The sequence below is a fragment of the Gopherus flavomarginatus genome, chromosome 5 (genome assembly GCF_025201925.1).
Source record: "Gopherus flavomarginatus isolate rGopFla2 chromosome 5, rGopFla2.mat.asm, whole genome shotgun sequence".
NCBI lineage: Eukaryota > Metazoa > Chordata > Testudines > Testudinidae > Gopherus > Gopherus flavomarginatus.
In genome coordinates this window covers 115,958,779-116,102,957 of record NC_066621.1, presented here as the reverse complement: position 1 = coordinate 116,102,957, position 144,179 = coordinate 115,958,779, and the positions used below count along the sequence as shown (strand labels likewise).

Sequence of the window (144,179 nt, the reverse complement as noted above, 5' to 3'; positions counted from 1 at the left end):
CAGAAGGCTTTAGAAAACAAAATGTTTCCAGCCACAAAAAGGAAATAAGCATTAATTAATTTTTCGTGGCAGCTCTAGAAGTACAGCTACTATATAAAGATACAATAAAGTCACAATTAGTTACATTTAGTGAGCTAAGAAGAATTAGCAATGTGTTAGAGAAAAAGAGTTACAATTAATTTTAATTAAGTCTGTTAATGCAAAATTTTTATTTATTAGAAAATACCCTAACTGGGCCATATTTTCAAAGTCTCAATTTGGCTACTGAAACTGCACATGCCTACGTCCATGTTATGCCTAGGTTTTTATGCAACCCAAACCTTTAGATTTGTATGTATATATGTAGTTATATATCTTTAACTACCCATTTTGTATGCACTGTTGACTGAGAAATATTGCAGGTGTTAAACTGTGGGCATAATTTCAGAGGATTTAGAATACTTAATCCTTTGTGCCAAATTCATTTCTGGTATAACTTCACTGGCTTCAGTAGATTTCCCATTAGAAAAACTACATTACCAACTACATTCCTATTTTACTTACATTGTGAGAATGATAATGTAAATGATGCAAAGAGTCCTGTGGCACCTTATAGACTAACAGAAGTTTTGGAGCATAAGCTTTCGTTGGTGAATACCCACTTCGTCAGATGCATCCGACAAAATGGGTATTCACCCACAAAAGCTCATGCTCCAAAACATCTGTTAGTCTATAAGGTGCCACAGGACTCTGCTGCTTTTACAGATCCAGACTAACACGGCTACCCCTCTGATAATTTAAATGATTGTGACACTCAGGGCCAGCGCTTCCATTTAGGCGACCTAGGCGGTCGCCTAGGGTGCCAGGATTTGGGAGGGCAGCAATTCGGTGGCGGGGGGTCCTTCTGCGCTCTGGGTCGGCGGCGGCAATTCTGCAGCGGGTCCTTCACTCGCTCCGGGACCCACCGCCGAAGTGCCCCGAAGACCGGGAGTGCAGAAGGACCCCCCCGCCGCAGAATTGCCGCCAACGACCAGGAGCGCAGAAGGACCCCCACCTAGGGTGCCAAAAAACCCTGGCGCCGCTCCTGGTGACACTAGTCACACAAATATGATACATTTTGGTACTTTATGATGCCACCAATGAATACTGGAACCAAAATATGCAGTGGCATCAAGAGTTTGATTACAATGGGATTGATTATAAAAAAGAATCATGGTACGGTAGTCTTAAGTCTGACTTTTGAAATAAATGGACTTACTCACCAGAGTAAAATAACAGGCTATGGTATGAAGTATAACAACAGATAGCCCAGTCTGATGTCCACTGAAGTAAATGGAAAGACTCTCATTAACTTCAATGAGCTTTGGATCAGGCCAGAGAACCTATGGAAGAGGAACTATCTCTGGAATAATTGTGAACTCTTTCTCTCTTAACAATTTTAGGTGGTTTTCTACTGGCTTTACCACTGATTTGTACAAGTACTTTACTCATGTCCATATATTGTATATTACATCAGGGTGTCCATAACCTATAAGTAGTATGGCATAAGGGAGTTATATATTCCTCAAAGTGTTTAATAGCTACACTATAATCACCTATTAACAGCTAGTAGCTAAATTCACTAGTGTTGATTTTAAACCACTAAAAGTGGACAGTGTCACACCTGTTTTACATTTTTATCACACAAAGCAAGTATTGTTCTTGTTTTATCACCTTTAATTAGTAAAGCAGTAGTCCAGTACCTGATTCTGCATTTTGGGCTTCACACTTTGTTCTGATGGCTGATAGAAGATCTTGTAGCTCTGGAAGAAAATTCATTTTCTCCTTTATACATTTCTCATAGCCAACGTCCAGATTATGTTCCTCTTCCACAGAGGCAGTCACTTGTTTCTTCTGCATGAAATTGTCTTCACATGTAAAAGTAGTGATAGCATGCTGAACTTTTTTAAACTGTTGTTTTAGCACCAAGAGTTTGTTTTTTTCACATAGACTCTTTAAAGGTTGCTTCACTTCCTGAGACAATTTTGAATAAAGCTGTTGGTATGCAATGAATGGGTTGGATATATCTGTGTCTCCTTCAATTAATCTTTGGCTTTCTTTCCTTGTTTTCCTTGTAGCTTTTGCCACCTGAACTGTGTCTTTCTCTTGTTCAGATTCATTTTCCTTTAACTCAGCCTCTCTCCTTTGCACGTTATTAAATTCTACCTTTATCTGGTTTATCCTAATATCTTCCCTGTCTTCATTTGGGTCTAGGACAGGAATTGTGTGTTCAGAATTTCTTCTAAAGTCTCCATTATTATTTTTACTAAACAAACTTCCAAGAAACTGTGAAGTTTTTGTAAAAATACTAGTCACCACTTCCTCTGTCATGACACCATTTTTATCATTTATATTTTGGGAGTCTGTTTTTTTCTGATCATCAGTATCTTTTTTGCTTTTTTCCTTACTATCTCTTGCTTTTTCAGATGTAGTTAATTTTTCTATATGATTTATGTTTTCAGTTGGAAGAGCATCTTCCCTGTCAATGTGTCTTATACCATTCAGATCTCTCTGTTTCACAGCATTTAAATGGAGTGTATCCAAGCCCTGCTCACTTTGTGAAGGTACACGTTCTATGTTGTTGTGTGCTGAATCATGATTATGGGGAACATGTGACAAAGGCTTATTAGGATTAGAGCCACCATGATTTTTAAGAGGTGCCTGGGTTTGCAATTCAGTAGACTCAAAAGATTCTAAATGTAATGCAAGGTTTCTTTTTTCAGAGTTTTCAACTACACTAGATTGCTCTTGGAATAAATGTTCATGTTCAGTAATTAGGATATGATTGGATTCTGCAGTTGTTTCTGTTGTAACTAAACTTTCTTCAGACATTTTCTGTGATTCTGCTACATCCTGTAACTTTGGTATTACATTGTCATTTGAATGAGGATATGATGAAATTTTCTGGTATTCACATTCATTTTCTGTATTTATGCTTTCCGTATCTTCATGATGACTTGAACTGCTGGGCTCAGGTACTTCTAAATCTGATGACATGGAAGACTCTTTTCTTTTATTATGTAGCATCTGATTTTTACAGTTCTTGCCAGGATCTGAATTAGTATTATCCCTAGTCCCACATTCTGATGTCAAAGGCTCATGTTGGGAAGATGAATCATCCAGTTCTATATCTATTGGCTCTTTCTTATGGTGTGGTATAGTCATGGAAATTTGTTGAGATTGCAGGTCCTCTTCAGAAAAAGTATCAGCACTAGCATCAGGTGCTATAGTCTGTTCTTGTAGGACTTGTTCCCCAAGAACATTTACCGTTAATGAAACCTCACTAATTCTAGTATTATCAGAATGCTGTTCAGATGGATTTGAAATATGTTCTCTTTTATTGTAGTCTTCATCTATTTGCTCCTGTGGAAATGGCACAGAAGATTGTGGAACTTCATTGCCTTTGTTTTGCAAACCATACAGTAAATAATTTAATGTGTGACTGTCTTGCTCAAGAATTATATTCTCACTTTGTATTATTTCCTCAGACGTATCTACTGAAGATGTTTCTTGGTTAGCCAAATAATTTGCTTTCTTTTCATTTTGGGGTTTATTTGGCTCATAATTTTTTATCATTTGCTCACCATGTTCTAGGTTAGCTTCACCACACTTTGAAATATGTTGTGAAAAATTCTCTAGCTGTTTTATTCTGTCTCGGGAAAAATAACTTATGTCTTTGCCATTCACTACCATTTTGTCTAACACAACATCATCAACATTTGAGTTGGAAAAATTATCTTTTATGGAATCTTGTGAGACATCATGCAAACCTTTGTCAGAAGAATTTTTAGTATATTCCACATCAGTGAGTTCTCTTTCTTCTTCAGAATCCAAAATATTATGTTGTCCCTGTACTTCATTATTTACATAGTGTTTTGATAGTGATTCAGCAAATTCCAGAGAAGAGAACTGGTCTGAAATTTGAACTTTCTTTGTGTCAGCAATGTGATCAATGCCAAATTCATGACCATTATCCCCTGAAAAAATTTCAGCTAAGCAACCCTGCCTTCCTCCCTTTTTATTAATATTTTGTTGACTAAAATAAGAATCTTCACAGAAGTATCCATGTTGTTCTGGTAAATCTTTTATATTTAATTTTGATTCTAAAGATACCTGCTGCTCATCTTCTAAAATAGAACCTTCACTTTTCTCTTTTATATTAGAAAATTCCTCTCTTTCATTACTTTTAGAATTGTGTTCCTTGCATTTTGGATATGTAAATAAAGGGTCTACTCTGTGTTCTAACTGGGATTCTGTAAATGAAAGAAGTGAGCTATCTTTTACTAATTTAGTATCTTTAATTGTGTTTTCAGGATCTTGTTCAATATTTTGCATTGTCAATGGAGAAAATAGAACACTTTCTTTGGAAATGTCTACATTACTCTTCTCTAGTACTTGTTCATTGCTTTTCTGATTTGTTTGGCCTTTCAGTTCAATTTCTTTGCCATTTGTAATCTGGCCATTTTCATCATCAAAGCTCAGAGTCTCTGGTAGCCTTTGCAGAGAATGCTCATCTTTGGTTGCAAAACACTGGAAGCTCAGTATGTTTTTATAATGACTAAAAGAAAAGACAGACTGTGGTTCTTCAAACTGGTTTTGCTTGTCTTTCTCAGAATTATCAGCTATGTCTAAGTCATGAGATAAACTTGAAGATGATAAAAGCTGGGCTACAACTGATTCCTGTGTGTCTTGAGAAACTATAGATTCCTGCTCCTTTTGATCATCTGATCTGTCCATATTAAAATCTATGTTGCCAGAGATATTTTCATACCAACCTGTCTGTTGATTTTTGCTATCTGATTTCTCCGTTATCTCTTTTACTTCAGTATTTTCTATTACTTGACATTCTGCTGCTGAATTTTGTTCTGTACTGTAAAGCTCAGTTAGTTTGTTTTTGTCTGATAAGCCTTGAGTAAGAGGTGACTCAGCTTCATTTGGGATTTTCTTGAAGTTTGGAAGACTATCTAAATTTGCTGGCAACTCCCCAGAACTTGGTGTGTCATATTCTGAATCTACCGATTCTTGTTTATTTGTTTTCAGATTATTTTGTTCTTCATCTTGCATCATTGCAGCTATTTCTCTTTTTGATTTCCTCTCTGTGTAAGTTTCAGTTTCCTGTAGGTTTAAACTACTCATTTCTTCATTCTTATCTGTTCTGTCCTCTTTATGTTGAATTGGTTCCTCTTTTGATAACACACGCTGTTCACTAGAATAAAAATCTTCACTTATATATTCATGTTGTACTGGTGAATCTATAGTATTTTCTAACTTTAAATCTAAAGATACGTGCTGCTGGTCTTTGGAAACAGGGACATCACTGTTATCTTTTATATTAGAAAATTCCTGTCTTTCACTACCATCAGAAATGGGTTCCTCAGGGTTTGAATACCTAGATATTTGTGAATGTTGACCTGGGGAGATTTTAGGTTCTAACTGGGATTCTACAGATAAAAGGGGTGAAATATTGTTATCTTTTACTAACCTGGCATCTTGTTTATTTTTTTCACTCCTTTGTTCATTACTTTGCACTGCTAATGGGGACAACAGAACACTTTCCTGGGACATTGCCACATCTCCCTTCCCTTGCACATTCTCACTAACTCTCTGATTTGCTTGTAATTTCACTGCAGTTTCTTTACTTCCTTGTAATATTTCATCATTATTTTCAAATTGGGAGAGTTCTTCACTAAAGTTCAAATCCTCCTGTGCACTTTGCACAGGTTCCTTTACTTTGGTTGTTAAACTGTGAAAGCCCAGTATGTTTGTAAAATGACTAAGTGAGAGGAGAGATTGAGATTCTTCAAACGTGTCATGCTTGTCTTCTTCTGAATTTTTAGCAACAGTGGAGTCTAAGCTCTGAGGTGAGCTGGGAAAAGAAAGAAGATGGGATGTAACTGATTCCTGTGTGCTATGAGCAACCAAAGATTCCTGCCCCTGTTGATTATCTGATGTGTCCCTATTAAAAGTAATGAAGTTACTATATATATTTTCATACCAACCTGACTGGCCATTTATGCTTTCTGACTCCTGAGTTATCTCTTTAACTTCAGTGTTTTCCATAACTTGAGTTTCTGATACTAGGTCTTGTTCTGAACTGTAAGGTTCAATTAGTTTGTCTTTGTCAGCAACATCTGTAGTAAAAGATGACTCTTCTGCATTTTTGGTGCTCTTTAAATTGAGAGGATTATCTTCATTTACTGGCAGTTCCCCAGAAGTTGGTGTTTTATTGTCGGAATCTAGTATTTCTTGTACATTATTTTTCTTGTTATTTTGGTCTTCACTTATCATTACTTTGGCTGTTTCCTTTTTCAGTTCTCTGTCCATCTGAGATTCAGTCTCTTGTAGGCTCAAAGTCTGAATTTCTTCATTCTTATCTGTTGCAACCTTCATTTCTCTGCTTTGCTCCTCTTTTGTTATAGTGTTCTCTTTCTTAGCATGCCCAAATGTTAAAACATCACTTAAACCCAAATTAAACCAGCTTGGTTTGGATACCTCATTGTCTCTCTTTTGCTTTTCTTCTGTTGATATTTCTGCAGCTGAATTTCTTTGTTCAAACTCAGAATGTTCAGCATTACTAGAACTATCATAGATTTGTGGATTATGTTCTTTGAACAGTAAACCAAGGCCTGAATTCTCTCTACCAAAACGTAGTAAATCTGTCAGTCTACTCTGAAACCAGCCAGAAGGCTCTGGTTTATCCTCATCATTTAGTGCTTTCATGTCACTTTCATCAGTTATTGCTATTTTTCTGCTTCTGAATGTATTTTCTTCTAGAGACTCGGTAACTGTTTCAAAAACTTCCTCATCTTGTTTACTTCCTAGCCCAAGCCATCCTACAACACCAGAAACAGTCCATGTAGATTGTATTGGAACTGGTTGACTGCTTTCAGCTTCTTGCGGGACAGCATCATCTTTTCCATTTTTGTTCTCTCTGAACAATTTATTGCTCTCCGTCTCCTTTTGAGTGTGAGGGTCTTTGAATTTTCTGTCTAATTCATCACTTTCAGGAACTGACTCAATTCCATGTTCCCGCTGGAAGGAAATACTTGTCTGTTTTGGGAGCTCATCTTTGGGCATCTTTGATTCTGGTTCTGCGTAAGGTAATGGATATTCACTTTCTTCATTATGCTCATGCAATACACTATCTTTATTTTCCAAAGGGTATTCACCTCCATCAAGACAAAGGAAATCAGTTTCCTAAAAGAATAATATTCACCTTTTTATTATGTGCATGAATGTTTTAAAGTATTTTGTAATAAAATAATATACCCATTTTATCTACTTTTTTGCTTATGTACAATAGTATGTGTGTATAGCCTTGTATGAGGAAATGTAGGTAATCTGGATATTCTTCATGACTCTATTTGGCTTAGTTGCTATAATATTTAAATCTAAACTTATTAATAGAGATCTGTGTCTGAGCACTATACACAGACAAATGGTAAAATAACAAGAAAAACACATACTGAATGACCCCAAAGAAGACTGGCAATGACACCTGAGTTTCTATCCATGTATCACCTGCAGAACAGAATTTCAGCTGTTCATCAGTATACAGGGAAGATCGGTGATATTAGTTTACCTTAGCTGGCACTTCTACTTCTTGTGTAATAAAAACATCTTCAATTTGAACAGCATGCTTTGGGAAATATCCAAAATCCTTCCCTTTCTATAAAAATAAAAACGGAAGGAGAGTATTTAGTGTTTTGTTATATATACAGATGATGTATGTATTTTTGCATGTTAAGAACTTATGATCAAACAAATACATAGATTAGAAGAGCCCTCTAAAGTTGATATTCAGACCCATTTTAGTCAATGGAGCCCCTTCTCCTTCACAAATACATTTTTTCTCCATCACTTATTGAAGCGTATGACACTATATACCCCATGCTATGTTTTACAGTATACACTTGCACATTACTATTGTGAACATGTGTTGGTTCAGTATCAGAACAGTAACCTGGACACAGCTTCAATTCATGTGTTGTTATATGCACTAATGATTTGATCTCACTCCCACTGAAATCAGTGGCAAAGCTCCCAGTGACTTAAGTCAGAACAAATTCATTCCCTCATAGCAAATGAGAACCATACTCCTCCATATATCTTATGTTCACAAATGTAATGTATATATCGGGTATCTACTACCAGCCCTAAATTATTTCTCTGTGTAGGATGTGCTAGGGAACTAGATGAGAAATTGTTATGATCCACGTCAACAGGAGGTACCGGGTTATCTAGTAATCTGAGCTACCAAACTCCTAACTGAAAGAAATGCATTACATTTGTATATTATCAATGATCATCTGTGCTGCTTTTGAAATTATTCCGCTCTACTGGGTAAATCTATATTTTATGACATTCAAATTTTCAAAATGCATAAAATTTCACTGATAGACTGCGTTGGTTAACTTTTATTTTTTGTAGAGCTATCCAGTTCTTCTATTGTAACCATCACCTGGTATTTGAGCACCTACGGGGTTTGAACTATATGCAAACACATGTCCACTGTATCTTAAGTTCACCACTGTCTTAACCATTTGAGCATTTTGTTGAAGGTGCTCAAGAAAAATTCCCAATTACTTCTTTGGGAGTTTTGTTTTAACAAAGATTGCAGGATCAGACACCAAAATTGGATTTTTGATTAGATAGTTTTAACAATTCCTTACCTACATTCTAATCAGTCTGGGGATGTTGACCCAATAGACCTGAACTGTTCTAAGTAAGCCATGTAGTTAAAAGACAGATGATATGGTAGTGACTATAGCGTAATTACTGTGAGACTGAAGACCAGGATTGCAGTCTCAGCTCTATCACTCCCAATGAGACCTTGGCCAAATCTGTGGTTAACTTTCCCTATCTGGGGAAAATGGAAATCATAACTACCTACCTCACAAAGATGCTGTGAGCCTTAATTGGCTAATGTTCATCAAGTGTTGTAAAATACCCAGATTACAGGTACTATAGATGTGCAAATGTATTATTACAGGGGTGGCCAAACCATGGCTTGTGAGCCACATGTGCCTCTTTTACAGTTAATGTGTGGCTCACGAAGCCTCCTATACCCCCCCATTTTCTGCCTACCAGACTATGTGAGGAGTTCAGGGCTTCTGACCTGCAACGGGGTGGTGGGGCTAGAGGCTTCTGCCAAAGACGACTGGTGCCTCCTGAGAGTGAGGAGCACAACTTAAAGGTTCATCCCCTCCAACAGCTTGAGTCACGCCCCACCCCCCAGCATACCTCCCCTCTTACCCTCACCAGCCCCTCCCTGCAGCTCCCATGTGTTAGCTTTGTGTAGAGAGCGGCAGCAGCAAAAGCAGTGCTCTCTCTACAGCTCCCAGCTGTTTGAAGCTGCCGTGCCCCACAGCTGCAGCTCCCAACTTGTTGGCTCCAGCAGCTGCTGTGCAGCGAGGGGGGTCCAGTGACACCATGTGACCAAGCGGGGGCCAGCAAACTCTGGCAAAAAGCTTTGGGGGGCACATGACATCGCGTCCCCCCCCCATGTGTTGTCTCTGGTTTCTTCTCCAGCAGGGAGGAGGGTCTCAGAGCTTCAGACCTCCAAGGCGTGCCTGTCCAGGCATGGCTCTCAAATTTCTGAAGATTGTTGTATGCTTGACCACTCCTGTATTATTGTTTTACTTGGTTTGCTCATAGTGAAATTATTGCAGACTGAAATACTTACACTTCCTGCCCACAAATCTTCCCTTTTTCTTGAAAGTTTGGAGTATACGATTATCTCTTCCCCCACTTTGAATTTCAGATATCGGCAGTCAGGGCCTACATAGTCTTTAGTGCCTTGGACTCTGATCATTGCAGCTGAATATATGTAAAAAGAGAGCAAAAAGCAACTATAATAACTACTTTTCTTAAATCATTCATCACTCTGAAAAAGTAGATGTGATGTATATAAAGAGACACTAAAAATTGTTTATATATGAATAAAATATGTTTTATGATAATATCACTGTTTAAATTCTAAAGTAGAAAGCTACTAAAAACTGGAATATACATTGGAGACCCTATCCTGCTCCCATTTAAGTCAATAGCAAAAATCCTATTGACATCAGTAAGAACAAATTCCAGCCCTAGATGTGCAGACCATTTTCAGTATTGGCACACACAAAACTTCCAGTGCCTTCAACAGGAGTTATATATGTGGAGCAGCTGATCCAAACACAACAAGTATTTTGATTGTTTGATTTCTAAATATTGCACATTTTCATTGACTTATTTTTCAGCTATTTTAGTCATGTCTTTTGAACCTAATATTAAAGACAAAAAAGCTAAGTTTAAACAATATAAGCATGAAAGAATAGACATGTTGCCAAAAACAGGAAATTTAAAGTCTAGGTGGCTTGCTTTCATTTCAATTTACTTTTCAATAACTTTATAAATACTATACTCAATTTGAGTCCCAATCCCTCCCATAAGCTGCTCCACAGAAGCAGACACCTGAGTCTGCATGGAGCCCTCTGAAGTCAATAGGGCTCCAAATGTGTGCAAGGATGCATCTGCACAGAGCAACTTGCAGGATTGGGAATTCTGTGTGCAAATGTCAGCTTGCAAGGTGGATAGACTCTCAATTTTGAAAGTGCAAAAATTTGTAAGTGCAAAATCAAAGGAGGCAGCTGAAAAATTGTCTCCAAGTGACAAGCAGGTTTCACAGTGGTAATCTGAGAGTTGGCTTTTCTACAAAGTATCCATCTTGTATCACTGCCATTTCTGATTCTGCAGCAAGCCTGGACAGCTATTTATGCAGACAATTCACCCAAATTATATAGGGCTTTTCTGTCCTATTGCTTAACTAGTTTCTGCCCTTAATTCACACCATAGCAGGAAAAATAAATACAGGGAAAATGAGCAGTATCTTTCACAAGAAGAACTTATAATGGAAAAAAATAACATTTTGCTAAACCAGAATGTGTTCTGTAAACATTTTTATATTCATTTTACATTTACAGATATATCAGTTTAGAATTTTTTAAAAGTATTTCAGTATACAGAGAAGAATCATTAAAAAAATTAATTAGATGCTTCTTAACATAGACTATTTTGAGGAAACTCATGGAAAACTATAAGGTGTTAGCTCCAAGTTTCTAATGTACTGGTAACAAGAAGCATTTCTACTGAACTTTGCCCTTTTGCATATTTCCACAACACAATCCCACAGGAGGGTTTTCCAGTCATATTTTTCCTTTGTTGTAAATATATAGGGGTATCTTTCATAAGCCTAATGCTTTGACAACACTACATTAAAACATTTACACTTTCCAAATTTTCTTTCACATTTTTATTCTGGGCTTCTACATTGTGATTTGAAATGACTGCATATGGATTTACCAGACTCATTAAAAACAAAAAAAGTTTAACTTACTTTCACATTCCTGATCGCCACACTTTTTCCACTCTGACAGTAGCTTTGTACTCTGCAGACTTGTTAAAAATGAAATTACTAACAGCAAAATTCTGTGGTCCAAAAACTTCGCCATACTAGAAAAGCAAAACGTAAATCTAGAATTCGGCAAAACTGCGCAAGTAGGCTTGGTATTCAGTCAGCAGAAATATCCAATATTATTGTACTTAATCTAACCAAATGTTGAAAGTAAGATCCCATTTTCCTTCCAGCTGAAGAACTGCTTAAGCAGAAGAGCATTAGATTTCCACAATTTGCAGAGTCAGGTATCCTGATTAAACACATAGGCTTAATAATTAACTAAGTTTTGATAGTTGGACTAGTATTTTGAATACTAAGCAATGAACTCTATCCAGGCTGAAGATTTTAGACGTCCTAGAAATTAATAAGCAAGTGGGTTATACTGTACTATATGTGGCTTATGGGAAATTGTGGGGCAAAAATTCAACATTTGTAGAAAGCTTTAGTGAAAATTATGGTTTACTTTCCTGATTGTTGAAGGAATTTTTTAAAATACATCTCTTCAACACATTGTGAGCTCAGTCTCTCATGTATTGGCTCAATTTCTTGCGTAAATTGATTTGCGCAATTGCCTTTATAGCTGCCAACTTTTCTTTTTCTTTTTTTTTTTTTTTTCAGAAAAAAATCCTCAAAGGTTGAGAGGCTTATTGTCCCCAGCCACCAGAATGTTCTGTGTGTTCTGGTGTACTTTAGGTTATTTTTATATTAATATATTGATTATCAGGGCCTCAAAGTGAATGCATTTTTTTCATTGTGCTCTTCTCAAGTGCTGCACCTAATCCTGCAAGGTGCTGAGTGCCTCCCAAGGGAGGCTAAGCCTTTCAACTTCCATTGACTTTAATGGGAGTGGTGGTGCTCAACACCTCACAGGATCAAGGCCTCGAGGATGTGTTTACACTGCTGTCACCACAGGATTGGTGCTATATCTCCAGCTTTGGAACAGTCTCTAGGAGGAACCCTTTCAGAGTGCCTGACCCCCTAGGGATCTCACTCTGCCTCCAGAGTAAGCCATGTGGCTTCACCACCTCCTTGGACTGGACCTCTGGGCCTTTAGGACTTTTCTTTTACATCTCACCTGAGTCCAACTGAGATAAGCTTTTGGCAGAGACTTGTACACTCTTCAGGGATTAATGCACCTCGGCAAGCATCTGCAATGATACTCAAACCACATTGTCAAAATAGTAGGGTTTATTAGTCAACTGGGACACAGCATAGGAAGTCCTTAGGTTATCAGGGAGAACTGAAGGTTAAAGAATAGATCATTCTTTTAAGCCCAGAGGCCAGTCAAGCTGCACTGAACCCCATTGTTCAAGCTCTGTCTCTCAGTCTGAGCTCCAGTCCTTGGTCAGACTCCAGTTGAGAGCCCGGACTCCTTTCCCCAACCAACTCTTATCCCAGATCTCACACCACTCTAGTCCTTTGTTCTTGGGCTGGGGATTGTTGCTCCACTTCCCAGGACCTTGAGGAGGAGCAGGGAAATCCATATCCTTCTGGGTCATTGGTTACTAGGTGTCAATGTCTTGGTGATTGTATTTGCTATTGTTTTCTCAGCTACTCTGTTGTTATGTGAAACTAAGGCTGAGACAATGCAGCATGTACGGGAAACTGAGGCACTCATAGGCTTTATAAAAATATTACAGAAAATTCCCACATTGTCACAAATGCACACTAAGCCGACGCTCTGACTCAGGTTTGAATCCAAGCCTGCCCTCCATTCACACATAAATCAGTCTGACTCAGGTCAGCAAGCACTCAGGACCCAGGTCCTAGCCTGAATCCCACGGAGATTCAGGTCCAAACCCTGCCATTTTGCAGTGTGGAAGCAGCTCAAGACACAGACCTGAGTCAGAGGATCTGTGTTGTACAGTATAAAAGTTTAGCATGTCTGCAAGACTCAGGTCCAGCAATTGTGAGCCCAGGTTTACAATGCAATTTGGATGCTCAAACACAGTCTTAGAAACACTAATTCCAAATGTCTAAGTCCTACAGAGCTGGGTTTACAATATAGTGTAGACATATCCTGAGAGGGTAAAACATAAACCCATATGACTAAAAACCTACATTCTCTGGCTCACATGTTACATACTGATATATCAATATTAAAGTGACCTTCTGTCCTGTTTTAAGGGGGATCCCTTGTTTGGTGCCTAACAACCCAAATCCAGCAAACCAGAGCATGCTTTCAAGAAATAATGGTACAAAGGTTCATACTCCGGGTTACAAATGGATGATTTTGTACCATCAATATCTCATGAAAAATAAACTATGTCTCACATTTTTTATATAGCTCTCCTGTATTTCCTTGGCCATTAGTACATATTCCATCACAATGACACCACATGGCAAAAGTATCTAACAGTATGCAAAACGCAATCATCAACACTGGAAAAATAGATATAAAACTAGTGACAGGAAAACTCCAAGGATTCAGGACTTAGGACAGGTTCTGATAAGCCTTCTGTGGATGCCACTCAGCAACTATTGAGGCCCCCAACAGATTTCAGACCGTTCCTCATGCATCCCCTAAACAAATCCTATATCCCCACAATTTGTTTGTTATCTTTTTAGGACGCTGCTATCCCAATGTGTTGTGGGTCTGGGAGACAGGGCAGTTAGCAGGTGTGCTTCCCCTCTACTGTGTCCTGGAGCATCTTTGTAAGGCCTCTCTTCTAACATTTTTCAACCTCCCTGATGTCAAGGTCTGCCCCAGTCTCCCTTCTGTGGTGTCACCCTCCCTTTCCACCTGCACCTCGTTTGGTAACCCCAGTCTCCCTCCCCTCTCCATACTGTTCCCAGCCCACAGTGTTCCTCTCTAGCCTGACAGTGTCCACACGCTGGTTGTGTTTGCCATTTAGATGGAGGGGCTGTGGTTTTGGGGTGGATGTGCAGCACACCCCTCCCCTCCCCTCCCAGTGTGGTTGTTCTCCAGGATGATCCCTTTTAGCCAAGCACGAACAGTCCAGCATGCCTGAGGTCTAATGTGTCAGGGATCACCAAACAGAGAGGATTACTGTTCCCTTCCAAACCTCCCCTATTTCAACCAGGTCACCATGAATGATATCACTCTTCTGAAGCAGAAAGATAAAGACTGAATGTTGCATGAATGCTATCAAAACCCAGGATCATTCGCTGCCATGGTTTGTGCTGCAATGATTCCAGACCACTTGCTACTGGTTTGGCGTGGTAAAGTGTCCTACCCATGGAGGACAAAATAAGGTAGCCCTCCTCAGAAACCTTCTGCAAAGGCTTTCTGAGTACCTCCAGGAGAGCTTCATGGAAATGTCCCTGGAGGATTCTCGCTCCATCCCCAGATACGTTACACTGGTCTACAATTTTTGAGAATTCGTCTGCTTCAGAGATAAAATGTGATATTTATTATGTATTTTGATGTGCTGAATTCAAATATGACAATTAAAACAACTGATTGGCTACTGTTTCTAAGATATTTAAGTTTTTACATTTTATGTCTATGTATATTGTGTAGATAGTAGAGTTTTAATCATAAATTGTAAACCTAGGTCTTTTCATGTGTTTATGGTTGATTTACATGATAATATTTCACCTGTCCTGTTTATGTAACACTTTAAAAATCAGCAAAAGGGTTATATAAATAAAATTTATTATGAAACAAAAGGCAAAAAACTATTATGTACATAGTTTAGTCCTATTCAGTGTCTACTCGGCGCTTCTTGGCTTGTCTCTTGTATTCATTAAATGGAGCACCTCTTATCACTGTCCAGCAATAGTCTGCAAGCATTGACGGGCTCCATTTGCCCTGATAGCCTGCCAGGAGATTCCACTGCTGTAGTCTGGAGCCAACAGCTCTGCCTTACTCTTGGGTAGTTCCAAATCCCTGACAAGGTCATTCAGTTCACCTTGTGTTATGAGGTGTGGTTCAGAGGAGGAGGATGGGAGAAAATGTGGGTCCTGTGACATTGATGGTTCAGGACCAGAAGTTTCATCCTCTTCCTCTTCCTCGTCTGACTCAAGTGAGAAGGAGTCTGGTGCATCAGGAACCGGCAGTCCTTCTCCGTGGGGTACTGGGCGTGTAGCTGATGGAATGTTTGGATAATGCACAGTCCACTTTTTCTTCTTTGACACACCTTTCCCAACTGGAGGCACCATGCAGAAGTAACAATTGCTGGTATGACCTGTTGGCTCTCTCCAAATCATTGGCACTGCAAAAGGCAGTGATTTCCTTTTCCTGTTCAACCACTGGCCAAGATTTGTTGCACAAGTGTAGCAGCATATGTGTGGGGCCCACCTCTTGTCCTGATCTCCAATTTTGCAGCCAAAATAAAGGTGATAGGCTTTCTTAACCATAGTGGTTAGACTGCGCTTTTGTGATGCAAATGTCACATCACCACAAACATAGCAGAAGTTATCTGCACTGTTCACACAAGTACGAGGCATCTCTGCTCACTTTGGCTAAACAGAAATGTGTCCCTTTGCAAAATCAAACACTGACAAATAAGAGAGCACAACACTGTATGATTTCTAGAGCTGATATAGGGCAATTTGTTCAGCAGAGTGATGTAAGCTTCGTTATGATTGCATCATCCATGACTTCTAGGAATAACATGATGCAATTCATATCATGTATGATGCAATACCAGCTTCAGATTGCATCATTCATTGTTTTGCCTCAAAAGCAAGTACTGTCCAAACCCAGTCAGATTTATTCATAGATCCAGCCAAAGATGTATTTTAGTCATTTCTGGTTTAAATTGAGATCCCTTCCCTTTATAACTCATTTATCTTCCGCCATTCCCAAGTCAAGGGTCATATATACTGACCCAATAGCATATCTTGAAAACTAGAGCCCATCAACAATTTTAAGCATCATTTTCGTTCTCAGTGACCCAGAATTAGTAAAGTTGGACTACATTTATTTCAGAAGCATTTTGGCTGTAGAGCAGTGTTAACAAACTTTTCCATTAGCTGTACTGGCCGTGAATGCATCCCAATTCTTCAGGGCAAATCAAACATTAAACACAATTGCTTTTAACCCCTATAGTATCATTACAAATATGCACTCACCAGAGGTGCCTACTCCGCCTTCAGGGTCCAGGAACAATAGGTCCTGGGAGGGTATTGGCTCCAGGGTAAGGAGAAGGTCCTGGCTGCCGGGGAGAATGGATTCTCCGCTTGCCTACTGTGCATTCTCCTCCTCTTCCTCCTCTTCCTTATCCACAAAATCCTCATCTGTGTTGCGTGAGGCTGCCACCTTGCAGGTGTCCACGGAAAGTGTTGGGGTATTGGTAGGGTCCCCCCCTAGAATGCCATGCAGCTGATCATAGAAGCGGCATGTCTGGGGCTCTGACCTAGAGTGACCATTTGCCTCCTTTGTCTTTTGATAGGTTTGCCTGAGCGCCTTGACTTCCATGCAGCACTGCTGTGCATCCCTGGTGTAGCCTCTCTCCACCATGCCCTGTGTGATTTTGGCATATATATCAGCATTTCTTCTGCTGGATCGGAGTTCTGCCTGCACAGATTCTTCTCCCCATACAGCAATCAGATCCAGTGTTTCCCGTTCACTCCATGCTGGAGCTCATTTGCGATTTGGGGACAGCATGGTCACCTGTTCTGACGAGGTCGCCACGCTGACCAAACAGGAAATGAAATTCAAAAGTTCTCAGTGCTTTTCTTGTGTAGCTGGCTAGTGTATCAGAGTTGAAAGTGCTGTTCGGAGCGGTCACATTGGAGCACTCTGCGATAGCTTCCAGAGGCTAATACCACCAAATTGCACAGTGCTGCATCTATACTATCCCAAATTCGACCCAGGAAGGTCAATTTTAGCACTACTCCCCTCATTGGGGAGGAGTACAGCAGTTGATTTTAAGAGCCCTTTAGGTCGGCAGAACGGGGTTGATTGTGTAGACGCATTAATTATAAAATTGACCTAATGCAGCTAAATTCAACCTAACCTCGTAGTGTAGACCAGGCCTAGATCTACGACAGGCAGATGAAGACTATAGTGACAGGAGGAGAAAACTGCAGCCAGTTTTTGTTCTCACTCCTCAAAGGCAACACAACAGGTCCAAGGAAGAGACCTCAGAACATATCAGTTTACAACAGGAAACTCAAAATCTGAGGCTTTATTCTCAGCTGATCCCCTCCCCTTCACTAAATTCTCTCCGCTCCCTACTGTAACAGTTTCTCTCTGCCATTTAGGAGATGGGGGACGGCATATAAAGCATCTCAATTTAAAAAAATCAAGAAGAAATATTCCTGACTTTAATTATTATTATTTGTCTTGTGGATCAAAATGCCTAGGTCCAAGTGCAAAAGACAGAATATCTGTCTCAAAGAAATCTAAATCTGGATAACAGTGGGACTCTCGAACTATCCACTTTCCCTTCCTCTATTCTGTGGTATGTCTAAGTCCTAGCATGGACCAGAGGGTAGAAACTAATGACTGGCCTGTGAAAACTGGAGTTTTATTTCCAAGTACAACATACAATTGCTATGCTTAAAAATGGTAAAACCAAGCACCTTAGCCTAAAGTTAGCTCAAGAAGCCAAATAGTGAGATCTAAGCTTAGATCTCTAGACCATGTTACTTCAAAAATTTGTTAAACTTTATCTGAAAATGGTTGATTTATGCTTCATACCAATAGGAAGCTATTGTGTCCAGAGTGAGCATGTGAATCTTCTAATAGATGGGTTAAAAGGGTTTAACTAAACATGGCTATTCAAATTATGCTGTCTACAGTTTTCCAAAGTTTTCTGTTTGGCGTTTACTGTGGAATTTGATAGACTGCAAAAATATCTAGTGGGTCTCCAGAGATAAGACATGGGCTTTTTTTGTGAGACTAGGTGATATATATGGGATCTTACAGTAACTATTGTTTAAAAAAAAGACCAGGTGCATAATTTTCAAGCCTTCTGTGTGGAACAAGAATGTCCCGACCACAGACATCCATGGCAAGACTATTCTTCTTGTACAGTTTATAATCCTATTATCCACTTTTTAGATTTGAAGCTGTTAAAGGTTGTTTGGAAGCACCCTGATACTCCTTCTGTATGGATTATTTTTTGCTGTGTGATTTCAATAATGTATCAAATGCAGATTAATTATTCTCATTTCCTGTTTATAACTTTAAGTCCCTGACCTGTAGTCTTTATGAAGACATAATTCTTAGTTATCTTTGAACTGAGCTCAAAGGTAATAGTTAATGGAGTTTATCATAACAGGCTTCCAAAGGACTAAGTTGAAAACTTTTAGCAGATATAAAATGTGCTGTATATTTTACTTCCACTTTGCAAGTTAAAGACCAGATACATTCTTGCAGTAATTAAGCATGAACTGTGTTAGTGTACATGCAAAGATACAGGAATATTAAACATAGACAATGTAGATTGATTGACCTATTTATAAGAATGTTCAATATGCAAACTTAAGACACATGCTCACAAATCTCAAGATTTATTTATAAGATTTGTGCATCTTTCTTACATGTGACATACAGAAATATATATACTTAGGGCTTATTTTTAACAAGATGCTAGACAATAAAGATTTCTTGTACATAGGTTGACATTTTGAGTGTTATTAGCTGCACATAATATTAAATACATTATATAGAAAACAAAAAAGTTACTGAATTTTGTTATTTTTTGTAACTGCTCATTATGTGGTGGACAATGTTGTTGTATCTATATCGGTCCCAGAATATTAGCGAGGCAGGGTGGGTGAGGTAATATCTCTTATTGGAACAACTTCTGTTGGTGAGAGAGACAAGCTTTCAAGCCACACAGAGCTCTTCCTCAAACCCCTGGGTTATGCTAGTGGCATTAAGCATTTATGTTGAAGAATTTAAAGATTATCAGGTATTAAACAACTAATATTTAAATATAAGATCAGAAATAAAATTAGAGAAAAAGAATTTTAATTAAGCATAATTATTTGCCAAACTACCAGCACAACCTGACAATGGACAAGAAATTGCTGGTTATTAACTTTCACTCATTTTACTTCAATTATTTTTGCATTACAAAGTACATGGAGTCATCAATCACAGTTATAGAAGGTGATAATCCCAGTACAATGCATAAAGCAAACAGATAGTACAATGATTCATCATTCAGTTTAAAGTGCACCTTCTCAGGCAGGGTGCCAACTGTAGACTACTGATTCCCCATTAATAGGCATAATGGAAATAAAATAGTCAACAGCATGTTTCCTGACATTCTAGAATTAGCTATAGTAAATTCTAGGATTTCTGAATTAAAAATGATCTTGAAATCCTGAGATTACACGATTTAGCTGTAAATGCATATCACAAGCCTCTGAAGCCTGACATAAAATTGTGACATTGCTTGAAGAAAGCCTGTGGGAAAATAAGGTTTTCATGTAAAATTAGGGGGAAAAAACCTCTCAAGTCTCTGTAAATTATGAGCAAAATTGTGCTTTCAGATTCACACAGTAGACCTGTGGTCCAGTATTGTATTTAGGCAGTTATACAGCCTATTACTATAATCTTTGAACACCTCGTAACACTAATGAATTTATCCTTAAAACAATTCTGTGAGGTAGAGAAGTTTTATCCTAATTTTATAGATGGGGAATAGAAATTAGTGGTACGTCTACACTGCAGTGTAAGCCCAGGGTTAGTGACACTTGAATCAGCTGCCTCTGGGTTAGAGAACCTAGGGCTTGAGCATCTACACTGATTGTTAACCCTAGGTTAAGGCTTTTCTTACCCAGGCTTGAACCTAGGGCTCTGGTAACCATACTGCAGACCCAAGTCAAAAGAACCATATCCCAGACTCCCAAGAAACCTCCCAAAACATGTCCATTCTAACCCTTTGACTATAGTGCCCTGTGGGGAAAACTGGACTGTCCATCCCACATGTCACAGAAAGTTTGAACAGCCCACCAACACATCCTGACGAGCAGTCATTTTGGTCTATGCACCTGCAGCTACCAGAGCCAGCAATATGGAAGAGGCACCTTTTGAAGAATTTCTCTTGCTTGTGTTTTCACTCCTGTGTTGAGAGAGGCAGAGCTTCTGTGAGATGCTGGTGGATATTTCGGCAGCATTTTCTCACCCACCAAAGGCACCTGACAGAGCTTATGATGGAGCAGGAGGACAAGGACACAGACAGGGCAGACTCGAACTGGCTGATGCTCTTCATGACACTTGGTATGCCCTCTGATGCTCTCTTGTGGACTAGTGCTTTTGGAGCAGGGCCCAAGCACAGACAGGTGGGATCACATCATCATGCAGACCTGAGATGACCAGCAGTGAGTTCAGAACTTTTGCATGAGGAAAGCTGCATTGCTGGAGCTTTGTGAGCACTTGTCCCAACCCTCCATCATAAAGACATTTGCATGAAGACAGCCTCACCAGTACAGAAGTGGGTTGCTATACCCCAGACTGCTACAGATCCGTTGCAAACCAGTCTGGTGCTGTAAAGTTGACTATGGATAAAGTGGTGGTGAAGTTTCTGAGCCAATCAGGCATGTGGTTTATCCCAAGGTGGTGAGCATAAACAATATTGCTGAAGTAATTGCTGGCTTTGAGAGAATGGGGTTTCCAAACTGCACCATGGACACTGATCTGACCCATGGCCCCTATGGTTTGCCCTTGTCAAGGAGCATGAGTTCATAAACCACAAAGGCTACTACTCCATTGTTATGCAGGCTCGCAGACATAGAGGTCGATTTATGAATGTCAGTGTGGGAAAAGTGTGCACAGGAAAAGTTCATGATGTCTGGATTTTTTGCCAATTGGAAATCTACATTCATGGACAGGCTGGGTCACTATTCCCACCAAATGATATTGTCATACATGGAATTTCTGTCCCCACAATTATTCTGGGAAACACTCTGTACCCTCTTTGTCTTGCCTTATGAATCTATACCCTCATTTTAGAGTCTCTGGCAAAAGATGGTTTAATTAAATTCTCAGCAGGTGCAGAATGGTTGTTGAATGTCAGTGGACATGCTACAAAAAGCTTTTTCTATCATTGCAGGCCTTCCATATTTCAGAGGACATAACACTTCTTTTGGTCTCTGATTGGGAAAGGGAGGTGTTATTCCAAGCTGCCGGTGGGTAACCTGCGGTTTATGCAACCAAAGTATTCTAATATACAGTGACTGACAAACACATCTAGGAGTGCAGTGGACTGGTCAGCTACCCAGGTAGCCCTGGAAATTACGACCTTCCCCGACATGTGACTACCTATCTGGAGTTCCTGCTTCAGGAAAAGTTTGCAGCTAGCAGCACATGGGATTGGATCAAAATTCATGAGGGAATTAACAAGATGCTGCATGAGTTTCCACATGGATTAGCCTATTATGACTGCATGCAAACACATCACAGCCATTCTCCTAACCTCCCCCACTCCATAGCACTCACCTGGACAAAATTTCAAACCCTAGTCAAATTTGGGAAAAATTATTTTGTCACATATGGACTACATTTAAATGAAATGTACTAGATTTGCAAATGGAACACATTTTCCCCTCCCCGCCACAGTTCACTGTTTCCAGGAGGTTCATTACACTATTGAGCGGTTACATAGCAGTGTACTTACAGGCATGGCAATGCAAGGTTATTATTTGTAAGAAACAAGAATGCACGAGCAAAAATCTGCGCCTTTCTAGTAAAAATTCACTTTCTATGAGTTTTTACTGTTTACATTTCTAGGTTGCCATTTTGAACTCCATGTATGGGGGAGGAAAGAGGGAGGGAGCCAAGCTGCTGGCATACAACTCACCATTAGTGGCTACACACAACTAGATGGGGCTTTTAATAACTTTTGCATTGGTTCATAGAATGGAAATCCCTTCCACGCCTATGTTAATAAACGTTAAAATGGAGCCAGAAACTTACCAGGCTCTGGGGCACTTTCTGTCCTTTCTGGGTCTCTTGCAGGCTCTGTAGTGGGCTGTTCCTCAAGGGGGGGCATCAAAAGGCTCCTCCAAGAAAGGCCCCAGGATGTGCTGCTGCAGCTCCTACAGTGAAGCCTCCTCTGGGACCGGTTTCAGAAATAGAGCTCCTGCACTGTCTTCACTTGGCACCTTCTGCTGGCTCCGATCAGTTCCCATACCAGACTCTGGGGACAGCTGGTCACCATCTTGATTGACCAGGGATCATCATGCACCACAGCTAGCTCTGTGTTCGGCACAGTATTCAGCACCCAGTCAAACTCTTCATAAAACAGGCATGATGTCAACAAGTTGCCCAAAATGTGGTTCTGGTCCCTGGTTTTCTGGTACTCATTCTTGAGAAATGTAATTTGGTCCCTGCACTGGTCATTAGTCCGGTAAATTTCCAACACTGCCAGTTTCTTCATTATTTGTTGGCATGCATGATCATTCCTGGTACTCTTACTAAAGCCCACTGTTTTGCTGGCTTGCACCAGAGAGTTTACCAAAATCTGGCTGTGCTCCCGTGACCATGAAGCAGTATGCTCTGCGAAGGACTTCTGCTCAGTCTCCATTGGAAACACAGAAAGCTTTGTAATAGCGTGCTTGCAGCTTGGTGGTCAGAAGACAATGGAAAGGTTAAACACTGACTCACCGAGTTGCTGCACTACAACAAGATTGGTTCTGTGTCCCTTGAGTCAACTTGTGATTCTTGGGATAGAGAGCACAAAGGAAGCTGGCCCACGGGATTGTGGAATACTTTCGGTGGACTCCCAGGATCCAAGTCTGGGGGACTGCATCTACACTGCAAAACAATAGGGCTCTAACTCTGGGTCCTGGCTAGATTCAAGTTTGAACCCTCCACTCCTGCAGGGTAGTAGGAGCCTAGGTCTGAGCCTGAGAAATATGTGTAGACAGAAGAGAGGTTTGGATTCAAGCCTGAGTATGAGCCCAGGCTTACGCTGCAGTGTAAACATGCCCCAAGTAATCTGCCCACAGTCACACATTACAGTTGTGGTAGAACCAAGCACTGAGCCCAGATCTCTGAATTCTAACCCCAACACCATCCTTTTTCCTCTTTACATGTGTAGAAATCACTTGATGGCCAGTTGAAAATCTGTTAGTCTGAGAATGGAATTTTGCTCTGCTGGTTTTCTACAGTTCAATGGTTTTTATTTTGTAAACATTTACTTCCAATCTCCTTTAAAGATGAGCAGTTTTAAGAGTTAATGGCAAGGACGAGCCTATGTAAATAACAGGGATTTTTCTGAGTGATGTGACATTAGTGCACATTTGCTACATTTCATCTATGCAGCTCTATACATCATTCATGAACAATCATCCTGCAGACTTTTGGTTTTAGCACCAGGACTCAGCTACTGTGAAATATCAGATTAGAAGACAAAGGGCATTAGACCCGATTTAAAAAAAAAGTTTAGTTAAGTTTATATTTCCTGTTATTTGATTAATGGGTGCTGATCAATATGAAGGGCCAGTGGAAAATTGTATACTGAGGTGGTTGTGGGGCTTTACTTTGTTAAAATACAGAAAAAACAACCCTTCTTGTCACCTAGTCTATTAATCTTAGGCCATGTCTACACTAGCAATTGTTGGCAAAACAGTTATCACTCAGGGATGTGAAAAAACACCCCTTTGGGTGATGTAAGTTTTGCCAGCATAAGTGGTAGTCTGCACAGCACTATGGCCAGTAGCTCTCCTACCAACATAGCTACCACGGGTCATTGGGAGTAGTTCAATTACGTTGACAGGAGAGCTTTCTCCTGTTGGCATAGAGTGGCTACATGAGATCTTACAGTGGCAGAGCTGCACTGGCACAGCTGTGCCGCGGTAAGCTCCCTAGTGTAGACGCAGCCTATTAGTCACAGCATTATTGCCCTGGTGAAATATCCAACATGATGACACTACGTATGGAGTAAACTGCATGGCAAGCATTGTTTACTTTTTAGAGAACAGGAATGTAAGCAAGTAGCAGCTAGATCTACTTTGATGGAAATAGAAAATGTACTGGTATGTACATTCTCTAGGTAATAAATGACATCCTGAGTCTGTTTATCTGACATGGCAATGAAGAAAGACTCAACTTCATTCCTCTAATTGCTGAATTAAAACTTGGCAAAGTTTAGAGAGAAGTCAGGTCCGAGAGACTTGTTTTCAGCTTTCCTGTCTGCCAAGCCTTGCTTTGATTTGCCAGACCCAATAAGGCACAACTTTTGAACAGAGTAATTCTCCAGTGGCACAGTTTACACAGGGTCGTAGTAGATTCTTCACAGAAATTACTTCAGGGAAGTCTTATGGCCTACGTTATGCAGATCAGACTAGCTGATCACAATGGTCTCTTCTAACTTTAAAATCCATGAATGCCCACACCATGTAAATACCACTTTTTGTTTAAATAAAACCTTTATTTCTGTCAGATTGTTTGTATATCTTGGCAGCAGTCTTTCACAGACTGATCATGAATGTCATGTACCTCAGATTTCCCTAAAAGAGGATTTTTCTAGTCATAATTTTAAGGCCAGAATGGACCATCATAATAATCTAGTCTGATCACCTGGAATACACAAACAATATACTTAGTATGGTGATCAGTACTCAATGTTAGCCTTTACAGATTAATATGCACAGAAACAAACAGTCTTAAGCATTCATTCAGTAGTCTAATTAGCCACATTTATTTGCACATGTACAGAACAGGCCAACAGGTATGTCATTGTTTCATACAAATTTATAAAAACAAAGTCACCTTGATACACCATCCTGCTTTATTTGGAATTTATACACTTCCCTATCAAATACATTCAAAAAGTATCCTTCAATACAACAACATTGGTATTAGTCCCAGATAACTCCAACGTAATAGTCACAGTGGCACATAGGATCAAAGTTTAATCAGTGGCAAACAAATACAAGATCCTAGTTAAAAATGAACAGAAGTCTTGGCCTTTTCCACCAATAGCCAGCAGAGAGCATCACTAAACATTTGTTTTCAGAACACAGTTGTAAACATAACCTGAGCACCTGCAGGGGACAGAGTAGCATTCCAGATTCTCTGACTCTGTCTTGATCTATGTTAGCATTTTTATTTAACTACTGCTCATATGTGGGTTGGAGAGAGATTTGTAAAACGAGAAAATAAATCAAGCTAGATTGGTTAGGGGGGGGGAAGAAAGTAAAGAAATGAAAACAATTGTTCACTTCCCCTCTCTCTCCTGCTTTGGGAAGTTGAGGCTGTGTTTAGTGGGACTCTAAATTCCAATTCTTACCAGGGATGGAAGAGAGAAGATTGTTACCTAACATAATTACCATTCTATGTTATAAAAGCTCCTAAAATATGTAGATTGAAAGGGGAAAGTTAAGTGTCAACAGGACATCTCAAACCATTTATTTAAAATGCACATTTATTTCTACAAAAAAAATGTATGATACAGAAGTAGAAGGGATCACACCAATTTAAAGATCTACCTATTAAAATGTACAGAGATTCTTAATGAGTACAGGATATTTAAAAAAGATGCAAAGGGGGGTTAATTCTTTTATTTGTACAGTTTTCTGGAACTTGACATAATTTTGATAAGTAACCTTTTACAAAATTATGTAAAAACTACAAGATGCCTGGTAAACAGTCTGCATTTTTCCAAAAGACTTTTTACAGCATGCATTTGTTAAGGCAGCCTTCTCCTCCTCCTCATAAGGAATCCTTTTACTCATCAAGTAATCTTCTGCTGCAAAGATTAGGCTAAGGAAGTTTAGTCTCTTCTGTTAACGCCTTTTGTCTTTCCTGTCTGATTTACGGTCTCTTTCACTCCGTGAAGTTCTTTTGCCTGACCGACTATTTTCTGACACAGACCTCTTTCTGTCAGACCGTGAACTTTTATCCTTTGATCCTTTTGTATCTCTGCTACTACCTTTTGAAGACTTGTGACTTCTGTCTAGTCCTGAAGCATCCCTTCGCTTCCTATCCAAGCTCCTCCTGCGCTTTCTATCCCTATTATGACCCCGTCCTCTGCTTCGACTTCTGCTCTCGCTGCTGCTAGAGCTACTGCTGCTACTGTCTCTGCTACTACTTCCACTAGTGCTACTGCTGCTGCTGGAACTACTCCGACTACTGCTGCTGCCACTGCTGGAACTGCTGCCACTACTACTGCTGGTTGAGCTAGTACTACTAGTACTAGTGCTGCTGCTACGACTCCGACTCTTGCTAGTCTTGTTCCTTGTCCTACCCCTGCTTCTACTCCTAGTTTTACTCTTAATTTCTACACTTGTTGCCTGGATCTGATCCGACTGCAACTCACCCAGCTTTACAGACACCACAGCGACTTCCTCCTGGTCTGCCTGAGGCTCTTGATCTTGAATGGACCGAGACAATGGCGGAGGCTGTGGCAATGGCACAGACTCTGGCTGGGGCTGTATCTCTGCCTCAGGCTCTGGCTGGGCTTCAGGCTCCTTTTCCTGTTTCTCTTCAGGTTCAGCTTCAATTTCTGGTTTGTTAGCTTTCTCCTTTTCAGGAGAATCAGTGTTAAGCTCTTTTGCTGGCTGAGCATCACACTCAGCTTCTGGTTCCACTTCCTTGCTATTTTCACTTTCTAATGGTTCTACACTATCAGCCTCATTCATCTCCACTATATCCTGCTCGTTATCCACTGGCTGAGAACTCTCACCTTCCTCTCTTACAACCAAGACCTCTTCATGCTGACTATCCTGCTGCCTGTCATTCTCCTTCACCTCAGCCCTCTCTTCTACCTTATCCTCCATTTCATGTTTCTGCTCCTCCTCCTCCTGTTCTTTCTCTGCATCACTATGACCTGCCCCTATTTTCACCTTTTCCTCCCCTACCTCCTCCATTTCTACATCATTGTTCTGGTTACCTGTCTCCATCTCTTCCACCTGCTGAGCCACCTTACCCTCTTCCTGCTCCTTGTTCTGTTCTTCTTTCTTTTCTTCATTGTGCACCTCCTGCTGTTCTTTTTCCTTTACAGACTGTCTTCTGGGCCTGGCCTCCATTTTGTTAATTTGTTCTGCAAACTCATTGCGTCTATTTTCGAATATTGCTGGAGAACAAGAGGCAAACATGAAAGTATACATTTCAGAATAACTTGTCAACGTTAAGACCGAAATATTACTTATTCCCAAATATGTGTTTATGAATTGTAAAATACTATGTTCCTGTTATCTTTCCGAAGTATTGTGCTATTCAAGTGTAATCCAAAAGATGGCAACAGTTTACCGAGAAAGTAAAAGGGGACAGAGGTAGGTGAATTTAAGCCCAAATTTTACGTTTTATGAAAAGCTATCCAAAAAAATTGGTCAACAGATGTTCAACATTTCTAGAATTCCAATGAAGAATGTTAGTTTTTAAAGCTATTAATGTTTAAATCAAATGTCAGAATATAGGATTCCTTGGGCCTAATTTTAAAGTCTGATCCAAACCAAATTAGACCATTGCCAATCCAAAGCCAACCTGAGCATGTTGAGTTGTTTTCATACCTGATGCAATCTGACTAGAATAAAAGTGTTTGTAAGGGTCTAGCAATGACCTGGACTCCATTTTCTTTACTTTGTTTCCTCCATGGAGCCACCAAGGCTAATTACCACCAAACCCTCAGGCCACCTCAACCCAGTGCCCTGCAAATGAAGGGTGTCCACTTCTCCCTGGGTCGCTGTTCTGAACCTGTGCTCAGTGCTGACATCCATCTTTGGGGCCAGCTCCGGCCGGCCTCCTCACTGCACTGTGTGCGCTATGGAGAGGCACTGCAACTCATCAACATACTCATTCTGCAGTGCACACAGTGCAGCGAGGTGAAGGGGCAGCCGGAAGGAAAGGGGTATGCAACTGCTACCATGCCGCTCCAATGAGCAAGAGGAGGTAATCCTTAAGCCCAGGAATGTCAGGCTGTTTTCAGCTCAACCCTAATACTTGTAGTTGGGTCTTGTCAAGTTTGGACTGGTTTACAAGACTAACACCAGAGCATTTTCACTTTGGTACTCATACTATTGGCACTTACTAGGTTCCATTGTCTAAGCTCGATGAAATGAAAGTAGTAAGAGCCTAAATGGCATAAAGTAAATTAGATTTTTAAAAAGATCAATTTTATTAATAAGGTATTTGTACACATGAACTAGTTTTAAACTAGAATTTAACTTGACTACATTCCTTTCAGCTAGGAAGGTCAGTCAGAATGATATAAATCCCAATATAGAAAAAAGGCTTTGAGGGAGGGAGATCTCATGTTTAGGAAGATTCCAGGAAAAATACTACAATTGATAAATTCTCAACTGAAGTATACCCTTTAAAAAAAACCCATAATATGCTCAGTAGCACACATACTGATCTACTTTAAATTGTTCCCTGAAAGAAACTTAGATAGTTATTCTGAGGAAAAGGGTGCGCATATTATATATATTTTAAGATCAATAATTTTTAAAAAACTGTTTAAGTTATCATAAATGAGCTAATTTGTTCAGTTTCTCAGAACACACAAGTTGCTGACTCCTTGGTAACACTTACATTTTCACACATGCTCGCTCCATGGAAAGTGCCTCCTTACCTTCTTGCCTCATTAGCATTTACAGGTGAGACATGGCTATGGGCAATAACATGAAGCAAAGAATACAACTCACACACCTTAAAAAGACTATATGCATATACTACTTCTCAACTGATTTTGCACTAGATAATGACTTCTTTAAAAAAAGGCATTAAGTGACAGAATCTCACCCCACTTCTCCACCAAACACTGTTTAGAAATGTAAAATTTGCTCTAGTAATGGAATTAAGATATTGAAATTCATAAAATTAAAGAAAATACATATCTTGCTTGAGGGAGGGGAGTATGCTCATACTCCTTTTCCATACATACCACCTACCATTCATTTTTTTTTGCGAATCATCTATTAGCTTTTGCGTAGCGGGACACATCCTGCCTGGTATGTAGAAGAGATGGGGCCGTGTCCTGGTTCTTATATATTTAATTATTTTGGCATTATGTTCATTCCATTCTTCTTGCTGAGAAACAAAGGAAAAAGTATAAGATACACAAGAGTACATTTACATAAGAGAAGTATCGAGAGTAAAAGACAGAATACTCACCAGTTGAGCAAGTTCAACCTTTTGTTCCAATAGACGCAGTTCTGTCTGTTTAGCGCGCCTTTCTTCAAACAATTCTCGCCTCTCATTTTCAACCTGCTTTCTCTCCTCCTCTGCCTGCACTTCAAGCTTTTGTTCAATTTCTTGACGTCTCTTTTGCTGAAGGTAAATAAAGTATCGACTCAGCATTTCCTTCTAGTGTTGAAGAGGTCCGTACTCTTTATCAGTTTTGTAAGTATAAGAGTTATGCAAACATAAATGTTACATGCAGTTACATTATGGAGTAAAATACATACATTCTTCCTTTAAGCACAAGTCAAGATAGAATTCAGACGCTAGCTAGCAACCTGTAGAAAAATTCTGATATCAGTTTAAGACCAAACAGTTGTCTCAATAGGAAAGAACTCAGAGCTGCAACTTATCAATAATTGTTAAATAGTTAATTTTATCTAAGCAATTATTCTTTTTTTTTTCTTTAAATCTTGTCATCCATTTGGGATCAGGCTGACCAACCACCAAAAATGCTTTTCTAGTTTAAATGGTTATCTAGTGATAAGTTACAGCTATACTAACAATAGCTTTATCAATACCACAGGAGACTCACACATCTATTTACTGAAAATGGGAAGGCTTACAATACATGTTATGGAAAAAATCACTGACTTGTGCACATAAGTGGCATAGCACAATTACGTTCTTATGCACTTTTGGCACAGTTGCCTATGGTTTACAAAACCAGAACACAGAAATAGAATCACTACATCTTAAGTTAGTGATTATCTTTAACAACTGTTTTGTTTTGTATTGTTCACTGTAATAAACCACTTGTTTGACTCGTTAGATATCACAGCCAACCTTTTAGTTGGCTACAAGTGCCATTCACTTTGAAATTACATCACGTACTCAGTACCAAGAGAAAAATGTTATGCTTTTCCTGCTCTGCAAGTGTTTTAGAACATGATGCTTTCTTAAAATTTCCTATGAGCATATACAATTTATCACTTGTGTCATGACAACTGGGGACAAAGCTCAGTTTTGCAGCACTTTTAAATCCTAAAAGAAAGTGCCCCTACCTCGTTTTTATAGCTTTTCAGTTCAAAGCAACTTTAAAAGCTTCTTAAACTCTTGGGCCCCTGGGGTCGGGACGTCTCACTATAAGCAGTGCATGTATCATAGGAATTTTTCACTCCGTGCATTGAAGCAGTAACTGCTTAATTTTGCCTCACTTGCTTTAGTGTGTCAGGTTACAGCATATAATATTAAGAGAAACAAGTACCCTTTCAGTAGCAACTGTGGACTCTTGTTTAAATTTCTGAAGAGTGCCCATCAACAAGCCAAATATACGTCGATTCCTGAATAAAAGACAAAACAGTTTTTGAGATTCAGTTTAAAACATAAGGGTTTTGCTTGCATAAACACTGAGGGAAATTATTGTAGATTTGTGACACCTATTTCTAAATGGTCACTAACATTCTAAGGTCACAAGAAGAGGTATGGGCTGTGCCAACAGTATAGATTATAATTAATAATGTATACTTTGATATACGTGTACACTTTGCTTTACCAAATAGATTAAGACATGATCTAAGCCCAGAAGATCTCACGCTAACAGACAACAGTTCAGACAACAGTGTGGAAAAATAACTACTGAAGAATTCATTGTAAAATACATACATGGAAAAAGTGGATTTTAAGGAAGGATTTAGAAAAGGGCACATAAAGAATTAAAAGCAAAAGACTGTTCCAAGTGCAGGGAATAGCAAAAAGACCAAAGCTGAACGAACTGTTTGGGCTAGTAGGGGGATACATGTACTGGAAGAGTCTGGGTTCTGTCACTGGACTATTGTGTGAACTTAAGGTCATTTCACTTCTCTGTGCCTCCATTTCCCCAGCCATCCTTTATCTATGAGTTGGGGAAGGGACCACCTATCACTATGTGTTTGCACAAAACCTTATATGAGTGTCACAAAGTCAGTGGTAGGGGCTGACTCTCTCACTTGACTGTAGAGGCTGGGAATAAAAGTTCACTGGCATCAGGCTAGCTGTGATCTTGTCCAACTGCATAATGTGCTTGACAATTATAAAAGACTTATTTAAAGAAAATACATTTCCTTCCTTCCCCTATCCATAAACTCACTCCTCCATGCCTCCCATTACTGCCTTTTTCTGAATATTCTTCTTCCCCACCCAATACCTCTTTTCCCGGCCTTTAGGATTTTCTCCCTTGTCCCTTCCTTAAAGGGGAGGGGCATAGTTCCTAAAAGTGATACTGCCTCCCCCCCCTCCGGAAATTCCTCCCCCTCAATCATTTTGGGCATCTACCTGAGAAGGTAGGGTACCAGAAGCAACTACTCCTCTTAGCATGGGGCCACAGGGCTCACCCTGCACAGCAAAAGCCAGGCAGAAAGGAGAAAGAGAACAGAAGCAGAGTCCTGAAGTCTTTGAAGGAGGGGGGTGGGGGGGAAGCATGTGAGATCTGAGGACGAAGCATTCTCTATCATGCAATCCATTCTAAGAAGTGTATTTAGGCTACGTTTACTCTCAAGGTAGCCCTTCAAAGTCATCATGTATAAATATTGCCTTCAGTAACCATATGAAATTTAAAAAAAATATATACCACGTTCCATGTTAGGAGACAGAACATGTGAAGGTGCCACATAAGCATAAGGAAAATAGATGTATAAGTACCTTTGTTTTCCCTTCTCATCCATAGTTTGATCCTGAATTAGGTCTCGACGTGTTCGCTCTTTGGAGGTAGCAACAACAGAAGATTGCAACGCCGGCTACAAGAACAACAAAACAATCAGTTGGTGTTCCATCTATGCACTTCTGTGCCAAATGCCCACTCTCTTAATTGTTACCTTTTTAACATCTTCATCCTCGGCGTCGCTTTCATGGCGTGATTCTCTCCTTGTCCGACGTTCCCCACCCAGCCTGAGGAGAAAATACAAAAGTCAAACATCATTATCTGAGACTGAAACAAGTATAATGGAAAGTTTACATCCCAACAGAGAGAGCACTTTTCAAGACTGCTGCAGCCAAGTGCATCAAGATTTACAATAAACTCTCATTGTCCAGAAGTTTAGAAGATGGCCAATAAATAGTGCTCAGGCTACAGTTCTGCATATGGGACTCCAGTGTCAGAGAACACAAGTATTACAGTTTACAAACGGTACACCTTAAATTGCTTTAAACCAGGGGTGGCCAACCTGTGGCTCCGGAGCCACATGCGGCTCTTCAAAAGTTAATATGCAGCTCTTTGTATAGGCACCGACTCCAGGGCTGGAGCTACAGGTGCCAACTTTCCAATGTGCCTGGGGGGTGCTCACTGCTCAACCCCTGGCTCTACCACAGACCCTCCCACCACTCCACCCCCTCCCCTGAGCTTGCTATGCCCTTGCTCCTCTCCCTCCCCCCAAGCTTTCTGCATGCCATGGGAAGTGCGAGGAGGGAGGGGGAGGCGTTGATTGGCGGAGCTACTCGTGGGTGGGAGGTGCTGATGGGGGGCTGCTGACGTATTACTGTGGGTCTTTGGCAATGTACATTGGTAAATTCTGGCTCCTTCTCAGGCTCAGGTTGGTCACCCCTGCTTTAAACACTATCTAGTAAAATAAGAGACAGGACTGCCTGTTCAGCTATTTATCGTACACCCAATACATTACTATCCTCGGTTTTATTCCCAGTTTATATCCTTTCTGCACTTAAGTTTAGTAAGCATTTGTAAAACAGGTATAAGTATTTACATACAGCACTTCAGGGTGGAGTTCAAAGGGCTTCAGAATTTGTAAACGGTTTTGAAATTTCAGGAGAAAAATGTTACTGAAGTTATCTAAAATGGATGATATCCTCACAATAAATTAATCCCTGAAATACGGAAAATTTCCAGATAATGGATCAATATTTCAGTGTAAGCATTTTTGCAGAATTAAGTATTAACTTTATAACAGATTTTAACCCAGAACAATTATTCTCCAAAGTTAAAACCCTAAAAGGTGGTCTTAGAAGAGGCAGATTAGTATCATACTGCAATATGATTCATGATTAAGCAGCAAGATGTTTAAAACGGAGTAAATTCCAACTACTTTTGAGAGCAATATGGCACCAATTCAGAAAAGCACTTAAGTACATGTTTAAGTGCTTTGCTGAATCCAGGTCTTAATAAAGAACAAGCCTACAAATTAACAGAGCTATTCCCAATTTTTATCTCCTGGTATTTCTGTATCACAAGGCCAACCTAAAGTAGAGAAACTCCTCACTTAAAGTCCTCCCGGTTAACACTGTTTTGATGTTAAGTTGCTGATCAATTAGGGAACATGCTCATTTAAAGTTGCGAAATGCTCCCTTCTAAAAAACTAAAATTTATTTGAGCATAAGCTTTCGTGGGCTACAGCCCACTTCATTGGCCCATGAAAGTTTATGCTCAAATAAATTTGTTAGTCTCTAAGGTGCCACATGTACTCCTGTACTTTTTGCGGATACAGACTAATACGGCTGCTACTCTGAAAGCTCCATTCTAAGTCGTTTGGCAGCTAGCTGTTTTGTCTGCTGCTTGCAGGAAGAGCAGCCTGTTGCAGCTAGCTGGTGGGTGGTTGGAACCAGGGTGAACCAGCAGCCCCCCATCAGCTCCCCACCCCCCTAAATTCCCTGTGCAGCAGCTCTTCCTCCCCCCACTGCCATGTGCTGCTCCTGCCCTCTGCCTTGGAGCTGCTCCCAGAAACTCTTGCTTGCTGTATGGAGGGAGGGGGGAAAAAGGGGGCTAATGTGAGGGTGTCTCCCCCTCCCCCCTGCTTACCTCATCTTCCATAGAGCAGGGGGGACACACTGTGGAGGGAGGGATCTTCTAGGCCAGTGCTTCTCAAGCTATCTGATGTGGGGGACCGGCAATTTCCTCCGCCCCCATGTGCCTGGGACAGGTGCCATATTATTATCCTATTCTTATGAGGAAACTTGCCATGGACTGGCAGCCAATGGCTCACGGCCTGGCACCCACCGGTCCACCACTTTGAGAAGCACTGTTCTAGGCAATAGCTGCCCTCTCAGGTCTCAGCAAGCTGATTTAATTAACAAGACAGTGTACTTAAGCCTGGGGTCAGCTACTTAAAGGGGAAATGCACATTTTTTCTCACACACAGTGTGTGTCTCTCTCTGCCCTCCCTCCTTTTCTGCTGCCTTGTAGAGTGTTGTGAGAGTTAACCCTTGAGGGCTCAGTCAATTGCTAGTTCATGTAGCAGTAAGGCATTCCCTGGGAAATATCCCACCCTCCCACTCCTCCACCTCAACCAAGCTTCACAATTATAATCACCACGGTGTACCAGTATTAAATTGTTTGTTTAATGTGTGTGAGTGTTTGTGTGTATTAGTCTTGTCCGGTCAAAAAAGTTTCCCTGGAACATAACCCCCTCATTTACATTAATTCTTATGGGGAAATTGGATTTGCTTAACATGGTTTCGCTTAAAGTTGCATTTCTCAGGAACATAACTACAACGTTAAGTGAGGAGTTCCTGTATAAACGCTTTATATTTCAAGACAGACTGCATATATATGCGCAATGTTTTAAGATACTTTTGAAACAAATGCAAATTTTGTTTTTCTAAAAGAGTACAATGAACACAACTACGGAACTCCTTTAAAACTCCACAAACAAAACCAACTGAGATCTTATTGCTGAACTGCAGCAAAATAGAAAGTGTTTCTGATTAAAGGGAATCAGTTATATAAAAATAAACTTGGGCAAAGCTAAACAAAATTTTATGAGATTCCATTCCTGTGTGTTGCTTGTGTTTATTTAAGATGTCTCCTTCACAACCCAGTTTCTTCGAGGGTATGGCTACTCTTACAGTTGTACAGCGCTAGGAGTTACAGCTGTCTTCGTACAGCTGTGTAGGGAAAGTGCTGCAGTGTGGCCACATTTGCAGCATTTGCAGTGCTGCTGGGAGTGGTGCATTGTGGGCAGCTATACCAGCGTTCACGAGGCTGCAACATGCTTTTCAAAAGAGGGGGGTGAGGGGGAACGTAGGGGGGAGAGAGAGAGTGTGTGGATTTTTGGATCTGTCAGCTCCCTGCCTTGCAAGTTCTAAGGACTGAAACACACACATCACCAACCTGCAATCAATTTAAAAGTTTTGAGCCCTTCCCCTACCCCTCTCTTATTCACTAAATGCAAATTATGCACTCCTAAATAGCCTTCAGACCACATAAGCAGCTGCTCAACACGGACTCCCCCCTCTCCCTCTGCCATGTGACTTCTCTCTTCAAGGAAACAGCTGTGAATCTTCCAAAGCAATTCCCTTGTCTGCCTCCGCTCGCTCGCTCCAGCAAACAGGAGCTGTGTTTGTTTTTTAGATAAGCAGCTCGGGGGAGCTCGGAGTTCAGCCATTCTTCCAGTTTGTTGTGAGCAGGCATTCTGGGATACCTCCTAATACCCTGGAGGCCAATAACAGCGCTTTTGATGGCCACACTTGATGAGCAGCGCTGCATCACCAGCGCTGCAATCGTTACACCCCAAGCAGACCAGGTGTACAGCCAGCGCTGCAGTCAGGGAGTTGCAGCACTGGATGTGCCTTGCAGGTGTGGACAGTTACTAAGTTGCAGCGCTGTAAACCCACCATCAGCACTGCAACTCTCCAGTGTAGGCAAGTCCTGAGCCTTCTATAAAGTCAAACCTAGGTAAAAGTGTTGCTTCAGAATGTTGCAGTGTGACAAGTTTTACACCATCTTTGCACTGTATGATCACACAGAAAAGATTTCAAGAGGGGAAGGCCCTATCAAGAGCCATAAACTCAGTAGCAAGCTCCTCAAACATACTCACACACACTGAATTTGGCAGTGATACGTACTAAATTCTGGGGCAAGAAGGTCTATTGAACTGACTAAGAAATAAAATCACTGCTGTATTCCATACGTTATTAAAAGATAACCCACAAAGAAAAAAATATAGGATATGCTCACCTATAACTGGAGTTCTTTGAAACGGACTCTACACATTCACACTCTTGGGTTGCACTATTGATGCAGTTCAATGATCGAATGGCTCATTTCAGTGTCACCCAAGTGTCCTAATATCCCCTCCTTCTCCTTCACTGTTCCTGAATGCTCTGACGGTAAATCTATAAAAGTGGGTGTGGTGTTCTGGGCAGCTCAGTTCCTTCCACCACCTTCTCAGGTTTGTGACTGTAATAAAGACTTCATAGACAATGGGTAGGGAGTGTGAAAGCGTAGAGTCCATGTTGAAGAACTCAAGTGACAGACAAATAACTTCTATGTCTTCTTTGAGTGGTAGCTACACACGCCCACTCTTGGGACAGTCTGATGAGTGGTACAGTACTGTGAAATGAGGAAAATGGGACAGAGTCCTATTTAATCACTGACGGAAGCACAGCTCTACTGAACAGTGCCGCACACCTGGATGCTGAATCAAGGGAGTAACGTTTACAGAACATGTGTACAGAGCTCCAAGTTCCAGCTCTGCAGTTTTCAACAAGCACACATTTAAGACATCCCAAAGAGGCTGCCTTAGCCTAGTGAAATGTGCAGGAAGAGGGATAGAAGGTAGTATGTAGTTCTCTAATACAGAGCCTAACCCATTTAGACAAGCATTGAAAATAACCTGGACCTTTACTATTCTCTTTCAAGGCTATGGAGAGATTAGGGGATTTAAATAAAATGTCAGTGCTCTTTTATCAACCAACCTCCCGAGAGTGCATGAGGTGTGGAAAAGAACACTAGCAGGATAAGTGACTGGTCAAAATTTAAGTCAATAAGGGAAGAAGCAGCAGGCAGCATGAGAGCACTCCAACCTAACTACTATGAAGTTCCACTGTCAGAGCTGCAATCCAACAATGGTACATGTAAAAGCCACTCAAAGACATAGTAACAGGTTTGTGACCTTATGCTTTGTCTATACATGGGTTTGCCTTGGTTTAACTTAATCAGTTTAAATTCAATTTGGTTATACCATTGCAATTTTAATGTGTAGAAGAGCTTTAGTTCTCTGCCCCAGCAACAAGATACTCTCACTGCCTGCACTGTCAAACTTCTACCACTATATTAAATGATAAAAATACTAGCAAAAACATTCACTTAGTATGTTCAGCAGTTAATGTTGACAATTAAGCATTTTAGATTTCAGTTTTAACACCCCATTGAGCTGGGGGAAGGGGGGGGCGCGCACAGTTTACATTCATATATTACTTCAGAACCGTTAAAGGGTCTGTACATACCACTCATATTCTACATTTGATCGCACTCCTTCACAATTACAGAAGATATCAGTAGTGGAAACAGTGGCTTAAAATGGAAAGCAAATACTACCTTACAGGTTCATTGTATTGCATTTTATAGTGAGGAGAAGAGAAGATTTCATCAGAGGTGAGACGGACATGTTAACATAGACAGAGAATCATTACCTTACTAGTGCAACACTGATCTTCCAAAAACATTAGTGACAAGAGTGTCTTAAGTTTGGAATGAGTCATCTTTAAGTAATTATACAGCCATCAGACTAACAATTACCAGTTCTGATAATTTAAATTTGCTAAATCATAATGACCTTTTACCCCAGTAAAGTTTTTATGTCCACCTTTGTACATACCTACTGGTTGCCCCTTCAAGATCCCTCTGTTTGGCTGGGGGTCCTCCACTATCCGAGAATCCACGCCTAAAAAAAACCAAGACTTAAGACAGGAAGTACAACAAATAAGTAGTAGTCTCAGCAGAGCCTGGAAGCTAGAGTTCCCAGTGCAGGTCTGTCACTGACTCAACTGTGACACTGGGTAAGTCAAACCTCCTGTCTATGGATACGTCTACACTACGGGATTATTCCGATTTTACATAAACCGGTTTTATAAAACAAACAGATTGTATAAAGTGGAGTGCACGCGGCCACACTAAGCACATTAATTCGGCGGTGTGCGTCCATGGTCCGAGGCTAGCGTCGATTTCCGGAGCGTTACACTGTGAGTAGCTATTCCGTAGCTATCCCATAGTTCCTGCTGACTCCCCCACCCCTTAGAATTCTGGGTTGAGAGCCCAGTGGCTGATGGCGCAAAAATCATTGTCGCGGGGTGGTTCTGGGTAAATGTTGTCAGTCATTCCTTCCTCCAGGAAAGCAACGGCAGACAATCATTTTGCGCCCTTTTTCCCTGGATTGCCCTGGCAGACGCCATGGCACAGCAACCATGGAGCCCATTAAGCTTTTTTTTTTTTTTTTTTTTTTTTTTTTAAAACAGTCACCGTATGTGTACTGGATGCCACAGACAGAGGCGATACTCCAGCACTACACAGCAGCATTCATTTGCTTTTTGCATGATAGGAGAGACGGTTACCAGTCGTTCTGTACCGTCTGCTGCCGGTGTAAATTGGCAATGAGATGACGGTTATCTGTCCTTTTGTACTGTCTGCTGCTATCATGGTTGCCCCTGGCTGAGATCGGCCAGGGGCGCAAAGGCAAAACTGGGAATGACTCCCCGAGTCAATCCCTCCTTTATGGTTTCTAAAAATAGAGTCAGTCCTGCCTAGAATATGGGGCAAGTGTACTAGAGAACCAGTGTATCAGAGAGCACAGCTGCTCCGTGTCAGATCCCGCAGAAATGATGAGCTACATGCCATTCATGGGGGGTGCCTCTGCAACAACCCCACCCATTGCTTCCCTCCTCCCCCAACCTTCCTGGGCTACTGTGGCAGTGTCCCCCCATTTATGTCATGAAGTTATAAAGAATGCAGGAATAAGAAACAGTGACTTGTTAGTGAGATAAAATGAGGGGGAGGCAGCCTCCCGATGCTATGACAGTCCAGGTAGGACATTAAGTGGTGCGGGGGAGAGAAGCCCAGCATGCTGCTGCTATGACAGTCCAGGCAGGACAGAATCTTTTCTTTACACAGGAAAGGGAGGGGGCTGACGGAGCTCAGCCCCCAGTTGCTATGATGAGGACGGTTACCAGCCGTTCTGTCCCATCTACTGGGAATGACCAAGAATCATTCCTATTTTCACCCAGGCGCCCCTGGTTAGCTTCACCTGAAGCCAGCCAGGAGCACTCACGGGTTGATAACAAGGACGGCTACCAGTCCTACTGCACCGTCTGCCACCGGGTAGGGGAGAGGAGTGGATACTGCTCTTCACTGCTGCAGCATCGCGTCTACCAGCAGCATTCAGTAGACATAGGGTGACATTTAAAGAAGTCAAGAAATGATTTACTTCCCTTTTCTTTCATGGGGTGGGGGGGAAGTAAATTGACAAGCTATTTCCTGAACCACGCCGGACAATGTGTTTGAACCTACAGGCACTGGGAGCTCAGCCAAGAATGCAAATACTTTTCGGAGACTGCTGGGGACTGTGGGATAGCTAGAGTCCTCAGTACCCCCTCCCTCCCTGCATGAGCATCCATTTGAGTCTCTGGCTTCCCGTTACGCTTGTCACGCAGCACTGTGTAGCCTGGAGATTTTTTTTTTCAAATGCTTTGGCATTTCGTCTTCTGTAACGGAGCTTTGATAGAACAGATTTGTTTCCCCATACAGCGATCAGATCCAGTATCTCCCGTACGGTCCATGCTGGAGCTCTTTATGGATTTGGGACTGCATTTCCACCCGTGCTGATCAGAGCTCCATGCTGGGCAAACAGGAAATGAAAATTAAAATTTCACGGGGCTTTTCCTGTTTACCTGGCCACTACATCCGAGTTCAGACTGCTGTCCAGAGCGATCACAGTGGTGCACTGTGGGATACCGCCCAGAGGTCAGTACCATCGATTTGCAGCCACACTAACCCTAATCCGATATGGTAATACCGATTTTAGCACTACTCCTCTCGTTGGGGAGGAGTACAGAAACCGATTTAAAGAGCCCTTTATATAGATATAATGGGCCTCGTAGTGTGGATGGGTACAGCGTTAAATCGGTTTAACGCTGCTAAAATCAGTTTAAACGCGTAGTGTAGACCAAGTCTATGTGGGTAATGCTTGCCTACATTGCAAGAAATAACCACCAAAATAATTAATTAAATTTTGGTAACAGCCAAATTATATAGCTTTTTCAAAACTTTAAGTAAATGGCCTATATTAGTAGCATGAAGTACACAATAACCCTGTAATTCTGACCTGCCAACGCCTGATATTCTACTATGGGAAAGTATCACTTGGCCGCGGCAGACAGTCGGCCACAAAATAAATAAGTGTCTCATGTAGCGTGACGAAGCGGTTCTGGTGGGACCCAACTGAGAGTGCCAGTTCAGGACAAATTGCTTAAACAGGGCAGTTACAGCCCAAGGCTGGGTTTTTCCACCTCTAAGGCAAACCAAACCACCCAGACCAAGAGGACTTTGGTTTCACCCCACTGGCTAACCACAAGTCACACAAGCAACTTCCTTAGACACTCCAGTTTCCCAGTATCACCACCAGTGCCACTCATCCTGGGGATGAATGGTTCTGAAAACCAACACCCCAATAAAAGAAAACGGTTCTCTTGATCCCAAAGAATCTAGCCCCAGACCCAGGCCAACATACAAATCAGATCTTACCCACAAATCACACTGTTGCCAATTCTTTAGAATCTAAAGGCTTATTCATAAAAGGAAAAAGATAGAGATGAGAGCTAGAATTGGTTAAATGGAATCAATTACATGCAGTAATGGCAAAGTTCTTAGTTCAAGCTTGTAGCAGAGATGGAGTAAACGGCAGGTTCAAATCAAGTCTCTGGAGTACATCCCCTGCTGGAATGGGTCAGTCAGTCCTTTGTTCAGAGCTTCGGTTTGCAGCAAAGTTCCTCCAGAGGTAAGAAGCAGGATTGAAGACAAGACGGAGATGAGGCATCAGCCTTTTATAGGCTTTTCCAGGTGTAAGAACACTTCTTTGTTCTTACTGTGGAAAATTACAGCAAAATGGAGTCTGGAGTCACATGGGCAAGTCCCTGCATACTTTGCTGAGTTACAAGGCATATCTGCCTTCTCTCAGTGGGTCAATTGTGTAGCTGATGGTCCTTAATGGGCCATCAAGCAGGCTAGGCAGAGCTAACACCAACTTGTCTGGGATGTCTCCCAGAAGCATAGCATAAGTTTGAAGTACAGACAGTACAGAGCTAATACTCATAACTTCAACTACAAAATGACACATGCATACAGATAGCATAATCATTACCAGCAACCCATAACCTGGTCTTAGACACCTTATATGACCCCCTTTACATAAGATTTGGTGCCACTACAGGACCTTGGTTGCAACCATGTTCTATATGGTCCCAACCATGTTCCATATGGTCCCAGATTATATCAATAACATCACAGTAGTCACAGTTAAAGCCAACATGTGCATAAACATACAGTAACTTTATTATATCATCTAATTCTGCAGTTTCTTACCTTAGCAATATGCTACCACGCCCTCTACCTCCACCCGGGCCTGTGATGGTCAATAATCTACCTTGAGCGGGCCTAGAAAAAATGTACTAGGTGTTAGAACTTGAGCAGGATAAACAAATACATGCTTTCTCTAGACACCTGCATGGCCTCACACACCAGACACGGAATGTGACAGAGCCTCAAGTGCCCGGAGACAGAGCCATGCTTGGAAAAACCATGCCAGGAAGCAGCAGCACAAACCTCGGGGAGGTGCACAGGGAAGCGATTGCTACTTAGGGTCACCAACATTATATTTTTTTTAAATAAGGGGCTGCTTTCCCACCCTACCCTTCCTCTCAATATCATTAATATTAATAAGTAATAATAAAATGAAGAAGAAGAAGAAGAAGAAAAAGAAGAAGCAGCAGCAGCAGCAGCAGCAGAGCTCACCTACATTATTGAAAAAATAAGGGACTTTTGGAAACCCTATGACCCAACCTCAACCCCGCTGGGCCTCCCAGCTAAATCGCGCCTGACGGACGACTGAGAAAGGGAGGATCTTTGTGTCCCCCTTAGACACGTTACCGACTGTGCAGGCAAATCACACGCACCGTGTCCCTACAATTACGGGGTAGTGAGAGTCGATCCAGCGCCCAGCCCAGCAACCCCACTCGAGCAACAAGGAAGGCGGCAGGGAGCCCCCGCCTGCACGCTAGAGGGAGGCCGCAGCGCCAGCCAGGGCGCTCCTGGGGGTCTCCCGCACTCACGGGTCGGGACCAAGTGCCCGAAGCGAGAAGGTGCGTCGGGCTCTGGCCTGGGGAGGCCCAAAACCCGCGAACAGGCGGCAGGGTTTGCGGCCAGGGTCGGACATGCGCGGCCCCATCACTCCCTGAGAAAAGGCGCCCGCAAGGCTCGCCCTGACCGCCAGGGCCCAGCCCGGCCCGACCCAGCCATCCCTCCGCAGCCTCAGGCGCGCGCCCACCCAGCCCCGGCCTCACCTCACATCGTTGGGGTCCCGGCCCGTGAGTTTGCGGATATTCTCATCCACGTGCTTGAGGCTCTCCTTGGCCTTTTCCAGCTGCTCCTGCAGCGCGCGCACCGCCACCGCCATGCCGCCAGCAGCGCGGCCTAGTCAGGGGCCTAGCGCAAAGCACCGCTGGGTAACGGAGAGAGACGCCCCGCCTACAGGCTACTCGTCCCGCCCTACAACTCGCCAATCACAGACCTCAGAGCCAGAGTGCCACCAATAGACAACCACCGACCATCCGCGTCCGCCAATCACCAAACCCCGAAGAAGAATGGCACCTCACACAACCAAGCATCGCCCGACGCATTTGCCAATAAAAGAGCCCATGTCGAAGTGACACCCTCCCACATCCCGTCAATAATCGCCTTTGCCTGCCACATCGGCGAATCACCAAACGGACAGACAAAATGACACCACTCAAAGCCAACCAGCACAGTTTCCTTCCTTCCGGTCAACCAATCAGAAGCGGAGTAATGCTGTCCATCTCCACCCACTCTGAACTTTCCCTCCGCGACGCCTAAGAGGCAGACGGCTAAGAGGCAGAACTAACAGGACTGGGGAGTAGCCAATGAGCTCCCGCTTTGTTATAAATGAACCAATAACAAAGCATTTTATTTATTCCGCAAGGTCTGGCGTTTAGCCGCTCAACTCGCGCCCTGCTCGTTTCTTCCTCCTGCAGCCAACCCCTCCCCTGAGCACCTGCCCTATTACCCGCTGCCTCGCTCCTGGGGAGAATTTGCTGCAGAGGAGCTGAGAGCCACCCTGGCTGCTAGTCTCGCGGGGCAAGGCGAGCCGCCTGCTTGGCGCTGTTGTCCCGTCCTTCCTAGCGCAGCGCGAGTATCTCCCCTGCTGCTACTTCACAGCCTGCCCTGCTCCGGTGTGCGACCGCCACCCTGTATCGCTATGGCCCCTCACCCCCTCGGTTGCAGCATGATTGGCAGGGGTCAGATTGTCCCGGCAAAGTTCTGTGGCACCTCTGATTTAGTTAGCGCTGGGCCTGCTTTGAGCATGGGATTGGAGTAGATCGGGGTTCTCAAACGGGGGGTTGTGAGGTTATTTAATTTATAAGGGGAGGTGTCACATTCAGAGGTATGATATGTCAAAGCGGTCACCACTAAAAAAGTTTGAGAACCACTAGACTAGATGACCTGAGTTCTCTTGCAACCCTGAAGTTCTAGGATTCCTCTAGTCCTGCAAGCTGGGCAGAGTGCTCCATACTTGGGCCTCCTGTTCTTTGCCCGGGGTTTTGTAGCGCGCAATGAGCTGGGTAGCTAAGTGTCTTTGTTCTGGCTGTAAAATTCCTTTGGGATGGGTGTTACACTGTTCCTCTTATTTGCTAATCGAGGTTTCTTGCAATTTAGGTTTTTGTACTGCATCCAGCTCTGTGGCATGATGAGCAACTCACAGAATTAGCATGAAATGAAAATACAGTTCTCTCTTGCTCCATACTGGGGAGGAACTTAATGTTGATTTGGCTTTGTGGTGGTGCACAAAGTTTAGGTAAATGAAATGGGCCAATTAGCCATCTGAAATCAAGAAGCAAGGAAACATGAATAAAAGATGGATTCATTGTGCTGGTGCAGGATGGTCCCTTCTGGCCTTAAATTCTAAAAAGGTGAGGGTGAGGTGTTAGGATAAATGTGAAGAAAGGCAGTAGAAACTTACTTTTAGGTCTAATATCATCCTTAGTTTAATCCCAGATGTATCTGCAGAGGTAGAGGGTGCCATTATAAACTCACACCTAGCTCCCCAACCCTCCCCACACCCTAGAGCTGCCAAGATTTTCTCTTGTAGACTGTGATTTGTCCCCTTTATAATGAATGTCAGCCACAAAGATAACTGTTACTGGCATTAGTTTAAAGAAAGGTAGAATGCCATTGACCAGATGATATTGGCAGAATGTCTGCAACAGCTTTCAGAGCCGGTAGAGCTAGTGTCTGTGCCAGTTTAAAACATGAGTGAGACCACGGACAGAGATTATACCTAGGCTGTACGGAGAAAAGGGACTTTACTGAATCTTTGGCAGAGTCAATATTTTAAATATCTGACATTAAAATAGTCCCCAAGTTTCACACCCAGCCACCTGGAACTGCATCCCCAGCCTTGCCCCACATCCCCACTCTAACTTTGCAACCCCTGGCCCCACCTCCCCATCCTTTGCCCGCATTGCGAAGCGCGCAGCGCGGTCCCCCCGCCCCCGTACGCTTTTTCCCGGGGGGCGGGGCCCTTGGACTCTGACAGCGGGAAGCCCCGCCCCTGCCCGGAAGCCGCCCGTTGCCTTGGCAGTGAGGCCGCGCTGCTTCCCGAAGCGGCCGGGGCCCGGTCTGGGAAGGAAAGAGCCGGGGAGGGAGGCGCAGAAGGGAGGCAGCGCGAGGCCGGGCCCTGTCCTCCAGCCCCCGGCATGACCAGGCCGGAGATGGCGGACGAGACGCTGTTCCTGCTGCTGCACAACGAGATGGTGTCTGGGCTGTACCGGGCCGCGGAGCACGGCGAGGGGGTGAGACGGGGACTAGCGGGAGGGATCCACCGAGGAACTGCGGAGACCCCCTGTTGCCGAGCACACGCACGCGATCTCCCGGGGCTTCCGTATCCAGCACGTCCCTGCGCTCCTGCTTGGCACGATGCCTGTGCCCGGAGCGGACTCCGCTGCCGCCAGGGTCTCTGGGTGCCAGGAGCACCGTGGGGCAAAGCCCAGCCTGGCGCTGTCCTGGCCGAAGCTAGAGAAAGAAAGACACGAACACGTTTATTTCCTGAACTCAAAATATCTGATTCTTCTATAAAATCCTATCGGGAGAGCCGGCTGGCCGGATCTTACTGTTCGCATGTGTTTGCAGGGGAGGAGCACGAGCTGAAATAGCATATCATAGTCTATAGCTTGAGGCCATTAGGGATGGATGTGTTCTTATTTTCTCTATACACCCTGCTACAAGACTGGCGTTAACAGAATATGAAAATATAACTTTTGTATCTTCTAGGAAAACGGACGATGCATCACTAAACTGGAAAATATGGGGTTTAGAGTAGGACAAGGATTAATCGAAAGGTAAGAATAGTGAGATTTAAAAAAATGTCATCCTATAGCCTTGCTCTCACCCACTGCATCTCACTTTGCTGACCCCCCCCCACTCTTTCCCCAGGAATACCGTGTGGACTGGAGCCCTCCATGAATTTTTGGTATTGAAGTACAGTTTACAGGACTGTCCTTTATAGCATCACTTCTAGTGCTTTTTAAAGAGAGATACAATATCAACTTACCTTCAGACCTTTGGTAGAGTAGCTGACTTTAATGGGTGATTGAATACTTTTGTTAGCAGTCCATCCACTTCATTTTAAAATCATCCATAATTCTTGGATGAATGCAATCTAGTACAGGTGACTTATAGTTCTTTAATTGTCACTTGTTCTAGCACCTTCTCTTTTGACACTGTGGTCCTAGTGCCAGGGAGAACAGGATTCTGCATAAATGTTTTGATTCAGTGATTCCCTCCTAATTCTCCCACAGCCTCCTCTCCCCACAGACCAAGGAGATCCACTCCTTTTTCCCTGTAGTCCAGGCAGGAGTGTGTTTGCTGCCAGGAACCCATATGTGCCTGCACCGGTGGGTGCTTTGACCCTCCTCTCCCCCCAGTGCTGCCCTGACTCCACCCCTGCTCTGCCCCCTTTTGCCTCCATTCCAACCCCTATCCCAAAGTACCTGCCCCAAATCTGCCATTTCCCTGCCCCTAGTCTGACTCCTTTCCCAAATCCTCCTCCTCCCTCCCTCCTGAAGCTTGCTACAGCTGTTTGGCGTTGGCAAGCTGTGACAGTGCTGCCCGTGGGAGCCAGCTGAAATCACTCAATTTGGGTGAACTGCAAACAAAATGGGGCAGACAAATCCCAGAAGCTGGTGGTTATTCTAATACTTAGATTTACCAAGCCAGCACAGAACAGCTTCTGTAGTACCTTCTGGTTACTCAGAAGTTCAAACAATGCAGTTCCCTTAAAGTGCCCAGCCTCAAGCCTCCGTCCAGACACACATGTCAGATATGAAGATGATTACTGAAAATCTTATCATATAAAAGAAAAGGTTCTTCCAATCCCAAAGGATCAGCCACATACCCAGGTCCAATTATAACTTAGATCTTACCCAAAATACATGCTTATGACCAATTCTTATTAACTAAGCTAAAATTTATTAAAAAAGAAAGAGAGAGAGAGTTGGTTAAAAGATCAATATACATACAGACTTGAATTCAATTCTTGAGGCTCAGATACATAGCAGTGGTGAGCTTGTAGTTGCCAAAAGTCCTTTTAGAAATAGTCCATAGGTTATAGTCCAATATCCATATTCAGGGTGACTCCACTCAGTGGCTGGGGATCTCAATCCTTATGGCTTAAGGCTTTCCCTTCTTGAAACCCAAAGCAGATCTGAGATGAAGTAGGATCGTGTCCCAGGGTTCTTATACATTTCCAGCAGCCTTTTGACTTGAGAAAATAATAGGCTTAACTTTTCTTCTCCTAAACATCCTGGCAATTAACACAGGGTAATTTATCCATTAAACAGTTCAGATACAGGTTACCACAACGTTGAGACACATAGACAATAATACTATTTCACTCAAGTATCTTCCTAAATGTTAATATTCTTTTTTTGATCTTTGAATTAAAGCCATAGCAGTAGACAAGACTAATTTATTTGCTTACATCACAAGACCTGAGCAAACATCTCCCCTTCTACCTCTAACAATGCAGACTTGCATTTCAAAGCTCTATTTATTTACATATTTTCCTAACAGGTCTCTAAAGTTCAGCCATGAGTCAAGTTAGTCTGTCAGTTAATTAACTCTTTCTGGCCCTGTCACCTTTCAGTGAGCTATTATATTACTCATACCCTCACACAAGAGCTGGGAGATGGGCGGAGGAGAGGGGATGCAGTGCTTTGAATCCTTCCTGCATCCCTGTCAGCCATTCATGCCCCAGGATTAAAGTTAGTAAATTCAAAGATATTGGTCCCACCATAATTTTGCCACTTCATGCGTAGGTATTAAGATAAGATAAAAGCAACACACAATACTATGTATACATGAGTGACAGGAGTCAAGGGAGTCTATATTTGAATGTTCTGACTGTGTTATATACTTAAATCTCAACCAATGTTGCATATAGCTTTTTTTTTGTTGTCATTTACTAGACATATGGTCAATTGAGAAAGTCACTGTACACCTGCATTTACTTGAACAAAATCAACTTAAACATTTCTGCTCTGCTCTTAGGTTTACCAAAGACACTGCCAGATTCAAGGATGAGTTAGATATTATGAAGTTCATCTGCAAAGATTTTTGGACTACCGTATTCAAAAAGCAAATTGATAATCTAAGGACCAATCATCAGGTATTAATACTGTAGCATAAGAGTTAATTTGTGGAGCTTGTTATAAACATTTTATTATTTGGAAGGAATTATAATATTGCTTTAGTTAGTCTTGGTCTGAAATTAATCATACACATTTTCCATCAGGGATAATCTTTTTCTTTATATGGTCTTATTTTAAAAAGTAGCTGTCCTTAGTTAAAAAAAATAGTTTTAGATACTACTTTCAATGCAGACTTGACTGTAATAAATATTGGAGTGGTGGTGTAATGCAGACTTGGCTGTAATAAAGGTTTAGAGTGATGTTATAGTCTTTTGCCATTTTAAAAGACTAATGCCTAGATCATCAAAGGAATTTAGGCTTCTAACTTCCATTAAAATCAATAGCTGCTTAAATACCTTTGAGGATCTGAGCCTAAATGCCTGCAGTCCCCCAAAACATTTTTGTAGTACTGCTGCAACAACAGACCCAATGCAAGTACACAGTCCAGAAATGGAGATGGCAATTGTGATTGAGTTTTGTTGTTTTACAACACATTTTTACATACCTGATGAATCATTTAATAGAAAGCAATTTCACTTTGTCATACGTTATCTCAAACTGCCTGCATAATATTTCTCTAGAATGAGTTCCTTGAACCATTTTACTTTGAAGTCATTATTGTATGCTTTTGAATGTTACCATTTGAAATACTTCCACCCTGCTAAACGCATTGTGTATGAAACAATTGACAAACTTTCACTGCAAATTGGCATCCCACTGATATGACACTGTATTCATATCCCTTCCTCTGTAGAGCTAGCCAGTTTTCAAAGCTATAGCAGAATCATATAAACAGCTGCTTTCATTGTTAGAGCCTTAAATCTCTGTTTTTTCTTTCCAAAAATCCATGATATGGCACAATTCTCATGATAAAATTAGGAATGGGAGACTTGTATGGGAGAGAAATGGCTGCAAAAGGTAAACTCTGTAAAGTATTTAACTTCCAATGGGTATTTTATCACCAATACAATTTAACAAGGAATGCTTGCAGATTAGAAACTGCATACTCAAATTTAATAATTTGTTTGTTGTTCTAATAGTTATTATATTCCAAAAATATTTGAGATCTGTAATAGCAGAGCCCTAAATAAAGTCAGTTTTATATAAACCTTTACATTTGTTTCAAGTAATGTTAGGTTATAAATTGAAAGAATCATCCTTACCTCTTACAGCCAGAAATTAAGCTTGGAGACATTTTCATTGCATGCTTAGATGAGCCTATTCTATTTTTATACTTTGTTACATAAAGTTATGTGGGCACTTTTTTAATATGTGTAGAGATGGATTATTAGAATCTGTTTTTATGCTGTTCATATAAGGGAGTACTCGTGTCCATATCATCTCCAATGATTTTTCATAATTAAATTATTTTTGGGGAAAGTAGTGGAGAAAAAATTACCATTTCTTAAGTATTAAAATGAACAAATATTAACAACAAACAAAATTTAATACATCAGGGCTGCTGTTAAAATTATTCTTCAGCACTGGAAAAACTTCTCCCAACTACATGTAAGTCATCAGGCACATCCCAGCTTCACAAGTTTAAAACTTATTTTATAAAATTTAAAGAAACAATTCAGATTAAACTTTCCACTCTTTATTCTTTACATATAGTGTAATCCTGTTTTCTGTTTCAATCTGAAAACATTTCACTGTATTTGTAAATGTCTCTTACAAAAAGATGAACTGATTCTCTCTAAAAATGTTGATTACAATATGTTGCTAAATATCCTACTAAAGGAAAAATTTCTTTTCCTATAGGGTATCTATGTACTTCAGGACAACAAATTTCGTCTCTTGACTCAGATGTCTACAGGAAAACAGTATTTAGAATATGCACCTAAGGTATTCTTCAGCTGTAGCCTGGAAAATTAGCAGTTTTAGATCTGTATTATCTTGATTCAATTGTAAAATTCTTATGACTGGAGTTGTGTGGATAGAAAAGGTACAAAAATGCATTTGGAGCATTTTCTGTATAAGTGTTAAGTGTTAGACTAGGTATCAGTAATGTTTTCTATTGTATTTAGGTACAGTGAATGTGACTGGTGGGTCAGGAAATAATCATGGTCAATTTGAAGCCTAGCAGTGCCAACTTGGAGTGGCTTGTCTGACAGAGCAAGGGCTGTATGGGGTCTCTTCTGCTCTGCCTATGAATGGAACATCAAACAACACACGTTGCTCTATGGGGAATACTGCAATGGGAGTGACCGTTAGCCTCACAAAACTTTTTTATTTCCCTTCAGTAGAAAGCACGTATTATCAGGAACCTTCCTGTCTTTCTCTTCCATTCCTTTTCTCCTAATTCCCAAGAGATGGTGAGATTATACGAAAGTGATGGTCAAAACAAACTTTCAATGATATTACATTTTTATAAGAAATATCTTCCAGCAGATTTTCATAAATAGCTCTTAGTTTTATTAATTTAAAACTGTAGCTAACATAATAGATTATATAAGTTACATCAGTGCCTCAGCAGAGAAACTGCTGCTCTGAAGTGGTTTTGGTCAGAGTGGATGTCAGAAATGGAGTGCTCAATTAAATTATAATATCCTATAAATATCTCTTGGATGATAGCTTTTGATCTCTTAACAGAAGACATGACTATGGATCTTTAATACTGGATAGAGTCTTGGGAGATTTGCCTCTTTCTATCTAGTCTGCTTGAGATACTGTTTTCTATATTTTTCTGTAAAAATATTTGGAGATATCTTTAAGTTCATAACATTTACCCATTTTCTAAGGATAAGCTGAGCTCTGATTTACCAGCAGGTATCTCAAGTTTAAAATCACTCCCTGAGTATTCTGTATTAAGTTTATATACCTTCTGGCCAAATGTCTTGCAAAATATTGGCATGTCCTCAAATGTTGAAACAAAACCAGAACTACCACATAAGCTGTTTTTATGATTTGTAGTTAGATTGTGATACAATGCTAGTATACTTTTATTGTAAACTTCATTTTTGATGATGCTGGCATAAAATAAAATATAATTTTATGTTTAGTATCTGGCATTCACCTGTGGACTAATCAGAGGTGGCTTATCAAATCTGGGAATCAAGAGTATTGTGACAGCTGAAGTTTCAGCAATGCCTGCATGTGAGTACATCTCAGATTAGACACCTGCTGTAAGATCACTGAATAGGTTTCCTTATCTACTTCATTGCTGTTCAGGTGTTCAATGTGGGACTAGAATTTAAGGCTGTACTAAGTGTGGATGTAAGGAAATGGCTTATTTTGAGTATTATTGAAAGTTGTACTATTGAAAGAGCAGAGAAGGTTAGCACAGAGGAAAAACAATTATAAAATGAAAAGCAAAACCAAGAAGAATACATAGAAAAGAAAGACAGGGGAAAATGAGAAGCAACAATCATTCCAGGGTGTAGCAGTAGGGGAAAGAAGGGGAAGATTCCAACCAAATGAGGTTGAGAATTGCTGTTTGAGTATCTTCTACTTCTAGAAAATGACTACTACTTTTGTAGAATTCCAGGTGCCATGAGATTTAACTTTTTAGTGGTTCTCAAACTTTTTTACTGATGACCCCTTTCACATAGCAAGCCTCTGAGTGTGACCCCTCCTTAGAAATTAAAAACACTTTTATATATTTAACACCATTATAAATGCTAGATGCAAAGTGGGATTTGGGTGGAGGCTGACAGCTCATGACCCCCCGAGAGGTCCCAATCCCCATTTGAGAACCCATTTTAGTACAGCTTGGATTATAGCCTGCAAAATGAACGTTATATGTAGTTACTGACAAACTATCCAATCTCCTCTCCTCTTCACCCCTTCTAGTGGTTTCATGTAAATATTGGTGACATAATAGGCTTCACTGCCAACAACCTAATCTAAGTGTGTTCCCACAGGGCTTTGCACAGTTTAAATTGTTTTTAACAAATTTAAAATTAAATTGATGCAATCTTGAACATAGACAAACTTGTAAAAACACTTTTAACTGGGTTTAAAAAAATGTAATAGAATAGAATAGCTAGATTTTTTTTTTAAGGCGAAGAAGAGAACTGCACTGTCTCCTGCTAGCTCTTTTGAACAAAGCAAGTATGAGAAGTTGCTGCCATTGGAAGGATTTACAGATAATACTGATATTTTGTAACTTGATTCTGCTTTTCTTTGCAGGTAAATTTCAGGTGATGATACAGAAGATGTAGAACATGTTCAGATCTGTGTATCTGTCCTTTTTAAAAAACCCTGTGTACACTAAAGATGTCTTGATTAATTTAGCTTCACCTGTATACCTTATAAATTATAGTAGCATGCAGCACAATTCCTGCATTATGTAAAGTAAATATTAACTTAATAAAAATAGCTTAACACTATATTGGTATCTTGGTATGAAATTAATAAGTCCTGTACTAAGACATTAAATATCCATCACAATACACATTCAATTGATTACATAACTTTCACACACACATGCATTTCAGTTGCTAGATTGCTGAATGAAGAAGATTGCAGGCAGATGTATTTTAAAATTTTTTAATGTTGGAATTGAAAACCTGAAGTATGGTAGCATGGGCAACTTTTCCCCTCTCTTTTTGTTCTTTAATAGGGTTAGCTAGGTCCTGTGGGTGAGAGTAAAAGGATTTAAAAGGAGGTGAAGAGCTTGTTCATTTCAGCAACTGGAGGGTTGACAGAATAATGGTATATTTGTTTATGGGATGTATGGGGGCATTGCTGAAAGAGGGCAGAGTTAAGGTTGCTTGGGCAACCTTAACTGTGAATGTCCTGGTTTTTAGAAGTTTTGAGTTTTGCTCAATTCAGTATTCTGAATGGTGACATACCACCAAGCAACCTTAACTCTGCATTAACACAGGGATTTTTTGCCATTCAATTTCCTAGTTTTTTGAATGGGAAAAGTTGTTGTTGGTAGAAGTTAGTAGCCATTTAGGCTATTGTAATATGTCTCACAATTTGCATACTGAGACATCCAAAACTCCCACCAATCAGCTGGCCTTCACCAGCCATGAACCTGACCCCTTCTCTGCTGGCAGGCCTTCCACCACTGCAACTGAGAACAGATGTCCCTGAAACCTTCACTACTTGGTATACAAACTCTTCTGTTGCTGTTACTTTGCCCCAATCATACAATCCAACTTGAGTAAAGGACAATTATGTTAGTGGAATGGTGTTTCTGGTCATGTTTTGGAATGCTTGGAGAGAGGAGTTTGTGGCAGAGTCACTGAGAGAAAGCAGACAGTGTCTGTTCTACTACTACCAGTTTTATGTTTGGGCTAGAGAGGGAATGATTCTATGGCCTGGTGGTTATGGCAGCCATGTAGGAAGCCTCAGGTCCAGTCTCCCCTTTCTCATTATTTTTTCATTATTTATCCACAACAGAACAGCTTCAGCAGAAGGTGAGGAAATCTCTCATCAGAATATTAGATCAGTGGTTGAAGCACTGAGTTGGGAGACCCCTGTTCCAATCCTTTCTCCCCCTCAGGCACAGGAGGGAATTGAATTTGGATCTCCCACATTCCAAGCAAATGCTCTAACCACTCAGCTAAAAGTTATAAGGTGGGTACTACCATTGCTGGTACCACCCATTTTGTGTGGCTGAAGCAGGCACCTAACTCATTCCCTCAAGGAATAGCTTAGGCACCTAGGCCACTGCCAGGTTACCTTTCATGGACTGCAAAACAGAGATAGGCATGGCCTGGATTTAGGCACCTATTTCAGAGAGAGGCAGAGTTTAGCACACAACCCTGTCATCAGCATTTCCCATTGCCTAGCTTAGGTGACTCCCCATCTATGATACTGGCTTCTGTGAATCACACTATTAGCTGCTTAATATCTCTCCCCATTCAGTGTACAAGGAACCTAAGCACCTAACTCAGGCTGTTAGCATTGTCCCTGTGGTTGTCTAGGTACCTAAAAGTTAAGTGCTGTGACACTCAGCATTGAAACATCTAAAGTCCCTTTGTTCATCAAAATGGGAATGTTTAACAGCAGTTAGTGGCTGTACTACATAACCTATGTTCAAGTCTGCTATGATGTAGAGAGAACTGGACAGAAATTTTGTTCTTACATTTAAATACTGTGAAAATGACATTAATCCTATATATTACATAATGTGCCATTTATTTGAAATTTAAGTATTTTTAACAGATTGGATAGCTTCAGTTCCTTGTATATACCCAGACTTGACTACCAGTGCCAATATTGATAGTTTCTCTCTTGCTTTATAACTGCTAACAGAGCACAGAGAAACTTTCATCTTGAAGTGGTTAAATCTACAAAAAGCATACTTGATCAGTGTATGAGACTGACTATTCTTATAAATCCAGTAAAGTTAACAGGAGTAAGGTTACAGTCTAGATTACATTAAAGCCAGGTCAAAGAGTTGTACAAGCTTGTTCATGCTAATAAATACTCATTATGCTCTGAGTAAATGTGTAATTATTTTACTGCTAAAATTAGTATAAACTAGTTTTATTGCACTAGCATCTAACATTTTCAGATCCTTTCTTGTTTTATCTCCAGTGTATACTGAGCTAATTATTATATTGGAGTCTCTAATAAGGAATATAGTTTTATAGTACTGTTTAAATTCAGTACCTAAACTGACCCAGGTATATCTAACATGACCAACAATTCTGAAAAACTGCAGATTATAAATTGCTTCTTGGCATCTATTTTTGCTAATTTTTAGAAGCATTCTAGCAAGACAAACAAACACTGAGCATTTTTGAAAATTTTATTGTAAAGTTTTACAAAACCATTTAATATCTGATTCTTTAGATGGGTTCATGAAAGAGGTTTCTCACTGCCTCGAGCTTTCATTTGTAAAAAGCTTGGGTCCCAGTCTTGCAAATCTTTATTCACATGAGTAATTCAATTTCAACAAAAGGGCTTACTCTCCAGAAGTAATTTTGCAGGATTAACTACCCTTGGGTACTTACAACAGCTCAATTTGCTTACTGCTTTAAAGACCACTTGTTTTTGCAGAGAAACAGGCTTATAGAGAGAGTGGTTAGGCACTTCGCTGCTGACCTTTTTCAGGTCATGGATTATTCAGTGAGACCAGCAGTCTTTTGCTCAACACCATTCAAGCTCACTACTAAGAAGGTACATTTTGAGCTGCATTGCACCTGGCTGTTTAACAATAATGCTGGTGTTGGTTTTATAGTGATGTGAGACATTCAATGTCCCAGTTCTGGGATCAGGAGGGCTCATCAGCCAGGTCACGTTGATCAAAATACCTATCAGAGAAACACAATTTGAATATATTGAGGACAAAGTTAGTCTGAGAAAGAGTTAAGACGTTGTCAATTACTTAATTGGGGGGGTGAGGGGGAACAGTGTATTTGCTGTATATTTTACCGCTAGTTTTTATTCCCAAAATGTTTTGGCTTCACATAAGTAATTTTAGATTTGTTCAAAAGGTTCATCATTGATCACATGCTTCAGATGAGGGTTTTTTTTTTAAATTTTACTTCACATCTCCTTGAGGAAATTAGTATATGCTTTGTTTTCTCCTGGTTTTAAAAGTAAGTCATTTTAAACTAAGCAAATGTGTACAACAGTATATAAAAAGTCTTTCCAAAAACAGTCGTAGCCTATATTCCTTAAAATCTGATCATATAGCCAAGCTATCTGTGCTTTGTGTACATAAATTACTCTAAATTCTACTTAATAAAAATGAAACTTGCAATACCTGCTAACTAAACAGATTAGCAAATTCAGAGCAGACACTTTCTCTTCATTCTTGTTCTCCTGCAACAAAGGAATATGAAGTCTTAGGTCATATGTCTAATACTACTTGGCTGTAGAAAAGGACTGCCACTCTTATGCAATTTGTTGGGTTCCCATAAAAATCCAGTAGTTCATTCTCAATACGTTGCTTTTTCATTCACTTGAGTCTACTATCTATATACTATTAAATCAAACAACTTGGACAAATGCAAACTAAGAATTTTATTTCTCAACAATACTGAAAAGTTATTCCCCACGCTATTCTGAATTGTAAGAATTTTCCCCTATTAAATTGTTACTTACCTCTAATACTCTGACTTCAGAGCATCGTCTTGCCAACTGCCGAATTAGGGAGTGGGCTTCAGGCAACAAAGGCTTTTCAAGACACGCCAACAAAGCATAAAGCCATCTGCCCTAAGTGGATTTAAACAGAAATACAGCTTGGTATTTTCCAAATCATTTTACCATAATTAACTGGTAACACACCGAGGTCCCATACATTGCTATCCATTGCCATTGTACTGAATGCTAGTGAAGACCAATATCTGGCCCAAAAACACACATGCATTAATAAATAATATATAGTAAGAAGAGGAAATGATAAATATTGTCATGATAGAGAGAGGAGCAAGGGAAAAAAGTTTCAAAGTTTGTGCTCCCTAGGGCATACCTACAGGCAAGGGAGACAAGTTACCAATGTTATGAAAATAAATTTGAGTTTCCTGATATTTATTTGAAATATACAACTCTTCACTGAGTTAGTTTATAGGTAGATAGGATAAATTAAAATTACCAGTTCTGGAGTAAACTCTCTCTCTCCAAACCAGTTTATCAGATATTCCAGGACGCTAGTTACTGTTGCCTTTTAAGAGGAAAAAAGAAAAAAAAACACACCTGAAAAGGAACAATGACTATGTATAACAGTCATTGCACCAATTTTTGATGATTATAAAAAACTATATCAAAAGCAAACAGAAGCATGACTTCACTTTTCATTGGATATAAACAAGTGTCATTTCACTCTTTATGGTGTATCTAGACAGGCATTTATTTCAGTCTGAAATTTGATACAAAGGAGAAAGGAAGTTTCAGGACAGATGTTGCTGATATCGCAAAGGACTGAATATACAGTAAGAAGAGAAAACGATTCCCAAAGTGGACCACAATACTTAAAACTAAAATCAGACCTATAGAAAGACTTTCATGTCAGACACTGAAAAAATTCAGACTGTTTAGAGATGACTAACGGGACATAATAGTATGAGGGGTAGTATTAGTATGAGGGGCTTCTATGACTGTTCAGAATGCCACAAGACATTCCAGATGCTCTTCTCCAGGTGGTCTGTAACATCTGGGATAAAATTCCATCAACGGAGGTGTGGAGGTGTGGCCTACAGGCAGACACCCCATTACATGGATTCGTGAAATCTGTTCCGATGTCAGACTTTTTGCCTATCAAGCCCTTGCAGCCACACAGGAATGGACCAAATGGTGAATAATTGCTACAGCCGACCCTCTGGTTAAGCACTGAAGTAGTAGTAGTAGCAGCAGCAGCAGCAGCAGCAGTTCAGTAAGCAATGTGACTAAACATCACATCTGTTGTGTTTGTTCTCCCATCCTCTCTTCAGGAAGAGAAGCATGTGCAGTGGAGTGTATTGGTTTGGGTTTTTTTTGTTTTTTTTTTAAATTATTTAAGCCACAAGCATGAGAATGTGTCTTCCGTACCAGCAACAATAATAAAAACGAACAAAAAAATATTTATATTTAAACACTAAGTATCAGTGAGGAAAGGGTAGAGGTTTGATGTTAGTTTTACCAAGTAAGACTCTAGTGGCAGGTTGTGGTAATGCCTCAAATAAGTTTTATGGTATAAATTATTTTTTCCTTTAATATAGTGACCCTCAATAGATGGGATATCCATGGAATTAATAGGAAAACTATAGAAAAAGTAAACATTTTTGGTGAGAAATATTTTATTCTTATAAGTAGAAACACAGACTTACCTGATTCATTCTGCTAACAATACTTAAAAAAGGGGGAAAACCGATCTGAAAAGAAAAATCATGGTGGAACTGTAATATATAAAGAAAACTTCCCAACAAATACCCTTGTACTTTAAAATTTAAATTAGAACCAAGTTTGAACATGAGGACATACATCCATTTCATATTTTTCATTATAATGGGTTTTCAAAGCATACTGAGTACTAATTTTGAAAACACTAGTTACAATTAATAATGGGAAGAGCAATAAATACTCCTGGGGGAATTCTGCACCAAAAAAAATTCTGTGCACATTATAAAATTCTGCATATTTTGTCAAAACAACACTACATAATCACACCAGTTTCCATTATATTCAAATTATTTCAAAATATGTTAGTAACTATGTCTGTAACAAAACAGATTTTTTTTTCCCCCAGGAGCAAAGAGTTAAAGAAACCCCTATGACAACCCAGTTCCTGTTTCTCTGCCTCCTACTCCCCAGAGCCGAGCTGGGGGCCAGATACCCATAACCCCTTCCCCTCCCAGAGCTCAACTGCAGGACATCCCCATACCTCAGAGCCCAGCCGCGGGGCACCCAACAACCAAGTCATTTGCATGCACCCCCTACTCTCCCAGAGCCCAGGGATCCAGAGGGAGAAACAGCACGATGCTGGGTCCTGGGCTTGTGTGGAGTTTCCTGCATGCCATCTTCCTTCAGGATGTGCTGGGAAATGCAGCTCCAGCTCCAGCTCCTCCTCACGTCCCTCCAGCAGAGTCTTCAATTTGTGAGTTGGGGTCTGCCATGTCCAGTGCCCTGTAGTGGCAGCCAGCAGCTCTGTAGCCCATTTCGGGGGGGGCAGGGGGGGAGGGAGTGAATTCTGCGCAGAACATTAACTTCTGTGCAAATTTTGCATTGTGCAGATTGTGCAGTGGCACAGAATTCCCCAGGAGTAAACAAAGCAAACATAAGCAGTAAAAAATAGCTATTCATCTAAAACGTGACCAAATACTGGGAGAGGCAACAGATTTTAAAAGGACAACTTGAATTTCTTTAAATTGCAATTAAAAAAAAAAGTTATTGTCTGAATCATAGACTCTTTAAATAGGTCCTGAATTTTTATAAGTGTTTTCTGGCTCTCTGATGTTTAGTAATGGCCTTTTGGGCATGTCCAAGAGCAACAACAAACATGCCTGAGCACACCTGTTCACCTATCTCTCTGTATACAGACATGCTCACCCGAACTCCTTCCTCTGTGTACACACCCATGCCTGATACCTCCATGGCTTCAGCTTTGCTGCTACCACTACTAGTAAGCACACTCTTAAAAGGCTTAGGGAATAACATATATGAGAGTTCCCCGGAGATTGGTCTGCACAGGAGACAAACTGCAATTGACCATCAGCAAACAATGGAGACTATGCAGAAAATGCTGTTAAACACACAGAATAAAACATTGGCTCTAACATGTTTCAGTTAATAGTAATTCTAAGAGTAACTTATAGTAGTAGATACATAATTTTCAGATGGAAATATAAAATCAGATTCTCTGCTTCAACAGGTTTCCATTTAACATAGCAGGGAGGTGTGCAGCATGTTCATCACAGAGCCTCTTTTGGATTCAGATTGGATCTGCACTGAGCCCAACACATAAGGACAGTTTCTGGAAGCTGCTAATGAGACATAACAGCCAAGAACTAAGAAGGAGCTTGAGTACTCTTATTGAAAGTGATATCTACCTTAATGTAATCAATTCCTAGGTTTTCATTACCAGATACTGCAATAGCTGCTTCTGAATATAACTTTTCACCCAGACAAAAGAGTTTCCAGCCTTCTTCATCCTCAGATTTTGGCTGAAAAATGTAAATAAAAGAGTGGGCTACTTTTCATGATATTATCATTCAGGATTTTCATTACATAAAGTTATATATTTTTAAACAATTTAGTAATCCTGATTTTCAGTTAAAAACAATTACTAAAGCACCACCATTATCAGCATAAAACAATTTAACAGTAAAAGAAAAATGTTCACAAAATGTTATAAAATTCACTCACCATTGTAACATTGCTGTCCAAATGTTGTGCCTTCCAATGATTTCTGTGTTTATTCAAACTCTGTAGGATTAAAATAATTAAGCCTGATTATGGTTTATAATATAACGATTTTATTCTAGCCAAAGTAGCTTTTCATCTCTAAATTGCTTTAATTGGGCCTCCATAACCATAAAAAAACCAATTCAATACCATTATAATGGTTATTTTTCTTTTAGAAAAAGTAGTTTGCATGTTGCTGTAAAAATATGGTAAATAATTGATCAAATTATTCATGTATTTCTTTTAATATAACAATGTATTGCACGTTGTAAGCTCAAATTTACTATTTTATAATCTGTAGAGAGAGATGAAATATGAATAAAATATGTTAGTCTACTCAAAATTTTACTTTAAAATACTCCTTCATTTATATAGCTTTGACAGTCTCTAGAACCATAATTTTAGCACTATTAATCCTTTAAAAAGGTTTACGTAAGGTAAACAATCTTAAGAAAAAGAGTTTTCAGTTCTTGAAAGACTGCCCTTGCTTCTGTTTTGAGATTTTAAATGGGGAGCTTTCACCTTCATAAGCCAGCTTTCTCCTTCTTCTGGATCTGGCAGAGTTATCAAGTGTTTGATAATCTTGCGCTAAAAATAAGCCTCAACAAGTACTGCAGTATCCTAAATGAGGGGAACACTGGCTGAAAAGAACCAAAACCTTGTTTCAACACAAACATTAGGTATAGCAAGAAAACAACCGTGAGTAAGAGATTAGATGTATTTAGATTCTCAGTCCAGTATGGGTCAAGGATCTTCATAGTATCAAAATACCTCTTTGACAGTAGATGTGTAACGTTTGTCCAAAACTAAAATGGCCTGCTTCGACAGTATTATGGAGACTGAAGTTTAAACCTTTGGAATTCAAGGTATGTTTTCCAACCAGCGATCGTTATTGCAGCAAAGTTTTTGTTTTGTTTTGTTTTTTTAAGCAGCACCATGAGACCAGAACTCTGCCAAAAATCAGAAGACCTGACAGATTTTATACAAACATAATGCTAGCATAGAGGTCTAGCCTTCTGATTCTTTTTCACTACTACTTTTGCATGTTTACATGGATACCAACACCAATTCTTTTCCTTCCCCTCCATGCTAATTCTGTTAGAGGTAAAAGAGGTCAGCATTTAACTTGTTGCAATAGGAATGCTATATGTTTTAAGTCACTTAAGATCTTAGAGTATTGAAACTTTGTGATAAAAGTCTAGTTTACTATTTGTTTACCTTTTGCATTTTACTCAGCTTGGATTGTGGGGTGTGCGTGTATGTGAAAGGCTATTCAGTTTCCCTTTTTAGTTCTCAAACAATGGGGCAACTTGCAAGGACTGTATGGAAAATTTAAGATACAACCATCAGATTTGTGTAGATGGACCTTTCTACCTAGATGGAATCCTACTGAACTCAGTGGGTTCCTGTGTGGGTGTAAGATACTGTCCATGAGCCCAATTACTGGACTGGGACCCAAATGTTTTTATTTTGATCTTAGTAGTTCATTAAAACATTCCTGTTAATACTACACTTTGTAATATTTTTTGTTAGCTACAAAAAACCCCTAAGATTTGCCCAAAGACCCTTTAAATACACTGATGTCATCACTTACAAAACTTTGTTCTCAGTCAGCTAAATGTATGATTGCCTGTTTTCTCCAAGAACCTCTTTGGTGCTGTAGTGTCATGATAAATTAGGTTTACCAAAAAACCCCAAAAAACAAAAAACAAGTTTTCCAAAGACTTTATTTACTATTTTCTACCACAAAATGTTACGTTCTATCTTTCCCCAGAATACAGAAAAGTCCATCCTTCCACCCCAAAAAACACCACCATATTAGATGCCATCACATCCACACTGCACTAGTTTGTGAACACTCTGTTCTTTACCTGACGAACTGCTGAAAAATGAGACACTTGCTGCTGCTGCCATTTGAGAGTTGGAGAATATCCCTCAGGGGCAGGATGGCATCCTGTAAGCTAAGAGAGCATAGGTAGGATCTTTTTTACAAGTAGTAATCAACAAACAGACCCCTAAACTAATCAAGTCTAAAACTAAGAATTTCCACTTAAAGTACATGTGAAACTAGAAACTCTCTCTTACTATTAATGGGGAAGTATTGTTTACTCATGATAGATGAAATTCTCTAAAATAGAATGGTCATTATTTTTCTTTTTCTTAGTGTAGCTTTAAATAGCTTATTTTGAACAAATGCAAATTTTACAGAAATCTCAAACAGATATACTGACTGTCTTACTTTGTATCACGAGCAAGTAGATAGCTTGATTTGCACGGAATAAAAGACTGATCTACAAAAATACATTGTTTTAGGGTCCTAAACAGATCTACCACTTCAATTAAGAACGAGCATCTGCAAGCCATATAAGGCATCATTGCAGAAACAGAAGAATTACCGTTCCAGATCTCCACATAAAACCCCATGAATTTGTAATAAAAATCTAAGAGGCAGAGATGAAAATTTTTAAATGCATGTAGTTAAGTGCTTTTTAGAGGGAGGGATAATAAAAAACCTCTGTAATGACTTCTTGCAGGTGGGATGCTGAAAATTTAGCAATAATATAGGATGTATCTCTAGATTAAAAGTGAACCCCAAAACACTCACTAATCCACTACTTTTACAGTTCAGTACTGAGCCAACTCCCTATTTTATTAAACAAGCTCTGAATGATTCACTGAAAGAGACACACGAGCATGATGGTACGTCCACATCTTGAATACTGTGTACAGATGTGGTCTCCTCATCTCAAAAAAGATATACTGGCACTAGAAAAGGTTCAGAGAAGGACGACTAAAATGATTAGGGGTTTGGAACGGGTCCCATATGAGGAGATTAAAGAGGCTAGGACTTTTCAGCTTGGAAAAGAGGAGACTAAGGGGGGATATGATAGAGGTATTCAAAATCAAGAGTGATGTGGAGAAAGTAGATAAGGAAAAGTTATTTATTTATTCCTATAATACAAGAACTAGGGGTCACAACATGAAATTAATAGGCAATAGGTTTAAACAAACAAAAGGAAGTAGTTCTTCACACAGTGCACAGTCAACTTGTGGAACTCCTTACCTGAGGAGGTTGTGAAGGCTAGGACTCTAACAGCGTTTAAAAGAGAACAGGATAAATTCATGGAGGTTAAGTCCATTAATGGCTATTAGCCAGGATAAGGAATGGTGTCCCGAGACTCTGTTTGTCAGAGAGTGGAAATGGATGGCAGGAGAGAGATCACTTGATCATTACCTGTTAGGTTCATTCCCTCTGGGGCACCTGGCACTGGCCACTGTCGGTAGACAGGATATTGGGCTAGATGGACCTTTGGTCTGACCCAGTACAGCCGTTCTTATGTTAAGCAGGAAATTCCACTATTATTTCCACTAGATACGAGTTAAAGAAAAGTTAATCTGAACTGTAATGTATGTTAAAAAAATTGAATTAAAATAGTTTCAAGTACCACATTTTGCCTGACTACATCCCAATTTAATTTTACAAACACTTCTGCTTGGTCTACACTACAAAGTTAGGTCCACACAAAGCAGCTTATGTTGACCAAGTTTGTGCATATGTGTATGCTTAAACTGGTCTCACACCGATGTAAGCAATCAGGAATTATGCTGACACAGTAATACCATCTCCCTAAGCAGTGCACAGCCACAGTCCATGTACTTAGGTCAACACAGTGCGAATTTAGACACTGCATTACTTATAGCAATCCTAACTGTCCTCCAGCAGCTGTCCTATATTGCCCCACACTGACAACTCTGGTCACCATTGTGAACTTCACTGCCCAGGGGTCACAAACCGGAAACCCCTCCTCCCATTTAAAGCCTTGCAAATTTTTGAAATTCCGTTTCTGGATTGCCTGGCATGGTGTGCACACGTAGCAGCTTTCCATTGTTGAGTGCAACTGCCCAGCTGACCATGCTGGAGTAGACAGGGGATACTGGATCTCTTGGGTCTGTGTAGAGAAGAGGATGTGCAGGCGCAGTTTCAGACCAGCCATAGAAACATCAATATCTATCTACCAGCACATTGCTCCGGGGATGCAAGAGAAGGGACCAGCAGCAGTGTCGCACGAAAGCCAAGAAGCTGTGGGAGGCATACCAGAATGCCAAGGAGACCAACAATCAATCTGGTGCCAAGCCACAGACCTGTCCCTTTTACAACCTCTGAGAACCCAGAGTCACAATCCTACTCAGCAATAACTTCAGCAGGCACCACTGCAATACACAGACTAGCATCATAAAGGCCCAGGCTGCTTCAAGATACCAGCAGCAGCTGTCCTCTCTCTGCCTTTGTTACCTTTAGGAGTGAGATATCAGCTAAAATCACCCCAATCCCTAGTGGGCCATCCTCACCATGGCTGGTGCTGTGACTAACACTGTCCACAAGCAGAAGTGAGAACGTAGTGCTTAAAACTTTAGGAGAGCGAGTTCAGCATCTTAAAGTCTGCTTTCTGTAGTGAATATGCTGACAATGTTACCCCTGTGTGTTTGGTCTTAAAACAGCTGCCATTACAGCCTTCAGGATCTCCCCCTGCACACCTGCAGAATGCCTGAACCAGATAAGGAGGAGAAAGAGGATTCGGGATGACATGTTCAATGGGATCCTGCAAGCCAGTGCTGCACTGTTTCGTGAGCACAAGGCATGAACAATGAACACTATGGACAGCCTGGAGAATGAAAGAGTGGAGAGGGGAAAGGCCCAGGAGTCCCAGCAGGAAAAAGGAGTGAGAGAGAGATGCATTAGGACATAATAGGGATTTTCATGCAGTGCAAACAGTTGTTCCAGGCTCTGGTGGACCTGCAGGTTCAACAATCCCAGGCTTGCCTCCCTCAACAATCCATTGAGAGCTCAGTATCAGGAACACCTATATCCCCCACATAACATTCCATGTGGCATCATTCCCCTTCCACTCCACCCCAAGGGACATTAAAGACAATCATAGCTTCTCATCTGCTGACTTGTAAAAGCCATGGTTGGCGTATATATAGCTGAAATGGATATCAACATTTTTTCCCCTCCATAATAAATTAAGAAAACAGAACTTAAGTATGTATTTGTTTTAAAATTGCACAAAGGTTTTTTTTAAAACTAATTTTGTTACAGAATAAAATTATATTATTTGGAAAATAATTCATCTTTATTAGTTCACAACATATGCTGCCAAGTGCTCAGCAGTTCTGAAAGCAACTAATCACCTGTTACTGCACAACGACACACAAATTATAGGCTCATTCACAAACAAAATTAACAGGTGAAACAACAATGTTATATTCCTACACGTAATTGCCACAAAATTGCTACCAGGCTACAAAAGAGCAGGACCTGGACAACACCACACACTAGTCTGGCTCACCGTTAAACTGGTCTTTCAAAGTCTCCGTGAGCTGTATACCTCCATGGTGAGCTTTTCTAATACCCCTTGTATCTGGGTGTTCAAATTCAGCAGACAGCTGCTCCACCTCCACCATTGTGGAAACTTTCCTGCTTTGCTTCACGTATATTATGCAGGACACAGCAAGCAGTTATAACCATTGGGATATTTTTCTCACTGAGGTTCAATCTTGTGAGTAAACAATGCCAGCGACCCTTCAAATGACAAAACGCACATTCAACCATCATTTGGCACCTGCTGAGCTAGTAGCTGAATCATTCCTTGCTGCTGTCCACGTGGCCGGCGTACGGCTTCATGAGTTGGGGAAGTAAAAGGAAGATTGGGTCACCAAGGATCACTATAGGCATTTCAACATTCCTAATGGTAATCAACCAGTCGGGAAAGAAAGTCCGTTTGCAGCTTCCTGAACAGTCCTGTGCTCTTAAAAATGCGAGCATTATGCACCTTTCCTGACCAGGCCACGCTGATGTTGCTTGCATAACCATAGAAGAGTAACCCTTTCTGTAGATATTCTCAGTGGCAAAGAGGTCTGGTGCCAAAATAGGGATATGCATGCCATCTAGCACTTCATCACAGGTAGAAATCCCATTGCTGCAAATCCATTCGCTATGTCCTGCACGTTGCCAGTAGTCACAGTCCTCTTAGCAGAAGGTGATGAATGGCTCTGCATGCTTGCACGATAACAGTCCCAGCGATGGATTTCCCAAATCAAATTGGTTCCAAACTGACCGGTAGCAATCTGGCATTGCAAGTTTCCACAGTACGATCACCACTGTCAGTGCTGCTCTCATTTTCATGTCCCTGCGCTGAAGGGCTGGGGTGAGCTCAGTGCACAAATCCAGGAATGTGGCCTTGTGGATCTGAAAGTTATGTAGCCACTGCCTGTCACCCCAAACTTGTAATATGATGCAACCCCACCAGATCAGTGCTTGTTTCTTGGGCCCAGAAGTGGCAATCCACCATCTAGAGCTGCTTTGTGAATGCCACCAACAACCTTGAATTGGCTTTTGCTATGTTCCACAGCAATCTGTCCTCCAAGGAATCATCATGGTCTCCACTCATTCGGTTCTTCCTGAGGCTCTGCAAATATTCCAGGATTGTGTGCCCTGTGTTTGCAAGGTTCATAACAATAGTGCAGAGCTGCACAGGCTCCATGGTTCTGTCAGAGATGGCAGACAGCGAAGAGGGCCATGTGGGTTTGTGGGATATTGAAAAAGAGGTGCAAAAGTTATGGACACATATAACATTATGGGATGGAGACAGCAGCAAACTGGGAAGTTGACCCCATGCTCTCAGCTACCCCCTGCATGACTCCTTTCAGCCTCATCATGCACTGCCAAAGCCTCCCAAAAGACAGTGAACACAAGAGTGGCAAGTTGCACAGTGGGATACGTACGCATGCAGCAGAGCACTCTGCATTGATTCAGGCACGCCCGCTGAGTATGTACACTGCCGAACCAAGGAGCCATGTACGCAGGCACACAAATGACATACTAATTTTGGCGGCTGTACGCCAACGTAACTTGAGTCAATGTTAGTTTGAAGCGTAGACATGCCCTTACACAAAAACATTTATCTCCCCTGTTGTGTGATCAACAGAAACAAAAGGGAAACCTGTCAAAACTAAAACTAAGACGACACACTTTCTCCTCTACCATCTTTTAAAGATCGCAGTCTGATCTGCCTCAGTTCCCCATCTACAAAATGGGGACATCATCTTATGGAGTGTTATGAAGATAAAATCTATTAATGATTGTGACGTGCTCAAATAATAAGGTGAGTAAGGCTATATAAGCATCTAAATAGTTTAATATTAGATTTTAAAAATCATTTATGTTAGAATATTAAATAGATGGTGTCCCCTCTAGAAAGCAAAACAAAATACTATTCTAAAGGGCCTGATTCTAATGCCTATCATAGTTAACTGAAAGATTAGTAACTCCATTGAGAGGTAACCAGTCTTAAGGCTTATCATAAGAAGAGAAAACAGTATCTTTCTATATGTATTTGAAAAGGACTTTATCAAGAAAGGAGAGAAAATTTGAGGGAGGGGAAGAGGAAAGTGTCCCACGTTGTTCAACGTGGAATCATGAAGTAAAATTGAGCAAATGAAAATTTTATGACGTGAAATATCAGAACAGAGTTTACAGAAGAGAAATTGTAGAAGCTCCATTATTTGAACCATTTTGAAGGAGACAGGGCAAAGCCCTAGGACACATCCAGTAGGGTATAATCCTGTTTGGCTGACCACAACGGATGGACTAGGGTGATTAAAAAAAAAAATCTTAGAAACTAGCAACAGAAAAAGACTAACAACATACTCTGCATTGATGATATCCTCGTATCTTTCAACTGCAGAAAAGTTTTATGACAACAGTGTTTTATAAACCTTTAAATAAAAAAATATTTTAGTTGCATTTGTAGTGAGAAAATACGATCAATTATTTTTGCTGAAGATATAACATTCACACAAAATATTGTAAGTTAGATCAGTTGAGTTTTAACGAGATTTCAGTTATCCAGTAATTCACAATCTGGAACTGCAAGACTAGATTCCATTTACTTCTGCAGATTACTTTAAAATTTGGTTACTCTACAACATGTTTGATGCTTACACCATGTATCCAAATATTTGAATAGACAAACATTTTAATATGAAACCAAACCCTTTTCTTCTCATTTAACTGTCTACTCTGTTTTTCTAAAATTTTTTTTAAAAATATATACATAAATAGATATACACAATACTTACTGAAATATTTACTGTCTGCTTCTTTCTCAACTTTCTAGGGTCTATCTGTGCCACAACAACATCTGGGCATCGTGCGGCTTCAATCCTTCAAACAGAAATAAAAGACTATATTTGAAATCCCTCAGCTGTGTCCCTTAGAACCAGAAACTGTCACAGATTTGGGTTTGCATGAGGAGGTACCTGATCAAACACAAAACACTTGCATAATTCTGAAGTTATGAATTAGTATCCTGGAAGCAGCTGACACTATGTCCCTGTGGCCCCACAGGGGTGGGGGGAGGGAGGAGAGGAGGCAGAGGGCTCTCTGCTGTAGGCACCAGCAGGACTGGAACCTGCTCCGTGAACCTCCCCTGCACCCCAACCCCCTACCCTGAGCCCCCTGCTGCACCCCAACCTCCTGCATCTTGCACCTCTCCTGTACCCCAACCCCTGCCCTGAGCTCCTTCCTGCACACCACATTCCCTCCTGCACGCCAACCCCCTGCCCCAGCCCTACATTCATGGCCCTGCATACAATTTCCGCACCCAAATGTGGCCCTCGGGCCAAAAAGTTTGCCCACCCCGGTTTAGATAATATAGTCCTGACACAAGTGCAGGAGACTGGACTTCACTAGATGATCTCTCGAGGTCCCTTCCAGTCCTATGATTCTACGCTACCCTGTAGACCTGGGCTCAGACTCAGGGGTGAGCTTAGTGAGCTCACAGGACCAGGTTCTAAGACCCACTGGTCTGAGCCTGAGTACTGCTGTGATTCAGGTCCAAGCCCTTCATTTTGCAGCATGGACACAGCTCAAGCCTGGATCCCCAGAGGTCGGATCTGAGGCTACACCCAGGTCCAGCAAATGCAAACTCGGGTTCAGGATAGAGTGCGGAACCACAGGCGGGAGTCTGCAGGCGGGGAGACCCAGGCTGACAATGCAATGTAGGGGGTGGGGGTGGGGGTGGGGCGGCGCCCGCCCCCCCCCCGCCCAGGCTGCGCGCTGGGACCAAGGTGGGCGGGTGCCAGCCCCGCAGCTCGCTCGGCGCGCGAGAGCCACACGGATCAGGACACAACTCCCTGCGCCCCCGGCCCCTTCACAGAGGGGAGGCGCCCAACGGACTCCCAGGCCGGGCGTGCTCAGGCGAGGCGACCCAGCAGCCCCTGCACCTGACCAAAGGGAAGCGAGGCCCGGCCCAGCCCCAGCTCGGCTCCCCCACGGGGCCAGAAGGCAGCGGGGCAGCCCCCCAGCCAACCCCTCCCCACGTACTGGACCCGCTTTAAATACTCCGAGGGCGTCCGCGGGGGCATGGTGGGGTCGAAATCCTCCGCGAAGTCACAGTCCCCCACAGGCAGGAGCCGGGGCATCAACTCCTCCACCGCGGACTCCATCTCCGCGCGACGGCCGTTCTCCAACGGGGAATCGCAGCGCGCAAGCGCGTTAAGGGACGCCGCTTACTCCTGGGCCGCCTAGACTGCTGGTCGAGACAACGCATGCGCACTGCGTGCCCTTCTGTGCCGCGGCGACCGCCCCTTCCGACGCCTGCGGGAGGTCGGGGCAAGCGGAGTAGCGCGCTGCCTTTCCCAGGGCTCAGTGGAGGTTGGGACGCCGTCTAGTGGTGCGGCGAAGCTCCTGTTCACATCTTATCTGGCCCTGTCCCGATGCTTATGGGATCGTCGCTCTCGGAGCTTCTACCCCACCGGCCTGGATTGAAGCGTGACTGGACCCAGTGCCTTTTGAGCCTGCAGACACCATCCCATTACACCATGTGGTCCTTGTTCCAGGCAGTATACGACACACTGTCTCCTATTGTAAGAATAATTGTGCCCAGGACGGACCATCTGTTGCCAACACAGTGTATAATTTAGTACCATGAACAAAACTACAGGATGTATTCCCTTTGAAATAGCAATATGCCTTATTTTCCATACAGTTCCATACTCTCGTGACAAAAGGAGGGCATTGTTATGCAACAGGTGCCCAACGAACCACTGCCACGTTGGTATGGACCTGCCAAAATAACATTGCTATGTGAACATTGTTATGCGCACAAACTCAGAAACACTGAAACGTTAGCAAAAGCTTGGTATGTAGCTCTCAGCTAGGAAACAGAATGTGAGTAAAATGTGCACAGACAGGTCTACAGAGAACTACCATGTACTAAGTTTATAATTCAGGGGCACACTTGCCCACTTTACTGACCACAGGTCATCTTTTGATATAATTTCTGGACCCAGTAACACACTAAGGCAACTTTGCCACTGCACTTCAACCCAGAACCAGGTGTACCACAGCTTTCCCTCATTTTAACAGCCCTGATCAGACACCTTTTCATACTTTAGTACACTTGGCGTATAGATCTACAGAGTGGGTTTACTGTCACTATGGACACTAATGAATGGCAGAATGAAATGTAACAGTTGGCCAAGAGATTTATGTCTCATCATTGCCTTTTAAGGGCTGATGTATCACAGTGGAATGATGGATTGGGATTGAAGATAGGAGGAAGTTTCTACATCGTACCTATGAGAAAACCTCTTGAAGGGCTAACCTTTGGCTTAACACACAGAAATACCAAGCAATACTATATACCAAGCACACTTGTGCCCAAACAGTTCTCTGATGTTAATACACAAATGACAAAGCAATTAAATCTCAAAAACGCCATTGAATATATTTAGCTCTTTAATAACCATTTTAAAGGACCAAAGTCAGTGTTCTAACCTAAATTTCAGCATTAGCAAGTGTTTCTTTCAGCGCCAGTGTTTAAGATTCAATCTTTCTCCATTTAAGTCCATGGAAGTTTTGCCATTAGTAAATTATTTCTTGATTTCTAAACTTGCCTCATCTGGCAGCTCCTCTTGCTTTCTGTAAAAGCAGAAGGAAAGGTAAGTGTAACTGAGAGGTTGACAGGAACTGGACTTTTATATATAGGGATCCATTACCAGTCTTTTGTGCCATGTCTCAGAGAAATAAACTAACTTTCTTCAGTAAATCTTAAGACTAGCTGTTTATTTCAGGCTGACACCTCCATCAAGTGAGTACACATTTCAGCCAAAAGATGACACATACACACAAGCCATCTTAAATGAAAGCAAAGAGACGTTTAAAAAACAAACATCAATGTATGTTATAGAGACCACAAAACTTTCTCAATCCTCCATGTCAAATGAGAATAATGATACTTCCCTCCTCTGCAAAACTCTTTGAGATCTATGGATAAAAACACTATAAGGTATAATATTAAGTATTAATAATAATTAAATATAGTGCTTGCTCTAGGCAATGATACAAATATTTAATATACTTATTCCTAAAGGGTCAGTGCAAGGATTTTTAAATTTTACTACACACTGCATTTATCGCATTTAACAAAAAACTATTTGAAAGGCACTTTTGGTTGTTTCTTCTATATTTGAGCAGTTCTGAACAAGCAATGACCTTCAGCTTTCCTCGCCATTCATTTTTATTTGCTTTTAAGGTGTGTTTCATAACCATTTATGTGTAAGAGGCAGCTTTACTCTGAAACCAGGATGCAACTTCCTGTTAGTGCATGTGACAAGTGTGAACATCACTTGAAATAAGACCTGCTTAATCAAAACTACATTGGCATTTCAGGAGAGTATGACATAGTGGTAAAGGTAAAACCTTAACTTTGTCAATACATAAATGGATTTCTTGAAAACATTCAGATTTTAGGATCTATGATTTTATCTGGTGTGAAGACAAGAATTATAAAAAGAGAGAATTAGGGATTTTGATGCAGCAAGTGTAAATGTACATGACTTTTTAATGATCTAGATGATTTTTTTCCCTGAACATTTCTAATGCTGCTTTTTGAAGCTGAATAACATACTTTGAACTAATTACTTAGTTTTAAACAGACTGTTACAGGAAACACTGGTGGTTTTCCTGGGACTATCAAGAATATCAAAAAACAAGACTTAACAATGGAATTCATGCAATATTTGGTAGAGCAAAATATGATTCAGTGGATGAAGAAGACAAAACAGTCAGAGTTAAATATTCTTTCTCCTTACCAACTGCCTAGGAGTTACAAAGGAGTAATTTCTTGAAGAAGAGGTGAGTTGCCACCTGTTGATGTGAACTGATGATTCAAAATCTAACACACGAATCTGTAATATATTGCAATAAGGTAAGAAATATAAAGTAGAATTACTATATATTGTAACACCAGGGGATAGCATAAAAGAGAAATTCTGATTATGGGTGCTTGCTGGTTTTGGACCTGTTTACCCATTCCGTCTATGTATCTATGTGTCCATCCAGGAACTTTTTGCTTCCTTCTGAGGTCCCCCCAACCATAATATCTGTGCACCTTCCTGAAGGGCTCTTCAGGGCACAAGAAATGTGGGACTGGGACCATATACAATTAAATATTTATTTTTACAATGATTGGTAACAAAAATATTTTATACCTCTTATCCTCACTGGGCTTTCACTATATTGTACCCTCCTGATTTTCCTCCTCCATCTCTGACCATTTTTTTCAATGACTCTGTTGTCAAATCCTCTCTGCTGCTGTCTACAGGGGTACTCCAGAGCTCTGTCCTTGACACTAATTTCTTTTCCCTTTATACCCTTTCTTTCGGCACTCACCATAATATCTGAGCACTCTCAGAAACCATAATATTGAAGGAATTTTTAAACTGCTTTTACAACACTCGCCAAGGAACTATTTGGGCTTCAGCCTTTTTTTGTAGGATAGGGAGTCTGCATACCCTCAATTCACAGCTCACTATTTTCTCCAACTGACATTGTGATCAGAGTGTGTGTAAGGGAACTCAGACTCTCTCCATTCAGGCAGCGTGGGACTATTTTTGTCTGCAAGCCCCTTAAATCATGAAGCCAGCCTGGTCATTCAGACCATAAGATGACTGGTGAATGGTAGTGAAGATAGTAATTGTGTAGAATTTCACCACAACCACAGTTAAAATATAAATATGGATGTAATGAGGTTATGGTCACTCATAATTGATTCACTGATACTAGATAGTTATTACCATGTGACATATATTTTCAGATTCTGTGAGAAAAAGTGCAAGAGAGATGATGAGTGTTTTGCTCCCCACTATCAATAAGATTCCTCAGAAAAGACTACAGTTACTGCTTTGTCCAGGACATTTTAATCCTCTTTCTCAGAGTTGTTGGTTAAAATCATTCTGGCATGGTAACATTGCTTTGCAAACCAAATTACCATAAGAATTTTGTCTTGGAAGAAAACAAAAACTGATACAATAGCTTGTAGCCTAAACAAAAACTCTCATACATTGAGGGCTAAATACTATTGTTACTTGCTAAAGTATTTTGGAAAATTTGCATTTAAACAAATTCATTTGGGAACATAATCAGGGATAGGTCATATGAAGAGATGAAAAGTGTAATAATATCTGGTTTTATTAGGTATCTCCTTGAATATAAATGTTACTCCTTGGATACTTAGGAGATTATTTCTTGATGTCCCCTCCATAGGCGCTGACTCTGTGGGTGTTCCGGGGCCCCACCAATCTGCAGCTCCTCCCCACCACCTCCCGCCTGCCAAGGATCAGATATTCAGTGGAGGGCAGGAGGTGCTGGGGGCAGGACGGGGAAGATTGGGAGCAGAAAGAAGCAGAGCAAGGGTGCAGTGCACTCAGGGGAGGGGGCAGAATGAGGCCAGAAGAGGCAGGGTGGGGGCGGAGTGGGGGTGGGAAGAGGCGGGGCAGGGATAGGAGCTTAGGGGAAGGTGTGAGTGGGAGCGGGGCCTGGGGTGGAGTGGTGGGTTGAGCATCCCCCAGGAAATCAGAAAGTCAGCATCTCTGGTCCTCTCTACCATTTAATTATTATTATATATGATTATTAACATACACTTCCATTACTATATACAAATATTTTAAATGGTTAAACACTGTATGTTTCAAATAAACTATAATATTTCATAGGGTAAAATTAACAAATGCATAACACAAAAGTTTCATTAAAATATACATACAAGCTATCTGGTATCATTACTCTGAAACAAATGAGAGGTTTGAAGTGTTTGCGTGTCTCTTTCACCAACAGAAGTTGGTCCAATAAAAAATATTACCTCACCCACCTTGTTTCATAACTAAGAAGTGACAGTTAGATTTATGAAATAAAATAATATATTGAAATGTAGCACATACAAGCTTATGCAAAGCTTAGTTACTAAAACTAAAATAATATAGTCTTGCCAATTTAAAATAACAAATAGGTATTCTGTTTTAAATTTATTTAGGTAAACTGTAACAAGAAAAAATAATTGTGCCTGGAAGAAATAAAGCAGATTATTTGTTGAAACTAAGCACTGATATTTAGAACATGGACTAATTATTGATCTAAATGGGGAAACTCTGTAGTCTTTCTTTACATAAAGTACTATACTTTTAGAAATAACAAAAGGAATATTGCTTCTACACAACAGACAAGCAGCCTAAACAAACCATAAAGAGGGTAATTTTGAAATCAGTGACAAAATGAAATTCTGAGAAAACATTCATACCACCTTACAGAATAAAAAACACCCAGAACATCTATTAAGTACAAATCCTAAAAGATAGGCAACATGCAAAGTGAATGTGTGGAACCTGGGAATGTTCTAGCTGTCTTCTCTGTACAGAGAGTTTACCTGAAAGGGACCATAGAGTAGAAAGAGGAATGAGAAGAAAAATGTGTACAAATACATATATATACACACACACACACGTATATGTATATAAAATAAATAAATGGTAATATAATGGTTTCACAATACCATCTAACCATAGAAATATAATAAAATCTGTGGTAGAAATATTACAGTAGAACAACATAGTTATCTAAGTTGAAAAAGTAAAGAAAGGTAAAAGCTCCCTCTGGTGGTTGTTGATCAAAAAATAATTGTCAAATATTTTGAGAGTGATACCAACATTGTACACAAAGATTTAGAATTAGAAATTCTAAAACAATAAGAAAACTCCCAAAAAATACAACAAAGAAAGATAGAAAAATAATTAGAAATGACTAATTATGAAGATCTTCCAGATATTACAAGCGATAAAAGTCTGCAAAAGGTGGATTCCAGCCAAGCAATTGACAACTTTCCTCCTCCCTGGGGAAAAAAAGATTTCTAACATTAATAGTGTATTCAGCACAATAAAGAGAATTAATTTCTTAAATATATATATTTTTCTCACAGGACCTCTGCCTCATGCAGTGCGCAACAAAGCCCTTCCTGAACCAGCGAAGGCCTTAAGCATATATTTGAGTATGTGAGAGTACTGCCGTGCTCAGGTAGGCCTGTGCTAAAGTGTTTTCATGGACTGGGGCCTGAATGAGTCAGCAGTATGTACTGAATGGGACAAGGGTCCTGAGAATCTGTCTTTAATATCTGGCCAGATTCTATTTGCAGTTACCAGTTTAAATCTGCAGTAAACCCAAATTTACACAAGTGCAAATGACAGCACATTTGGGCCCATCATAGACACAATGGATATTGTGTAATGAATAATAGGGGTTCAGAGGATTTGTGACTCTCTTAGGGCCTGATCCAAAGCTCATTTAAATCAATGGCAGTGCCACATCAGAACCTTTGAAATGGGCCATCCTGATTACATATCACTACAAAAGTTTTTTTTTTCTCCTGCTGATAATAACCTACCTTAATTGATGAGTCTCATCATAGTTGGTATGGCAACCCCCATTTTTTCATGGTCTCTCTCTCTCTCTCTTTCCTACTGTATTTTCCACGCATGCATCTGATGAAGTGGGTTTTAGCCCACAAAAGCTTATGCCCAAATAAATTTGTTAGTCTCTAAGGTGCCACAGGTATTCCTCGTTCTATTATCAGAACCCCGGTGTGTAGCAGAAGGATGGCAGATGCCACGTACCTGGGAGAAACAGTAGCAAACCTTTGTTTTATAGCTGAAGGATGTAATGGAGTCCCTGTACCTTGTCTAGTATCAGAGGGTAGCCGTGTTAGTCTGGATCTGTAAAAGCAGCAAAGAATCCTGTGGCACCTTATAGACTAACAGACGTTTTGGGGCATGAGCTTTCGTGGGTGAATACCCACTTCCTCAGATGCATCTGAGGAAGTGGGTATTCACCCACGAAAGCTCATGCCCCAAAACGTCTGTTAGTCTATAAGGTGCCACAGGATTCTTTGCTGCTTGTACCTTGTCTGTGGGTTGGAGTGTGATGCAAAGGGGGTCCCCCACACCTAGTTGTCTGTGAGGTGTGGGTGCACGGAGTCCAAGTGCACAGTTGTCGGGGGGTTAGGGGTGTGGGTGCAGGGAGTTCCACATCCCAGTAGTCTGTGGGTTGGGGTGTGGACACAGAGAATCCCCCATGCCCAGTTGTTTTTGGGCTGGGATGCGGATGCAGCCAGGGAGTCCCTCATGCCCGGTTGTGGCATAACCCCGGAGCAGAAGGATGTCAGAAGCCCTGTGCTAGGCGACAGCACCGGTTCCCTGAGGTTCGGCCAGACACGCGCACAACACGGGAGTCAACTCTGCCCTAGCGGCCCCGGGACGCTCTGCCTGCAGCGCGGGGAGAATCGGCAGGGGGAGCCATAGGCGGGGGTGCCTGCTCTCCTCCCCGCGGAGACCCCATGGCGGGGCGGGCGCAGCCCCGGCCCCCGGCCGCGCCGCGCTCTCTGCCCCTTGACGTGGCACGGACTCTCCCATCAGCCATGTTGTCGCGTCGGCAGCGCGGGGTTGCTGGTTGAGTGAGTGAGTCAGGCGGCGGCTGGGGCTGGGGCTGGGACGCCGGCAGGTGAGTGGGGCTGAGGCCAGGCAGCTGAATAACAACTCTGCGCGGAGGGGAGCTGGGCAGCAAGGGGGTGCGGGAGCCCAGCACCCCGGGACCGCGGTTTGGGGGTGCAGGGCGCTAGAATCCCTCAGCGCTCCTGCCCTCGGGCTGTGTGTGTTGCAGGGAGCCCTCCCCAGCTGCCTGTGGATGGGTGTGTGTGTGTGTGTCTGCAGGGAGACCCCCGGTGCTCGCGGCTTGTGTGTGGTGCAGGGAGACCCCAATCCCAGTTGTCTGTGGGCTGGGGACTGTGTGTGTGTGGAGTGGTGGTGGTGCAGGGAGACCCCACCCCAGTTATCTGTGAGTTGGAGGGTGTGTGTGAGTGGATGGAGGGTGCCCCCACCTCAGTTGTCTGTGGCTTGGAGGGTGTGTGTGTGAGTGAGTGGGTGCAGGGTGCCCCCACCCTAGTTGTCTGTGAGTTGGAGGGTGTGTGTGTGTGTGGATGCAGAGTGCCCCTACCTCAGTTGTCTGTGGGTTGGAGGATGTGTGTGTGTGAGTGGGGGGTGCAGGGTGCCCCCACTAGGGTGACCAGATGTCCTGACTTTATAGGGACAGTCCTGATATTTGGGGCCTTTTCTTATATAGGCTCCTATTACCTCCCACCGCCTGTCCTGATTTTTCACGCTTGCTATCTGGTCACCCTAGCCCCCACCCCAGTTGTCTGTGGGTTGGAGGGTGTGTGTGTGTGTGTGAGTGGGTGCAGCGTGCCCCCAACCCAGTTGTCTGTGGGTTGGAGGGTGGGTGGGTGCAGGGAGCCCCTACCCCAGTTGTCTCTGCTGTTCTTGAATGGCCAGTATCTCAAATTCCAGCCTCACGGCCACAGGAGGGTGGGTTCAGTTGTCTCTGGGTTGTGGGGAGTGGTGCAAGGAGCTTTCCCTGACTTGTTAGTAGATGGGGTGGGGGAAGGGGGTATGTGGGGAGTCCACCCCCAGTGCATAAGGTTTGGGAGGTGTAGGGAGTTAAAGTCCTGTCACCCCTATGCTATGGGCTGGGGTATGCGTGTAGAGAGCCCATTGCATGACTCCCTCCAAGTGCCTGTGCTTCAGGCTCAGCAGTGTCAGAGCCCCCTCCTGTGTCTGTGAGGCTGGAATTTGGGATGCTGGCCATTCAAGAACAGCAGTCTCCAAGTCTGCTAATATGTTATACTCTGGCCTGCTCTGCAGGACTGGGATCAGCAGTATAAGAGGAGATGGTCAGTTATGTTGAGGAGGGGAGTTGTCTTACTGACACAGCAAAGAATAGTTTAAGTGGTACAAGCCCCTGGTGTAGATGAGGTTATACTAACTAGTATAAAGGTGCTTATGTTGTTGTAGCGCCATGGTTTTCAACCTATGTGGGCTGCATCCAATACTACCTGTATGGCCTTGAGGATATCACATGGGCCGCAAGCAGCTTATGGGCTGCAGGTTGAGAACACTGGTATAGCTTATATCTGTAATTTTTCAGAAATCAGATATAAACACCTTTTACTGGTATTACTGTGCCCACACTAAGGGATTGGAGGGACCATAGCAGTTCCTAAATAGCTACAGGCATAGCAGTACAAAAACTGCTTGTAGGTAAGCCAATATGCAGCAAAAGTCTTCCCCACCTTACATGGGCTATAACTTACTCTGCTTTTAAAACCAGTCCTTAATGGACGGGACTTGGGAAGCAGGTCTGGAGTACTGCTGTGTTCAGGAAGAAAATCACAGAAAAGAGAGAAATTAATGAAGCTGCTGCTGACTATTTATTACTATCTGGTTAAATTCTGTCATTTTGACAATTTATAGTTAATTCTGATCTGTGCCAACTATTTCGCCTAATTTAAACATTTTGGAATTGGAACAAATTTGTCTGTTTTTTTCTTTTGGTGTAAAAATTAGAAAGAAAATAACCAAATGAGAAATAAAGTTAGTAATGACCTAATAGGCTGATTAAAGCGTGATTGCTACAATTTCAAGCTTACTAGTTTAATTTTATTTTAAAATAGGTATGTACTATATTATAATATTTTTATGGTATTGAAGTATGATTGCTGCCCCACTGGGACCCTTACAAAAACAAGACGTTTCTCTTTAGGGTACTGGTGGGGTTCAGGTCTTCTACTGCAGTTGAGTAGATTTTATTTTGAAATAAATTGAGTTTCTGAAAGCGGTTTAGAAATATTTAAAGGTATTTGCAAGTGCTGTAATAAAGGAGGGGATATTAAAAGAATGAACCTGTGTTGAAAAAAACACATACTGCCTGTTTGCATCAATCAGCAAACCAACAGCTGTTTCCAGAATGATTACTTAACGGCATATGTTTTAAAACTGTACAGTTATGGGATATCTTTGTGAAATATAACAAACATATTTGGTTCATACTAAGGCCAAGATCCTAGAAAGTGCTAGTGTTTAGATGATTTGGATATTTTAGTTAGGAAGATAGTGAAGGAGATTATACATTTACCGCAATGTACTACTGACGGATTATTTTATTCTAGAGGAAGAGGTGGAGGGTTAGGTCTTAATGAATTTAGTATACAGATTCCTAATATGTTAATTCGCAAATGGAGGTGTCATATTGTTTCTAGAGACAATTGGGTAGATTTATCCTATTTGTATGTGGGAGAAAATCTTATCGATAAAATATTGATATTTAGCGCAGTAACTCCTCACCCTAGAAAATGGAGAGAAGAGGAGTTTTTAAGATGGTCTGAGATGAGATGTCAAGGAATAGGGATTAAATATTTTAAGAATGATAGAATTAGTAATTCGATTTTTAAAAATTCAGATAAAATTAAGTCTGCGGTATATATAGCGGCACTGCAACTTAGAGCGAATATCTATCCTACGAGGGAAATGTTAGCGAGAGGTAGGAGTGGAGAAAACACTCTTTATAGGTGGTGTGGCAAGGTTTGAGAGACTATTCCACACATTTCTGGCCAATGTTATAAAACAAAGGAGGTAAGAATAAAACCACATAATAGAGTGGTTTCGGCAGTAATAGATAAGGTAACTAAATTAGGTTGGAAAGCAATGGCTGAACCCCATTTGAGAAATAGCAAAGGCGAATTGAGAAAACCAGATATATTCATAAAGGGAGATATGGTAGTGGTGGTCGATGTCACAGTGCGATGGGAGAACAATGCAGGGAGTTTGGAGCAAGCTCACAAAGAAAAGGTGACCTACTACCTCGAATTAGAGGATGAGATCAGAGAGTTGACGGGAGTTAAAAATATCCACTTTTTTGGTTTTGTAGTTGGGGCGCGTGGCAAGTGGAGTGAGGGAAATGACGATTTGTTAGCGATTTTAGATATTCATAGAGAGAAAAATTTTAAAGAAAATATATGTAGACTCGTTTTATATTCTACAGTTTACATGATGGTTATATTCAGTGACCGATGAGACTACTTACATGGTCAAGGGTAATTTACATAAGTAAGGGTTTACCGAATTAAGCCCTCCAAGTCTAGCATCATGTCTTTGTTTTAGTGAGAAAGTTGTACGTATAATTACAATAACTCAACTGCAAAATCCATGTCTTAAAAAGCTATATCCTATTTTGATAACTTAAACTGTGATACATAAACCAAGTCAGGTCTTGGAAGGGAAGGAAAGGATGGAAAGAATAGGAGGAAAATTTAGCATGAACATGTTTCCTGAATCTAAACAAGAAGCATGTGCTATCTTAGAAATGCAACTGCATTTAACTTGTTGCGCATTATGAGGCTTTGTATACATTGCATGCTCTTAATTTTTATGAGTCACCATACAGAGTTTGCATACCTTGCCCTCTCTAGAGCACGTAACCAAGTAATAAGGGGATAAAAATAAGACTATATAGAGCTACTTCAAAGTAGGGGCGAAATGAAGGGGAAATAAGACTTCAAAAGATACCATACAGAAAAAGGGAGTTAGCTTGGAAATAATTGGTCTTAATTTCAGATTTTTACTTATGTCTTGAGTAGAGCTGGAGTTGGTGGGCTATTTTTACATTAGAACACAAGAATGGCCATACTGGTCAGACCAGTGGTCCTTCTAGCCCAGTATCCTGTCTTCTGACAGTGGCCAATGCCAGATGTTTCAGAGGGAATGAACAGTCCCAGCATCTGGCAGTCAGAAACTCGGGGCATCTAGAACATGGGGTTGTGTCCATCACCGTCTTGGCTAATAGCCATTGATGAACATATCCTTCATTAACTTATCTAATTCTTTTCTGAACTCCAGTTATAGTTTTGGCCTTCACAACATACCCTAGCAATGAGTGCCACAGGTTGTGCATTGTCTGAAGAAGTACTTCCTTTTGTTTGTTTTGAAGCTACTGCCTATTAACTTCATCAGGTGGCCCCTGGGTCTTATGTTACATGAAAGGGTAAATACCACTTCCCTATTCACTTTCTCCACACCACTCATGATTAAGGCTACATTTTAGTCACACGTATTTTTAGTAAAAGTCATGGACGTGTCATGTGCAATAAACAAAAAGTCAGGGCCCAGAGACCTATCCGTGATTTGTACTATTTTAGTAAGACTAAATCTTACATGCTGGGAGGGGGGTGCTCCTGAAGACTACTGCTGGGGTATGGGCAGCACAGGGTGACGCTTCTGCTGAGGGGGGCAGCCCGAGGCCCCCTGCTGTGGGGGAGGTGGGGAGCAGCCTGGGGCCCACCTGCCTCTGGAGAGGGTGGTGGCGGCCCAGGGCCCCCTGCCACTGCTGTGGGGGTGGTAGCCTGTGGCCGTGCTGGCACTCCGGATGGGGGGCAGCCTGTGGCCCCCTCACTGCTGCCGCTGGTCTGGGTGTCCCTTGGCCCCGCTGCCGCTGCTGCTTCGGGTGGGGGTTGGCCTGTGGCCCTGCTGCTGCTCCAGGCAGAGGGCAGCCCGGGGCCCTGCCGCTGGTCCCAGACTGCTGCTCCAGGGCATCGCTGGAGACCAGCAACCTGGAGGTGCCAGAGCAGTGGCCAGTGCGGCTGGCCCCTGGGCTGCCCTGCGCCTGGAGCAGCAGCAGGGCCAGAGGTTCTGCAAAATTCACGGAGGTCGTGGAAAGTCACAGAAGCTGTGATCTCCGTGAATGATTTGCAGCCTTATTCATGATTTTACAGACCTCTATCATATCCCTCCCTCAGTCATCTTTTCCAAACTGAACAATCCCAGTCTTTTTAATCTGTACTCAGATGGAAGCTGTTCCATCCCCCAAATAATTTTTGTTGCTCTTTTCTGTACCTTTTCCAATTTTAATATATCTGTTTTGAGATGGGGCAACCATAGTGCACACGCTATTCAAGGTATGGGTGTAGCATGGATTTATATAGTGTATTATGATATTTACTGTTTTATTATCTATCCCTTTCCTAATGGTTCTTAACATTTTGTTATCTTTTTGACTGTAGCTACAGAATGAACGGATGTTTTCAGAGAATTATCCACAATGACTCAAAAGTCTCTTTCTTGAGTGGTAACAGCTACTTTAGACCCCATCATTTTACATGTATAGTTGGGATTATAATCTCCATTGTGTATTATTTTGCATTTCTCAGCATTGAATTTCGTCTGCCATTTTGTTGCCCAGTCGCCCAGTTTTGTGAGATCCCTTTGTAACTCTTCACAGTCTGCTTTGGACTTAACTATCTTGAGTAATTTTGTATCATCTGCAAACTTTGCCATCTCGCTATTTACCCCTTTTTTTGTTTAAAACTTCATGTATAGTGTCTGAAATAGTGCTCCTCTCGTAATGAGCTGCCATTTCCTATCTCTGTTCGGTAAACCATTTTAACAAAAGAAACGGTTCCCTACAAATTTGATTCCATGGTTATGCCAGAAATTATTGTTTCTTCATTCACATTGCCTATTTATTTATTTTTCATTCGGGTGACATTCTCTCTTTTACTCTCACCCATGCCCACCTATCTATTTCCCAACATTACAGTGATGGATCCTGAAATATTAGGGGAGAAGGCTTTTTTTTAGTTCTTTTTAAGTACCAGCCTATCCCTCACTCCTTAACTGACTTATTTTTCTCCTCTCTCTGTTCTTTCCCCCACATACATCCTAGTTTTTGTGTGCTCCCCCAATCTGCACTTTCCCTCTCTACCTCATAGCTATGTCTACACTAGGCTACTTTTCTTAAAATTTCCCACCCTGACTACTGCTGATGTACCTCTACTATCAGTAGCAATGAATGGAGTGCTAGTGTGGACAGAGTTCCTGACAGTTCCCTGCATTTTAATTATCATGTCCTGTAGACCTGCTCATAGTAGATTATATGACATGGTTGTTAAAACACTGGCAGCTAGTCTGTCCTGGTGCTCCCACCATTGAACTGGAGCAGTGTTGGGGGTAGCAACTGTGGAAGAGTTTAAGGAAAAGGATCCAGTCTGTAGACATTGACAAATAGACTATCTCAATTTTATTGTGATGTGCACAGTCAGTTTTGGGAATGGTTACTGTGGGCCATTTTCAAATTGTCAGTTTTCATTGGCAGTTGTTTCTTAAGTTCCTCAATAATGGAATAATAGCACTTTACAATGAAACAAAAAACTAGATACTACATTTACCTTCTGGATAATTTTCACCACTGATATTTTAGAACTAAAAAACTTGACATCCATTTAAGTATTATCTGAACTCTTACAACAACACTGTAAACTAGTGGTATATGCCATATATGAAACATTAAAACTTTTCTAAATGAGAGCCAGATCCCTGGCAATGGGAAGTTTGCCAGGAGACATGCTCAGAGTTGCTCACTGCTTCAGGCACCCACTAAAGCATAGGTATGGAGCCAGCCTAGCCATGAAAAGTGCTGATTTAAGCTGCAGTTCAGCAAGGTACCTAAGTAAGTGAATAGTTTTAATCATGTGGGTAGTTCCACTGAAATCTATGCGACTACTTGTGTTCTTAAAGCTGCAGATGGACTCAAGCACCTTGTTGAATTAGATCCTTATAGACTCTTCTGAGGCAACCTCCGCTTAGATGGTTTGTATTGATCATATTTTAAAGTTTCCCTCCTCTTTGAGAACCCCTACCCCTTCTGTGTTCCATTGCCTGCTCTCCATCAAGGCAAATCTTCTTTCCTGTTCATCTATGCTCATGGGGATGATTCTGACCCTTAGTATTTTTATAACTTAGAAAGTAAATAATTTACTTATCACTCGAGTGACTAAGCAAGTATATGAAACTGTGGGCCTAGCCACACTATGGCTCCAGTCCTGCAATTGGATCCACATGGATTGATCCTGGACTTTTTGTTTGTTTTCTTTTTGCATATATTCAGTTCTGTAATTGTATAGACTTGTCTATGCTGAAAATTTGAGAGAATTCTTCTGCTGTTGAGTCTAACATTGTGCAGCCTCACTGCTATCAGTGGTGACAGTGCTAGAGTAGACTGGTCCACTCGCATTTTAACCGCTATAGGGAATGTAATCTAGTGGTTACTGACCTTTTGCCTGTGTCCCCTCAACTGCTCCCTGGCCCCTCCCCTGTTGCTATCCCTGGACCTCTGCCCGTCCCATCCCTACTGCCTAAATTCTGCTCTGTTGTCCAGTGTCCCCACCCCCCAGTTCCTTCCAATGGTTTTCTGTCCCTGTTTCTGTCCTCATCCATTTTATGGCGACTCTCCATCTTCCCTCCTCCATCTGCTATCCCTTGTCTCCCTGAGCTCCTTTTCCTGTCCTCCCAACCCCCTGTTGTATCCTCTCCCCCTCCTCCTATTCCTTACCCTTCTGCATTAGAGTCAGGTTGTGTCCTTCTCATTGCCTAGGTGCAACCAAGGGGAGCATTGAGAACACAGAAGAGAGTGTCCTTGCTTTCAGTTCCGGTGTGTGGTGCCACAGTGGTGCCCACCCAGCAGTAGCAATTGCAGGGAAAATCCTTAGTGGGTCAGCATGCAGGTGCTCTGTTGGGATGGAGCATACTTTGTGCAGAAGAGCTCTCAGCTTTTTGCTGCTGTACTCTAACAAATCTTTACTGAGGATATGTGAACTGAGATTTTGTGGAGGCTTATAACTTGGCCAAATTTGGACAGATAATCACAGGAATAGCAAACTATACATCCTTAGTACTAGGGTGCCCATCCTGTGCCAAATTTCAAGCTCTTGCTGCTAAGCTTCGAGGTACCAGAGTTTCTAGTGAACGAAACAGTTGTAAGAATATTTTAACATGAATAAAAGAACATATTTTCCGCTGGCCTTGTTGTTTGAAATAAACTATTTTAGCTGAAATGTAAAAAATTCAACCTGAAGCAGACACCTGCCAGGAGAAACTGTTTGGGTTGAATTTAAGTTTGGCAAAATTATAAGCAACCGAAAACCAGGTCTGGTAATAGAAAGATTTGGGCAGCCTTAAGTATAAGGTGGTACTACATGCACCACCTATAACACTATTCCCTAACAAGCTTATGCGACCTTATTGTCCCAGAACATGCACTTCCCTAACCATAGTAGAACACTCCATGATTGCACATTTATATTTGTGGATGGGCTCAGTAGTGTGCATTATTTAAAAAAAAAATGTTGGTGTGTTATGTCTCTTAATATTGTTTGTGCTCTTAGCACCTTCCTATAAATTTTTGATCAAAACAGAAAATGTAAAACCATGAGTTTAAAATGATCTCTCAGTACAGTACATTTATTTTAACTTTGCAAACTCTGCAAACATTTGGCACTTTTCATGATGTTGCTGCATCCCGAGAGTTTTATTTTCTTCATTTCCTCTTGGAATTCTGTACAACTCATTTAGAATTATAGAAGTTTTAGGGAATTTATGAAAGCTTTTAAACTGAATACAAAACATTTCAGCATGTGTGGCATTTTATCATGTGTTTAACCAGTAAATATTGCTTGTAATTAAAGCTTTTGTTTCTGATTGTGATTCTTTTCTTTTAAAATATAATCCACATATATCCTGTTAATTTATACTTTTTTATTTCAGAAATAAGAAAAGAGGTTAACAATGGCAACCTTCCTGGAATTCATCCAGCAGAATGAAGACAGAGATGGAGTTAGATTCAGCTGGAATGTTTGGCCTTCAAGTCGCCTTGAAGCCACAAGAATGGTAGTCCCAGTGGCTTCCCTCTTTACACCACTGAAAGAGCGTCCTGATTTGCCTCCCATTCAGTATGAGCCAGTTCTGTGCAGTAGGACCACCTGTCGTGCAGTTCTGAATCCCTTATGGTAATCATAATAAATAACTTAGATAATACTTTAATATTTAATATATATAAAATACTCACATTTTTTATTCAAAACTTTCCTTCATAATGGTGGTTTGAAAATACTGCATCTCGTGCATAAATTATGTTATTTATAAAATGTTGCATACTCTAGGCACAAGTGTAGGGCCCAGACCGACCACTAAGGATTTCAGGATCCAGCTCATAGTTGTTTTGAAGGAAGACATTGACAAAAAATTATCCAGTTAATTAAATTGATTTACGTTAACTTTAGTTTGAATCAGGTTATAAGAGTCTGAAGTTTTCTGTAACTGCAAGTCACATGAGACTTTGCGGACGATACCAAACTGGGAGGGATTGCAACTGCTTTGGAGGACAGGGTCAAAATTCAAAATGATCTGGACAAATTGGAGAAATGGTCTGAGGTAAACAGGATGAAGTTTAATAAAGATAAATGCAAAGTGCTCCACTTAGGAAGGAACAATCAGTTTCACACATACAGAATGGGAAGGGACTGTCCAGGAAGGAGTATGGCAGAAAGAGATCTAGGGGTCATAGTGGACCACAAGCTTAATATGAGTCAACAGTGTGATACTGTTGCAAAACAAGCAAACGTGATTCTGGGATGCATTAACAGGTGTGTTGTAAACAAGACACGAGAAGTCATTCTTCCGCTTTACTCTGCGCTGGTTAGGCCTCAACTGGAGTATTGTGTCCAGTTCTGGGCACCGCATTTCAGAAAGATGTGGAGAAATTGGAGAGGGTCCAGAGAAGAGCAACAAGAATGATTAAAGGTCTTGAGAACATGACCTATGAAGGAAGGCTGAAGGAATTGGGTTTGTTTAGTTTGGAAAAGAGAAGACTGAGAGGGGACATGATAGCAGTTTTCAGGTATCTAAAAGGGTGTCATCAGGAGGAGGGAGAAAACTTGTTCACCTTAGCCTCCAATGAAAGAACAAGAAGCAATGGACTTTAACTGCAGCAAGGGAGATTTAGGTTGGACATTAGGAAAAAGTTCCTAACTGTCAGGGTAGTTAAACATTGGAATAAATTGTCTAGGGAAGTTGTGGAATCTCCATCTCTGGAGATATTTAAGAGTAGGTTAGATAAATGTCTATCAGGGATGGTCTAGACAGTATTTGGTCCTGCCATGAGGGCAGGGGACTGGACTCGATGACCTCTCGAGGTCCCTTCCAGTCCTAGAGTCTATGAGTCTATGAGATAGTAGATACAGTTTTAAATTTTTTTATCTCTAGAAAATAAATATGAAGAGGTGAGTTAGTGTAACAACTTTTCATCTTTTGTTTAGTTGGATCCTATGTGACTTATATTCCTTATAAAATAAATTCATTATTGTCAGCTAGTCCTTACTGTACTAGATCTTTGCGCACATCATAAAATCAGTTAGCTCAATTTTATGTGACTCAGCGTCCCCATCTTGGGAGACAAAGGGTGGACTTTAACAGCTGTAAAGTGGTGTGTCAGGATAGAGGTCTCCGTGATATGTTTTGAAGCTGCTTACAGTACTTGCTTATAGCTGAAGTCAGGTCTAGTGGAAGCTTATCCTTATCAGAAGCATTACATTCCACTCAAGATTATTTATATGTAAAATTTTTTATATGTAAATTAAAAGTATGACTAAACAAAATTTGTAAACAAAGGGTCAGATCCTCAGCTAGTATGAATTCTCCCTCTCTTGATGTCTTCACATAAAGACTGGATGCCTTTTTGGAAGAGATGCTTAGTCAAATATATACGATTGGGCTCAGTACAGGGCTAATGTGGTAACATTCTGTGTCCTGTGTTACACAAGAGGTCGGACGAGATGATCTGCTCGTCCCTTCTGGTGTTAAAATGTATGAATTGGCACAGTTTCATTAACTTCAGTAGAGCTATGCCTATTTACAGCAGCTGAGGATCTGATCCAAAAATTTTAGTGTCATTTTTCATTAACTGTTCTGCCCTATTACTGCTGCTGTCAGGAGAAGATAGGAATAAGGTTAAAAAAAGTACTAGGAAACACATACTACTTATTTGTCTAAAGACAGTGGGTGGGATTTTCAAAAGCACCTATGTGTCTTGGGAGCACTAGTTCCATTTACTTTTATTATTATTGTTATGGGGTAGTAATAATAACTGACTTCTGTAATTTTATATCCTCAGATGAAAGGTGCTATATACTAAAAAAATCAAATGGTGAACTGTATTTAAAATTTTTGAATTTTGGACGTACTGAATATATGATGTAGCTGTCTTAGGGTGTGTCCCTCTATTAAAGAAATTTGTTGTGTTTAAACTCAGTTAATTATTTTTTTATCATGTCTAAGTGGAAGCTGTTGCATTAATATCCTGTTTGCAAAAAGAAGGCTGAGAAAATAATGCCTCTGAAGATCAGCTGATTTGGGATATGGTAGACAGAGTTGGCATATACCCTTTCTGTTTGCATAGTCTAACATGGTTTACGTTACTGCAGATAGTAGAGCTGGTGTAATTTGAAATGCGCGTATCTGTTTAAATTTTTAGGAAGACTTAAGAAATTATAGGTATTTGGTTTACCTTCAATTAGGGACTTTTGCTCTTGGGCATACTTGGAAAATAAGAACATTTATTCGAAAAAATCTATTAACCCTCTCCACCACCCGTTAGTACCGAAGGAATCTTTTTTGAATAGGAGTTTTCCTTTTATCATGCAAACTTCTCCTTTTGTCTGGACCAGGAGTGAAGCCATTATTATTATTATTTGTATTACAGTAACATCGACAGTCCTGAACCCATTGTTCTGGACACTGTATATACATATAGTACGACGCGGTCTCTGAACCCAAGAGCCTAACTAAACAGGATAGATGGAGGGTAAGAGAAAGGGAGTATTACTTTTCCCATTTTACAGGTTGAGAACTGAGACAGATAGAGTGACTTGCCTAAAACCATACAGGAAGTCTGTGTTAGAGCTGGGACAGAACCTGGCCTCCTACATCTGAGTGCAATGCCTTAACTATCATCCTTCCTCTCTAATAGCCATGATACTGTGTTAATTACATCAGTCTTCTGCTACTGACATAATTACAAAGTTATACATTCTTTATTGTGAATTTACAGCAGGCTCATTAAGGAGAAGATGCATCGTGAGGGGGAAAAATCTTGTTTGAAGCACACACCTCTTTGACAATTAGGAAAAAGGGCATGATAAACAGATAAAGGGTGAATCCATGTCGTACATACAACATATGTATTTAGTGTCAAAGCCCCTTGGTAATATAAAACAAACTATTCATAATACATTAACTTTTCTAATTTTCTTTTTATAGCCAAGTGGATTATCGAGCAAAACTCTGGGCTTGCAATTTTTGTTATCAAAGAAATCAGGTAAGAAAATGAAGTATTCAGACTATAGAATGACCTTCTTTTATAGGAGGGAAATGAAATTCACCATTCTTAAAATTATACATGTGAATTGGAATTGCCAACAGGCTGCTCAACATATGGATGTCTGCCCATTCTGAGATACTAGACTTGAGAGCTTTTACAGTAGTGATAGCTATCGTTTTTTATAGAAACAAATAATATATGCAGATGTTTATTTTTCAGTGTTTTTTCTGTAACTTGTAATTTTGAAATGTGTACTTAATATGTGTTGTTGTTGTTTTTTTTTTGCTTTTGCAGTTTCCTCCTACTTATGCTGGTATATCAGAGATGAACCAGCCTGCAGAACTTTTACCTCAGTTTTCTAGTATTGAATATGTAGTACAGGTAAAAAAAACACCAAATAAAATCTTTGACATTAAATTAGATTGACGCTAGCTATGTAGAATATGGCTTCTTTTACTTTTGTTTTGTTTTAGTAGTGATTAAAATGCAGTGAATAATCTACATGTTTTCAATTGTAGACCTTCAACCAGTATCATCCACTGGAAATGGAGAGTACTATTTTTGATTATAGTGACTATAATAAAATTATAGGAACATTATCTAATTATTAAGGGCAATACAAGAGAGGGAAGTTCTATATGTTCTAGAGATTTAAGCTTCTGTTGGGATGTGTTTCTTCATGAGAAATTGAGTTCACTTGTGCTTGTTTTGGGAAAATCGTTTTATTGCTGCTTGCCAACATAATTTAGATTAAGTTTTAGTGAATGGTCTTTGAAGTGAAGATTATATCTGAATAATCATAGATTGATATTGGAACCAATTTATTTCTAGGAGGTGGTGAGCAGTAAACTGGGTATGTTTCCAGATAACCATTTTTTGGCCTATCAGTTAATATAATTTAGATGTTCTTATTTAATTGTAACTCTGAAAGACCCTGGTTGTTGGTGAGTGGGATTGAATTTGGGACCTCTGAAGCTTAGTGTGTGAGCCTTTATTGCATGAGATAAAAGCTATGTGGCCCTTAGCCAACGGTGTAGCAGACTCATCAGTCTCAAGCTGGGCTGGGTGCTATTAGTGACAGAGTGCCAACCAAGCAGGCATAGCTAACATAATTTAGCTGTCTCCATTTTATCATGGTAGGGCATGGGAGTGTCTTAATAGAGATTAGTGGAGGAAAAAAGCCATGTAACAAGAAACTGTGAAAACTAAGGTTAATTAGACCGGAAAAGGAAGGAGTTTGAGGGGACTGCAGTGAGGCATTGAAATTAAGAAAGGTAAAGTTAAAATTTGTCAGCTCGTCTTTTTGGCTAGATTTGTAATACTAGATAAAAGGGAACACTTGCTGAAATTACAGGGGAAGCAATTTAGAAGGAATGAGGGGAACTGCTAATTTATAGAGACAAAGTATGGAATGAAATGTAACAGAGGATCAGAAGATCTAATACTGTTTCTGTTTTTTTTCCTAAGTTTGGATAAATTTAATGATCACTAGCAGCACTTTGAGTAATACTTTGTTTTTTATCTTGTAAGGTTAATAATTTTGAATCATGAAATGTTATCTGGTGAGGTCTGGAAGGAATTTTTTCTTTTATATTCAGCATTGCACTTTTGGATAGAGTTAATTATGGTATCGAGTTCACTCTCCTGTGCAGCATTAGGTATTGGCCACTGCCCGAGGTGGGGTTGCCAAATTGGATATAGCATTGGTCTGAGCTAGTGTGGCAAATTCTATATTTACTAAAATTAATATAACTGGAACAAAGTTTATTTTTGTAATTTAATTATTTTCTGTACAATTATATATTGCACAATGTGCTTGTTCACTCAGTTATTATTTCTTAAAGCGTGGTCCTCAGATGCCTTTGATATTTCTTTACGTTGTGGACACATGCATGGAAGATGAAGATTTGCAAGCCTTGAAGGAATCCATGCAAATGTCATTAAGTCTCTTACCACCAACTGCTTTGGTAGGGCTTATTACATTTGGGAGAATGGTGCAGGTCCATGAGCTTGGTTGTGAAGGAATTTCAAAAAGCTATGTCTTCAGAGGCACAAAGGACCTATCTGCAAAACAACTTCAGGTAATAGACAAAAAAACAATTAAAAAACCCTCAAACCCTGAAAATGATTGGAAGGGGGGAGGGATAGCTCAGTGATCTTAGCATTGGCCTGCTAAACCCAGGGTTGTGAGTTCAATCCTTGAGGGGGCCATTCAGGGATCTGGGGCAAAAAGCTGTCTGGGAATTGGTCCTCCTTTGAGTAAGAGGTTGGACTAGATGACCTCTGAGGTCCCTTCCTACCCTGATATTCTATGATAAAATAATCTGTAATCAAATTCTCTCTCTCTCTCTCTCTCCATATTTTTTGGACAGGAAATGTTGGGGCTTACTAAAGTATCTGTTTCACAAGTAGGCCGGGGTCCTCAGGTACAGCAGCCACCACCTTCTAACAGGTATTATTTAAAAAAACCAAACTCATTGCTAAATTGCTTTACCAGAAAACTTTACCTCATTATTTTTTTCTTGTGTGATTGAGGGTCATGCACTTTGTTGCTCTAGTACAGGAGTGGGCAAACTTTTTGGCCCAAGGGCCACATCTGGGTATGGGAATTGTATGAAGGGCCATGAATGCTCATAAAATTGGGGGTTGGGGTGCTGGAGGGGGTGAGGACTCCAGCTGGGGATGTGAGCTTTGGAGTGGGGCAAGAAATGAGGAGTTCAGGGTGTAGGAAGATACTCTGGGCTGGGGCCGGAGGTCGGGGTGTGGGATGAGGGCTCCAGCTGGGGGTGCAGGAGGGTGCTCCGGGCTGGGACCGAGGGGTTTGGAGTGTGGAAGGGGGATCAGGGCTGGGGATTGGGGTGTGGGAGGGGGGTCAAGGGTGCAGACTGTAGGTGGCGCTTACCTTAAGCAGCTCCTGGAAGCAGTGGCGTGTCCCCCCTCCGGCACCTATGTGGAGGCGTGGCCAGGTGGTTCTGCGTGCTGCCCGGTCCACAGGTGCCGCCCCTGCAGCTCCCATTGGCTGTGGTTCTGGGCCAATGGGAACTGCAGGGGCAGTGCTTGAGGTGGGGGCAATGTGCGGTGCCCCCTGGCTTCTCCTGTGCGTAGGAGCCAGAGAGGGGGACATGTCACTGCTTTTGGGAGTCATGCAGAGCCATAGAACATGTGGAGCAGGGCAAGCCCCGCTCCCCGGCTGGAGCTAAAGGGCTGAATTAAAACATCTGAAGGGCCAGATGTGGCCCCAGGCTGTAGGTTGCCCACCCCTCTCTAGTAGGGTGAGTGCTGTGTATTATCCTACTCTTTTAATGCAAATGGCTTTTCAGGTTTAAGGACCATCTGAGAAGGTTTCTGGGAAGCAGAATTTTAGCTTGGCTGTTCTTAGAGACCGCAAATGTAGCTTTGGAAGCTGAGACTGGAAGAGTTGTGACAATAATACATTTCCCATTGGAAAAGAATGGGGAAAGTCTGTTCCAGATAAGACTCCCCCTCTTACCATACATATTGGTCATTCTGTGGGGGTCTCTAATAGTCTAATTGCTTTAACCATTTCAAGGGATAACTAGAACACCTAACATTGTAGTGTAGATGGGCTCTTAGGCTGTAAAGTTGGTATAGGAGAATTAGAGTAAAAGGAGAAGGGATTCCACATCTAAGAATGCATTTGATTCACCCTTCAAAAAGATTTTACTAAAAGATCCCTGTCTACAAGGGTAGTTTGCTTACAGACATCAATATTTGTTGCCCTTCTACCATTTCCATTGCTTTTGACATGTTTATCATGACTTCTTCCAAAGATGTATTTTAACAAACTTACTGTGCTTCAGCACATTTGAGAATATATAGAAGTGCCATTTCTGTCTTCCTATGTATACAAATATATCCAACATTTTAAAATATATCAACAGAAGTGTTTATCCATATATAATTTGATCTTTCATTCTCTTAGATATGATGATAGACAAAAAAGGCTATTTGCCAAATAATTTATTGGGATTTAGATTCCTGGACAATTCTGAAAATTTTACCCCTTCACATTTTCATTTTGTCTTCCCTCCAAGATTATCCTCTTCTCTTTAGTGTCTGTCTCAGATTCCCATGGTGACCTGATTTGTTTTTGTCTCATGGCATTGTTTCTACCTGCAGTGCTCCATGTGGAGCTTCCTGTCTCCTCAGGCTGAGCATACCGTGTATGTAGTGCTTCCAGACCTTGCCAGCCTATTGAGCAAGAGACTGTGGTCTGAACCCAGATTTGGATTTTTGTCATTGCAATCTAACACATTGCCAATGAATTAGTAGTCCTGATTATCTTTTAAAAGGTTGTATAGCCAAAAGAATCCTAAAACTAACATAATGCCATTTATCTGTATTTAGATTCCTACAGCCAGTGCAGAAAATTGATATGAATCTTACTGATCTTTTGGGTGAATTACAACGGGATCCTTGGCCTGTTCCACAAGGGAAAAGACCTTTGCGTTCCTCTGGAGTGGCTCTTTCTATAGCTGTAGGACTCCTTGAGGTAATAGTTTTACCCAAAATTGTTTTTAAATGTCACTAGATCATTGTCCTACATAAAACCTTCTATGGTGGATGCTGCAATCAAAACATAACAATAACAGTCTCTGTAATTCATGTTTATTAGTCTTGTGTTCAGACTGAGACAAACATGACATATCCTGAATTTTCCTCTCTTTAATCTGAGTGCATGCTTTTCATTCTTTTTTTATATTCAACACAATTACATTACTACTGTACTTTATGGTTGTTTAGTTGATAACTTTTTGCCTTCTTGTCTAGATTAAAGGAAAGTCCACCAATCTTTTATTACTATATTAACTTAATATTTATATTGTTCCCAAAAGTGTGTGGGACACTCTACAAAGCAAGAATACCATCCCGATCAAAGAGCTGCGAATCTGTATTGAAAGTGTATTAAGCAAAGAGGGAGAAGGAAAAGGGATGCAGCCCAAGATTTTTAAAAATGCATTTTTTTCTTAGTTCTTGACTAATTTACGCAGTTATTTTTATTACCCTTTGTCTTTTAGTTGTTTAAATCATGCCTGTTTGCTCTGACTCTGCTACTTGTTACAAATCTTTTTTCTCTTTAATACCTATTTTTGTTCAATTCTTCAGTGTTTTGTAATTTCTTAGCCTTTTCCTTAATTTCTATTTTAGTTGTTTTTATTCCCTTCCTATTTTAACTCTTTCCCATTTTGATTTTTGTGACTTCTGTTTGGTTATAACTCTTTACTATTTAACACTATTTTCTGCAATTTTTTACCTTTAGCCAGTAGTCTATTCTTCCCATTCCCTTCTCTTTAAGAATTGTCCCTTTGCTTTGGATACTGAAAGCCAATGGTACTGTGGCAGCATACTTGTCTTAGCTCCTTCTTTCGAGTCTCTAAACAGCGCAGCCTTCTTTACCTGTAATGTTACTTTTCAGTCTTTGTAGTCATATGTTCAGATGATGATATCAGTTAAAAGTAGTGAAGGCAGCTTGTCAAGATGCTGATGGTTCACTGCTGGGCATGTGAAATCTTGCCTATGTTCTCCCCTATCCTTGTGCTCTTTCTTTGTTAATGGGATTTAATTTACATAATTTTACTTCCCTTTAAAGGTTGTATTTCCTTGCAGGAGTAACCTAGAAGGTTTCTTTATGATGTGTTTTTTTTTTTCTCCCCAACTAATCTGTACAGCATGGGAAGGGTCTCATTTTGGTTACGTTTAACTGAGATGTTTCATGTGCATGCACATATTTGATGGCTTTTTAAAAAAGAACATAGCAGAAAGTTGAGTGAGCATGTTTTATATCCCAGCTTAGCTTTAAAAGATTTGGGGAACTGTTGCTTTTTTTCTATGATGAAAATCCATTTTTGAGATTATTCTATTTTGGCATCTCCCAGGCCCAGGGTCCTTTTAACTTTTATTGTTCCTTGTTATGTCATTAAAGATGTATTGACACCAACTGGAACAAACTTTAATTTAAGGAAGTGAATTCAGTGCTAGTGAAAATTGCCAGGTTGGTTGCTCTGGTGATGACAGTCCTCTGTTTAGCTATAGAAGAGGTGGAGTTTGGGCAACAAACTGCAAGCTTCCCCTTGCTTTTATGCAGCTTCCAGGAGAGTCCACCTCTCAGGAGGAGAAACTAGTTCAGTCTCCATACTCATTCAGTTCTCTGCTGAGAGTGCCAGCATGACTGCCAGTTGTGTGGTGAACACCTCTCGAGTAGAAACTAGCTACTTGTTTTCTAACCACTAGTTTCACAGAGGCACAAAAGTCAACTGAAAAAAACATTTTATTTAGAACAATTCTGCCAATATCTAATATTTCCCCTCTCTTATATTTTTATCTCCCAAGACACTTGCATGGAAACAGGATGTTTTGTATAAAGATTCCATTTGTTTCTGCAGTTTATTTTCCATATTACATCATTATTTTGGGAGGACAACCATTTCAGTAACAAGTTGACGTAATGGCAGTAAGAGGAGGTTGTGATTTCAGAATAAGGAAGCAGATAAAATCTTGAAAGTTAAGATAGTCTCCTCCCCCCCACCCCCCATTCAGCTATTCCTAGTAATAACTAGTAGGGAAGGGGAAATGCCCAAAACACCATGAACCAGATCCTCAATTTGTGTAAATTATCTTAGCTCAGTTGAAGTCAGTAGAGTGGTGACCCTCAGAGGATCAGACCTCTGATATATGTAGAACTGTCTTAAAAGTTAAAAACACTAGTTTTAGTGAGGCAAGAATGGTATTTTAAGTTAAACTACTACTCAGAATTTTGAAAAAGAAATTCTAATTGTTTACTTTAGTCCAAGCAATACAACAGACACAAATTCGTAGTTGTTTCCTCTATTAATATTATGTAGTAACTGTTTATAGCAGAAAGAGTTGCTCTCTGAGATTTTCTTTCTGTCCTACAGTGTACTTTCCCTAACACTGGTGCACATATATTGATGTTCATTGGAGGACCAGGCACTCAAGGACCTGGGATGGTTGTAGGGGATGAACTGAAGTTACCTATAAGATCATGGCACGACATTGAAAAAGACAATGCCAATTATGTTAAAAAGGCTACTAAGGTAAGACTTAACAATATATGGGGAAGAGCGATGTAAATTTTTTTTATTTGACAGATAATTAGAATAATACATTTGATATTCCTATATGAATAAAGTGATATAGAACCTACGAACATTTTTGTTGTTGTTGTTGAATGTTCCTTGAATAACTACATATCTTTCAAAATTTCATAAGGATTTTCAGTACATTGAGTGAGAACCTGATTCAACTCCAACTGAAGTTACTGGGAGTGTTTCCACTGACTTCAGTAGGAGTTGGATCAGGGCCTTAATGCACAGTGATCTAGAATGTTAGCATTGATTTTTAAGTAGACTGCCTCCTTGAACAGCCTACCACAAATTACCTTTTAAACTGGCTGGGAAAAGCAGGGAATAGTCATAAAAAATTCTAGACCTTTCTCACCTAGTTTTTACTTCTCAAAAAAAATCTTTTAGCCAATGTTAGAGTATAATATGGATACAATTTAATTTAGCTGTTGTACAAGAATTCTTAGAGCTTCTGTTTTAAGTATGACGAGTTCAGTTTGCATATTGTTATAAATACATTTTAATCTTGTATTTAGCATTTTGAAGCTCTGGCTAATCGTGCTGCTACAACTGGTCATGTTATTGACATATATGCATGTGCACTAGATCAGACTGGTCTTCTGGAGATGAAGTGCTGTCCCAACTATACTGGGTATGTGTCTAATTTGTTTAAAGTAGTGTATGAAAGTGCACTTTCTTTTTAAAGTATTTCAAATATTGTGCTCATTACATTACAAAGAATACTAATGGCTTTGTTTTAGTTCCAAACGATAGAAGAAAAAATCACGACTCCATGTCTGTATACTGTGATTGTGGGTAGTTTGCATATAGACCCAAATTATTGTGAGCCTGAGAAGAATTTACCATCATAATTTTGGGTTTAATTATGAGGGTGTTTATTCTCATTATTTTTAACATTAAATATTTGGGGCTTAAATAGTGTGAATGTCTTTTTAAAATATTTAGCCTATGTACTGTTGCCAAATAATCTATTTTTATTTTCCATATATGTATCTTGAGCTTCAGTAATGCTCAGGCACACAACTTTTTCACAGTGATCTTTTATTTCTTTTACATTTTTGTTCTTCCTTTTGTCCTTTGATTGAGGGGGAAACCTTACTTCTTTAGATGTCATTTTTTTGAGTGTCTTGAATCTCTTCAAGATTTATAACTTGGTGCATGATGTACTGTGTATAGTGTGTTTTTGACCTCCCTGAAAACATTCTCTTTACTATTGATGTTGTGTTGGGTAATAAAGTAAGATTTTTCAGAACAGTGTGTTATATTTTGTATTGATTCTAGTCCAACTTCCTCTCATTTCACTCTGATGAAACTACTTTCATCAAGGATTCAAACAGCCCTCATTTGGCCACATCTTCAGTTCTTTAGTCCTTCCTTATCATCCTTGACCTCTCTACTGCCTTGCACTGTGGGTCATACCCTACTTGAGTGTCTTGCCTTCCTTCACCTTTCATATTACTGCCCTCTCTTGATTCTTCTCCTTCTCTAGCTGTTCTGAGTGGTTTGTGGAGGGAGGGTGGAGAAGGAGTGGGCTGTTGTCTTCCTTCTTTTCCCACTGCCCATGGGGATATCACTGAGATCTGTCCTTGGCGCCTTCATCTTCTTGCTTACCCTTTCTCTGGACATTCTGATTCACTCATGCAGATTTCAGCTACAGTCTCTGTGTTGATGACTCTCAAATTCTTCACTCCTGACTTGTCTCCATTTAGTCATATCTCTGACATCTCCTGGATGGCATCACCAGTAAATCTTACCATGGTCAAAACAAATACTGATCTTTCTGGTGAAACTCTCTGCTCTCCCCCATTCTGTCTCACTATGGACACCACCTTCACCCTTTCTGTCACTCAAGGCCATAGCATGGGGTTAATCTATCTGCACTGCCTCTCACATGTCCAAATCCTGCCACTTCTTGCTGCACAACTTTTCTAAGATCCATCTTTTCAGTCCTGACAGCTAAAATTCCCTCAGGCTTTCATAATTTCCCATATTGATTACTGTAACCTCTTGCTTTGTGGTCTCCTGGACTCTCATGTTACCTACCCCTCTACAATTAGTACAAAATTCTGTTGCTAAGATTATTTTCCATGCCTTAATGTGATCATGTCAACCCCTCTTTGAATCCCACTTCTAGCTCTTGTTCCTCTGTTACATCAAGTTCAAGCTTCTTGTACTTGGAGTCAAGGTGCTATGTAATTCTGCCCCATCCTCTGTCTCTTTCTGCAATGCCCCATCCCACGTTGGCCTCTCCAACAATACCAGCCTTGACATCCTGTTTTGTCTACTTGTTTCACTGTCTGCTGCTGTGTTGCCTGCTAGGCATAGGGTTGTTCTTTCTGAGCTGATCCCCATAGTTGTTTTCTCCATATTTAAATAACTCCTGAAGACCCACTTCTACTGTGATGACTGCCAGAAACTAGTTAATTTATAAAGGGAAAGTTGGAGGCCAGAACTTAACACACAACTTTTTATCAAATGTATTATAAAACATGGATGTCTTATATTTGTACACTGTGAGCACTACTGGGGATCAACATTAATTGTGTTTTTACGCTCATTTCTTAAATGCTAATCAGATAGATTTAAAAGTCCTTCACTGTTTAGTATGAGTAGTTGCACTGCAATCTGTAATCACAGTAATTTCATCGTCACTGAGCACTGCTGAGCTAACACACAAAATGTGTTTTATGAGAATAAATTCAGGTTTGAAATAATTACTTATCTGACAGAGGCAAAATTATATGGGAAAGTATCAGAATATTAGGATAAGTTAATCAACGGATGCATTTCCATAAGGCAGGGTTAAAAACTAGCTGTAATGATAAACTCCAGTGCAATGTTTTCTCCAGTTGAAGCTTTTGTTTTGTATTAAGGGCCTGATGACCTTGACGTGCTGATCTTGTAAGAAACTTGTTTACAAAGTTCCCCATTGTGCTTTATAATGAGATAATTGAAAGTAGTCCCTGTTAAGGTGATTTTGAAGAAAATGTTTGAGTGTTTCAGAATGAACTGTTTTTACTTTGAACTCTGAAGATATATCTACACTGCAGTTAGAAACCCGCAGCAGGCCCGTGGGCTCAGGCTTTGGGGCTGTTTAATTGTAGTATAGACTTCCCAGCTTGGGCTGGAGCCCAGGCTCTAGCACCCTCAGGGAAGTCTACAGTACGATTAAACAGCTCCGCAACCCAAACCCCCGAGCCCAAGTCAGCTGGCACAGGCCAGCCATAGGTGTCTAATTTCAGTGAAGATATAGTCTTTGGTAGTTCTTTGAGAGGTAAGTTAAGTATATCCTGTTTGCTAAATGAATGCATAATAAGTAGTCCAGATGCTTTTAAGTTGTGTTTCTGTGTGTTTTATCTTGGTATTTTTTTGGTCTTTCATCCAGAGGCTACATGGTAATGGGAGACTCTTTCAATACATCCTTATTCAAACAAACATTTCAGAGAGTATTTACCAAAGATATGCAAGGGCAATTTAAAATGGGATTTGGTGGCACTTTAGAAATAAAGGTAAGAGTCAAAATTTAATATGAATATTATTAGGGTCTGGTGTTGTATTCTCTCCTTCCACTTCCCCTTAGGTACCACTGCAGATGTGGTCAGACTCTAACTCATGCATAAGTTAGAAATTCAGAAGTTCTAACATATTAATTCTAGTGTTGTCTTTGCATTGCTTGTAGTAGCAGTTCAGTAACTTTTCATTTTAAACCTTTATTTTTAGGGATTTATTACTTTACCATAAAAATAAGGTCTTGAGGCAAGAGTGTTTGGAATCCTGTTTCTCTTATTTCGGCAAAACTATCCTTAATCCCACATACCTGCTAATCATCTGAGGCTACGCGTATCCAGCACAACATGCCTCCTTGGGGGCTACAATGTGTGGGCAGGCATGGTAGTTAGCCCTCCTAGCACATTTTGAGCATTAAGGAGAGATCCTTTTCTGTTGCTAGCACTGGGATAAAATACTTTCTATATTCTTTCTTCCCAGCCTTCCTCCCGCTATTGCACCTGTACAGTAGAGGCTAGGATCCAATGAAAAGTAGAATCTGTATCCTAAATTCAGATATATACATGGATAATTGTCCTGAGAGATTTTGTTATATATCAGAAGAAACAAAATAATATACTAGGCACGCTAATGTGAGGAAGCGTGAAGCAAATTTTAACTAATGTGAAAACTAATGTGGTCTGCTGTAGTGGGAATTCAAAAGGTCAGATGATTGTTTGGTACCTTTCAGTGCTTGTTTGTCCCCTCCTTTATGTATGGCTCAGAAACCTGGGAGCAACTGTGACTAGGGAGAGTTCCTGGTAGCATGCCTTCAACAGAGGTGTCCTGCCAGGGCCCAGAGTTGGTGTGGAGGTACAAGGGCCATCATTGTACATGCACGCTGGCCTCCCACAGATCCTCGAGAGTCAATTGTGGGGTCCGAGGGCTTTTTCTTGTGGCGGGGGGGACCTGCCCCATCAGGAAAATGATGAGGTTCTCATGGGCAGGTCCAGTCGGGGGGGGGGGGGGGGACCAGGAGGGCCATTTGGCCTGGACCTCAAGCTCAAAGGGGGCATCAGATTTAGACTTGTGTTAATTTTTTGGCATTTGATAAGTTTCGCAACTTATTTTTATGTGCATTGCTATCAGACCAAAATGTGATGCACGCTCTCAGCTTAGATCTTCAAATTTAAGCAAATAAGAGATTTGATTTGGTAAAAGACATAACTTTTTTGTTAACTGATACAGATTTTATCATTAAAGAATTAAAAATGTTCATAAATATTAATAAAAGTATAATATAATATAGGTATAATATATTATTGATAAATATTAATACAAATGTAATATATTATCAATATAATAATATATTGGTTCTGATGGCACAAGATTAGACCGTGATGAACGTGTCCCCTCAGATCAGCTGATTATATAAACAAACCATGACTAGTGGCTGGTGCTGGATCAAGTGCGTGTTGAAAGATAGACAATTGTTACAATTTAGTGTTTATAGTTTATGTCTAGTTGACTAAGGCATTATTTATGTGTGAGAATTCCTCATTATTATCTTCATATGGTAGCTAATAGATGTGACGGTTGGTTGGTTGAGCCCTAGCTTGGTAGCTTGGCCATCGTCATTGACTTTCATAGTCTGTAGGCCTAGATTCAAGAAGGAGATGTGCCAACAGTAACAGATGCAGAAGAAGAGCCCGTGTTCGATCAATAAATTCAACAGCAACAGGAAGATGTAGATCTTACGCAGCAAGAGCAATTCATGAGTACTACAGGCTTGACTGTGACTGACATTGGAATTATTGACAAGAGCAATGCTGCCCAAATGCAATCTTTTCTTCAAATTAATTGTTTTGAAATTTCAAGTAACTTTCCACGAGATGCTGATAATCATGCTTTCCCTACTCGTCTGCTGACAAAAACTCTTCCAAGTGGTGAGATGTGCACAAGAGACTGGTTATGCTGGAATATGGAAAAACAATCTCAGTACTAGCAGCAAAGAGTCCTGTGGCACCTTATAGACTAACTGACGTTTTGGAGCATGAGCTTTTGTGGGTGAATACCCACTTCGTCGGATGCAGGACTGTGCACCCCGCTTCATTTTGGACAAAAGTGCTGCAAATGCATTAATTCTCTCTGATCAATCAGGATGGAGCATCAACAGAGGTTGGAGGAAGTTGAAAGACCGAATATCATCACATGAGAGTTTAACATCACAGAAAGAAAACTACGTTACATAGAAATCAGCCAGTCAGGCAGCACCAACTGAAAGTTCAGTTGAGAATTTACTCTTGACTGAACTCTGTACAGAAACTAATAACTGGAAGGAACTTCTTGAGCGCATCCTGAATGTCATCCTCTTTCTTTCTGAGCGATGATTGGCTTTCTTTGGTTCCAGTATTGGTGATCGTGCAAATGGAAACTTTCTAGGCATAGTTGAGCTCCTCAGCAGATACGACCCACTTTTATCAGAGGACGTAAATAGTGTTCGAGAATCGCAAGAGAGTCAAAAGCGCATGCAAGTCCATTATCTCTCCACATGCATACAGAACGAGTTTATAGAGCTATGTGGGTCAGCCGTACGAACAACAATTCTTGATGAGATTCAAAATGCCAAATATTTTTAAATCACTGCTGATTGTTCTCACAGGCAACAGATTACTATGGTTATTCAGTATGTTAAGATTGTAGATAGCTCAAAATTTTCAATTGAAGAAAGGTTTATTTTGTTTGATGATTTCACAAGAAAAACTGGAAAAGAAATTGCTGCTTGAGTGCTAGCAATTCTAGAAGGTTTTAAGTTAGATTTTCAAGTCTGCATTGGTCAAGCCTATGACAATGGATCTAATATGGCTGGGAAGTACAAAGGTGTACACGCAGTTCTGCTTGAGCATAATTCAAACTGTATTTTCTCCAGTTGTGGAAACCGCGCATTAAACCTTGTAGGTGTTAACTGTGCTGACTCATGCAAGGAGGCAATTACTTACTTTGGAACTGTTCAGCAAATGTACAATCTCATCAGTAGCAGTCCGCAAAGGTGGGAGATTCTGAAGCAATATCTTCCTGTTTCACTGCATGGGATATCCAAAACTAGATGGTCTGCATGGATTGATGGTTGTCAACCAGTTGCACAGCATTTGAATTCAGTGAGAAAGACTTTAAATGAGCTTGAATCTCTCAGTCTCATTGCTCAAGCTCTAACTGAACTTCAGTCCATTCAGAAGCACATGTCCACATTTGAATGCATTCTGATGTCATCTTTGTGAATGAAGCTATTTATAATGATCCACCAAACTAATCTGGTAATTGAAGAACGCAATGCTACACTTAATGTTGAGAGGGATAACATTGAAAGTCTTATCAATGACATTCAGCTGATTCGTGAACAATGGGATGTGATCCTGACTGAATCCAAATTAGTAGCAGAGAATATTGGCATTTCATCTGAGTTCTCCACCGATCGCAATTTACCTACTGAATCTGATGTCGAGCAGCATTACAGAGTCAATGTCTTCCTTGTAACCATCGACTCTATTCAATCAGGTCTTACACGTTGATTTGAGTCACAGTGACTAATTTGTACCCTTTTTGGGTTTCATTGGCAGTTCAGCAGACTGAGTAATGAAGATCTACTTTTTGCAGCTGAACGATTTCAGCAACAGCACAACAAAGAAATCTCAAAAGATCTCAGTGACGAGGTCATTGTAGTCAAACAAATATATTCCATGAACTTTAAATTGGATTGCAAGTCAAAGGAATTGCTTCAAGAAATACTCGAACTTGGACTCTGTGGGATGTTTCCTAATATCACAATTGCATTGCGTATTTTTGTCAGTTTGCCTGTATCAGTGGCTTCAAGTGAACACACCTTCAATGTGTTGAAGCAGGTAAAGAACTATCACCGTTCAGCTATGGGACAAGAGCGTTTGAATGGGCTGTATGCTTAATATCAACTGTGACATTGCACAAAAGCTAGATTTTCCCTCAATAATTAGTACATTTGCACAGAAAAAGGCTAGAAAAGCATTTGTTAAATAAAAAAATATTCAAATTATATCTCACTCTTTTTTTTTGGTGCCTTATTTTGTTTTCATGTATCGTCATTTTCTATTTTTATTATGGCTAGGGGCCTCAAAAGCTGGAATTGGCGTGGGTTTCTCTGGACCTCTGAGAGGGCCTGCTCCTGGGTATTTCCTTTCCCAAAGCCCCCCTCAGGAGGATTTTATTACTGGAAGTAATGATCTGGCCTTCTTTTGTACGAACTTAGCTATGAATTTGGCTGAAGAAATTGGCAAGGATAAATAGAGAAACCCAACTCTTTCAGGACACCGTTGTACAGTACAATTGTATCAGAATCATTTAAATTATTAGATGTTGCTTTTACCAAAGCATGTTTAGGAGATACAGAATAGTAATATGATATTTGTACAATCATATGGCCCATCCCACAGCCCCTCATCTGAGCCTCATATCATGAATATTTTAACGATTGTATCTACAGTAGAAAATGCCTTTAGTTGTGTGATGTAGACATCACCCATAATGTGCTTTCTGGGGCTCTCAGAGGTCTAAGTAGTAGCCGGTGTTCTTTATATGCTATAATTCATAAACAATACAATTTCAGACTTAGAAAACTACACATGTAGCAGAGTTCACTCTTTAGACTTAGGCATGTTTGCAGCAGCAGTTGGCTTTGCTTGCTGAAAGAATTATAAAAGTACTGAACATCCTACGTATTTATAACCTCTTTTAAAGGTGTGGATGAAACACTGAATGCCTAGTTAAAAAAAAAATGTTATTTTATCGGTGTTGAATGTATGAGTAAGCATAGCTCAATATGTGACCTGTTTTTCTTTTAAATATAAAGACCTCAAGAGAAATCAAGATTTCAGGAGCTATTGGACCCTGTGTCTCTCTCAATTCCAAAGGACCTTGTGTGTCAGAAAATGTAAGTATGTTTGTTGTAAGTGAGTGCAATTTTGAATTGCCAGAAAATAAGACCTAGGTTTTATGGATTTGTAAAGAAATGTACTGGTACTACTTAATTATTGGATCAAAGCCACTGTATAAATCGTTATCAGCATTTTAAAATTTGTTCATGAACAGTTTTTCAGATATGCTCCTGACTCACGCCTCAAGGCCCTCAGTCATCAGAGGGCTATATACAGAGTCTGGTGAATTTAGGTGGTTAGGTTTTTTAAATATATTGGATGTATTTTAATTCTCTGGTTTTGGATGGACACCAACAGTGAGGTAGTCTTTTCACTGTGTTCTCTGCTCTGTCATAAGACAACAGTACCATGAAGCCCTACATCCTGTGACCCATTTATGTTGTATAATGACGTTGCATCAATATGTGGTAGTCTATCAATATGATATAATGTAAAAACACACAAAAACATGCACCACCCAACTACAAATACACCTCTACCTCGATATAACGTGACCCAGTATAACATGAATTCAGATATAACGTGGTAAAGCAGTGCTCCGGAGGGGGGGGGCTGCGCACTCTGGTGGATCAAAGCAAGTTTGCTATAACGTGGTTTCACCTATAACGTGGTAAGATTTTTTTGGCTCCCAAGGTAGAGGTATATAGCAAAAATAAGTATTAAACCAGTAATGGGGAATTCAACATTTAGGAAGTTTGATAAGTATCCAGTATGTAGGAGTTTATTTCACCCAATGGTAGCTTCTATCTAGCCCCAAGAACCTTCCTTGCATAATCACCATCTCTCTCCTAAGCCAACCTTGTTCCCATACAGTTATACCTCTGGCCTCTTTCTTAGAGGAAGTTTGGTAGCCTGTTACCTCTATCTGACTTTCCTGCTGCCACCTTTGTGATGGAGGGATACCACCTTCTTTTTCCCTTTCCATTCCCTTCCTGTGATGTCTATCCTTCCATACGCTGTCTGTGCCATCTTGGGAGTGTCCCTTATTGCCTTCCATGTGGATTTGTTTTGATTTCTTCTGCCCCCAACTGTGCCTGTTCTTCTGCTCTTTCTGAGGGAACTGGCCTGCAGCTGCTGCTCATGTTGGCAGCCTCTCTGCCTCTAGAAGCCAGCAGAAGGAGCCTTGAGGATCCATAACACAGAGGAAATAGTGGAAACAGTGGCCTATAGTGATCAGATGCAAGAAGTGCAGCATTTTTTAATTGTTCTATAGGTATATTAGTGAACAACAACAAAATATTCCTGTTTTAAAAATTATTCTATATAATTTATTTACAGGAGATAGGAACAGGAGGTACATGTCAATGGAAGATCTGTGGCCTTAATCCCAATACAACTCTTGCGCTGTATTTTGAGGTGGTCAATCAGGTAAGAGGAGTTTCACTCCATTTATAATAAACTCAAAACACAGTGGTTTTATTTTTATGTAAATCTTGAATACTGTATTTTATTTTTACTACTCCCTCAACCATTCCCACACAATCTATTACCATCCTCAGTCAAGTTGAGTTGACTTTGTTTATAAATGATACATTACGTACACCAGCAGCGATCCATTTACTGAATGACGGATATCAGAAGATAGAAAAACAAATAAGTGTTTATTAGTTGTAAAGTGTTTACTTTTATTTATATACATCTATAAATATCTATATCTGTCTCTCTCTCTCTCTCTCTCTAAACCTAGATAATTGTAAGCTTCAATAAACAGATACTCTGGTGATGAGAGAAGAATTGGTATACTGTAGTTGGAGGAAAAATTGGATAGTTACATTGTACATTGCTTCTAACCAGATATATGAATATGCAGCTTTACATTGTTGTGCATTTTTTTAAATTAGTTAAAAAAAAAACAAAACCAAAACAAAACAAAAATAAAAACAAAACACCAAAACAAATCTCTGATCTTTATAAATATTTTAGCAATTTTTCAGATTATTGTAAACATTCTTTAATATGCATTGTTGGATTGAATTAAGCAGTCCCATGTTTTGATTTTCCAGTACATTTGTGAACAGAAACCAGAGTGGTACTTCCTGGAATAAATTGCTGATATTTTAGGTTTCTCTCTCTCTTTAGGTGAAGGCAAAGGGTTCTGCTCCAGATGAATAAAGACTTATTTCAATTTGCAGAGAAATCTATTCTGTACCTCCTGAGAAGAGAGAGAAAAAATAATTCCTTATTTTTTTTAATAGGCAAAAGTACAATGTTCTCTTTAAAATCCTTAGTAATATTGACTCAAAATACCCATATGTAACAAACAGCAATTGTAAGAGCTCTGCATTACCAAATAGATGTTGAGAGTTTGGAAAATAATGTAGTTCTTTAGTAGTAAGTGAATGTATTTTTCTGTACTGTATTTCTGTTTTAAAATATGGATTGTTTTGGTTGTCAGATTGAATGTTATAGATCAGATGTTAAAATGTAGGCACCTCCAGTTGTGCACATCCATTTGTACATGCCTAACATAAACAAATACTTGATGTATGCATATAAATCAGGGATTTATGTACCTAAATTGGCCAATTACTTGCTATCTGCATGAGCAAACATCTGATTTTCATGTATAAATTAGATGTACACAAATAGCTACCCCCACATAACTTTGAAAATGTGGTCCTTTGTATGAAATTCTACTATCAAACTGCTGGTTATTCTTTCAGTCTAGATAGGGGGTTTTAAAAATCTACGTTTGTTATTCCTGAAGCATATTTAAATTGTTAATTATTGGAAGTGTTATGGATTAACTGGAAATGCTTCACACTTGAAGAAAACGAAAGTTTTATTCCGTTCATCTCTGAAGAGGGAGGACGCTGTTTCCTCAAGCCATTGTGGCAAAGATTTCAAACATGACAATCTGTATCTTGCACCCAGATATAGTAGGAGAGAACAGAGATGCAAAATAAGTTCTGAGCAAGACTTGTAGCAATCCTCATTTTTAAAACTAAGATTAATTCAAATGAAAAGGTATGAAAATCTTTTAGATTCAGTAAGTGGTTATAAGCATTGGAAGAATAGATATGACAGACAGCTTTTGTGAAATAAAAATTGAAAAGAGACCTGCTCAGTGATTGATGATTTACATTCACTTTAGATTTACTTATTAAAGTCCCTGTGGACCTAATTTTTTTTACACTCTTGCAAAAAGTGCCAGTGTCCTACATAATTATTAGAATAATTACATTCTGCCCACTTACTCTCTCTGCATTAGCAGATGGATACATATTCTTCCCTCCTTGTCTGAAACTGTGGTGTAATATTGCTTTTCTTATTGAACAGCTTCGTCATTATACCTCATTTTTTGCTGCATTTCAGTGGTAGGTGAAATGTTTCATGTATAGTTGGTAAAGCACTCAGGGGATCCTTCAACATGAAAGGGGTCACATAAATAAAATGTTAAGCCTCTGTTTTTAAAATTAGGATGATATCTGCCTTCATTAAGATGAATTGGATATAATTTGCCTTCCTCTTTGTGAATTTTCACTAGACAGCGACCCCCAAGAAATTTATAGTATGTTAGAGATGTATCGTATGCTTCACTTACATTTAACAAGGTAGTCTTCTATTTATGGTTTACTTCTATTTCTGTTAGGTTTGTACTGCCGTTCATTTGAGAAATCCTAATTTGTAGAAAAAGGCGAACTGCTATTTTTTCCCCTTCAGTTGCAGAGTATGATGTTTTCAGTGTATTTCCCCCATTTCATGTTGTTTAATCTATATACATTAATATCTGGTATGCTACGTTCTTTTGTACAGTTGAGTTGAAACATAGATTTAACCCAGATGTTTGCAGCACTGATCGTATTGCATTCCTTTTCTACTGAAATATGATTGTCACAAAAAGTTTCATACAAACAATAAGGAGTTTAGCATATCAGTAGTTACTGTGATATGGGGGAAAGTTAACATAAAATCAGCATTAGCCAGTGATCATTCTATACGTGCTTGTATATAAACTTTTGTAAATCATATCTATGGTTTTGGGATTTAACAATTGCTAACATAGTTTTAAAAGTCAACCTTACACAGAAGAGTGTGTAAAATGACGATTTAATAAACTCAGCAAAGAATCCTGTGGCACCTTATAGACTAACAGACATTTTGTAGCATGAGCTTTTGTGGGTGAAGTGGGTATTCACCCACGAAAGCTCATGCTACAAAACATCTGTTAGTCTATAAGGTGCCATAGGATTCTTTGCTGCTTTTACAGATCCAGACTAACATGGCTACCCCTCTGAGATTTAATAAACTAACACTTCTCAGTATCCACTTAATGTCAGGCATATTTTGAAAACTAAAGTGATGGATACTTGTTTCAGAGGTATAAGAGTCATACTTTACTAGTTATATGCAGTGGTGGTGTTGCTGTATTGATCCCAGGATATTAGAGACACAAGGTGGGAGAGGTAATATCTTTTATCGGATCAATTTCTGTTGGTGAGAGAGACACAAGCTTTCAAGCTTACAGAACTCTGTATCTCACTCAGTTATATACTGTACTGTGACTCTACTAATCTGGGCTTTGAAATTTTAGTTTGCATCAGAATTCCAGTTTCTATGACATGCTGTAAATTATTGTTAAGCATTTTCACTACTTCTGGTTTAAGGGACAATGACAAATAATTGTACATCGTTTGTTATTTTATTATCAGTTGTTTTTAATCTTTAAAAATAGAATTCCTTTAACTCTTTTAAACCTCACAATAACGCCCCTGCCATAATGTGAAATCGCGTATAACGTGATCATAGGTTGGCTCCCCTTTAAGGCATAATACCAGTGATCTCCAACACCATGGCAGAGAGAAGCTGTGGCCCCGCACCTGTCGGGGACAGAGAACTCCGAGGCTGCAGGCGCCAGTGCTTTCTTTCCCCGGCAGGTGCGAGGCCACAGCTTCTCTTGAAGCTGGAGAGAAGCCGCAGCCCTGCACCTGCCAGGGACAAAGAGCACTGGCGTCAGCAGCCTCGGAGTTCTCTGTCCCCGGCAGGCGGGGGACCGCGGCTCCTCTCCCCTGCTGGGCACTAGGGGCACTAGGCGGCGCACATCAATGCACCGCGTGGGGGACCACAGACTTAAACTGACCGGCTTGAAACCCCGCTATATCGCGACCCCACATTTATCGTGATGGAATTTTTTGGATCCCAAACATCGCATTATAGCGGGGTTTCACTGTACCATTAAGAAATTACTCATATCAGACATTGATTCACCATATTGTGCTTTACAATGGTAACATTTACAAGCAACACTAAAGTTACTTCCTTATATCTTTCAGGAATGCAAATATTTGGGTAGTTTAACTAGTTTCAAAATAATATTGAACTTATATATTTTACAATAGTTTCCTCTCAGGAAATTAAGGAGGAAATCTTCAGTATTGCCAACTCCAAATATTAAAAAACAAAATTATGAGCCATATCCCCAAAAATCGTGAGATTAGCTAAAAATTATGAATTTAAAATGTTTTGGGTTCTTTGAGTTTGCCATTTGGTTTTTGAGCCTTTACGGTGCAGTTGGGTCACATTTTTTAAGCGTTTCACAGTACACATGAAGTTTAGAACCTTTTTTTCCTAATGATAGCTGAGACTTTCATGTAATCACACAAACCTGGAACCTGTGACTTTAAGTAGAACCACCCAATATTGTGACACTTGCAATAAAATCGTGAGTTGACAATACATCCTCTTTCCAGATCTTTCCCCCAGCTCGCACCTACGTTAGGTGAAGCGTATTAATCCTATCACTACACACCAAAAGCTATCAAGTATACAAAATGAACAAAAAGAAAAAAAGCATATTGCTTTTTCTCTAACGTCTTTCCATTACAGTAATCTTGGGTGGTGTTGGTAGGTTTAAAAACAATTATACAGAAATTGGATTTTTCAAATCAACAGTGTCTCTTTAAAACTTTGCAGCTGGTATGATGATTTTTTGTAATGTAGGACTTTCTCCATTAGGTTACTGTAATTTTAAAGTTAGACAAATTTTGGACTTAAATCTGTAGCTCAAGATTGACAGTGAGTTTACTGGCTTACATTTTTTATCCACTAGACATTTGCTGAGCATATTAGATTTATTAAAGTAGCTTCTTTCATATAATTTCTAATTTCAGAATGGATTTTGGCAGTGATAGGAATCCTAATATGATGATTATATTACAGAATCTTAGTGAGATTTTGTTAAATTTTTTTTAAACACAGCACAATGCTCCAATTCCTCAAGGTGGACGTGGTGCAATCCAGTTTGTGACTCAGTACCAGCATTCAAGTGGACAGAGACGTATCAGAGTAACCACAGTTGCCAGAAAGTAAGCTTTAATTATGATGAATTAATTTAGCAACAGTGTGATACACATCTGTTGCATTTCAAATAGAATTATTCAGTTATTTAACCAATTGAGTGCTTTTGGATGTACAGTGCACATGGCAAGGATTGTGCCTCTGACACTATGTATGTCTTCTGGATGAAGAGCTATAAGGCATCCGATTTCCAAGAAGTTGCGGGGCTGAATGGAAATGACCCAAATCCTTGTAGATGAAGAAAGAATCTCTGGGCGAAATTCTATGGCCTGTGTTTTGCAGGTGTTCAGACTAGATGATCATAATGGTCCCTTATGATCTAAAAATCTATGAATGTTAGATCTATCAGAAGGTTGTTATATACAATTGCTCCTCCACCACCAAAACCCTCACCTGCAGTTTCATAGGTTCAATTAGCGTCACAATTAGTTTGCTTAGAAAATGGAGGTTAGACATTAAGAAGGCTGTTTGCAACACTGAGTGATGTTTTCTTTAGTATTGGGCAGACTATTGCATGTTTAATTTCGTTGTAGATTCCCCTTAACAAAGGAGGTGTTGGCAGTCACTGTTAGCATGAGTCCCAGGTTGACTTACACTTATTACATTATATTTAATTAACAGCTTCTCAGTACTCAGTAGAACAGACATTGCATGCACACAGTACACTCATTCCTCACTATCTGCAGGGGCCCAAAATTAGGGCACAGAATGACACACAGACCCAGAATGAGAGGCATAAGGCAGTTATTATTTTAGGAATCAGAATGTGATTAATTTTCAATTTAACATTTTCTATAACCTTCCTTTCGTAATTCAGCATTTTTGATGTAAATTACTTATAATAATAGTGACATTACATTATGTTTTTGTGGGTGGAGCTGCATTTTGATTCAAAATTAGGAGAATTCTGAAGAGAAGCGGCAATTGGGAAGTAAAGAGTCCAGCTGAACTAAGATCTTGGAATTCCAACATGGGCTTGTCTGTTATGAAATTGCTACAGCTAGGCTGTTTACCTTAATTTTAATAGAATATCCTGAGTCTGGATGTTTTTCCTTTAGATATGGTAAAAATGATTGCTTTTCTTTTACAGCTGGGCAGATGCTCAGACACAGATCCAAAACATTGCTGCTTCTTTTGACCAAGAGGCAGCTGCCATTCTTATGGCCAGATTGGCAGTTTATAGGGCAGAGACAGAAGAAGGACCTGATGTACTTAGGTGGCTGGACAGACAGCTGATACGACTGGTAAGAAGACCATACTAAAAGTGTTAAATCAGGTTTTTCTCTCCAAGTTTACATTGTTAAAGTAATTTATATGTCCAGTGGTAAGCTGTAAATGCTGTATACAGAGAGACTGAATACTTCATCACCACCACCACCAAGAATGCATCGCTAATGAAAATTTCCTATTAATTAAAGTAGTTATGATTTTAGTTAGTATAGTATAGTTAGATTTTTAGATAGTATGTGTTCAACTCTCAGCACAGAGTCACTGCTCTGAAGCAGCCGAGTATCAAGAAGTTTAAAATAAGATTAAAGATCTGGCTCTGGGGAGTGGAAATGTCAAGCTGGGTGGGGGTGGAGAGAAAGAAGAAAAGTATGCATTTCAGCCTAATTTTGCAACCGAGAAAGTTGAAGTGTAGCTTACCACAGTTAGGATGGACACATAAGACATGAAAAGAAATTGATTACACTTGGGGAGTATATTGAGAAGTGTATATGCTTAAATACAGTCTGTATCTTCAGTGGCTAAGATGGCTGTGGATATAGCCATCTGAAACTCCCCTTCTTTTGCCTCTCTTCTCCCAATTGGTTTCTTATGGATTGTCTAAATGCCTGTATACTATTAAACTACATCTAGATAAGTTGCAAAAAGCTATTTCTAGCTTCACTAACTCCTTATGCAAGCACCAAATAAATGCATCCTTAGAGAAATCCTTTGCCAAAGTTAAAATGTGTGGTAATTTTCTAAGCTGTCTATTAGTAATGCCAGTCTTACTGTACTGTGACTGGAGGTGGGTGAAATATTTTCAGCGAGTACTTTATTCAGTGTTCTATTAAGTTTGCCTCCCACATGTAAGTGATATTTATTTACAACTGTCATAATGATTTTTTTTCTGGGAACATTTAATTTTGTAATTCCTCTTTGGGGATTTGAAAAAACAACTCCACAACCCAACATGGAAGGAAATTACTTACCAAGAAGAGCATTTGTATCATGTTTCATCCTGGACCACATTTCTACAGTAAAGGAAACTTGGGGAAGGAAAAAATATTGATTATAAAAATGAAATATTTGAAAATAGAATAGTGGCATAAACAAAGCTGCCATACTAATTTAGATTCATTTTTCTTTTCCTTCAGTGTCAGAAATTTGGAGAATATCACAAAGATGATCCAGGCTCCTTCAGATTTTCAGAAACCTTCTCACTTTATCCACAGGTGAGTAGAAAGAAGGTGTTAAAGGTAAAAAGTAAATAAGTAGGGGAAAAGCATGGATTTAGGAGGTAGTGGAGGGGATAGGACATTGGATTGGGACTCAGAATCAGAAGACCTGGGTTCTCTTCCCAGCTTAGCCACTAACTTGCTGTATGACCTTGGGCAAGTCACTTCACCTTTCTGTGTCTCTTTTTCCCTTCCCACCCTTTTTCTTCTTGTCTGTTTAGGGCTCTTCTGGGCATGGACTGTTTCTTACAATGTGTTTATACAGTGCCTAGCATAATAGAGGGCTGTTCTTAGATGAGGCCTCTATGTACTATCGTAATACAAATAATAATATTAAATAGATTTTGGGGACAGCTATTTAAAAAAAAAAGAAATTAACTAATATTTTAAATTTCATGCTATACAGGATTGCTCTGGTGATGTCTTTCATTTACTACTTAAAAATATTTAAATTGATGAGAGGAAACATTTCTCTGACATTTTGTTAGTTTAATGCAGTTGAGGTTAAAAGGAATTGTGCATTTAGTAAATAACCATTTCCAGAGCACTGTTAAACCCCATTGCATCTGGACTTTCCATTGACCTCAAAGCACTTTCAGTGTAAACTGGCTGTGCTGAAGAAATATTGGTCCAGCTATAAAAGGGTTTGGGCTTTCCAGGTCCAAACTTTTAAAAGGTCCAAATTTGCAGTTGATTATAACTGTATTCCTTCTCATAGTAAAACTGCTTTTTGCCCAGTTTCTGTGTTTAAAACATAGTACACTAACTCCTAAAAACTGTACAGTTAATTTACACATGCTGTTTCCGTAAAGATTATAACAGTATAGAATATTCTGTGTTAGGTATAAATATAGGGGAGAGAAGAGATGTTAAACTCTCCTTTTAGTGCCTACCCATTTTGAGAGTGAATTTATTTTATTTTCATAGAAAAGTGCAATGTTAAATTGTTTGAAATGCAGTTTTGTGAGTGGTACATTTCTAATGTTGCACTACCCAGTAGTGTGATAATCTTACTGGAAACAGATTTTTTCCAATTTTATTTGTCCAACCCTGTTGGACTTTTTGTTTTGCAGTTTATGTTTCACTTAAGGAGATCCCCTTTCTTGCAAGTCTTTAACAACAGCCCTGATGAGAGTTCATACTATCGACATCATTTCATGCGTCAAGATCTAACCCAGTCACTTATCATGATTCAACCAATCCTCTATGCCTACTCTTTCAGTGGACCTCCAGAGGTATGACAATATTTAATTCAACTATAGGGCAAAAGTGCACTAGATGTGGGATTTTGTATTCATGGCCATGTTGCAGATATTTATGTAGGTATTAAAACAACCTTATGCATCATCGCCTGTGAAAGTGTGTGTGTGTGTGTGTGTGTGTGTGTGTAATATATTTTATATAAAACAGAAAATTGTGAGCAAGGCAGTTATGCGAACAATGAGATCTGATCGTTGCCCAATAGCCTTGAGAGCATAACTCACTTTTTTGTATGATGTCATTCCAAACCAAGACACATGGGATGAAATTCTGGCCCCTTTCAAGTCAAATGGGAGTTTTGCCTTTGATTCCAATGATATCAGGATTTTCCCCATGGTGTAAACCTATTTTTAACACTAGTTTTTACTTTTTAATAGGTGTGAAGGATTTTACACAATTACTAGGAAAAACAGTTTCAAGGCTGGGGAGGAGAAGGGGACAAAGGGGGGAATTGCCCAGGTGCTTAGGTAGCGGAGGTGGCTGGGAGCCCCGGGTTTTTTTAAATCGCTCAAGCGAGCTGTAGGGCTTCTATGCGTGTGGGGTGGTACTGGCAGTGGTGAAGGCAGCCGGGCAGGCATGTGGAAGCCATGGCCATGCTGGAAGAGCGTGCCCAGCAGCACAGGTGCAGCACTCCCCAAATGTGAGGCAGACCGTGTCTGCGGCTTGTGCGTGTGTATACCAGCCACCGCATGTGGTAGCTCTACGCCCATGTGGCAATGCCGGGCCAGCAGCAGCGTGGGGCCTGGCTTCAGCGCACCCTGCACGAATCAAACCTCAGCCATTCCTTTCTAGGGGGCCCATTGACTGTTCTGCCCTGGGGCCCGGAATTGCTGTCCGTGGGCCTGGTGACGTGGTATTGATAAAATGGAGGTGTTTGAAAGACAAGGCAAAGGCACAGTGATGAAAGAATTCTCCCAGCTCTTGACTTCTGTATTTACTTTTTTACGTTACATGTTCATGAAATATTGTGTATTTGGAATCAAGCAGTCTAATTTTAAAATGAAATTATGAGAGTTACAGCTGTGTAATTTTGAGAAGTAACGATGCAGAACTAGTAGTAATTTTAAAGAAAAGCGTTTCCTAAAAGTTGGTGATCTGTTCAAAGAGGCTTGTAAAATACTTGGATTACTCTGTTCTGCATATTCAACTGAATTTTTTTCCCTTTATCTTAGCCTGTTCTTCTTGATAGCAGCAGCATTTTGCCAGATCGCATTCTTCTCATGGACACCTTTTTCCAGATCCTTATTTATCATGGAGAGGTAAGATCCAGTCATTCTTATGAATACATCCTGCTCATTGTAGAAATGTTCTGTTACCAAACTAAGGCTCTAATTCTGCAAGCATTTACTACAGTACTTCAACTGTGTGTACATGAGTAGAACCCAATAGAACTACTTTCATGCATAAAATTAAACATGTATGTAAACGTTCGGAGGATTATGGCCTAATTTGATTTAATATAGTGGCATCTGGTATTATTTGCTATTTCCATTATAAATGCTGTTTTTCAAGGGGGGGCTAAAGTTTATTTTCTTCCACACACTTCACGCTAAAACTTGTCCTACATGATATCAGCATGCTGAATTTTTATGTAGAACAGCTAGGGTAGTGGCAGCCGGGCTCGGGTGGGGATTTAAAGGGCCTGGGGCTCCGGCCACTGCAAGGAGCCCCAGGCCCTTTAAATTGCCGCCGGAGCTCTGGCAGCGGGGCTCGGGCGGCGCTTTAAAGGGCCCAGGCCTCCCTGCAGGGGCTGGAGCTCCGGGACCTTTAAATCCCTGCCCGAGCCTGGCTGCCAGAGCTCCAGCAGTGAGTTAAAGGGCTCTGGACTCCCTGCAGTGGCTGGAGCCCTGGGCCTTTTAAATCACTGCTGCAGAAGCCGGTCCATTCAAGCACGGCGTACCGGCTTACTTTCACCTCTGCCTGACAGACAAAGGTGGGGAAAAGTATGGGCAAGGACAGTGGCTACACAGGTAAAAGATTATATTACCTGCTTTTTTTACATACACATTTTGTTAGATCTTGTGTTTAGAGTGTCAATTTTATAAGTTAATAGGTATTAATAGTTGGAGGGAGCAAAGTCTAGCAAGAGGGCAAGAATGGTGGAGTAGAGGTGAGCATTGGAACATTCCCCTCTGAAAGTCCTATTTATATCAACTGTATTGTGAGAATGGATAACTGTCTTTTTGTTCTGTTGTTTGTACAGCACTTTGCACAATAGTGTCCTGGCCCACGACTGGGGATCCCAGGCACTATGATAATACAGATGATGATGGTGATATGCTTTTTAAATTTTTTATTCTCTAGACCATAGCTCAGTGGCGCAAGTCAGGCTACCAAGACATGCCAGAATATGAAAATTTCCGAAATCTTTTACAAGCTCCAATAGATGATGCCCAGGAAATTCTCCATTCCAGATTCCCAATGCCCCGATACATTGATACAGAGCATGGAGGAAGCCAGGTACAGTGAACTGTATACATAGGTTTAAGAAATGAGGTATCATTAATGTTTAAATTAAAGATGTTATAAACGTTCATTTAATTATTAAAACAGATTTAGTGGATAGATATATAAATGGTGACTTAGCAATTAGGAGGTTGAAATTCTGACAGAAATAAGTATATAGAAGTAATTTGTTACTTAATGTTTGAGTCCCTTTTTTAGACACTATTATTCTTGCATTAGTTTTTGGATTTTGAAACGTTTCTTAGTATTCTATTATTTACATTTATTTTACTAGGTTTTTTATTTTAATTAAATTTTCCACAACTTTGAAAAATTGTCAACGTCTCAGATTATTTGTGTGTTGTAGCTATGGAATCCAGGGATCTTTATATTTCGGTTCACATTTACCGTCACTTAGAGCTTACTCACTTTTCCCTGCAAAAACTTAACTTTACCAAAAAGAAAATACTAAGAAAATGACAACCATGCATGTTTTGCTTCAGATAATCAAGGTTAAATTCTGTGGCTATAAGGTTTCTTTTGTTTTAAATGTAGTGATTTATTTCCCCTTTGGTTTATGTTTTCAAAGGCCCGCTTCCTGCTTTCTAAAGTCAATCCCTCTCAGACTCACAACAACATGTATGCCTGGGGACAGGTAAGCATACAAAACATTGTGCTAAGCTTATTTCATTGGTGATTATGCTTGAAGGAGTATTTTTTTTCTCTATGTTCAGTTTCCCAGCTTTAGACACAGTGAAATATTAGCTGCATACTGGCAGTAATGTCCACAGTTAATACAAAATGTGAAAAAATACAGTATTCATGGCTGCTTTATTTCCCCTGAAAAAAATTGGTCCAGTTTGCTGCTTGGAAATGTCTCTTAGGCTTGAGTTGAGATGTCTTCCCAAATCAAAGACTGTCTTCAAATTCTTTTCACTGTAAAGAATGAGAGGGCACTAATCCTTGGGCAAAGAATTTTTTTGCATCCAGAAAATCTGTTATTCATCTCAGCAATACAGTTCAGGAATTGATCACCAAAAAGTGTCAGAAAACTGTCCTATAAACTGCTAGACTCTGAGATTAAGGTTTAACAAGGGCAGGGCAGTGCACCACTATTTTATTGATACCTAGGTTTCCCCTGGTCCAGGCTGCCATTGAGTAACCAGGAAAATTAGCTTTTCAAGTCCTATCTCCAGGAAGAAAGCTTATTAAATATACAGAAATTCAGGAAGTAGGGCTACCTACAGCAATTCACTTTCCTGACTCTGTTGCTGCCATAACAGCTCTGCATCCCAATCTCCTACCCACCCTTCCAGCTTTGAACTTCATAAAAGGAAAAGAAATATCACTGTGCATAAATGCTAAATTAGTGGCATTGTCAAATAAAAATGTACACATTAGGTTTGTACACGCTTCTGTTGTTGATACCAAAACAGTGGAAGCTTTTGCCAAGTAGTCTGATGAAGGGCATATTCAGTCTGAAACACTGGAGAAATATTTTGATATCTCATTAAATGTATAATGTAACCAAAACCAAAGTTTGACCCAATTTAAAAACTAAGTAGCTGTATTTCAGGCTGGACAAATTAGACTCTTCTTTAGTTAGAAAGGAAAAGGTAAGCTTCCCCTACCAATGTTATTGACAGAGACTCAGCTGCAAAGTAAAAATAGAATTTTTCACATTCCCATTGGCACTGTTTTATATAATTTCTGCATGAACTCCTGCAAGGTTAGCTTTCAGTAGCTTGTGCAAACAGATGTCAACCAAATAAAGTCGTCCATTTATCACATGATATATACCATTTTTTGCAATTTTAAACTAAATTTTAAACTTAACTAATTTTGCTCTTAACCTTTCCCTGAGTTATTTGGGTTGTTTCATGTATTTCTGGCTGATGTCTGAATTGGTGAAAATCACCAGTAAAATTTGATATTCCACATTGTCCTGAAGAGGGCACCTGCACACCATTGAAACCATGTTTCAGGAGACAATGAGTCACATAGTTTACCCTTTAATTATCATATTGTAAGTGAAGATTTTTCAGACTTTGGCCCTGTATGTGCATTTACTCTATTTAAAACATATTCAGAAAAAAAGAACTTAAAATTTCAATAGAGAGTTCCATTGTATTTACTTGAAAGTACATTTTCAAATTACTTTTTAAACTATTGTAATAATTTCATTTGAACTTGATACAAGATAATATCTAACTGTGCTTGACACTGCTTTCAACTGTATTTTTTCTTTGGTGGTGACTTTGCATTTTACAGTTTTTAAGAGAAAAAGCTGTTTACAATGTCTTAAGTCTCTAGTAATTCCAAACTTCTTGGCATCAATATGTCTGCCTGTGTTACATTTAAATTTTGTATATGTTTGCATGCAACAGTGCTAGGTTTTTAAATGAATAGAAATTATATCTTTGTGTGGCCTGTGCAAACACAAAGCTAATTTTCATGTACTTCTCAGTTTCATACAGTGAAGCCTTGCTAGTTTTCTCATTGGTTTCTACATAGTTTTCTACAGAGCCCAGAATTCTCAGTAGACAAAGTGTTCGATTTGTTGTTTACTGAACTACTCTCTAGATGGTCTTCAGCTACATTGGTGGGGAATTATTAGGTGATGTTGAGTTCTCTTCCAATGCAAAAATTGTGGAGTGGTGAGTCACACTCTGATTCCTCAATGACAGTCTGTTTATAATCCTTTTACTGCTCCTTGCACAAGGAGAGTCGAATTCAGACTAAACTACTAAACCCGACTCTGCCACTGATCACTTTGCGGCTTTGGCCAGTTCTAAAAAAAGTCTATTAATTTTAGTGCCCTACTTTAGACACCTGTTTCCTGTTCATGAAAAGTGTCACGAACACCCATTCAGCTCACTGACCTTAGTTGGAGTTATGGATGTCTCTCTGAAATGAAGTCTTAGTTGTGTCAAGGTGGGCATGCAAAGACAGGTACCCCAAAATAGTGAGCACGTTTGAAAATGTGGCCCTTAAACTCTGTGCTCTGTCTGTCTTCTTTATCTGTATTATTATTTGCATTTCTGTAGTGCCTAGGGGCCACAGCCTTGGACTAGGACCCCACTATGCTAGGCACTGTGCAAACACAGAACAAAAAGATGGTCCCTGCTTCAAAGAGCTTACAGTTTGTAAGGAAAAATATAATAGATGGACAGACAGATAGATGTGGGAGTACACAAAGACAGTATAGGTCAGCATGAGAGACTGTGGTCTCAGCACAACCACAGCCTAACCATTGTCGAGTTTTTTGTAGTCATCACAGCAAAGGAGGGGTTTAAGGAGGGATTTGAGGGAGGACAATGAGACAGATTTGCTGGTGTTTATGAGGTGCTCCTCCTGCTCCTCTGTAAAATGTGGATAATGACACTGACCTTCTTAAAAGAGGTCTCGTGAGCTTTAATTACATAATGTTTGCAGGGCTGCCAAGTTTGTTGTTTTTTCTTTATGTACTACAGGTTTTGGCCTTTTTACCTGGAACTTGAATAATTTGCCCGTTGTTTTCTAATGCTGGGCTCATTGCTTAGTATGGGCTGATCTGGTATGAAATCAGAGAACCACTTGTATGTGTTTTTAAAAGTAGCACTCACACTAAAATGTTGAAAATATACTGTCTGTTTCCTTGACGACTTAGCTATCTAAGGCTCTCTCCCAAGTGAGTCTAAGCAAATATGTCTCTTTAATATCCACACTCCTTTTTTTCATTTCATCCTCTTAAAGCTTGTATTTTGCCATGAGCACATCATAGGGAGCTTCTTGGAATTCTTCAAGTTGTTCCCTGAGGTCAGAGAGCAAAGAGAAAAAAATGGAGAGATATCATCTTTTTGATCCCTGACTCCGTAGTGTATGACCTTTAGATATTATTACTGGTTTTAAGAACCGCGGAATGGAACTGCTGTTTAGCTCTGAGCCAGCATGCATTGAAGTCTATGGAAAGACTTCTCCATTTGGGTATGTCTATATTGGAATCCTGGGGTGTAATTACAGCTTATCTTGACATGCCCTGAGCTGGCTTGGGTACTGGAGCAACAATGAAGACATGACAGCATGGACTGTACTAGCCCACCTGGAATGTATTACTCATACGGAAGCTAGTGCTGCCCGGGCTTCACTGCTTCAGTACCCAAGCTAGCTATATCTATACATTGGAGCTACGTGAATGCCAATGTGTAGACATACCCCTTGACTTCAGAGGGCATGGATCAGGCCCTGGGCAGTTTGCTATCTTGTGTTTCCCATTGATATTTCGGGTGTGTGTGTTAAATGATAGTTAATTTAATGGTGGTAGTAACAGGCATTTCTCTGTCTTTCTTTTCTTATTTAGTGCACTAAGATAGGAACAGTGTAGGAAATATGGCATGACTTTTTATTTATTTTCTCTATAAAATGTATATTCAATATTTGTCAACTATCTAAAACTTTAGGCTTCCCCCACATTGTCTTGTTGCAGAATCTGTTTAAGATGGGAAGGAAAATAGTTGTGATGGTTTATACTTGAATTTATGCAAATATATTAAATGTATGTAAACCTACAATCTTGCATTTTTGTCATGATGTTTGTAACCCCCTTTTAAAAATATTAAATGATTATTTTACAGAACATACTGTGGAATAATTGTTTTTTCCAACTACACTTGCTTCATAATTAATATAATCTAATGAATTCTCCTTATTTTTACTTTCTCTTGGAGGAATCTGGAGCACCCATTCTGACTGATGATGTCAGCTTGCAAGTCTTTATGGATCATCTGAAGAAACTTGCCGTCTCCAGTGCTGCCTAAAAATGATGCAACACGTTACAGACATTGACAAGCTGAACTATATTTCAGCTTTCTTTTTCCTTTATCTTTTTCAATGTGTCTGCAAACAGAACGCTGTGATATGCAAAAGCTGCCTAACTAGATTTCAGAGTGGTGTAGTTTTCAAGAAAGCATTTGTTAACAGCAAATGTCTTAATGAAATATAATTAGGGGACAAAGAAAAGTGTCTTTTTGATTACCATGATGATTTATATATATATTATTTTTAGACCATTGATGATAACTTTGAAATGTGATATTTTTTTTAAATGGTTGAGAATGTGACTGCCTTGCACTACAAAGACATGTTAAACATTACAAAGGAAATCTGTAGTGGCACTGAGCTTTCTAGATTACCTTGTGACTATTTCTCTTCACTAATTTGAACAAAAAGCAAACAAAGATACAGAAAAAGCATATAAAATAAATAATATAAACTCACTCTTTCTGACTTAGTCTAGAACGTTTAATTTCTTCAATAATCAGTTGTGTTTGTGTGGTGATTATTTAGAAAAAAAATTCTCTTTCAAGTATTGACTTTTTTTATGTTTATTTTTTACTTTTGCTTTTTTTGGTAACAGATTGTTTTCCTCCTTTCCTTTTAAAGAATTTGAGCACAATTAAAAAAAAATCAGTTCTTGTCCAAAGTGTAAACCTGACAATCCACATGTTGAATCTCTGCCAATAATTGCACCCTATTACAGTTAGTACTATCAAACACTAACATACATGAATATACTCAAGGCAAAGGAGAATAATATCTGATACATTTTAGATTGTTCTAAGAAAAACCCTACACTACAGTTGTGAAGTGATTAGAAATGTAGTCTTGATTTGTCTTAGCCAGTAAAATATACTTTTTCCCTAGGATACATAGATTTTTTTGTTATAGCCTTATAATAATAATACTCTGATGTGTGGCACTACACATATGCTTTTTTGTTTCTGCTTCCTTTTTGTTATAAATTCAGTAGGTTGCAAATTTTTGTTGAAACAGTATTATGCGTTATATGCCATAATTATAATAAATTTGGTGATAATCTGTTCTTGATATTTTTTGTAACTTAATGTGTTCACATTTACTGTTTAAAGTTTACATATGGAACAGTTGTTTACATTGCTGATGCTATTTTGACAAGCAAAAATGTAAAATTTGGTAGTGGATAATAAGAACATGTTGTGCAATGACTGAAGGAAGAGAGATAATTTTGACCTAGAAATCCAGTTATATGCTTGTGAGATAGGCATGAGTTTTCTCCTGTTTGTCTGTAAATTCTGTAAAACTTGATGAAATCAATAGCTTAGTTTTATTTCCTTAATTTTCTTTTATCTAAATGAGATTATATCTGTGCCAAAAGAAGCTCAAATAAAGCATACCTTTTCTCTCACTGTTTTGGTATTTACTTAACTGTTGGTAGAGTATATTTGCATCTGATAAACTGTTTTGTCTAAAAGCAGATGTGGTACTAAAGATGGAGATATAGAAAGTCAGAATAACGTCACATATTTTGTATATTTACACAATTGTATAGTTTTGCTACTGTAGCCATCAAACTTTCATCTTGGTTTCTAGAAATACAGAAGGGGCTCCAATCACTGACTATTTAGGTAGCATGAATTGTGACAGGTTCTCCGGGTACCCAGGATTGAGTGAACTTCTTATTCCTGCCTCCAGCAAAAGGGTGTCTTCCTTGTGGTAGCTGGGTGTCAGCTTCCTGACACTCTTCAGCCACTCAAGCACTCTCATCTGGGCTACACCAGCCCTTCCTCTGCCTTGCAAGTTAACGATAGGTGCACTCCAATCCCTGAATCCCTTTGAATCGTTCCCCTGTGATATCCAGCCCCGACACTGGTTACTCACAGAATTTCTAGATCCTTTGCACCCAAAGGTTCAGCTTGCCACAGTTTACCAGTTTTACCTTAAACCAATGCTCTTGTCAACCTTGTAAGCATTACAAACAAACATTTTTTTTAGGAAAGGATAAAGATTTAACTAGGAACAAGAGAGAATGGTGGAAACAAGTGGTTACAATAAAAAACAAAATCATCAAATGCAAATCTGGTCAACACTTATCAATAGTTACCTTTCCTATCTAAGAACATAGGTTTCCCCCTCAAAGTTCAGTCTTGCAGAGGTGGCTGTTTTCTCAAGAGCCAAGATCCAAATGTTCATGAAAGCACTCCCTTTTGCCAGGGATTTTCCTCAGTGAATGGATCCAGAGTACTTTTCCCTACACTTTGTTATATTGAAAACAGCCCTTTGCCCTGCCTGTGAACTGAAATAAACTCCTGCATTGTTGTTTGGTTTCTTTTCTATCTTTAAGTGGTAAGATAGCGCAAGGTTCTATTGTCTATCTTGCCAGCTGACTTGGGTGAGGTGACAATTCCCTCTTGCTTAAATGGGTCATCTCTAAGACACTGTCAAGGCTGATTTCCCACTCTGGCACTTCGAGTGCAGAAGGTGGGAGCCTGCAAGGATTTTAAAAATTAATACTGGTCACTCCAGACTTGTATTAAACTCCCAAGGTTACAGCTTCTCTCTGACCTTGGATGGGTAGATGCTGCCACCACCCAAATGCAAAACCCCTTGGAACACAGGAAGGCGCACTTTGGAATTCCTTCCTGTGGGGTACCCTCAAGCCCTTTCACCACCACCCCTGGGGAAGAGCTGAGAAAGACAGGAAATCAGCTGTTGCCCCTAGCTAATTAAACAACATATGCACAAACCTCTTAGGACACCCAAATCCAATCCTGTTCTTAAAAAGGGTAAATTTTATTAAAAACAAAAAGAAAGAAAATACATCTGGAACTTAGGCTTTTGCTAGATTAAAAAAAAAAACCCTTCAAAAATTAAATATCAAGAATAACCTTGAGGTCCAGCTTAAAGTACAAACAAAAAGCATTTGGGGTTAGCACAGAGAAGTCCACAAGCCAATCAGAAATAAACCTAATTGCATCTTTCTAGACATTTTCTGATTTATGAGTAGGTTTTAGGTATGATCTGATGATTTCCATACCTGAAAAAAAGCTTTTTACAGCATAGTCCCAGCCCTGTCTCTGCTCTGCCCCCTCTTTCTGGAGAACCACCACAGAACAGACAAAGGGAAGTTTTTCCCAATTTAAAAAAGTTTTAGCCATTCCATTGGCTCTTGGTCAGGTGCCCACTCCTTTCCATTTACCTATGGATTTTGGAAGGACATGGCAAACGGGTTGATAGACGACCTACTGGAGCATGAGGATCATGGAGGGGAAGTATTCGGGCCAGAGGCCGAAGCTGGAAGTACTGATTTCTCCATGAGGAGAAGTCGCAACCAAATGTCCCTGACTTTTCTGGCCCTGGGAGTGAGGTTGTGACAGTAAGCACACTTCTGCAGGACGTATCCTTCACTCAGGCAGCAAATGCACTGCAGGTGACTGTCTGTTACTGGGAAGGTGTTCTGGCAGGATACACACTTCTTGAGCCCCAGGAGAGCTGGGCCTAAGGGTGAAGGAAAAGCTCCCTGGTTGGGAAGGGCAGGAAGTGGGAAAAGAAAATTTAGACTACAAACTAATGGGTAGATTGAGGAGGCGGAAAAGCAGAATTTTTTTTTTTATGGGGAGAGTTGGGAAAGAACGAACTAACAACTAAACTACTCTACAAGCAACAGGTAAGGCACTATCAAAGGTAAAGGAGATTTACTGGGCTATAAAGATGGGGGGGCTGAACCTCAAGTGATAAGCAACTCAACCAACCGGCTATTATAAAAGTGCATAGAGTGAGGTCTTTTCTGAAAGCTAATGACACATTGGTGATGATTTTTTATGTAATAATGCCATATGAGGAAATATGCATACTTACTGTTATAATGCTTTAAAATCTGTGGCCAACTAAGAAACCTGTTCCCCTCAGACTGGGGAGAAGGCAGCTGTTTACTTGTCTCCTGTGTAAATTAAGCATGGTGGAATCAAAACAATGGAAGCCCTATTTACATATAAGGAGATGGGAAAAGTTTAGGAAGGGAAAAATAGCATGAGGTCATCTTGACTTGAAATGAGGTAATTGAACTTTGGAAGATATAAGCAAAGACAGACGCCATCTTTGGCATCCATCACTAGCCAGAGACAAGGGAATAGAGCTCTTGCAAGCTGAGAAAGATGGGTCCTTCCACCAAGGAGGGGTTGAAGTCTCTGGAAACTGAAAATAGGTGAGAGACCTGCTGAAGAAAAACCTTTCAGATAGGAAGACGAGGGAACCCAGCATCTTGCACTTCTATAGAAGGTCCTAACTGAGTGAAGGACAGCCATGGCTGGGAAGAAGGAAGATTAGTGACAGAAATCATTTCGAATAAAGCCTGTACCTTGTTAGATGAACTTTTAGACTTAGATGCATGTTTTCACCTTTATTTGCTTGCAACCTTTTCTAACTTTAATCCTTTTACTTGGCATCACTACAGCTATGCCTATAGTTAAGGCTACATTTTAGCCATGGGTATTTTTAGTAAAAGTCATGGATAGGTCCTGTCCATGACTTTTACTCTACACCCCTAACTAAAACTTGGGCTGGGGAGCCGTGGGTGCTCTGGGGGCTGGTCCGAGGGTGCTGAAGGTGTTGAGGGGGAGATGGGAGGTGGCCCAGGACCCGGACTGGGTGGGGGCATGTGGTGGCATGTGACCTGGGACCCCCACTGTATTAGGGTGTGGCCTCCTGCCCAGCAGCACTTACCTCAGGCGGCTCCTGGTTGGCAGTGGGCGAGGCTAAGGCAGGCTCCCTGCCTACTCCAGCCCCATGCCGCTCCTGGAAGGGGCTAATGTGCCCCTGTGGCCCCTGGGGGGGAGGCACAGGGCTCCATGTGCTGTCCCTCTCTGCAAGCACCACCCATGCAGCTCTCCTGGCTAATGGGAGCTGCAGGCGTGGTGCTTGCAGCAAGAAACGGCTCGTGGAGGGAGACCCCTGCTCCCTCACTTGCGGGCCTGTGCTGGCTGCTTCCGGGAGTGGTGTGGGGCTGGGGTAGAAAGGGAGTCTGCCTTAGCAGCAGCCACGCTACACCACTGGAGATCGTGATCGACTGGGAGATCCTCTAGGATCAACCAGTCGATTGTGATCGACCAGCTGGAGACCACTGATCTAGTCTAACCCCCTGCCAAGATGCTGGATGCATCATGCCTCTTCTCAGCTGTCAAAACATAGCTTCCCCAACTGAATGATACTTCCCACACTGGTCTTATACAAACAAGCAAGGCTGCTATAATCCTTCACCTTTAAAGGGGCATAATCACAATTTGCTTGGCAGGACTGAGCAGGAGAAATGATCAGGTATAAACCAACCATAATATTGTACCAGGGAGCAAACGATAATCAGTACTCTTCTTAGAAAAATAAAATCACAATGCAAAAGGTAAAAAACCAGAAATCCTACAACCTAACCCCCTTCTCCCCCCCTTGCTGCCCCCCCCCAAAGGCTGTCTCCATCATATAAAGGCCAGAGAAAGTGTGGCTTCTGCTTATGCAGAGCCAGAGGCTATGCTGGTAATTCAATTGCTAGATAATCCACCTTGGTGGTAATTTCATTCTTTGTTTACTCTTGAGTCTCTTTTATTCTCCAAGGCAGCTGTTTATTTTAGCCACAGTCTCACTGTGGGGTGATGGAAAACTGTCAGAATCACTTTTTATAAACAGATATGCAATTTTTTGTCTTTCTGAATATTTTATGCTATTAAGTCATTGCAGTATCCATACTTATGTTACGATTATTTTATTCCATGTTTTATTCAGTACCTATCAATGAGTTTACTTAAAGGTTATGTAAGAGGATACTTCCTCTTAGCATAAACGCAATGTGCCTCCGGTGGCATGCGATCTGGATTCACCACCAAATTTGGTTCGCTGGTTGGATCATTAACTTCCCCAGCCCAGGCTGGATACTGACAGGGAGTGCAACATGAATGTTGATTTATGCCCCCAGGAGGAATGTTAAAAGATTGTGTGAAAATTAATGTGGCACCTAACAGATTACAGTAGCTTTTATTATCTATGTACTGTACCAATATGAAAAATTAAATGCATTAAAATTATTCTATAACAGTGGTTTTCAAACATTTTTTTCTGGAGACCCAGTTGAAGAAAATTGTTGATGCCTGTGACCCAGTGGAGCTGGGGATGAGGGGTTTGGGGTGTGGGAGGGGCTCAGGGCTGGGGCAGAGGGTTGGGGTGCACAGGTGAGGGCTGCAGGGTGGGGTCAAGAATGTGGGGTTCAGGGTGTGGGAGGGGGATCTGGGCTGGGGCAGGGGTTGAGGATAGGAGGGGGTTAGGGCTCTGGGGTGAAGCTGGGGATGAGGGGCTTGGGGTGCAGGAAGGGGATCTGGGTTTGGGGGGACTCAGAGCTGGGGCAAGAGGTTGGGGTGTGGGGTTGGGGTGTGGGCTTACCTCGGGCAGCTCCCAGTCAGCAGTGCAGCGGGGGTGCTAAGGCAGGCTTCCTGCCTATCCTGGCACTGTGGATCGCACTGCATCCCGGAAGTTGCCAAGAGCAGGTGCGGCTCCTACGCGGAGGTACACAAGCAGCTCTGTGAGGTTCTCGCCAACAGGCACCACCTCGTAGCTCTCCTGGCCAATGGGAATGCGGAGCTGGTGCTCGGGGCAGGGGCAATGCGTGGAGCCCCGTGGCCCCCCTGCTTAGGAGCCGGACCTGCTGCTGGCCGCTTCCAAGGTGCAGAGTGGTGTTGGAACAGGTAGGGACTAGCCTGCCTTAGCCGGGCAGCACCGCCGACAGGACTTTTAATGGCCCAGCTGGCAGTGCTGACCAGAGCCGCCATGACCCAGTGCCTTACATTCCGCGACCCAGTGCTGGTTTACGACAAGCAGTTTGAAAACCACTGCTCTATAATATCCTAACTCACATAATCTAAAAAAACCAGTAGGGGGTGCAAATATGTTTTCTTGCCCAGGACGCTAAAATGCCTGGTTAGAGCTCTGCCAAATACACAGAGCTTTGACCCCAGGATGCTGTCACATAGGTCCTGCCATTCCAACTCCACAGCTGAATCTGGTCTCTCTGGCAAACTCTCTACAGGATGGGGTGGAAGTCTGCTTGGAAGTTACTTCTTTTCACCTTTTACCTCTCAGCCCCATTGCTGGGGGAGCAAGGCAAAAGTACAGAGGGATTAGCTAGATGCAGCACCTCTTGCTTTCAAGTCAGGATGTCTGGGGAGGATGGAAACGAGGCAGCTCTGTGTGTGTGAGTAGGAATTCTCTGTGAGTTCCCTGTAGATCTACTTTCCTCATAGCCCATATCCCTTTTCCCCTCCTTGCAGTCATTGTCAACTCCACTCTTTCTTCTCATACTTTCACTAGAGTAAGTGAGCAGGGGCACCTGCGGGAGGTCTGCTGGAGCCGCGGGACCAGGGAGCGGCAGAGCGCCCCCTGCACCATGACGCCGTGCTTGGGGCGGTGAAATGTCTAGAGCCGCCCCTGTAAGTGAGACAATAGACTTACACTGGCACCAAATTAGCGTGTGAGCTCAGAGTCAGATCCTGTGAGTTCAAACTTGCAGAGTTTGGACCATCAGCACAGGATAGCATGTAGCTCATTTTTCTCTCTGCATGCGCTAGCTAGTTCAAAATCAGTTCTAATTTAAAGTGAACATTTTAAGCACTTACTGTCCATGACCTTATGAATATGCCACCCTACTGAGAGTGAACTTTATTTGCTGCATACATCAGCATTGGAAGCACATGTGGAAGAGAGTGAAAGGTTAATTGAAGCATGTAGAAGATTTTAAGGAGTTGTTGATTGCAAGCTATTCTCATTCAGCAGGCTGTCATACCTGGCTAATGATGTAGCCTGGTTAAGTGTTATGTAGCACTGTTGATATTTAACAGCGATAAAATAGCTCTGGGATGAAATAATTAAAATATATAAAAGGGCTCACATTGAACCCTTTCCAGAAAACAGATGACAGGTTGATAGGTGGTCAAAACATTACTTCCTGCATAACACAAAGTTAAAAGAACAGTGAATAACCCTGAAAGCTATTTTGTTGCGGGAACATGATTATCATCGATCTGGGAACACAGTGGTGAATTCAGTTCTGCTTGTCCATAAGAAAAGTGAATGTGAAAACTAGGGAAGGCTGGTCACTTGTGGAAATCCACCATTTTGGCAGTCAAAGAGTCATGTGGAGTGATTACTTTAATCCCAGAGGAGCTCACAATATCAAGCAATACGGTCAGCCTAATTTTGACCTATTTTAAACATGTTTATAATCTGCCTTCTCATTTCTCAATATCTGTATACAATATTTAAAAGATTATCCACGCTAACCTAGCAGTTTTGTGTCTGCACAACTGTAACAAGTGTGTGTGTGTATCTAAATTCAGGTTTCAAACTAAGTTCCAAACTCTCACAGGAGGAGGAAAAGGAAGTGAGTGTTTCACTTTTTGATACATGACAATGATAGAATCATAGGACTGGAAGGGACCTCAAGAGGTCATCTAGTCTAGTCCCCTGCACTCAAGGCAGGACTAGGTATTATCGAGATCAGTGGTTCTCAACCAGAGGTCCAGGGACCGCTGGGGGGCAGGTGTGAGCAGGTTTCAGGAGATCTGCCAAACATGGCTGGCGTTAGACTCGCTAGAGTCCAGGGCAGAAAGCTGGAGTCCCACCACGTGGGACTGTAGCCTGGGGCTCTGAGCCCCACCACCTGCGGCTGAAGCTTAAGCCTGAGCAATTTAGCTTCACAGTGCCCCCTAAGGCATGGGGCCACAGGCAATTGCACAGCTTGCTACTCCCAGGGGCGGCTCTAGGCATTTTGCCGCCCCAAACACGGCAGGCAGGCTACCTTCGGCGGCTTGCCTGTGGAGGGTCTGCTGGTCCTGCGGATTCAGCGGACCTCACGATGGAGCTGCGGGACCAGCGGACCCTCCGCAGGCACGCCTGCGGGAGGTACGCCGAAGCTGCGGGACCAGCGGACCCTCCGCAGGCAAGCCCCCGAAGGCAGCCTGCCTGCCTCCCTTGCGGCGACAGGCAGAGCGCCCCCCAGTGGCTTGCCGCCCCAAGCACACACTTGGCATGCTGATGCCTGGAGCTGCCCCTGGCTACCCCCTAACACTGGCCCTGGCTTTCATACACAGAAAAACAGTGGCTGTGGCACAGCTGGGCTCAGGAGTTTTTATAGCATAGTGGGGTGGGATGGGGGGCTCAGAAAGTAAAAGGTTGAGAACCCCTTATCTAGGCCATTCCTGAGAGGTGTTTGTCTAACCTGCTCTTAAAAATCTCCAATGATGGAGATTCCACAACCTCCTTAGGCAATTTATTCCAGTGCTTAACCACCCTGACAGTTAGGGAGTTTTTCCTAATGTCCAACATAAAACTTCCCTGCTGCAATTTAAGCCCATTGCTTCTTGTCCTATCCTCAGAGGTTAAGAACAATTTTTCTCCCTCCTCTTTGTAACAGCCTTTTATGTACTTGAAAACTGCTATCATGTCCCCTCTCAGTGTTCTCTTTCCCAGACTAAACAAACCCAATTTTTTCAATCTTCCCTCCTAGGTCATGTTTCTAGACCTTTAATAATTCTTGTTGCTCTTCTATGGACTCTCTCCAATTTGTTCACATCTTTCCTGAAATGTGGTACCAAGAACTGGATACAATACTCCAGTTGAGGCCTAATCAACATGGAGTAGAGCGGAAGAACTACTTCTCGTGTCTTACTTACAACACTCCTGCTAATACATCCCAGAATGATGGTTGCTTTTTTTGCAACAGCATTATGCTGTTGACTCATATTTAGCTTATGGTCCAGTATGACCCCCAGATCCCTTTCCATAGTAATCCTTCCTAGGCAATCATTTCCCATTTTGTATGTGTGCAAATGATTGTTCCTTCCTAAATGGACTACTTTGCATTTGTCCTTATTGAATTTTATCCTATTTACTTCACACCATTTCTCCAGTTTGTCCAGATCATTTTGAATTTTAATCCTATCCTCCAAAGCACTTGCAATCTTTCTCTGATTGGTATCATCCACAAACATTATAAGTGTACTTTCTATACCATTATCTAAATCATTGATGAAGATATTGACAGGAACCAGACCCAGAACTGATCCCTGCAGGACCCCACTCATTATGCCCTTCCAGCATGACTGTGAACCACTGATAACTACTCTCTGGGAATGGTTTTCCAACCAGTTTTGCACCCACCTTATACTAGGTCCATCTAGTTTCATTTCCCTAGTTTGTTTATGAGACGGTCATGTGAGACAGTATCAAAAGCTTTACCAGAGTCAAGATATACCACGTCTACCGCTTCCCCTTATCCACAAGGTTTGTTACCCTGTCAAAGTGGTCGATAGCCTTAAACAATGGGACTGACCAAAACCTAGGGTTACCAGATAGCAACTGTGAAAAAAAGGGATAGGGGTTGGGTGGTATTAGGTGCCCATATCAGAAAAAGTCCCAAAAAATGGGATTGTCCCTTTAAAAACGGGACATCTGGTCACCCTACCAAAACCATACCAAGTTGGAACTCAGACTAGTCTTACAGTTTTCAGTTGCATAGTAAAGAAAGTTTAGCAGAACATGTTCTGTTCATTATTCCTCAGGGCAATTAGAATGCAACCAAAGTTACATTTTGAAGCTAATATTGCTAGCACAAGATGAAACACATTTGATTTATCTTATACATTATGTATACCACAAATACCCACAGAAACAAAACCCCAGTCCAATTCTATTGTCTGCTTTTTACCCACAATTAATAATCACAATTTAAGTCAAGCCAAGTACTCTCTGATACCCAACTAAAGGATAAAGTGGGCTCCCATGCAAAGGCTGTCTTAAATGTGCATTTTCTGCACAACGGTCCACTGTCCTTTCTTTCCTTTCCTTTGGGAACAGCTGAAATGCTTTTAATTGTACTCATCACCTCCATCATTCATATCCTTTCAACAGGATACTGTGGAGTGGAGATGCAGGAGCTTTGGGAGCTTCTGCAGCCTCAGAGTTGAAGCAATGGTGACAAGGCTCTGTCTACATTGCAGTTAACCTGAGTGATAGGCATTCAGGTGTGAGCATTCCCACAGCAAAGTGTAGGGATATTAAAGAAGGTACTAACAGTGATTCTCCCAAGTGACAGTGATCCCCCAGGTTCACCAAGTACAAAAATCCCCCCAGGTTCACCAAATACAAAAATGTTTTACATTCTTATGTTAAAACTTGTAAGCTCCTGTCTGCAGAAAACACTGATTGTATCTGTCCTGTGAAAGATATTCTATTACTATGTAAAACTTACAAACAAGTTAATTGACTTTGTTCTTGAAGTAAACACTATGCTAGCCTTAAACTGTAATTGATACAATGTAAACAAACAGACTTCCACCCTCTGTGATTACAGGGCCAGGAATCTCATAGGAATTAACCCACACCCCAAAAGTGGTGGAGACAGTAAATTAAAATATGGTTAAGATATGGAATGTGTGTTGATGAATGTTTGATGTACGTGAATGGTTAGGGAGGTGCCAGCCTAGAAAGGATCCATCGGCCGAAGAATGTGTCAAGTAGACCACCAGACAACCCCCGGAGGGTAAACTGGGATCCACTCCAAACACCTAGAAGGAATGTGCCACTTTAAACAGTGTGGAGCCACCAGGAATGTGCCATCTGCTGATTGAGCCAATAACAGCAGGATGAAACGGTTCCCATAAACTAACATAGGAATTAATTCCTATAAAAAATGGACTCTAAAAACTGAGGACTTTGAGCCTCTGGTTCTGCAACCAACCTCCAGGAGCATCAGGTGCATCTGACACAGACTCGGCTCCATCCTTATGACCAAGATACCTGGCCAGTAACTTGGCATGAGCAATGTCTAGGCTGGTAACTATAACACCTATACAGAACCTGAACGAATGATTGTGTGAATGAATATATATGTGTGTGCGTGTGTGTGTATATAAGGAATAAGTAGTGATAGGAATAAGTAGTTAAACAACATTGTTTGTTTTTATCTTTTGCTTTATTATTATATTTACAATAAATGTGGCATCTTTGCCTTATCCCTCTTAATAAGATGCTGCTGGTTTTTATTATATTAGTATAACAAAAGCTGCACCTGCTTTACTGTGTCCTCACTGTTTCTGCACCTGCTTGTATGTGTCTGGGGTGTATCTCATGCTACTTTGTGCTGAGCTACTCCAGGATTCTTTCTCTGTCAGTTGCCGTATTCCCAACCTCAAGAGATCAAAAATAATCGTCAGATCCTAAAAAATCACGGGCCCTATAAAACATTATCAAACCACAGTTTTTAGTCTCTTCTGACTTTTTAACTCCCCTCTACTTTTCTGGCAAGATGTGCATGTTAATTTCAGGTTGAAAAGTCAACCTTTAATGCACACGAGCCTCTCTCTGGCTGCTCAGATGGAGACTGTGGGTACGTCTACACTACCCGCCATATCAGCGGGTAGCAATTGATTGCTCGGGGATCGATATATCGAGACGCGATATATCGATCCCTGAACACGCTTATATCGATTCCGTAACTCCACCAACCCGAACGGAGTTGCGGAATCGACAGGGGGAGCTGCGGACATCGATCCCACGCCCTGAGGATGGTGAGTAATTCGATCTTAGATACTTCGACTTCAGCTACGTTATTCACATAGCTGAAGTTGCGTATCTAAGATCGATTTTCCTCCATAGTGTAGAGCAGCCCTTAGTCTATATTGGAGGTACACAAACCTATTTAAGGAGAATTAGAATGGAGAAGATACAAAATGGTAAATCTTTGTTTTATTTGGGCTCATCCTAAGCAGCAGGCCACTCACTTTCATATAATTGTAATGCTTCTGTTAATGATGTCTCATTTATTGGATGGATGTCCCCTCAAAAGTATTTCTTCAAAAATTGAGATGGAATGAAAGGAAGGCATCCATGCTGGTGGGAAAAAGGGGTATGCGATGAGATGTGTACCCCCCATAGGCCCTGAGGGGTTAACGTGGGCCTGAGAGCCCGGTTGTTATCTGTCTGCACCTCGAGGTAGTCTATATTGGAGGTACACAAACTTATTTAAGGAGAATTAGAATGGAGAAGATACAAAATGGTAAATCTTTGTTTTATTTGGGCTCATCCTAAGTAGCAGGCCACTCACTTTCGAGCCAGGCTTAACTGATCATGCAGTCCAGCTGGGCAGGAGCAGGCTGGTAAGTATAAAGAAAGTAAGTTTGTCCTAAAATTGGGCTGTAGGGAGAGAGTCTGTAGTCATGCTCTGGGAACAGAGAAGTGATGAGGCAGAAACTGGGAGAGTGGAAACGATAAGCTCAGGGATTCTATCCCTAAAAAAAGGTCAACCTAGAGAATCTCTGGGAAAGAAGCTCCTGAGGCAGACTGGGTCTGAAAAGTAGGAAGGAGTGGGACTGTGCTGGTTGTAGAGGTCTGGACTAGACCCCAATGTAGTAGGAGGGCCTAAGTTACCATACCAGCTACTGGCAAAATGGCATAAGCCTGAAGTTGGGGCCAAAGACCTGCAGTGAGGACATTGGACTATCTTATATTGGGCTTTCTGTTACTCTGGAAGGGGAGGAATAAATTGTGACCTAGCCAGGAGGCCAAGTTTGTGATGAAGGACCAACGAAGAGATGGAGTCATGGGCAGGGGGATTCAAGGGGAGAGAGATGCTATGCTATGCCAAGCCATGAGGAGGTGTTCCTGTGGTGAGCAGACCCATTTCACAGGGCACTACTTCATTTTTTGTATATGTATAACATAAGTACTCCATGGAGAGCTCTATGGTATGGTAAAGTTTAAAATATGATGGAAAAATGTAAGTCACACATATTTAGAAATATATCATATAAGGGTTATAAAATGGAGCTGGAAAATGAACATCCAAGGAACACAAAGTGCACTCGCTATGTATCAAACTTTCCATTAATTTTTCAGTAAAGGTGTATGTGAGCTGCAAATATTTTACATGCAAGAATATCGTTAAAAGATCAACCAGCTCTTAGGGTTTTATATATTTCAGTTCTTTAATTGTATTTATAATTCTGAAATATTTCTTAAATCCATCCAGTCACATTGAAAACACTTCAAAAATAATTTAAAATAATTTTCTTTCTTTGTATAAATTTGATAATTACATAATATATACATAATTTAGTAATAACAATAAATGATTTTAGTTTATTTTTATAAAAACCTCATAATTGTCCAAATAGCTAAAAATAATTTATTTTATTATAGTATATTCTTCCCTCCTGCTGCCTTCAAGGCCTCTCTCCCTCAAGCCCTGCAGCACTTCTCATCCCCTACCATCAGTTCAGGTCCCCCTCTCCCAGCCTTACTCTCTGCTCCTTGTAGGGTCATCCTCTCCTGGGGCTGCAGCAGGTCCACTTTTGTCTTCCCTTTTCCATGCTGAGGGGGTAGTTCCAGGGGCTCTCCACCTCCGTCTGCCCCTTCCCATGCTGGGTGCTGCAGGGTGGAGTGGGGAGAAGCAGAGGTGCTGTTCTCTCTGTTTTTCTCACAGGAGGGAGCAAAGCCTCACAAGGCTCTTTGCACCCTCCTCCCCTCCTGTGAGAATGGCAAGTGGAGGGGAGAGACTCTGCCAGCTTCTGCCAGGGCTGAACTTCACAAGGGAGCTGGAGCTAAAATCTGGGTAAGGTCTGTGGTTAATTGTGCAGTGAAGACACACCCAAAGTGGCTTTGATGCCTCTCTGTGTCCTAGGGACCGGGGGTGTGAGTAGGAGGGACAGAGTACATGGGAATGATTAACATGGATTCAGATATGCATTTAATAACTACAGTAGATCTAAGGAGATAGTCTTTAAAGGTTCTCAAAGACTCATTAGCTCATCCACTACTTTCAACTCCTTTTTTTGCGAAGATATTTCATTACCAAGCAGAGGTACCCCTTGCATAGGCTAACTGCTATACAGCACAACTGTAGGCCTGATCCAAATCCCACTGAAGTCAATGGAAAGACTATCATAGACTGCAGTGGCCTCTGAATCAGATCCTCTTGATACAAGAGATTTTTTAGCTGCTCTGCCTTTGTAAGAAATGTAGCACTGAAAGCACTATGCTGTCACCACTAGCTGAAACAGAGAGAGATTGAAATTAAACTTGTTTAAAATAATAGAGTGGTGACAGTGAATCATAGAGTTAGGGTATTCTTAGCTATTGAGTGGTTTATTAATTACAAAGGTTTAATAATTAAGATAGTTTTGGGTGGTTATGGTCAGCGATAACAAGCTTGCAGTTGCAAGCAGTCAGAGAAATCCAAAATGGAGGTCTGGGAGAAATTCGGCCAAGAGCAAGCAGGCAGGCTGAGGTGAGACAAAGGTCACTCCAAAACCTAAAGGGAGGGGTCAGGTAAGCATATCACAGGTCTTCAATCAGGTCTGTCTTTGATTGACAGATAGAGGGCTTAAACCTGATTGGTGGGAATGTTTAGGATTGTAAAAATAACCGATCAGAACAAGCCAAAATCTGTATATAAAGCAGAGAGCTGAGAGGCTTGAGTCAGACTGAGGGGAAGGTGCTAGAGTGAATGATCTGCTGTGTTTGTTTTCATAATATTATGTTTTAGAGTTACTGTACTAGGAAATATTGTGTTCAATAAAGAATATTTTTGTTTTCAAAGAATTACTGCATGAGCGTCAGTCCTTTGAGCGGAAGGCTATATCTGTGTCCTCCCAAGGGTTAACAGTAGTCTGTTCTGGGGAGTTCTCCACAGGTTGGAGGGAAACCCCCTGGTAAAACTATTTCCCATTTTACCTACCAAAAACAGACAAATTGAGGATCAAGTTATGAATATAGGCAGGCCATTGTAGGGATACCTGGAGTCTGATTTTTGGGGGTAACACTCTAAGCCCAATCATGGGGCGCTGAGACCCTACTGCGGGGTGCTGCTGAGTGCTCTCAACTCCCATTTCAAATCTGTGACTTTGTGTGTGAAGAGTTTTTTTGTTTTAATGATTACTTTTAACAACATTAATTCTGGGAGATACACTACACCTTTTCAATAAAGACAAGGGGAAGATTTTCAAAGGCACAGAAAGGAGTTAGGTGCCTATCTCTCATTGAAAGGTAATATCATTCTGGAGCTCAGTCTAGCTAAATGTTCCACAGTTGCTGCCCAGCCAACCGAAAAACCTTTGCTCCCAGTGCTTGATAGTCTAGTGCCTCAATCTATCCAACTACATTGTCACTATGAAGTGAAGTTGTCTTTGGGGTTCTGTCATAAACAGATAGCTAAGGGTTAATGTCTCTTACACCTGGTAAGAAGTAACCTGAAACACCTGACCAGAGGACCAATCAGGAAACAAGACTTTTTCAAAATCTGGGTGGAGGGAAGTTTGTGTCTGAGTCCTTTGTTCTTGTCTTCTGCCTGTACGCTCTCTCGGCTATGAGAGGATTTCTATCTCCTGCCTTTCTAATCTTCTGTTTCCCAGTTGTAAGTACAAAAGATCAGATAGTGATTTATATGGTTTTTTTGTATTTACATATGTGTAGTTGCTGGAATGTGTTAAATTGTATTCTTTTGAATAAGGCTGTTTATTCATATTTCTTTTAAGAAATTGACCCTGTATTTGTCACCTTGATACAGAGAGACCATTTTTATGTATTTTTTCTTTCTTTTTATATAAAGCTTTCTTTTTAAGACCTGTTGGAGTTTTTCCTTAGTGGGGAACTCCAGGGAATTGAGTCTGTACTCACCAGGGAATTGGTGGGAGGAGGAAGTCAGGGGGAAATCTGTGTGTGTTAGATTTACTAGCCTGACTTTGCATACCCTCTGGGTGAAGGGGGAAGTACTTCTGTTTCCAGGACTGGAAATAGAGAGGGTGGAATCCCTCTGTTTAGATTCACGGAGCTTGCTTCTGTGTATCTCTCCAGGAACACCTGGAGGGGGGAAGGGAAAAGGTTTATTTTCCTTTGTTGTGAGACTCAAGGGATTTGGGTCTTGGGGGTCCCCAGGGAAGGTTTTTGGGGGGACCAGAGTGCCCCAAAACACTCTTAATTTTTTGGGTGGTGGCAGCTTTACCAGGTCCAAGCTGGTAACTAAGCTTGGAGGTTTTCATGCTAACCCCCATATTTTGGATGCTAAGGTCCAAATCTGGGAATAGGTTATGACAGGTTCATAGTGGGTAAAGCAGGCTCTGGCGTAACTTGATGTCTGTCTATAAGTACATGAGAACCAGGAAGTGAAAAGTCCTATAAATATGTCAGTCCAGCTTCACCATTGTAGGTGAATGAAATATACACACTAATTAAATAGCATAACAAGTATTGATAAATAGACTTTAGATATAATTTTAATAAACTGTAATGCAATTATTAATAAGGGAAAAATACCTCAGCATATGACTCTTGTCTGCTTCCCTTTCTAGACCACGACTTCCCCTTTAGGTAGAACTGTAAGTAACTTGGAATAGCAGACCTGAGCAAAATTAATCTGGGTGCTCTTATTTTGTCAGATTCCTAATTTGTTATCCCTAGACACCACTGTTCTGACTTGATTATATTTTTTAGCAGAATGTTATGTTAGCATTGGAAAAGGCACTGCATCTCAACATGCCAGTTTATCAAAATAGGACTTTTGAGATGTACAGACTTGGACTCTAATCCTGCAAAGACTATACACTTGCTTAATTTTACTTGCCATAAGTAGTCCCATAGAAGTCCATGGGAGAGTTCATGGAACATAAAGTACGTCATTGTAGGAGTGATTTAGACTCCTTTTAAAGTGCAAAGACAAGCATTGCAACACTTGATCAGTGGGGTTATTTCAATTGGAGCATTATCATTGGTAAACCTCAAGAGGGCAGTAGCTGAATAATAGGTCTGATTTAGATCCTAGTTACGCAGGGGACTGGTGTAATTATTGAAGTTGTTGCATTTTATCCCTGACTTACATTGGTGTAAGTAAGATCTGAATCAAGCCTTATAGTATTTGAGTACAATTCATTTCCATTTAGAAAACACAGCTACTTCCCCCTTCCATTTTCCTTACTGGTTATTATGCCATTAATGATCAGAAACAAGTATGATCACCATTTAAAGTAACTCACCTTCTGTCTGTTGGAGAAATTCCATAGCCACATTCTTGGTGTGCCATGAAATGAACTGGCAAGAGCAACTACAGAGAAAAATATAATTCTCTTCTTATAACAGATTAAACAGAAAAACTAACTTAAATGTAAACAACCATCATTTTAAAAATAAATCCCAAACTTTCCATGAATTACTGAGTGTCCAAATAAACAGTTGTGAAAACTAAATATTTTCACCCTTTTAGCCCCATCATAAAAACAGTATACGAAATAAAGTCTATGCACCATGACAGATTTGTGTGTAGATGCATAGCACTAGGATGGTATTTTTTCTATAAAAGGAGAAAACCAAAGGATGGATATCTCTAAGTCTGAACGTATGTATTAGTACCTTTACTGAATTTAACAAAGATTCCCCAGAAACATAATCAAATTGGGACTAGTAGTGTCAGAAAAATATTATCTTTCAAGGGAAAGAAAACTTTAGCTCAGAATAAATCTCATTAATTTATGAATGCTAGGTTTAGAATAACTTGTTCAGATAGCTAGAGAATCATGTAATAGAAAAAATCCCAGGACGTACAGGGAATTATTATTTACCTTGTAGCCACTTCTTACTCTTCTTTCTAGGGTGGTTTCCTGCTGGGGGAGAAGAGTCTGAGAGTGTACAGTGCATGCAGGTTGTGTGAGTATGGGTGTTGTGGGGCACTGCTCAAAGAGGGCAGAGTTAAGGCTGCATGGGGGTTTACCTTAACTCTGTATTTCCTGTTTTTTTTTCCAGAAGCTTGAGTTTTGCTGAACTTAACATTCTGGAATGGTACAAACTATGACTGGACAACCTTAATTCTGCATACGTTTTTTAACCATTTAATAGTTAGTGGTACAACTCCAGCATGTATGTAGTTATATTACTTAAAATGTGCCTTTACACCAGTATAGCTTATTTCCCTTCTATATGGGGGTGCCTATACTACTATAAATTACCTTTATATGAGTATACTGCACCCGCACTTTGGGGCTTGTACTGCTTTAATTATACTGGTGTAGTTAAAGTGGTATGTCTTCTAATGTTAGACAAGCCTTGTGTATATGTTTTATGTGGAATATAATTGAATAAACTTGTTTTTTGAGAGCGAATGCTCAGCAAACTGGCACACTAGATAAATGTGTAGAAGTCTATTTCTTACACTTAGACATAGTTATTTATATACTGGAGCTGACACTTTACAGGGAATGAAACATTTGTCACCTTGTCATGTTAAATCTTGAGAATTAATTCTTTGGTATAAATGTGTAATAAAACCAGGAAAAGTTTCCACACTACTTTAACTGAAGTAATGAGATAAAATAACAATGAATCAAAGTTAATGAAATCTCTTGCAGAAGAAAGTTAAATCTGATCAGGGCAAAAGCAGCCTTAATTATATGAAGTCTTAATTTACATCTCAGTTCCCAGACAGGTCATGAAAAATGGCAGCAGAAAAATCAGTTTCATAATGTAGTAATCATATTCTAATGACACGGCCGTAAATTAAAGGCAGGCTAAATGAAAGCATGGAATGATGAAGCTAAAGGTATTAGAACTGTTACATTTATTCTTTGAATAACATGTAAGCACATACAGATATAATTGAGAGCAGCACAAGAACAAATTTTGTGGCAAGCAATCTACTGCCAGATTCTAATTGTCTTTACAGCAGTGTCAACAGAGTAATTCTGCTGAAGTCAGTGAAATTAGTGCAGTAAAACTGGTGTAAGAAGGCGGAAAATCAGGCTTCTAAGTTGGGAATAGGACATATTGTTCTTTTATAGCTCAACTTTCTGTGCTGCTCTGCTTTAATATTTTTCCAGCTGCAAAAATTGCATTTCAGTTGTAGAGAATGTAATAGTGCACTAAGAATTATCTAGATAGCTGTCATTTACTAAGGGCAGATCAGGATGCTCCAATGAGCTTTGTTTCATGTTGACTACAAGTCATATCTTTAATTTCAGTAGTCATTTCCTTGTGTGGGATCTTTAGTTTGTTTAATACTGAGCTGTCCCTTTCTTACGTCACATTCAATTAGTAGTCCAACATTAACCAGTTTCACAGCTTCCCATTACTGGTGAAAAGATTTCTAAAACTCAGTTTCGAAAAAGAAGTGCAGCAATGTAGACAAGCAGCCTATTTATTCTACCTGTTGTAAATGTAACATACAACTATAACTCATCTCATACATAACAGCCATATATAGTGTCATCCAACATTTGGCATGAGATGACAATAGTTGTCACAAGCAACTTCCAAAGTAGTGTCCAAAAAATTAACTAGCGTATTATGGCAAGGTTGGGGGTATTTGGTGTAATCTATTTCTTACCCCCCTCTCACTGCCAGTTGTTATTAAAACATTGTGTTACTAATAGAGCTGGATGAAACTTTTTTTGACAAACTTTTTGCCAAAAAATGCAGATTTGGCCCAAATATCACAGTTCATAAATTCATGTTGTTCTGGGTTGTTTTGGTTAAAAAAAACTGCTTCAATATTTCCAAAACATTTCAGTGTTTCAGGCTAGCTTCCCAAGGAGACTTAGGTCTTGTTTACACTTGAAATGCTGCTATGGCACAGCTGCGGCTGTGCCTCTGTGCACTTTAATGTAAACACTACCTGTGCTGACAGTTCTCCCATTGGCGTAGGTAATCTATCTCACTGGAAGGCAGTAGCTAGATCAATCAAAGAATTCTTCTGTTGACCTACTACTGTCAACTCTGGGGGTTAGGTTGGCTTAACTATGTTGCTTGGGGTGTGGACACAACTTTTTTTGTAGACCAGGCCTTAAGCACCATTTACAAAATGGTAGTGGTGCAGCTGCCCTTATATCTAAAAGCCCAGTGCTTATGGCATTCACCTGCAATGCAAGTTCAAATCACTGCCATGGAGCAAGTACCTGAACCCAGCTCTCCCACATCCTAGGTTAGTGCCCTACCCACCAGACTGTTGGATATTCTAATCTGGGGTGTGTTTCAGTCTTTCCCACTGAAGCTGTTCCACTTTGACCCAGCCACACTATTTAATTATACAAAGGAAGCTATTCTCACAAGAATGGTCTCCAAATATAGAGAATGAAGCAGAGAGCAATCTGTCTACCACAGCTTCTCTCAAAGGAATATTGGGTAACAAAACTAACACCAATGCAGTATTTCTTCGAAGATTTGATTGCATGCTAAGAAAAAAACTTGTAAAAAGACTATGTAACAGAACCACCTGGTGACTCCTGCCAAATATGTAAGAGCTAAATATCTCTGGGCCAGATCTACCATTGGTGTAAGTCAATGAAACATTGCACATATAATGTTATACATTTGCTTAATAAACTCCAATTCACGCTGGTAAACACCTCAGTGGGGATATGTGAATGAGATAAGGCAAAAATTTCAAAATATAACACAGGAGCACACTAAGGCATGATCTAATGTGTCAGACCTAAATCCTTCAGAGTTAACATTGGAATCTTTCTATATCCATTTCATTCATTGCTCAATCAGTCTACTGTCATCAAAAGAAACCATAGGGCTTCCATCAACATTAATGAATTTATCCTCATATCCCTGTTTTAAGGTAGGGAATTATTATTCTCTCTATTTCTCAGATAAGGGAAATGAGATGTTAATCTACTTGCCCACAATCAACACAAAGTCATGGTAGTGTCAGAAATTGAGCTCACATCGCCTGAATCCTAGCCTAGAGCCTTAACCACACAGTCATTCTTCCTCTCTGAAACTACTATTACAGAAAGACTTGAATATTAGTTCCTGTTTGCTGTACAGTAGAGAGGTTACAAGGCTGTTTTGTTTGATACTGACAGTTCCCTATAGAGTAAAAATAATTATAATTAGGCAACATTTCAATTCAGTGCCTCAACTTAATTCTGTAACACCATAAAATCTCTTGTTCT

General features: G+C 40.6%; 5 protein-coding genes and 1 long non-coding RNA gene across 9 annotated transcripts in view; 2 read left to right on the top strand and 4 right to left on the bottom strand.

Moving 5' to 3' along the window:
- The window catches only part of MIA2 (MIA SH3 domain ER export factor 2), a 59,557-nt gene extending 47,970 nt beyond the window's left edge, over positions 1-11,587 (bottom strand). Inside the window, exons 1-4 of one of the 3 annotated variants that reach the window (XM_050953855.1) lie at positions 11,396-11,587; positions 9,704-9,837; positions 7,601-7,687; positions 6,018-7,215 (exon numbers count right to left, since the gene is read on the bottom strand). In XM_050953855.1, coding sequence (XP_050809812.1) covers positions 6,018-7,215; positions 7,601-7,687; positions 9,704-9,837; positions 11,396-11,510 — 1,534 coding nt within the window. In that variant the 5' untranslated portion in view covers positions 11,511-11,587. Of the gene's footprint in view, positions 1-1,721; positions 1,948-6,017; positions 7,216-7,600; positions 7,688-9,703; positions 9,838-11,395 lie in introns of those variants that run through there. The other 2 variants (XM_050953857.1, XM_050953858.1) reach the window with 2 other exon arrangements.
- Positions 11,588-25,734: 14,147 nt separating this feature from the next.
- PNN (pinin, desmosome associated protein) lies at positions 25,735-42,928 on the bottom strand. Its single transcript, XM_050953888.1, has 9 exons — positions 42,762-42,928; positions 41,785-41,856; positions 38,030-38,095; positions 32,300-32,372; positions 32,127-32,221; positions 30,715-30,790; positions 29,442-29,597; positions 29,219-29,357; positions 25,735-27,402 (listed from the first exon to the last, which is right to left on the bottom strand). Exons 1-9 carry the CDS (start codon positions 42,872-42,874, stop codon positions 26,114-26,116), a joined length of 2,079 nt encoding a protein of 692 aa, XP_050809845.1. The 5' UTR covers positions 42,875-42,928; the 3' UTR covers positions 25,735-26,113.
- A 2,099-nt stretch (positions 42,929-45,027) lies between these two features.
- TRAPPC6B (trafficking protein particle complex subunit 6B) lies at positions 45,028-52,513 on the top strand. The gene is made up of 6 exons (XM_050954003.1): positions 45,028-45,287; positions 45,766-45,833; positions 48,043-48,160; positions 49,944-50,027; positions 51,185-51,278; positions 52,314-52,513. Exons 1-6 carry the CDS (start codon positions 45,192-45,194, stop codon positions 52,343-52,345), a joined length of 492 nt encoding a protein of 163 aa, XP_050809960.1. The 5' UTR covers positions 45,028-45,191; the 3' UTR covers positions 52,346-52,513.
- Positions 52,514-54,877: 2,364 nt separating this feature from the next.
- GEMIN2 (gem nuclear organelle associated protein 2) lies at positions 54,878-69,558 on the bottom strand. 2 transcript variants are annotated; one of them, XM_050953983.1, is made up of 10 exons: positions 69,355-69,556; positions 68,109-68,193; positions 61,838-61,927; positions 59,928-59,987; positions 59,612-59,725; positions 57,893-57,937; positions 56,683-56,751; positions 56,193-56,303; positions 55,852-55,910; positions 54,878-55,396 (listed from the first exon to the last, which is right to left on the bottom strand). In XM_050953983.1, exons 1-10 carry the CDS (start codon positions 69,474-69,476, stop codon positions 55,357-55,359), a joined length of 795 nt encoding a protein of 264 aa, XP_050809940.1. In that variant the 5' UTR covers positions 69,477-69,556; the 3' UTR covers positions 54,878-55,356. The 2 variants fall into 2 exon arrangements, with proteins under 2 accessions (XP_050809940.1, XP_050809941.1); XM_050953984.1 differs by lacking the exon at positions 61,838-61,927 and having other exon boundaries at positions 69,355-69,558.
- A 4,809-nt stretch (positions 69,559-74,367) lies between these two features.
- On the bottom strand, positions 74,368-76,608 carry LOC127051565 (uncharacterized). Its single transcript, XR_007774518.1, has 3 exons — positions 76,260-76,608; positions 75,975-76,035; positions 74,368-75,196 (listed from the first exon to the last, which is right to left on the bottom strand). It is a non-coding gene; the product is annotated as an uncharacterized LOC127051565 (long non-coding RNA).
- A 132-nt stretch (positions 76,609-76,740) lies between these two features.
- On the top strand, positions 76,741-123,613 carry SEC23A (SEC23 homolog A, COPII coat complex component). The gene is made up of 20 exons (XM_050953875.1): positions 76,741-76,857; positions 85,782-86,023; positions 89,331-89,388; positions 89,686-89,772; positions 91,236-91,472; positions 91,764-91,843; positions 93,760-93,904; positions 96,309-96,467; positions 97,031-97,146; positions 99,901-100,024; positions 104,881-104,961; positions 106,244-106,333; positions 111,164-111,270; positions 112,353-112,506; positions 113,626-113,703; positions 114,780-114,941; positions 116,139-116,225; positions 117,271-117,426; positions 118,001-118,066; positions 122,118-123,613. Exons 2-20 carry the CDS (start codon positions 85,803-85,805, stop codon positions 122,205-122,207), a joined length of 2,298 nt encoding a protein of 765 aa, XP_050809832.1. The 5' UTR covers positions 76,741-76,857; positions 85,782-85,802; the 3' UTR covers positions 122,208-123,613.
- The last annotated feature ends 20,566 nt before the right edge of the window (positions 123,614-144,179 follow it).

What these genes read in the sequence shown, in the direction of transcription:
- GEMIN2 (XM_050953983.1), bottom strand. Translation starts at nt 69,476, where the DNA reads ATGGAGTCCGCGGTGGAGGAGTTGATGCCCCGGCTCCTGCCTGTGGGG. An exon ending in TTGTTAGCAGAATGAATCAG is followed by an intron (nt 56,752 to 57,892) that starts GTAAGTCTGTGT and finishes TCCTCTTAAAAG; the next exon opens with GCAACAGTAACTAGCGTCCT. An exon ending in CTAATCTGTTTAGTTAGCAG is followed by an intron (nt 55,397 to 55,851) that starts GTATTGCAAGTT and finishes TTTCTCTGATAG; the next exon opens with GTATTTTGATCAACGTGACC.
- PNN (XM_050953888.1), bottom strand. Translation starts at nt 42,874, where the DNA reads ATGGCGGTGGCGGTGCGCGCGCTGCAGGAGCAGCTGGAAAAGGCCAAG. An exon ending in CCACAGTTGCTACTGAAAGG is followed by an intron (nt 29,598 to 30,714) that starts GTACTTGTTTCT and finishes ATTTACCTTCAG; the next exon opens with CAAAAGAGACGTCAAGAAAT. An exon ending in AGGTTGAACTTGCTCAACTG is followed by an intron (nt 29,358 to 29,441) that starts GTGAGTATTCTG and finishes TTTGTTTCTCAG; the next exon opens with CAAGAAGAATGGAATGAACA.
- TRAPPC6B (XM_050954003.1), top strand. Translation starts at nt 45,192, where the DNA reads ATGACCAGGCCGGAGATGGCGGACGAGACGCTGTTCCTGCTGCTGCAC. An exon ending in CCGCGGAGCACGGCGAGGGG is followed by an intron (nt 45,288 to 45,765) that starts GTGAGACGGGGA and finishes TGTATCTTCTAG; the next exon opens with GAAAACGGACGATGCATCAC. An exon ending in ATCTAAGGACCAATCATCAG is followed by an intron (nt 48,161 to 49,943) that starts GTATTAATACTG and finishes CTTTTCCTATAG; the next exon opens with GGTATCTATGTACTTCAGGA.
- SEC23A (XM_050953875.1), top strand. Translation starts at nt 85,803, where the DNA reads ATGGCAACCTTCCTGGAATTCATCCAGCAGAATGAAGACAGAGATGGA. An exon ending in ACAGACAGCTGATACGACTG is followed by an intron (nt 112,507 to 113,625) that starts GTAAGAAGACCA and finishes CTTTTCCTTCAG; the next exon opens with TGTCAGAAATTTGGAGAATA. An exon ending in TCCTTATTTATCATGGAGAG is followed by an intron (nt 116,226 to 117,270) that starts GTAAGATCCAGT and finishes TTTATTCTCTAG; the next exon opens with ACCATAGCTCAGTGGCGCAA.